Source organism: Mustela nivalis (genome assembly GCF_964662115.1).
Source record: "Mustela nivalis genome assembly, contig: HAP1_SCAFFOLD_53, whole genome shotgun sequence".
In the NCBI taxonomy this organism is placed as follows: domain Eukaryota; kingdom Metazoa; phylum Chordata; class Mammalia; order Carnivora; family Mustelidae; genus Mustela; species Mustela nivalis.
In genome coordinates this window covers 1,351,710-1,495,888 of record NW_028136539.1, presented here as the reverse complement: position 1 = coordinate 1,495,888, position 144,179 = coordinate 1,351,710, and positions in this window count along the sequence as shown.

The following is a 144,179-nucleotide window of genomic DNA, read 5'->3' as shown; positions in this document are numbered from 1 at the left end:
TTAACTTAATATTTTAGTGGCTATTGTATAGATAGCACTATGTTCCAGGCAGAGAGTAAGAAAGAAATATTAAATCAACCATATTCTATGCATTCTAAATGAAAATAATTAATCAATCATTATAAATACTTCTATTTATGGAATATCAACTTATAAGCTTTCCTCCATATGAACAATGCCAAATACCAGAATAAAGGGTCATCTAATACAAATAAAGGATAGAATTAAAGAATTCTGGTAAGCCATTTAATTTTGAAAAACGGTGTTCTATTGTTGCTGAGTTGTGGTTTTCCGTTACATAATATCTGATAAGTGTAGAAGTAACATGAGTGTTACGTGAGATGAGAAATGGTATATAATTAAGATATTTTTAAAAGTACAGATAAATACAAATTTGTAAACATAGCATTATGGAGGAGTAAAAATAAATGATAGCTACACACTCTAAAGTGAATAAAACTTGGAAAGCTAATAGAGAAGTAAAACAAGGACAGTGCAAAAAGTATGGTACATTTTTATGAAGTTCAAACAAATTCTGTGAAACCATAGATGGACTTAAAGATACTATTATGTATCAAATATTGTAAAAATTAAGCAAGGAAATAGCAAACATAAAACAACCAAAGCATACAAACTTGGGTAGATACAAGAGGTGTGATCATGTTCTACTTCATAAAGAGATGACTTAATAGATAAATACAAGTAACTAGACTTTTTAGAAGTTCATAAAACGTTGCCTGTTATTTCTTAGTAATATAAAATATATGGTTTTCTAACAAAAACGTTTATCTTAAAAATATTTAAAAATAAATTTCAGGCTACTCCTAAGGTTATATTTACTTTTCCACTGTGGGAAAAGCTGGTTGTTGTAGTTGTAGTTGTTTGTTTGTTTTAGTCTCCTCCTAGTTTTTATTATTATAATGTGTAATGAGGAATGTTAGATTGAAAAGTGAATTATTTTATAGACAAAAATCATTACTTGATTCACCTCCTGGTACAGCAGATGGAACTCCTGAAAATATGCCCTTTTGCCTTATGGAAGAGTAACAGTTATGCTTACTTCTGAAACATACTTGGTGGTGGCCCTAAATAGTGACACCATAGTAAACATTTTGAATATTTGCAATTAATTTTTATAGTCATAGGGCTCCAAAAGGCACTGCAGGTATCTTAGCAGGTATTTCAATAAGGCTAAAAGTTGCCTGACTGTTTAAAAATATTAGCAAGGCACAAAACATGGCAGAAGTATTGTCCTCAGATATTATTTTTTTCCATATGCTCCTGATTTCACACATGACAAGTTATTTTTTCAAATATTTATTATAAAAGTTTTTATTTATTTATTTGACAGAGATCACAATTAGGCAGAGTCAGGCAGAGAGAGAGAGGAGGAAGCAGACTCCCTGCTGAGCTGAGAGCCCGATGTGGGCCTCGATCCAAGGATCCTAGGATCATGACCTGAGCCGAAGGCAGATGCTTTTACCTACTGAGCCACCCAGGCTCCCCCATGACAAGTTATTTTGATAGATGTATATACAGTGTATTTTCCAGTTATAAGAAAAATGGTTCTGCTATTTTTAACCTTTTTTTAAAATTAAATAATTTTTTTCATTGAAATTTTATTTTTTAATGTTTTACTTCTCTTTTCTTTTTTTTTAAAGATTTTATATATTTATTTGAGAGACAGAGATCACAAGTAGGCAGAGAGGCAGGCAGAGAGAGGGGGGGGGAAGCAGGCTCCCTGTGGAGCAGAGAGCCAGATGCGGGGCTCAATCCAAGGACCCTGAGATCATGACCCGAGCTGAAGGCAGCAGCCCAACCCACTGCGCAACCCAGGCGCCCCAATGTTTTACTTTTCAATATACTACTTAGAATATAAAACCTATTCCATTTTGTAAGATGTTTACCATTTAAAAACTGGTAATTTTCTCATTGTGTCTTCCCCTCACATTGCTTTATTTTGAATAAAAAATTTCACAATAAACATAACTGATGCTTTCCTTCTGATGGTCCCTCTGTTGGTCATATTGTATATGAGCCATGACAATTAGTTTTACAAAATTTATTGATGTTTGTTGATATGTTTTATCATAACTAATTTTCCCTCCCTTATCTAGATTCCCCAGCTTTCAGACAGGTGGACACTTCAATAAACCATACCCAAGGGATGTATCAAGTACTTCTTAGACATTCTCTCAGATCCTTGAGGTCTCATTTTGCCTAGGGATTTGCAATAGGTTCTGCCAGAGGCACCACTGTGACAACTGATGTCCATGGTCTATCTCCTGCTAAGCTCAAGAGGTCACTGGTTTCCAAGTTTATCTATACAATTAATGCATACCAGCAAGTTCTTTTTTTTTAATATTAACAAACTTATTTTAAAGTTTATATGGAGAGGCAAAGACTCACAATAGTAAACATAGTGTTGAAGGAGAACAAAGACTGAGGACTGACTTCAAAGTTTACCATAACGATTGGGCGCCTGGGTGGCTCAGTGGGTTAAGCCTCTGCCTTCCGGCTCAGGTCATGATCCCAGGGGCCTGGGATCGAGTCCCGCATTGGGTTCTCTGCTCAGCAGGGAGCCTGCTTCTCCTCATCTCTCTCTCTGGCTGTCTCTCTGCCCATTTGTGATCTCTCTCTCTGTCAAATAAATAAATAAAATCTTAAAAAAAAGTTTACCATAACGATAATTGTAAGCATGATATTGTAATACCACAGAGAGACTAGATTAAAGCAACAGAATATATATTATCAATTATATTTCATATATAATAGAAAAGCAAAAGCAATACAAGAGAGCAAAATACAATCTTTTAAACAAATGGTTCTGTAGCAATGGTGAAGCTAAATCTAAAAATATAAAATAAAATAAATCCAGGCAGATATCCTACACTCTTCACAAAAATGAACTCAGATTGGATTATAAACCTAAACATGAAACATGTAGAAGGTAATATAGAAGAAAATTTAAATGACCTTGGTTTTCGCAATAACTTTAGCTAAAAAACACAAGCACTGAATTTAAAAATGTCTACTCTGTGAAACACAATGCCAAGAGAATGAAAAGGCAAAGCACAGACTATGAAAAAAAATTTGCAAAATACACATCTGGCAAAGGACTGTTAATCAAAAATACACAAAGACCCCTTAAAACTCAACAATGGGGGAAAAACCTGATTAAAAATGAGCCAAAGACCTTAGCATATACCTCACCAACGAAAATATTACAGATGGCAAATAAGCATATAAAAAGATGCTTCACATCAAAGGTCATCAGGAAAATGCAAATTAAAACAAAAAAGAGACACCAGTACATACCCAGAATCCAGAGCACTGACAACAGAACATGAAATGTTGGTGAGGATGTGGAGCAACAGGAATGTTCTTCCATGTGTATTGAGAATAAAGAATGGAAAACAACTTGGCAGTTTCTTACAAAACTAAACATATTCTTGCCAGATGATTCAGCAGTAGCAGCTCTTGGTATTTATCCAAAGAAGATGAAATCTATACCCACAAAGATGTCTATAGTAGTTTTATTCATAACTGACAAAAGCTTGGAAGCAACCAAGATATCCTTCCATAAGTGAAAGGTCAAAGAAAGTGTAGTACATGCAAACAATGGAATATTATTTAATGCTAGAGAAATGAATTACCAAGCTATGAAAAGATATGGATATAAATATTTAATAAATATTTGATTTTAGGCTTCTACCAGTCTATCAATAGTATTAGTATATTTTAACAGTGAATGCTCAGCATTCATGAATTTACCTAATAAAACATTTTGGGTTCAATATTTTAAATACTTCAACCTCTATGATTATATTCCTAATAATTTTGAATTGGGGTAAATAAACCTTAATTTTTTGTAACTTGTTTCTTATTGCAAGAGAGCTCAATGAAATTTTAGAAAATAAAAATTTACAAAAAAAAAGTTTAGTTTACTATTGCCAAATAATTTAAAACTTTATCTTATATTCAAATACATATATTTTTCTAAATTGATTTATATGCTACTAAAACCAAAAACTTTTAGTTATACTAGATTTCATATCCTGCAATCAATGCCAGAAATCCATCTGGCAATGATTTGTCTTAAATAGAGTTAAGATGGGTGTTATTACAATGCAAGATGGAAACAAAGGTAGTATAACAATTGGTGTTACATAACTTTTCCGTTTTGATCAAGTTACTAATCTACAAAAGGCTTTTATCAGTGACAGACTTGGGACTTTAACAAAACTTTTAAACTAGCATGTGCGACTCATTCCTAGAAAACAACACAATCAATAACACTTTATTTAGATTAAATCATGACTATTTCTCCATTTGAATAAAAAAGGTAGCAATCCCAATAAGTTTATTGAACATGAAAAGTTGAAATGCTATAATGCTCCTAAGGAATTAAATGATCCAGTCAAGAATAACAAAAAAAGGATATAAATTACCAAAGTGTTTGTATAATTGTACTGTACAACTGCCCATTATTGTTCCATAGTGTAGGCTTGTACAAGAACTCTATAAAAGAACTCCACTTCTAAACTGTGGAAAATATGTTCCCTTTCCCCCTATATACAAATATTAAGCCATTCATTTAACTTTTAAAATATCCACTTAATACAGGCTTTTTACACATTTGAACAGGCAGCACGGCTCTATTCTTATCGCTTACATCTGAAGGATAGACTTCTAGCGTAAGAGGTAAAGCCCATAAAGGAGCCCAATAATAACAACAAAATACAGTTTAGTGAGCCCTTACAATCTGCCAGCTACCTTTCTGAGAATACTTCAATTAATAAAACATATAAAATACCTGACCACAAAGAGCTTACATTCTTTTGAAATATAATAGTGAAATAAACCAATAATAGAGGGGCACCTTGGTGGCTCAGTCCATTGAGTGACTGCCTTTGGCTTGGGTCATGATCTCAGGGTCCTGGGATGTAACTCCCCAGCAGGCTTTCTAGGCAGTGGGGTGTTTTCTTCTTCCTCTGCGCACCCTCCCAATTCTCTCTCTGTCTCAAATAAGAAAATAAACCAGTAATAGAATAATGATTGATGGTTGATGGTGATAAGTGATACAAAGAAATACAAGAAAGGTAAAAGCCATTGGAGAATGCTGGGATGAAAGTTAATTTTATTTTGTGTTGGGTGGTTATATCTCATTTATGAGATGTTATTTGCACAAAGACCCAGGAAGTGAAGGAGAGTGTTATACAAATATTAAAGGAAAAGATTGCTCTAGGCAGAGCAAGTAAGTATATAGACTTTGTGTGAACAGCTTGTCTGTTACTTTTGAGGAAAAGCAAGGAGGCCAATGAGGAGTTCATAGTGGTGGAGAGAGGAAGAACGTATTGATGTATGACCTTCTAGTACATTGAAACGCCTTCAGTTTTTATTTAATATGAAAGGGGAAGATACCAAAAGACCCTCAACAGCAGAATAAAATCATTTGACTTGATTATTAGGTTAAATTGCTGTACCAAAATAAATTTGCAGGGAGAAAGGAGTGCAGTATGTGTGGAAGTGGGGTTATCAATCAAGTCAATAATTCAGGAACATATGATGGTGTTTTTAGCATGCTGGGTGGTAATAGAAGTGGTGAGGTATGGTTTTCATTGTGTATATATTTTGATGGTGAATATTCTGGTGAACAGGATGGGGTATGTGCAGGACAGACATCAACATTTATTTTACCTGCACAAACAGAAGGGTGGAGTCTTCATTCCCTGATATGGAGAGAACTCTGAGTTCAAATGTTCTTTCTCATTAAATGGCATAGTGATGATGAGGATTTAGTCAGACAGTGAAAGAGAGCAGTAAGCATAGTGTTAAGCGGTAAGACATTATAATACATTGGAACATCAAAAAACGTTGTGTTGGATCATCTGTTTATGTGAGTAAATAAATAAATAAAGCTTCCTGGGGTTCTGATAGAGGTAAAGAAGACTGCTATATGATCCAAAGGGGCATGTGCACCAAATGTTTATAGCAGTAATATCCACAATAGGCAAACTATGGAAAGAACATAGATGTCCATCAACAAATGAATGATATATATATATATATATATATATATATATACACAATGGAATACTACTCAGCCATCAAAAGAAATGAAATCTTGCCATTTGCGTTGACATGGATGGAACTGGAGGGTATTATGCTTAGCAAAATAAGTCAACCAGAGAAAGGCACTATCATATGATCTCCCTGATATGAGGAAATGGAGGTGCAATGTGGGGGGTTTGGGGAACAGGAAAAGAGTAAATGAAACAAGATGGGATCGGGAGGGAGACAAACCATAAGAGACTCTTAATCTCACAAAACAAACTGAGAGTTGCCGGGGGGGGGGTGGGGAGGTTAGGGAGAGGGTGGTGGGGTTATGAACATTGGGGAGGGTATGTGCTGTGGTGAGTGCTGTGAAGTGTGTAAACCTGGTGATTCACAGACCTGTACCCCTGGGGCTAATAATACATTATATGTTAATGAAGAAGAAGAAGAAGAAGAAGAAGAAGAAGAAGAAGAAGAAGAAGACTACTATAAATCAAATGCTATGGTTTTCAGCATAGAGTGTGTAATCAGGCATATTTTATTAAAGTAACCAAGTAAAATGATGGTCGAAAACTGGAATAACAGAAAACATAACAATCAGAGATTTTAAAAAGAGATATGGGACAGTGTAGAGAATATAGTCAATGATATTATAATAGTGTTATATGGTGACAGATGGCGGCTATATTTGTAGTCATCATAGAATAATGTATGGAGATATTGAAAACCTGAAACCAATGTAACACTGACTATCAACTACACTCAAATAAAAAAATAGTAAAAATAAAACATTTTAATTTAAAAAGATAAAAAGAGGGACAAGAATTTGAAAAGTGAATTTCAAAAAGAGTAAAGATGAGGCTAAGACATACTCTGAACCTTGAGGAAAACACCATTTTGAAAATTCTTCCCATTTTGAGAAAACTCAAATGAATCAATACCATAAAAGAACCCATTTTAACTGAGAGATGTAATGAATGCTCAAGAAATAATTTTATGACAGGATAATTCTTCCCTATGAAACAGCATACAGAAACCCGGGGAAACACCTGGAAGCCAAATAAACTATACTGAAAGTAAGAATTAGGAAAAAGATAAATGATGAAAGATAAGAAAATTAGACCTGCGACAGAGACCTAGTGAAGAGAATTTTTAGCTTGTGGTTTAATGTTTTTGAGGATAATCTAGAGTTCATAACTGCCTTGAGGCAGGCTGGTTGTAGGCAGTTTAGGCAGACCCCTAAGAGAGGCCTACTTTGGGCAAGTGGTGTTGGAGGAGGCCATTGGGCTGGACAAAGACAAATCCAACCATTTGACTAAAGTGTCTGTGAAGATGTTGAAGTCAGATGCAGCAGAGAAAGACCTGTCAAACCTAATCTCAGAAATGGAGATGATGAAGATGATTGGACAGCACAAGGACACCATCAACCTGCTGGGTCCTGCACACAGGATGGTCCTTCGTACACTATCATGGAATATGCCTCCAAAGACAACATACAGGAGTACCTGCAGGCCCAGAGGCCTCCTGACCTGGAGTACTGTTACAATATCAGCCACAATGCAGCAGAGCAACTCTCCTCCAAGCACCCGGTATCCTGTGCCTACCAGGTAGCCTGAGGCATGGAGTACCTTGCCTCCAAGAAGTGCATACACCAAGACCTGGCCACCAGGGAAGTGCTGGTGACAAAGGACAACATGATGAAGATCTCAGACTTCAGCCTTGCCAGAGATATCACCACATCAGTTACTATAAAATGAGAACCAACAGTGGACTGCCTGTGAAGTGGATGGTCCCTAAGGCCATGTTTGACCAGATCTACATCCACCAGAGTGACTTCTGGTCTTTTGGGGGTGATCCTGTGCAAAATTTTCACTCTGGAAGCCTCCCATATCCTGGAGTGCCTGTGGAGGTGGTTTTTAAGCTGCTGAAGGAGTCATTTGATGGATAAGCCAATAAGTGCACCAGAGAGTTATACACAATAATGAGGGGTGGCTGGCATGTGGTACCTTCAAGCTGCTGGTAGAAGACCTGGATCATACTGTGGCCTTGACCTCCAACCAGGAGTACCCGGACCTGTCCTTGGCCCTGGAACAATACTGTCTATGCTTTCCCAACACCCAAAGCTTCACCTGCTCCTCAGAGAAGAATTCCACCTTCTCTCATGTGCCGTTGCCCAGGGAGGCCTATCTGCCCTGACACCCAGCCCAGCTTGCCAATGGTGGACTCAAATGACTAGTATCCCTATTACTCCTGTCCAGATTCCGTCATAAGCTGTATCCCTTACCCCTCACCCTCCCTGCAAGACTCACTGCCTTCTCCTTTGTCCCTTTCCTACTGGCAGGAGCCAGCTGCCTACCTGAGGCCTTCACCCCTTGAAGTTCACCTCTCTTCCCCTTCCTCTTCCTCCTCCTTACAACCTGCTCATGAAAGAAAGGAACAGAGAGGCAGGTACTTGCTCGTGGCTACTTCCTTCCCTCCCATATGTTGGACCAAGACCCCTCCCTGTCATCTGGTACTGCCTAGACGTCGAGAGAGTTGGAGATGAGGCAGGCCAGTGAAAGCTGTTGGAGCTTTCCTGGTTTGGTTTTGTCTGCTTAGCATAACATGTAAGACTGAGTTCTGGTGGCAGGGACCTAGTCCTTGGGGCTATAGCACTAGCGAGGGGAGGTCAACTGCTCTGGGCCTTGGCTAAGAGCAAGCCCTGCTCCAGAGATATGGTGCCAAGGGCTTATTAATTTTGATACTAATTTGCTTTGCTGACCAAATACCTGGTATCAAAAGATGGGAAGGCAAAGACTGGAAGCAGTGTTGTGACCATGGGGTCCAGCCCCAAACTATGAAGAAAACACAAAGTGTATAAATCTGAGTAAGTATATATTTACACACCTTTTTAAATAGGTTGTTATCAAAGATTTAATCAATGGGTAATATGCTACTCGTGGCTGGGAAGCATCAGTTGCCATATATTAAAATCAAAGAAAAGAGGTGTCTGGGTGGCTTCCTCCAAGAAGTGTCCCTTCTTTTCAGGTCATGATCCCAGGGTCCTGGGATGGAGCCCAACATCAGGCTCTCTGCTCAGTGGGAAACCTGCTTCTCCTTTTCCCTCTGCCCTGCTTATAGTTCCTCTTCCTGTCTCTCTGTCTGTCAAATAAATAAAATATTAAAAAAAAAACAAGAAAGAAACAAAATGTTTTTAAAAGGTCTTTTTTTTTTTTTAAATTTTCTAGGGGTGCCTGGATGACTTAGTTGTTTAAGCAGATGTTTGCCTTTGGCTGAGGTCATGATTCCAGTGTACAGGGATCCAGCCCTGCATGGGACTACTTGCACCCCAAGGAGCTTGCTTCTTCCTCTCCCTTTGCACATGATTCCCCCTGTTTGTGTGCTTCTTCTCTCTCTCTCTCTCTCTCTTGCTGTCAATAAATAAAATAAAATCTTTTACTAAATAAATAAAAAAATAAATAAATTTCTAAACCTACTTTCAGTTTAGGTCCCTTAACAAAAATTGCTACTGCTTCATTAAAAAAAAAAAAAAGATAATTTAGAAAGATGCTTCCAGAGTTAAAAATCTGTTTTGTTTCTTTGTCAGGATTCAATATAGAAGTGCTTTAAAAAGTAAAAGAAAAATATGCTATATTAACTCTAATCACACTATAACTTTGGTGGTTATATCAAGATAATGAAAAGTGATTTTAAAGCAAATTTCATTATTAGACATAAAGATCAAGTCAAAATTACAGAAGAGTAAAAGGATGAATTCATCAGAGAGTATAATAATTCTTTTTTTTTTTTAAAGATTTTATTTATTTATTTGACAGAGAGAGATCACAAGTAGGCAGAGAGGCAGGCAGAGAGAGAGAGAGAGGAGGAAGCAGGCTCCCTGCTGAGCAGAGAGCCCGATGCAGGACTCGATCCCAGGACCCTGAGATCATGACCTGAGCCTAAGGCAGCGGCCTAACCCACTGAGCCACCCAGGCGCCCCGGGAGTATAATAATTCTTGAATTTTAATACGTAACAACAGATTTGGGGATATATAGGGAAAAACTAAGAACAAAAATCATAACTTCTACCTTGGACGACAAATGGAAAATAATTTCAACACCCTTATTTTAAGATTACATAGACAAATGGTCATCATATTGGTAAGATATGTAAGACTTGAACAAAATGATCAACTAACTAGATATGCTTGATATTACATTACAGTAACGGAACTAACTGAGGTCAGTCTTTGGTGAATCACAGAAACAGGTGGAGTTGTCAAACAAAGGAATCTTTGTTTACAACATACAAGGAGTTCACAGGGAATAAGTTCCAAAGCCTTGACTGTTTGAACAGGAGAGAGATTTTTATTTAGTATTTAAAATGAATACTCAGAAGGGAGAGTTTTATTATCCCGTGTATGGTTGGTCATAAGGTTGTAGATGCATGCACATCCACATATGTATTTGTGCAATATGTATTGCATGTTCACCTGAATGAAGCTTGTATTCCACCGAGGGCAGAAACGTCAATGTTAGAATAAAGCAGAGGTAACTGTTGGACAAGGGAAAGGAACTCTGCAGGCTTCAAGAGCAGATAGAAACTAGATGGGGTCTTGGGCTCATTTTCTGGGACAAGGAATGAAAGGCCTTGATTGCTTTTGAAATAGCACTAGGAGTTTTACCACTGATTTATTGTCTCAATAGCTTAGGCTATTTCCTGGTCTGGTGGTGACTGTTAGTTTTCCCATTGCCTTGTTCCCTCAAAATCCTTAGGAGTGAGGTTTTTGCATTTCTTTGTAAGAACCTCCCAGGAAGTTTTGGAAGAAGTGTGCTTGGGCAAGTACACAGGTGGGGTATAGATCATTGAAAATAGCTGGGGACAAAAAATGACTATTCTTATGTCAGGAAAACTATATCTCTTCTTTAATTTTCTAGGAACCTCTAACTCTTTCTGCTGATGTTACCAGCAGGCATCTGAGATATTACTGATTGTTCTCTTGAACCTAAGGAAAAGGAAATGTAGAAAGCAAAAGACAAAACTTTAAAATCTATCCTGCAACTCATCAATTCACTGCAGCCACCTCTCTGTCTTTCCCTTTCTCTTTTTCTCTCTTTCTCTTTCTCTCTCACTTTCTCTCTCACATACGCACAACACACACAAATCGACTTAAAGCAATTTTTAATTTTTCCTATTCCATTTTAATATACTTGAGGCATGATCATTTTCTTAGTAAATACAAGGAAAAAAAATCTAGGATTCCATCATTCTGTGTGATTAAAGTATTGAGGAATTTACTTCCAATAGCACTTATAAAAACATATTTTATTTAAGGAATATTATATAATCAGGTGCCTGCATTTTTCTTATTCTCTAACTAGTGTTATTTGGCAATTAATATTTTGTCAATCAATATTCCCCTATACCTGAATGTGTGGGCAGTGAGAGATGAGTTAGAGGCAAGGATGGTGAACACTCCCAACAACTGCAGACTACATATATCTTAAGCCATGATTTTCTTTGCAAAGGTCAACATTGATAATGTTCTAGTCATACCTCCGTGTACCAGGAAAGAAGTAGCATATTTCTTGAAAGACACAGCTATCAAAGCTCCATTGAGAAACCATAAAGATGGAGAAGGGATTTGCAAATTAAATATCTGATAATGGACATCTACTCTGATTATTTAAAAATGAATAAAAATAAAAAACCTTACTAATAACCAAACAGAGTATCCAATTTTACATGTGAAGGAAATAATGGAAGAGACATGTCACCAAAAGTATATGGATGGCTTATAAGCACATGGCCAATTTCTCAACATTTAAACATTAAAGAAATAAAAATTAAAATCATAATGAGACATGCTTACATATCTATTAGAATGGCTAAAATTATAAAGGCTAATTGTACTTGGTCTGAGCTAGATTGAGAAGCAACAAAAAAATCTAAACTGTTGTTGGCATATATCATGATACAACCACTTTGGAAAATAGTTTCAAAAATTTTTAAATGAAAAATATGTTGCAGTTACACAAATAGCCATTTTATTCTAGGCATTTAACCAAGAAAAACAAACCCTATGTTCATACAAGGACTTGTATGTGAATTTCATATCAGCTTTATTTTTAAGAATTGAAAACAGTGGAAATGTTCATCAATGTCCATCAATAGAGCAAAGACAATTGGAGATTCTCAAAGTAATGATGCTGAGAAAAGAAAATCCAGGCAATGAATAGTATATACTGTGTGATTCCATGACTACAAAAAATCTAGAAAATACAAATTTATATATAGTCACAGTCATCAAATATATGGTGTGATTTTAGTGCCTTCTTCTGTGCTCCCATAGCTTCCTACACTTGTATCTCCGAGCATTTGTTACACCATGTGAAAATATGAACTCTTTCTCTTTATTCTGTCTTACTAGAATAAGAATCCTTGAAAGTTTATGGACAATTGAACTCTCAGTTATTAGCAGAAATTCTATCACACAGTAAGTTTCCAAATATAAAAGCCAGAGTTTTACAATGACTTCTAAGCTTTTACATGATCTAGCCACTCATTTAACCTCTGTGACCTCTTTCCCTGCTACTCTTCAGTCACTCACAGTGGCCTCCTTGCTATTCCTCAGATATGCCAGGCATGATCCAACCTTATGGCCTTCAAGATAGCCAATTCCTTTGTCTGGAGTGACCTTATTGCTGATAGTTCTGCGCAAATTCATCACCTTTCCATACATTTGTTCAATTGTCAGCTTCATTGTAAGTACCCTGATCTTTCTATTAAAAGATTTAACTCGCCATCCCCTGCCTAGCAACCTTGATTTTTCTCACCCTGATCGAATTTTTCTTTTTCCCCATTGTACTCTTCCTTTTTGAATGCACTATGCCATTTTTATTAAGGTTTATAGCTTTGAATTGTCTCACCCATTAAAATAAAAGTTCTACAAAGCCAATTATTTCATTTACCAGTGTAGTCTGAAGTAATATCTGCCATATAATAGTTCAGTAGACAATTGGTAAATTTCAAAATAAATTAATGTTGAGAGTATACTGAATTTCATAAGTCATTTCAATATTTTTTTCCAAAAAATAAACTACATAAAACATACTTTAAATTTACTTTCAAAATATTTTATAGCATATAATGGACAATATACATAAGCCTAAAGAAACAATCCTATAATTAACCATTTCATACCTACTTAAAAACTGCATAATACCACACTCTTAGATCCTCTTTGAATGCTCTAAAATAACCCTTCAAATGAAATAGATTTTAAAAACTCACAGATTTTTTGGCAAATAATTTAATAAAATAAAAGTTTCATTCATCTATGTAGATCAAATTAAATGTTTTTAATAAGCATGAAATTATAACTCTGAAGTGTGATAAAATGAAACCACCTGCTAAGGGTGAGAGAACAAAAATAAACATCCTTTTTCCAAATAAGAGGAATTTATTACCTTTGAATCAAAGCATGTGGATTTGTTTTAACTGGCAATAAAGCAATATGGAGACACAAACCATAGGAAGTCATATTTTAGATTTCCAAAAGACTTCTAAGTGAAGAGTATACATTTTTTAATTGCTACATAATGCTACATAATGACAAGATGACAGGTTGTGGCAAATAGCATTTTAAAAGCTCTACTCATAATGGAACGGAAGATGTCATTTCCCTATAATTTTATATATGTCTTTAATTGACTATATCTGGATACAACATATTACCAAACAGATGTTCATCAAAGACTAAATCATTTTTAATGGAACATAATAATTTGAACCTACATCTATTAATCATTTTTTTCGATCTAAAATTTATAGTCTCGCTAAACATTTTATCAGTTGTTGACAAAATTCAAAATAAATAGGATAAAAAGTCGTGTTTGGAAAAGTAGATTTCTTTTCAAATTGGCATTTAAATGAAAATATTTGCTGATATTTTTAAAACTTTAAATGTAATTTTATATATATATCTGACCTATCAGATGATATAAAATTTTTGGAGAAAATATGACATATTTTTTTATCTTGGTTGAAGGTATTAATAAAGAGCAACTGTTTGTATTATTTGTATTGTGATATCTTAGTTAATAAACATGAATAACTGGTATAAAATATGTTTTTTTAAAAATTTTATTTATTTACTTGACAGAGATCATAGGAAGGCAGAGAGGCAGCCAGAGAGAGAGGAATGGAAGCATGCTCCCAGCTGAGAAGAGAGCCCACTGTGGGACTCAATCCCAGGAACCTGGAATCATGACCTGAGCCGAAGGCAGAGATTTTAACCCACTGAGCCACCCAGGCGCCCAAAAATATGTTTTTTTTTTTTAATATAGAAGTATAGTTCTTGCCAAAATATGGAACTAGCTGGAACTGAATGCCTCCTTCAAAGTCAGCTCTGGAGAAATTATCCAAGTGTAATATGGAACTATTTCAGATATTAACCAAAAACAAAGAAATGATGATAAACGCCTTAAAATACTCAAAGTTGCCCTTGACTGGTATGTTTCAAGCTCTATTCCTGGTTTGAAGACAGGTTTTAACAGGCCTGTCAATGTAGAAATCCGCTGGATGTTTAGAGGCTATCAGAACTGTACAAAACCTTGAAGGGGTAAAGACTTGAAAATTCTTTAGAGAGATTAGCTCCCTAAGGCATTATTCCTCCACACATTTTCCTCCAATCAATTAAGACTGATGGATGAGGGGCACCTGAGTGGCTCTCTCATCACGTGGGTGGTGGGTTAAGCCTCTGCCTTCATCTCAAGTCATGGTCTCTGGGTCCTGGGATCCAGCCCCACATCGGGCACTGCTCAAAAGGAAGCCTGCTTCCCTCCCTGCTTGCCTGCCTCTCTGCTTACTTGTGATCTCTCTCTCTCGCTCTCTTTCTCTCTCTCTGTGTCCAATAAATAAATAAAATCTTTTAAAAAAGGCTGATGGATGATAAATTATGAAAACTGCTCCCTCCAAATGATGCTTCTTCATAAGGATTTAAGAATTTAAAATTGAAACTTGACCGTAGGATTTATCTTATAGAATAACATCAAGTGAAGGCAGTTATTATTAGTTCTGAAGTATTGGTGATTCTGAATTCTTGGCCTCATTAGTAAATTTATTTTTAAATTCTCCCATGGAGTGGTGATTGGCCTTCAGTCTTTCATTGATATACATCATTGGGTCAAATGAGATGTGTGTGCCCAGAACTATATATAATCTTTTTTGTATTTCACTGGAGATGGCATTTCTGAGTTTTGTTCAATTGAATTTGGACAGATGTTTTAATAGTCACTTCTAGAGTTGGCCCTGGAGAATATCTTCCTTTTTTTCTCTTCCCGATTCTCTGAAAAACCCTGACTAATTCACATTATCACAGTAATATCATAATTCAAGTTTTTCCAAACACTATAGCTGCAAAATAGAAGGAAGCTACTCAGAATGGAATACTATTGTGAATGATTGAGAAAGAAAACATTATTATAATTAAGCTACCAGGTTTCAATGTATTTTATTGTTGCTTAGAAAATCCTAGCATACCCAGACTTTACAGAGATTTGATGATCCTAAGAAGAGCTGAACTCATGGACCAAAATAACTATGCACATAAAAAGTACAATTACTTACCTAAAAAATATGATGTGGTTAACTTTATATGCCAATCCAAGTGTTATGGGAACAGGAATTAAAAAAATAGCTTAGGGGCGCCTAGGTGGCACAGTGGATTAAGCCACTGCCTTCAGCTCAGGTCATAATCTCAGGGTCCTGGGATCAAGTCCTGCATCAGGCTCTCTGCTCAGCAGGGAGTCTGCTTCCCTCTCTTTCTCTCTGCCTAACCTCTGTCTACTTGTGATCTCTCTCTGTCAAATAAATAAATAAATAAAATCTTAAAAAAAAAAAAGAATGACTGTACTTTTAAAAAATAGCTTAAAAGGAGCGCCTGGGTGGCTCAGTGGGTTAAGCCGCTGCCTTCCGTTCAGGTCATGATCTCAGGGTCCTGGGATCAAGCCCCACATCGGGCTTTCTGCTCAGCAGGTAGCCTGCTTCTCTTCCTCTCTCTCTGCCCACCTCTCTGCCTACTTGTGATCTCTCACTGTCAAATAAATAAATAAAATATTTTTAAAAATAGCTTAAAAGTATATGATAAAATAATGATATACTTATACAAGGAAAAGAAAGATACTATACTGTGAATATAAATTAAGTGAAAATTGTTGAAATAAAGAATACAATAAATGGAGACTAAGATGAATATAGCTGTAAAATGAATAAATGAGTTGGGAAAAACAAACAAACAAATTAATGACTTCTGCCCAAATACAGCAGAAGAGAAAAAAAAATAAAGAAAATATTTAAATAAGTACTGAGATAAATTTTGGAGAATTAAAGAAAGATAAAAGATACCAGACTTAAAATGATGCCAAACACGAGATATCAGAAACAAAACAAAACAAAACAAAAACTACACACACTAAAAACCACTCGTATACATTATGGTGAGTTTTCAGAATATCAAAAACAGAGAAGAGCATAAATGATGCCCAAGAGAAGAACAGATCACCTAAAATGTACAAGAATAATACTGACAGCACAATTCTCAATAGTAATAGCATATAAAGAGACAGCTGGGAGTTTTTATAGATGGAAAAGATATTTGAAACTAGGTATTATACATCAATCCAAATTATTGATTAAATTTGAGAGCACAGTAAAAATACAATGAAGCATGTTAGGTCTTAGAACATTTATCACACAGAGACACACATTTTGGAAAACTTCCTTGGAAGACAGCTCAATTTAGATCGAGAAAACAGAATTATGTACTCAAAGGCACATTTTGAAGGAAGGATTGAATATAGTCTGCACTGCAAATATTCTTTAATTGTATGTTCTGAATTTCCTAAATTTAAGAAGTATTTGTTCAAATATTTACCTTTAAATAAATCCTAGGAGACTTTTTCTTGGATTCTGGAAAATCAGTCCATTTGGATACAAATCTTTTTGTCACTGATGGAAATTTTGATAGCCCTTAACTGTGGAATGCCTAATGTATTGTTACAGCAATTGTGATTTGCCAATACATGGGTGATGTGTGTGTGTTGTGTGTGTTTATTTTTATTTTTGATGGTTTAACTCTTCTATGAGATTTTTAAGTAGACATGATTTTAATAAATTATGATTTGTTGAAATTTATCTGAGGTTATATATAATAAAATGAAATTTGTGTGAACTAAAGAAGTGCATCTCCATTTTTTTTGTTTTAAGAGTAGACTGGTCTTTAAAAATTGTCCAAAGAAGTACATTATATTTATTATTAAATTTGATAATATACTATAAAGTATTTATGGTCATATTGGACCATATCAAATTCTACTATTAATTCATATTAATAATTACCATAAGAGGAAAAAGGGATATTTTTCAAAATAAAAATTAGCGTATTTTTCAGAATATGATATAGTGTTATTCACTGAACTGAGGGAACAAATGTCAAAGTCTAACACAGTTTACAGAATGTTTTAACATAAATTGAAATTTAAATCTGACCAAATTTCACAGTTTTAAGTAAAATGATAGCACTTTATATCCTTGAAAAGTGGTAAGTGACCCAAAACATGGCTTAGAAAAACAAATTTAACACTACACTAGTCTGAGATGGTTAAGTTATGGTACAACTTGCCATTGTGTATCATCAAATGGTATATTTTTTTCTTTTGGGCTTGTCATTATATTTTATTTTAGCCATTCTGGTAAGTGTGTAGTGATATCTCAGTGTCATTTTTTTTTTAAAGATTTTATTTGTTTATTTGACAGAGAGAAATCACAAGTAGATGGAGAGGCAGGCAGAGAGAGAGAGGGGGAAGCAGGCTCCCTGCTGAGCAGAGAGCCCGATGCGGGACTCGATCCCAGGACCCTGAGATCATGACCTGAGCCGAAGGCAGCGGCTTAACCCACTGAGCCACCCAGGCGCCCTCTCAGTGTCATTTTAATTACATTTCCTTGATGTCTAATTGTGTCAAAATATATTACTTTGATGTTTAATGCTCTGAGCTTTCTCAGTTCAGGACCATGAAGCCACTTAGGAAAAATACAGTTGCAGAGGCACTCATAGACCAACTCTTATTTCGAAATAAGAAGAAACATTACTACCCATTCCAACAAAAAATAGATTTGTTATGCAGCAAGGATTTTATAAATTACCTGACACAACTTATATAGTAAGATGAAATGGGACAGGCGGCTTCTTGCAGCTATATACAACATCAGTTTAATTTCAATTTTCAGTATAATTTTTCCAAGGTATACACAGAATATATATTTAATGTAAATTGTGAACATTTTAAACTCTGTATATGGAAATTAATCAATTTTAAGTTTATAACAATCAAAATTAACGGAAGTTTATTTTAAATTAGTTAGCTTTCTCTGAATTGCAAGACAGAATAATCAAGAATTGGTAAGAAAAAAGTAATCTCTGTAAAATTACCGGGGGTGCATTATAAAGTGTTCGGTAACTGATCAAACTCACAATTTGGATTGAATGGCAAGTGATTTTTAAAATCTGGAACTCATTGTCAATTTTTTTTTCTTCATTGTGTCTTAATAATTTACTGTGTTCATTTGCATGGAAGTGAAGAAAAATGCATGACATTTCATCTCAACACTAACACCTTTAACTGGCAACTCTAAATGTACTTTACAGCAGTGTAACAAAGTAAAGATCAATGATGTTTCATGAAATATCTGTTATAATTCTCAAGGAGATAGGGAGTTTGTGCAAAAATGCAAATCACTTTGCGACTAAACACATTGTTTATTTCAGCTAATTTTAAGAAAATATGCTGAGAATCTCTCAAAAAAGGAAGCAATGATTTAGGTTTGCCTTCAAACTCCTTATCTAATCCTGAACCAACAGCACATAGTTCAAAGAGCAACTAATTTGAGTAGCTCCAATTTACACATTTCCTAACAATGCTTAATTTAGTGGAATTTCTGTACAATTATGTTAATTTGATGTAATGAAAGACAAAAGTTCAAAAAGATCATCCTTAATTTATATAGATGCCAAACTATGCATTTTCTGAATGACGCCCAGGAACGTATTTTCAAAAACAAACAAACAATGCCAGAACCACTATTAGGTCATCTCTAGGCAGAAAGTGACTCAGAGCTTACATTACTCTCTCCCTGAAAGTATACTGTAGGCACTGAAACTACTACCCTGAGTCTGTGCTATCAAATTCCTTAAGTTAGAACGTTTTAAAACCCGTCTGTGTGGGAGTATTTCATTTACAGATAGAGATTTGGTTGTTTATACATTTTCATACTTGATTTTTAGGGTGTAATAACTATGTTTTAAAATTCATGGTGGTTTTGAATACTGTTGGATAATTGAGCTAAAATGGTATATCCATTCCTCCTAGGAAACATAAATTATAGAAAGGTAGTGCTTTTCAAATCTGACATCTTTGAGTCATTGCAGTTTCATATAAATGCAATAGGAAAAGTGTCATTCATGTTTATGATATTTTCTATAAATAAATTAGAATGTACTGGAGGCCTGATATAAAGTGGGATGCCTAAACTTCAGTAAGATCTTGTTTTCAATTCAAAATAAATTTTATTTTTTATTTTTTTATAATGTCCCTCAATTTCAGATAAGCACCCCCATAAGGTCCACTCTGTTTTTTTTTTAAGAATTTATTTATTTTATTTGACAGATAGAGATCAAAAGTAGGCAGAGAGGCAGGCAGAAAGAGAGGAGGAAGCAGGCTCCCTGCTAGGCAGAGAGCCCGATGCGGGGCTCGATCCCAGGACCCTGGGATCATGACCTGAGCCAAAGGCAGAGGCTTTAACCCACTGAGCCACCCAGGCGCCCCCAAAATAAATTTTAAATTGAATTATGCACCTCTAAGTTCAGAGACAATAAACATCAACCAACACAATTAATAAGTTCTATTTCTTGAAATTTTGGGAACATTGATAGTCTCATCTCCTGGAAGAACAACAGCTAAAATTTTTGGTCATGGATTCCTGCTAAAATATCACTTTCCCAAAGAAAATTAATGTTATGAATTTTCATTGATTGTTATTGATCATGAAGAATATAACAACCATGATAAAAAGAGTAGGAAAAACATGATATCTCATCTGTAAGGGCATGTGGAAAGTAGGAAATGCTAATAAAAATAACTACCATTATTTCCTAAGTTAACATAATACAACAGAACAAAAATATTTCAAAACAATGTTTTCTTTTTTTTTTAAGATTTTATTTATTTATTTGACAGAGAGAGATCACAAGTAGGCAGAGAGGCAGGCAGAGAGAGAGGAAGAAGCAGGCACCCTGCTGAGCAGAGAGCCCAATGTGGGACTCAATCCCAGGACTCTGAGATTATGACCTGAGCCGAAGGCAGCGGCTTAACCCACTGAGCCACCCAGGCGCCCCCATAACAATATTTTCTAGGCTCATTCTGATAACTCTTTTCTAAATTCAAATTTAAAGGTTGAGGCATGTGATATATATTACACAAAAAACATCCCAAGGCATTCGTTAAAAAAAAAAAAAACTCTTAATAAAGAACAAATCCAAAGGAATTTCTTTTCTAATTTAATTAACAAATTATGAATTGACTTACCTATTTTATCACAGTGTATCAGGCACCAATAATATTTTTTAATCGTCACACCTGATGCAATAGTTACCATCTTTCAAACATACTGATCACGAACAAGCAAATAAACAAGAGCACCGTAGCTTAAGATCTACCTGCATAAATATAGGCTACTTCAGACAATCTCTTCACCACAACATAGCAATGAATAGAAATCATACATGCTCTGTATGGACATACAGATGAGATAGAATGGGATGATGTTAATATATGCAGAATCTTTATTAATTACATTGTAAACCATAGTATGGAAAAACAGAATACAATTTTAGAAATACCCAGGTCACCATCATTGTTTTATTTTTATATGTGTAGATAAGGAGTTTAATAAACAATCCATGACTATTCAACTCCTTATATTTTGAAAATTTTAGCAAAAGTAACAAACCTAGCACCTAGAAAATTGTACCTATCTGCAATATACAGCTTTGCCAGCATGGTAGAAGAAAAGCAAAACAAAATAAGTAAGAAAAGTTTAACATTTCACAAGAGATTTGCTTTTATTTTTTTATTTTTTAATTTTTATTTTTCATTTATTATTTACTTCTATTTTCTACTTTATTTTAATGAAAATGTCATGACCATAACATAAGAGCAGAATTAAACCAACATGAGAAATTATTTTTTCATAAGTTAAAATAAACTAGCTTGGTGATTAATTCAAAATTATATTACAAACTTCAGTGTTCTTGCAGTAAGTATCACTGCATAAACAAATCAGTCAGGAGTCATAAACTAATGATGATTCTAAATGTTATTTAGAGAGACATTCTGTTCTTAATATATTTCAAATATTCTACACAAGGCAAAGTGGATCCAAGTAATCTGTAGGCAAAATAAGATTTTAGAGAAGTATATATTTCCAACAGTATTTATAAAATATTACCTTTATGTAAGGCATCATCCTGGACTTTGTGGAAAACACACAAAGGAGTAAGAAGTGGCCCTTCAAGAAACATATACAATATCAAGGTTTAACATGAAGCAGCATGTCTTCTCTAATTAAAAAAAAAAAAAAAAACATTGTACCAACTGACTTTACTGAAACTTTATATTTATTGCTCTCATTTTAGGTCATAGTGTCCTTCTGCATGCAGGCTGCTATAACGGACATGATATAGACTTAATAGCTTATAAAGAACAGGAATTTATTTCTCACAGTTCTAGAACGGAGAAGTTCAAGATTAAGGAATGGGCAGATCCAGGGAGAGCCCACTTCCTCATAGATGGCTATCTTCTCACTGTAAACGTACATGATGAATGAATCAAGAGAACTCACTGGGGTCTCCTTTAAAAGGACTGTAATCCCACTTATGACCTAATCACCTCCCAAAGGCCCCTATGTTTTAATACTAGCACTTACAGAGTTAGATTTCATAATATGATTTTGGGAGACATAAACATTCACACCATAGTATATATAAACAAAAAAAGACACAAAAACAACAAACAAAAAAATTATTTTAACTACCTATTATTTTCAACTACATAAACTTTTAATTTGTTTCTATATAATATTAAATAACTCATTTGAGTGATTCACTTATATCCAATGCATCTGAGTGCAATTAAATTTGCTTACCCAGCATATCCAGAAGCATATTTCTTCAGACTATCCCATTCCCCACCTCACAGGATTTACCACAATTAGAAGACATGGGATAGAGGATAGATAGATAGATGTATACATAAACACACTTGTACATACATATATGCATATTTTTTCCTGTTAATGATACTCATGCAAATAAAATTTAAGCTCAAGGAAACCTGTCTTGTGTGTTACTTAATATCCAGTTTTTAGTCAACATCCAAAAACAAATAATCCAATAAAAACATGGATAGAAGACATGAACAAGTGTTTCCCCAAAGAACACATTCAAATGTTCAGTAGATACATTAAAAGATGTCCATCATCATGTATCATCAGGAAATTGCAAAGCAAAACTAGAAAGAGATACCACCTCACACCTGTCAGAATGGCTAAAATCAACACTACAAGAAACAAAAGGTGTTGGAGAGGATGTGAAAAAGTAACACTTGTGGGGGCTGCCTGGGTGGCTAGGTGGGTTAAGCCTCTGCCTTCAGCTCAGGCCATGATCTCAGGGTCCTGGGATCAAGTCCCACATCGGGCTCTCTGCCAGGCATGGAGCCTGCTCCCTCTTCTCTCTCTCTCTACTTGTGATCTCTCTCTGTCAAATGAATAAAATCTTAAAAAAAAAAGAAAAAGTAACAATTGTGAACTGTTGGTGGTGATGCAAACTGATACAGCCATATTTGAAAACAGTATGGAATTTCCATAAAATTTAAAAATAGAAGTCCTTTGTGATCCAACAATCCTGTTGGTGTGTATTTACCCAATGAATATAAGAAAACTTATTCAAAGGGATGCTAGCACCCCTATGTTTATAGCAGCATTATTTATAAAGCTAAGATATGGAAAGCGCCCAAGTATCCATCAATTGATGAATAAATAAAGAATAAGTGGTATCTATATACAATGGAATATTATTCTGCCATAAAAAAGACTGAAATCTTGCCATTTGCAATAACATGGTTGGAACTAGACAGTATAATGCTAAAAGTGAAATAAGTCAGTCAGAGAAAGACAAATACCTTTACTCATATATGGAATAAAAGAAACAAAACAAACAAGCAAAGGGGAAATAATAAGACATAGAAAGAGAAACAAAGCAAGAAACAGACATTTCATTACGGAGAACAAACTGATGGTTACTTGAGGGGATCTGAAAGGAGTGATGGATTAAATAAGTGATGGGGGTTAATTAGAGCACTTGTCATGATGAGCACTGAGTGCTATATGTTATATTGTACACATGAATCTAATACAACCATATATGTTAACTAATTGGATTTCAAATGAAAATTTTTTAAAATCCCAGTTTTTAGCTCACATTCTGGCTTACAAAAGGGATTTAGTCAGGAATTTGGAGATTAGTTAATGAACAAAAAAGGGGTGAACAGGCAGTTGTTAGATAAAATTACTATCCTTTCTGGCATGATCTTATACCTTTTATCTAGAAGTATTTTTAGCACTTTAGACTCTTCCTATTTTATTTTGAATCATTAAACAAAAATTTCCTCAAAGGACCTTAGACTCCATCCAATTTGAGCAACAGTTTGAGACAGGAAATGGTGTCCAGGAGGAAAAAAAAAAAAGATGAAACTACTATTGTTTACTAGTGAATGCATAGTTCTTCCAAGAAGAAGCTCTAAATGGTCATGGCTCCAGCTTTATATGTGCTCAGTCATATGTTCAGAAGTAGGTAACACTATCAAAAAATATAAAGCATCTGAGATTATTTTCCCTTATTTGAAAGCTGGTGTATGAGTCTGCCGTAGTTTCTTGGGGGTTGATAGAAGACGCAGACTCATGTTTCAGAAATAATATAGTTTATTATTCACAGCAATAGAGGTAGCCAGAATATTAACATTATTTGTGTGTGTGTGTGTGTGTTTGTGTGTGTGTGTGTGTGTTTGTGTGTGTGTAGGGATGGGAGTTATATATCAGTTCTGAGCCTCAGTTCCCACAAGAAGAATCAAAACAGAGGCAGATAATATTTGCAAACACAACAGGTTAAGTTAAAAAAAAAAGATACTATTTCTGTCTTCCAAGTCTATTCAATACAACCATCTTCAAAGGATGGCCTAGAACAAATAATAAATGCAGAAATGTAAGCAACCAATTGAAAAGTGTCTCCCAAGAAACACACTTTGAGAGTCTTCATTTGACAAAAATACTATAGGATATTACATGGATCAGGTGCATTGAATACTGGAAGGTTAAAATTACAAGGGACCAAATATTTTTAAGCAGTTCTGGCATCCAGTAGAGTTCAAATAGGTTTTATAAGATTGAGGAAAGAAGCCATCAAAACCTGGGCCCAGGGGCCCCTGGGTAGCTCAGTGGGTTAAGCCTCTGCCTTCGGCTCAGGCCATGATCTCAGGATCCTGGGATCAAGCTCGGCATCAGGCTCTCTGTTCAGCAGGGAGCCTGCTTCCCCCCCACCCTCTGCCTCTTTGCCTACTTGTGGTCTCTGCCTGTCAAATAAATAAATAAAAACTTAAAACAAAGCAAAACAAAACAAAAATCCTGGGCCCAATTTTCCCAAAAGTATGATTCTGATTCTAGTCTCTATGATGTTATCCCTTGAAGACAATGCCTCTAATTGAGTTGAATTAGTTTACTAAAGAGCATACCCCCATTTGTTGTAGGAGATGAACAATATGCAAGAGGCAAAATGCCACATGGAAGCCACCTGGTCTTCAGTGGAATATAGAATCAGTTCCTTTGGGATGAATTTGTTCCACATTTGACTTCCCACTTAAGGGAAAATAAGAGTGCCTTCTAATAGATTTTAAATAGGAAATGACAACGGAAGCTTATACAAGATTATAAAATGGGAAATTTCATTTAGATAAGCAATCATTTCAAAGTCATCTTCTTAATATTACAGACTCTTCACATAATCATAATTTTATTTTGGTATTATATGGTAATTTCAAATATAGTAAATATAAAGAATTTACCTCTGTAATTATAGCGAGTCTGGTCATAGTTTAATGGCAACAAAACTTCAATTTATAAGTATGGTCTACCAATTATTAATACATTTGGAAATGGTGTGTCATCTTCACTCCACTTGTCTCACTAAAACAGTGAGCCAAAAAAAGAAGGTCCAAGCTGTTTACTATGGTCAAATGGGTTGCTTTTGCACTTGGTAAAGAAGCAGTCATATTTTGGAAGAAGAAACTGAGGCTATTAATATTTTCAACTTATTTTCAGAAAAGGAAAGAAAGGATAATCTAAGCTAAAGCCAAAATCTTACACAAGGTGGCAGGAGAATGATCTTTTCCCAGATAAAGGGTTTTTCATCTTAGCCATGTTAGGAGGAAGAAGAGATGAGACATTGTGGACTTGACTAACGTTTGTACACTGTTCAAAAAGTTTTCAAAATAATGTGTATTATTTTTCTTCTTTTAGTTGAGACAAAAACAAACAAAGAAACAAAAAACACTAATGAGCTTACTCTTAAAAGGAGGTAAACAAGAAACTAGCAAAGATTGAGTGTTAGGTATTGTCCCCCTCCTTTTTTTTTAATTATGTTATGTTAGTTACCATACAATACATCATTAGTTTTTGAAGTAGTGTTCCATGATTCATTGTTTGTGTAAAACACCCAATGCCCCATGCAATATGTGCAATCCTTAATACCCATCACCAGGCTCACCCATCCCCACATCCTTCTCATCTTTAAAACCCTCAGTTTGTTTCTTGGAGTCCATAGTTTTTCATGTTTCATTTCCCCTTCCAATACCCCCACTTCATTTTTCCTTTCCTTCTCCTAATGTCCTCCATGCTATTCCTTAGGTTCCACAAATAAGTGAAACCATATGATGATTGACTTTCACTGCTTGACTTATTTCACTTAACATAATCACCTACATTCCCATCCATGTTGATGCAAAAGTTGGGTATTCATCCTTTCTGATGGCTGAGTGATATTCCATTGTATCCATAGATCTCATCTTCTTTATCCATTTGTCTGTTGAAGGGGATCTTGGCTCTTTCAACAGAATGGCTATAGTGGACATTGCTGCTATGAACACTGGGGTGCATATGGCCCTTCTTTCCAGTAAAATAGAGCTAGCCTATGACCTAGCAATTGCACTACTGAGTATTGACCTCAAAGATACAGATGCAGTGAAAAGAATTAGGTATTCTTAAAGCACAAATGCAGGGGATAGAAGTTATGGTACAGAAGAGGGAAGGGCAACCATATGGCAGAGTAGAATAAAGTAGCTCAGGAAGAAATTAGTCATATCCAGATATTGTAAGGCATGTGGGGTTGGCAGGGAGAGCATGAGAAATCATGAGAGAAGAGAGAGAAAATGGACCAGGCAGGAGAGGTTTATAACATTTTAACATCTAAGGTAAGCATATGCAAAGCAGAATAGGGAAAGAAATAAAAGTTCTTATAAGAATCAATACATAAGGAATAACGTGGAGGACACTGGGAGATGGAGAGAAGTGTGCTGGGGGAAATCGGAGGGAGAGACAAACCATGAGAGACTGTGGACTCTGAGAAACAAACTGAGGGTTTTGAAGAGGAGGGTGGCAGGTGGTTGGGTGACCCCAGTGGTGGGTATTAAGGAGGGAATTTATTACATGAAGCACTGGGTGTGGTGCATAAACAATGAATTTTGGATCCCTGAAAATAAACTAAAAGAAAAAAAAGACTGACTACAGACATGGACCTCAGTGTAACACAGATATGGAACTCACTGTAATACCAGCCACTTCCCACCGACACACACAGACTATGATAATAATAAATAATAATGCAATTAAGAAAATTGCCTGCCAAATAATTTTTCCTCTTTTTTATCTTTATGATTATTATTTTTATTTTATTTTTAAAGTTTTTATTTAAATTGGAGTTAGTTAAAATAAGGTTAATATTACTTTCAGGTGTACAATATAGTGATCAACACTGCCATACAATGGCTTAAATAAAAAAATGAAAAAAAATTTTTTTAAAGATTTTATTTTTAAATAAAACCTCTACACCCAAGGTGGATTTCAAACGTACAACTCCAAGATCAAGATTTATATATTTTACTGACTGTTCCAGCCAGGCACCCCAACAAATAAAAATTTTATAAAATTGTTGAGTTTGTGGGAGTCTCATTTGCTTAGTCAGTTAAGTGTCTGCCTTTGGTTCAGATCAGGATCTCAAGAGTCCTGGGATCGAGCCCCATATTGCTCATGCTCTCTCTCTCTCTCTCTCTGGCTTTTGCTCTTAAATAAATAAATAAAATATTTTTTAAAAAATTGTTGAGTTTGTTTAACTAGTTTTAAACTAGTAGACAGAGATGAAGATAAAGTATGATGTAATGGCACGGAAAAATACAACTTACACGTTTTAAAAAAAAATGTGCAATGCAAGTTACCTCACTTCTTTTATCACCACACTGGGACTTTCCCTACTGAGTTGTTGTAATGTAAGGACCTATTTTATATTTTTATATTTTAGCAAGAGGCTTTCATTGAGGTTAACCCTTAAACTGTCCTTGCTCCCCTTCCCCCAGGGGATTCACTTAAAAACAAGTCCTGGAAATCAGCTCCAGGTAACAAAGCCCATATACAAGGGTGGGTCAGGCCAGGTGGAGACATCAATCAGCGGGAGGGGGGCGGTGTTTGCATATTGTCTCCCTAGATACTAAGGAGTATGCCCCACTCCTCCGCCCTTTGGGAACCTTTTTTGCACCAATCCTAATCAAGGTGTAATAGGCTGGGTCAAATGTCTATACTAGGGTAAATTGAACCTCAATTGGTCACCTAGCCTCACTGTGGAGTTTCCTGTGTGTGTTAAAATCTCATTGGTCACCTGTGCGTGGCCAGGCCTGACTGCATGGCCTTTGCCCTTAAAAGCTAGACTGTGAAACAGCAAAGGGTTTCCTTCTCTCATAAGAGGTGTGGCCCCGAACGTTTGGTTAGATTCTTGATGCTTGGCATGAAATAAAGCTTTGCTTGACCTTTGCTTTACATCAGTCTCGCTCCTTTAATCATAGACCCATTATTGGGGCATAACAGTATTAATCTTAAAGTTATAAGTCCACAATGCATCCATCATCCATTCTACCCCTTAACATTCCCCTTTGGACAGACCCATGATCTAGAACAAGCCTTATTTTATAGTGCCTTGTAGGAGATTTTTGCTGCTGCCTAAATTGCCTACTTTCCTCTCACCATTACCACGGAAATTGGGTCCACTGAAACAAAGGGGTAGTGTAAGAAATTAAGACTTCCATAAATCTCTTTAAATAATAAAGTATAAGATAGTGATACCTTTTTTTCTGCCACATAACCAATTCTTGCAAGAATAAGGTCATATAAGAGAATTTACAACACATGGTAGCATTATCCTACTGGACCCAGACCATTTGTATGTTTCTCTGTCTCTGAGAATTGTAGTTATTTACATGACTGAAACCTAAAAATTGTTTGATATGACCACTAATATCACCTACATTATTTTAAAGCCTGTTTAAAGCTTCTGTAATACATAGGCTTTGTAAACACTTATTAAGCATCTTGTATATATCAAACACTTTAAAAATCTCTGCTTAAAAAAAAAAAACTCTACCTCAATGGAACTTTGAGTCTGAAAAAGATACAGGCAATATACAAGGCAACAGATAGAATAATTACATATTTGATTATATACTCTGAGGATGTCACCTTAAATTGATATGAAAATGATCAGAAGGATCTGGATTTCTTGTCAAAATTTTTTGCCTTAAAAAGAAATTGATATTTAGGGAAAGTTGTTACTGAAAGAGGTCCTGTGTCAACCAAAAATGTTAAACCATGATCTCGCTAAATTTTCCAGTTGTGATTATTGCTTTGTTTAGCTGTCTTCTATTAAGACTGAATTTAGTAATTCAGTCTCAGATTTCAGTAAGTCTTTTTTTAAAAGATTTTATTTATTTATTAGAGAGAGAGAGGGAGGGGCAGAGGGAGAGGAAGAACCAGACTCCTTGCTGAGCAGGCAGCTGATGCAGGACTGGATCCTAGTACCCTGGCATCATGACCTAAGCTGAAGGAAGACACTTAACCAACTGAGCCACCCAGGCACTCTAGACTGTAAACTTCTTAAAGGTAAAAAAGTTTATTCTTCTAGGAGTTCCACAGACATTTCTAACATCCCTAAGAAAGCATGTACTGATGTAAAATGCCAGCAAATCAAATTATTTAAAAAAGAAAGAAAGAAAGAAAAGATATATCTGGATAAAGAGAAAAACAGAAAATCTAATAATACATTGAATTATTAGAGCAAAGAGTGGAGGAAGAGAAAATAAATATGAAATAGAGATTTCCACTAAAAGAAAAAAATTGAAAAAGGCAGGAGATTTAGAAAATTATTATGACAGACTTGAGAAAAAAATAAAATAGGAATTTTTAGAAAATAGCAATGAATGAAAAGGTAAATTGTTCCTACCTCTATAATATTAGCTGTTTGTTGTTGTTGTTGTTGCTAATTTACCTATTTAATCTAATAAACAAAGAAAGGTTTCATTTAGGGATAAGGTTTCTCTCTCTCTATATATATTTTTTCCATAGGGATAAGGTATATATATATATACATAGATATATATGTATATATATATTTTTTAATTTTAATTGTTGGAAAATGTGTCACAGAATGTGTTTAAACTTTAAGATACAGATGCAACATGTAATGAACTGCATTGTTTGAACGTCTAATTTGTAAATGCTGTTAGAGGAAACTTGGTGGAAATGTTCTTATGTGCTTGTGTTTCTGGAACTAAGTATATTTATTAATAAGGAATAGTTTAAAATTATGAAATGACCAGGAGTGGACAATTTTCCTAATCCTATCAGCTCTTTGCAGCTCTTTTATTAGCCCCCTTCAGGAATATCAGCTTTTTTATCTAATTAAATTTTATATTAATGTGCTTTTGACTTTTGGCCTTTCTCTTCCTTCTGTTCTTTTTTTTCCCCTAAATTACATGTTTCTGTTTAACAGCTACTATCAATTCTTTGATATGAATTCTCAACATCAATTTACTAACTCCAGAGATGAAGGAGCATCAATATTTAGAAGCGAAGAATACAAAGCCTTGGGCATCTGGATGGCTCAGTCAGTTAAGCATCTGCCTTCGACTCAGGTGGTGATCTCAGGGTCGTGGGATGGAACCCCAGGTTGAACTTTCTACTCAGCTGGGAGCCTACTTCTCCCTCTCCTTCTGCCTGCAGCTCCCTTTGCTTGCGTTCTCCCTCTCTTTGTCAAGTAAATAAAATAAAATAAAATAAAATAAAATAAAATAATGTAAATAATACATTTATTTATTTATTAAAATGCAATTATTACACAATACATAATGTATTGCATAATTATAATAATGATTAAATAATTTATTATTTATATTAAATATATCAATTTAATTAAATAAATATTTTTAGAATTTAAAATATTTCAAATTTAGATTATTAAATATTAAATCATTAATTTAATAAATAAATATCTAAACATAATTAAATAAAATAATTTACTTATTAAAATGAATAAAATAATGTTGTCATTATCTCAGCATGTATTTTTAAATAGTCTAAAAAAAATCTAATAAAGTCTAAATACATTGAGTTCAGATATTTATACAAGTTAACCCAGACACTGAACCCACAGTTTCAAAACTTTTGTTTTTATCTACTACTCAAAATACGATTTTAATGTATTTATTTGTAACTTTGACATAGCAAGGAAACTTGGAGGAAAAGGAGACATTTGCTTTTAATATTTGAAAATTATTTTGTTGATTTAAAAAAATAAAAACCTTAACACGTGAGCATTTCTTCTTAAATGACACTGTGAAGTTTCTGAGTCGCATTCTATTAAAAGTGCTGATAAAATGGCCTCAGTTACTCATTTAAATTATCAGCTGAATGGGTAACAAATGAAGTAGAGAGCTTTTTAATTATTTATGAATGTATTGCTTGTGGATGGAGTGCCACATAGAGTTACCTCTCTTTTTGGCTTTGTTTTGTGAGCAGCAGTGGAATCTATGAATGAGATTAAACATAAGGACATTCACAGAAATTCTTAATGAACTTCTGGGGAAGGGCAATAAGTGCAAGGAAAAACTGCAGCAAGACTAATTACAAATTTCAAGTGGTCATCGCTTAATTATAGAAGCTTTTAAGTTCAAGTAATATATCTTTTTCATGAGCCTATCATATTGTATTAATTACCACAAACTGCACTCTTGAACACTTATCTTTTCACATATTTCTTATTCTTAGTACTTAAAATTACCCTTATGATTGATAAGTAAATGGATTTTACAGACAATGCATTTATTTACATAAATAAATAATGCTGTTTATATATATAAAAACAATTGAATATGTGTATGTGTTCAATGAATTTTTTTTCAAATTAACATCTTAATTCTACCACATTAGTTACAAATAGATATAGACTTTATAGATTCATCAAATATTTTATTCTCAAATTTATATGTCCTTTGTGAAGTAAATGAAACTGTATATATTAAATATAATCCTATCACATGTAACAGTTACTAGTGCATCCCAGGACATACATAGGTCAGGTCCTCCTCAAGGCATCACGGATAACTGGATTTAACTTTCTATCCTAGGAGTCTTCTGTATATTTCTGTGGCTTTTATACTACAATCAGGAGGAAGACTTCTTTTGCTAAAAGCTTCCAAATGACTATGCGAGTAGATTATTTGTAGACTAGTGATATAATATTATTGTTTAATATGTGAAGCATGATAAAATAAAATGCTATTGCCATATTTAATTTGTTCAGTAAAGCATTCATTTAGTTATCAAGCATTCATTTTCTTTTTTTAAAGATTTTATTTATTTATTTGACAGACAGAGATCACAAGTAGACAGAGAGGCAGGCAGAGAGAAAGGAAGGGAAGCAGGGTCCCTGCTGAGCAGAGAGCCTGATGTGGGGCTCTATCCCAGGACTCTGGGATCATGACCTAAGCAGAAGGCAGAGGCTTTAACACACTGAGCCACCCAAGAGCCCCAAGCATTCATTTTCTTTATACAGAAGAGATAGAACAATATTATATAGTAGAAAATACAGTAAATAATCTAGAAACCTTGATCATTTTGTTTTGGCAATTTTAGAACATAAAATTAGCTAAAGCTCAAGTGCAAGTTATATTTGTATCATAGGAGGAAAAGTTAATTAAAAGTTTGTTTATTACCATAGTTTAACACTTCAACGAAATGATAACGAGTCCAAAATCAATGAATATATGAAGTATACAATAAAAACAATAATCTTGAGTGTATGTGACTCACTGTAGGTATTGATAGGCTAGAAATCAAAGGGAAAGTATCTATAGGGTTTGTTCAGTTCCATGCTCATCAGATTAATAGGCTTTCTCATATTGCTTCCTTCACCACATTAATTTGTCTAATGAAGTTTTCAAGAGTTAAAGACAGTGATAGGTTCATGGCTGGAGAGAAGGTACAGAATCTAAGATAGTTCAGCAGTGCTTATTATTTAAGAGAAAGACAGCATGGGAGGTGAGGGGTATATCATGCATCCTGTTTTCACTCCCTTTGTGGAGCACCTACCCTGGAGGTCATGTAATAATAACCAATGACCAAAAAACAATAAAAAAACCCAAACATCCATGTGGAAGTGCCATCCCTGCCTGGAGATGAGTAGACTGCTCAAACAGATCCTGGGCAGGCATCTCAGCCCAGGCCTGTGTTGGGGAAGCTGGTTCCTGGCTTTGGGCGCAATCTGGAAGCCAGCAAACTGACGGAAGAGTGCAGCCAGGGTTAACAGGACTGATGATCTTTTTGCAGCCAGGCCGCGGGTGGACACCCGCTCAAGGAGCCAGGCTAGGAGGCTGCCCAGCGCCAGCGCTGGTCAAGCTTGCAGCCCCCGGGGCTTCCCCCGCGCCCCAGCCAGGGCGGGGCCTCAGGAGGGAGGGGGAGGGGGCGGGGGCGGGGCAGAGAAGGGGCTTTGCTAATTGCCAAAGCGAAAAGGGAGCTCGCGGAGGACTCAGGAGGGAGGGGGGCGGGGGCGGGTGGAGGGCGGCGGGGAGAAGGCGCTTTGCTAATTGCCTAAGCTGGAAGTGAGCTCACAGAGGATGTGGCTGAGAGTCTGGGAGGAGGTGGAGGGGCTGGCGGAGGAGGGGCGGGCAGCGCCGCGGTGCTGTGCTGCGGCTCAGTCGGGACTGCAGGACCCACCGGACTCGCCGCCCGTACGCTCCCCTGTGAGGCTCCGCTGTCCCGCTCCTGCTGCCTGCTGCCCCTCCCCGCCCCAAGGCTTCTCCGGACCACCCTCTGCACAGGGGTAAAGTGACACCGCGCCGCGCCCTCACCTGGAGCAGAAAGCGCGGACCCGACCTGGGGGCGAAGAGGGGGGTTGTGGAGGCCCAGCCTCCCGCGAACCCCAGGGCACCGGGACCACCCCGGACGCTGCGCCAAACCCGGGTCCTCATGGGGTCGGGCTGGGGACAGCGCCTTGCGAGGTGCCCCCCCGCCAGCAGGCACGCTAGCCCCCATCTTTCCGCAGCCCCATGCGCCCGTGCTGAGGACCCCCTTCCCTCCCCCGCCGTGGCCCCGCTGCTTTTGTTCTGGACTTGGGATCCCAGGTGGAAACTAGTCCCTCAGACCTCCCTGGCAGCAAGGAGGGCAGGGAGGGATTCTTGGTTTCCTGCCCTGGGTCCTCCTCTCTCCCCATTCACAAGCCTTCTGGCTTCCCTTTCCTCTCCTCATTGTCAGTTTTCTGAAATGGTTTTCTTCTGCATGTTGACCCAAAGAGCTATTTCATGAATGAATATACACGAAACTGAGTTGGAGCCCACCTGTAGAGGCCTTTCATTAGAATGGTCTCTGGTTCTAGCCTCAGTTCAGAATACTGCATGTACCTGAGGACCAAGTCCAGATGTTTCTTTCATCTCTGACTTGAATTTGAAATCCTCCTCAGACTTCAGCTTCCAGGATTTCTCCAGTCCTTGCTCTCCCACTGTCTTGCTGGGGATCCGCCATGAGTGTTGAACACAGGAATGAATGAATGATATATACCCCAGACTGCTGGGGCTTTGTCTTCTTTTGCTGAGGTTGGAAATGCTTGGGAGAGACCCCCTGTATGCAGATAGAGAGCTGCATGCAATTGCTTAGATAAACGTGTTCCCCACTTAATTGCTTGGGCATTGAACATTTCGCCCTTAACCAGTGGCTTGAGCATTTAGGAGGAGACAATCTGGAGGTGAATCAGAAGATGGCTGAATCCACATGGTGGTGGTTTGGGTTTGGGAGATTTTCCTGGAGATTCAAAGGAAAGATATAAATTCTTCCAGTGTGGAGTGGTAAACATTTTATCGATGGGAGATGGAAAATAAATGGTCTGGTTAAACTTTCCCGCCCCCTCAAAACCCATTATTTGAAAACACAAAAAGGGAAGTGAAGGGAGAAATCCTCCCACTCCCATTCCCACTCACCTCCATAGCCATCTCCTCTTCCAAGAACCTAACAGACAAGGTGCCAAGAAGTGTTAGGTACCAGCAGTGGTCTCAGATCTCATTCAAGAATCATGGTGAAAGGCTTTCAAATAGATTGTGGGGGCACAGGGATCCAATTAGGGGGGACAAGTTTAAGGTTTGCCTGGTCCCCTAAAAACTAATGGCACTAGAGAAGATGAGCTTTGGGAACTATAGCTTAATGGATACAATGTGTTAAAAGCTTCAGTGAGTCATGGTGGGAAGAGGCCAAGAGGGCAGCAAACACAGTCTTAGATGATGTTATTAATAGCACTACAGGCTCTAGATTTCCTGTGGTGGTGTTCTTGGCAAGACCAGCCCGGCCAAAGTGGATACTCTCAACCTGGAACAGAGGGTCTTGGAGATGCCAGCACGTGAGGTATGATGAGAGGGTAAAATGATAGGAGGTGTCCTTTGGAAGGACTGACTCCTTGACTTTAAAAGGGAGAACCCAAATCTGTAGGTGAAATCTTTCTGGCTACAAAGAGGGCCAAGGCCTCCTAAGGTCAAGGTCTCCTCGTCACTTGCAAAGATGTCGAAGAACATATTCAGACATTTCAAAGATGTCCTCATATCATTGGTTCCCACTCTGGAATTCTATCAATAAGGTGAGAGTTCCTGTAGTTGAAAAAGAGATCTAAAAAGACTTCCCTTTCTCATGTAATTTCTGTAACCTCCAGGACACACCCACCTCCCCCTTCCAGCTCTGTAATGAAGCCACAGCTGGTGCCAATTTGTGGAACTCCTTAAAGGCTATTCTCCCTTATATACCCCGGGACCAAGTTCCCATGCTCCCTCACCCGATTTCCTGCACTCACCTCCCACCTGGTGTGTTCACACCTGCAAGTGCCTTTTACCAACCCCTTTGCCAAAAGGCAGCCAGAGTGACCTTTCAAAGACCTATCAGTTCCTGGCATTTGTCTCCATAGAAATCTGCACTGATCTTCTAACAAATTCTCAGTCCTCCAAAGGCACCCATAATCCTCCCATCAGTCTATTCATACCCCTCCAACTGACTGATGCCTGTTCTGCCCCATCTCTCTGCCCTTCAACCACACTGCCTCCTTCTTCCTGTGGAGACCTCTCATGGCACCTGCCTCCAAGCACAGGTGATTCCCATTGATGGGAAGACCCTCTTCTCTCCCCCATCTCCCCACTCCAGTTACTCCCACTTATTCGTGAGCTCACAAGCCCCATGGTACACACTCTCCATGCAGCCTGCTCTCTCTTTTCTAGCACTGGCCTCCGTTTCTAGCTGTGCTTGTGTCATGGATGTCCCTCCCCAGCCAGCCTCCAAGCTCTCCTTCCCTTTAGCTCCAACACCTGACACAGTGCCTGGCACGTAGTAAGCCCTGGCTAGCTTCTAAGAGCCTCACTGAGGGACTGAAAGCATTTTAAAAATGTCACCACGTAGGCTCCAAACTGTAGGCAGAAAAAGCTTTTCCTGGATTGACATTTCAGAGACGTATTCGTCAAGTTGGATATGTTCACTGACTTTACCTTGTAAAATTAAAAAAAAAAAAGGACCTCTGTATCGCTTCGCATCTACCAAAGGCGCATGTATACTATTAGACCACGTTATGAGCTTAATGGAAGGAGACAAGATGTTTTCGCTAAGAAAATGTATAAGACTGTTGAGGTCAAGTGGGAGGAAACAGTCTGTTTGTTGGAGCATTGCTATCTTACTCTATCACAGCCACTCATAAAAATCTGACACGGGGTGAGTCAGAATTGTCTGTCGGAGATGAGTTAGATCTGGCTCATGTTCCTACAGACATGAAAGCCAGAAGCGAAGAAGGAGGCTTTGAAAGCGTGGGTTGAGGAGGCCGTGTGGTTCACTGCGATGAGCTAAGTGCCCAGGGCCACCAGCAGACATGCTGGCCTGTGTCCGTCCTTTGTTCTGGGGTCCCTCTTGCACCATGTGGTGAGGCTGGTGGCTGGGAGCAGCTCAGGACAGGACCTGGTGGCATCTTACCTCTCCCACCCTCCTGTGGGCTCCAGTGGGCTCCAGTAGGTCCCAAGGGACAGCCTGCCTTCCTTGAAAAGCCCAGTAGCACTGGGAGCAGAAACTGGGGCCAAAGAGTGAGCACCCTGTTTGACAAGCTGGACCAGCCACCTCTTCTTCAGATGCAGGGGGAGCCCTGGCATGCTGACTCCTCCCTTCTCCCTTTCCCCTTTCCTCTTTCCTCCCTCTTTTCTTCCCCTCTCTCCTTCCCTGGTGGTGCCCTTTCCCAATGCCCACTTCATCCCTTTTCCTTTCTACATACCTGTCTTCTAGAGTTTCTTCTCTTTCCTCCCCATTACTTCCCTTCATCTGAATCTCCTCTTTGGTCCCTTTGTCCCTGCTCTCTGCTCCTCCTCCCCTTCCCTGGCCCCTGTTCAGCTCCATACTGAATGCAGGCAGAGCTGGACTAACATGCTCACTTGCTAGCTCAGCCACCCTCCAGAGAAGTCACTCTTCGGTGGCCACCTTCCTGACCCCCTGGTCGCTTCTCCACTTGTTCAGATATTGCTCTGAAGTCTGAGGAGGACAGAGCGGGGCTGCCACAGAAGCAGGCCAGAGGAGAAACCAAACCATGTGTCCACACTGTCCCCCAGCACTGCTGCTCTGAGAGCTTTCTGAGTCCTCAAAGGGTTAGGATTTAGGGGCTTCTTCAGAACCGGGAGTGAAAACAAGCATAGGTCAAAAGAAAAGCGACAGCCCCCACACAAAAATAATAATCACAAATGAAAACTATGTTAACTCTGAGTCCCAAAGTCGAAAAATTGCCTTGAATCTGTCACTAGAGAACACCCAAGGCCTCACTCTCTGGGTTCTGGGTGCCCTGGGAATGGCAGGAGGCTCTGAAAAGCGCGTGGGGGTGCAGAACTATGGGGGCTAGCCTGCCCGCTGGCAGGGGGGGGTACCTCCTGTGGCGGTGTCCCGGCCTGACCCCCTGCGGACAGGGTGTGGCGCAGCGTCTGGGGTGGTCCTGGTGCCCTGGGGTTGGCGGGAGGCTGCGCCCAGCTCCTGGACTGCGTTTTCTGCTTCAGGTGAGGGCGTGTCGTGGTGTCACTTTACCTGTGAGCAGAGGGTCCTCCAGTGAAGCCATTGGGCGGGGAGGGGCAGCAGGCAGCGGGAATGGGAACAGGACACCGTGGCCTCACGGGCTAGGCTGTAGCATGAGAGTGCAGGGGCAGCGAGTATGGTGGGTCCTGCAGTCCCGAATGGGCTGCAGTACAGCACCCTGGCGCTGTGCGCCCCTCCTTCCCGGCTGGGCAATTAGCAAAGCCCCTTCTTCCGGCCGCCGCCGACCCGCCCCCGCCCCCGCCCCCCTCCCTCCTGAGTCCTCTGAGAGCTCACTTCCAGCTTTGGAAATTAGCAAAGACCCTTCTCTGCGCTGGCCCCGCCCCCTCACTTCTGAGGCCGGAGCCCATGCTGGGGTGCGGGGCTAAGCCCTGGCATGCTGCTGCATTGCCAGCGCCTGCGCTGGGCAGCCGCCTAGCCTGGCTCCCTGAGCGGGTGTCCACGCGCAGCCTGGCTGCCAAAAGATCATCAGTCCTAAACGCCGGCTGCACTCTTGGGTCAGTTTGCTGGCTTCCAGTTTGCGCCCAAAGCCAGGAACCAGCTTCCCCAGCACAGGCCTGGGCTGAGATGCCTGCCTGGGATCTGTCTGAGCAGTCTCCTCCACTCCAGGCAGGGATGGCACTTCAACCTGGATGTTTGGGTTTTTGGTTTGTTTTTTTGGTCATTGGTTATTACATGACCTCCAGGGTAGGTGCTCCACAAAGGGAGTGAAAACAGGACGCCATATATAGCATACAGCCATTCTAGAAAAATAGCTTGGGGTTCTCTCGGGAACGCGGCATTGGTCCTTGCACTATGGTTTAATAGAAAAGGGATTATGCACCAAGTTACTTAAATGAGCATAGGTTGAAATCATTTACTGAGAGTAAGTATTTTAAATAGTTATATTTTAACTAAATCTATTATCAATCATAAATCTATTACACGAAGGTTACAGGCAATTTAAAAGCAAGAGCACTCTCTTCAGGGTTTTAAATAATCCCTGTCTGTCTTGGCACATGAGTATGCAAAGATAGGAAATGGTTTGTAAAAGATCATATAATAGCTTTTACTAATTCTATTTATTTGACAGACAGAGATCACAAGTAGGCAGAGAGGCAGGCAGAGAGAAAGATGGGGAAGCAGGCTCCCCGTAAAGCAGAGAGCCTGATGAAGGGCTCGATCCCAGGACCCTGAGATCATGACCTGAGCCCAAGGCAGAGGCTTAACACACGGTGCCACCCAGGCGCCCCCAGATGAAATACATTTCTGACTTAGAAACTTCAGATAGAATTGTTTTGTCCATGATGACAACTGAAGAAAATGTGTCATCCCTAAACCTAACCTTAAACCCTACCAACGCTGAAACCTAAGCTGACCTTAAAGCCCAAACTAGAACCCTGAATCCCAAACCTGGAATGGAACCCAAAGCCTGTACCTGAGCCCTGGATCCAAGCCCTGAACCACGAACCCAAACCCTAAACCAGACCTCCAAGTCATGAAACCTGAACCCAAATCTCAGCATGAAGTCAAACCCCAAATTTGACCTTGAACTTTATCCCATAAGCCCTGAGTCTTAAAGCCTAAATCATAAACTTAAAGCCCTAAACTATAACTCTGTTCCCTTGTCCTTCACTCTAAACCCTCACCCTAACACTAAACCCAAAGCCTGATCTAGAACTCTGACTAAAACCTGAACCTGAACCCAAATTCAAACCCTTCACCACACTTTGCATATGCACTTGCCATTGATGGATATTTGCAGTTTCTACCTTTTGATTCTTGTGAACATTGTTTGGGTTGGGGGCTAGGGTTAGGGTCTTGGATTAGGGTAGGGTCCAGGCTTGAGACCAAGTTGAGGTCAGAGTGTGGGTCTGCATCAGGGCCATGTTCAGTGACACTGTTTGGGTCAAGGACTGTTGTAATTCCACATTGTTTCCAATTCATTGTTCCTTAGCTATTTGGGGGGAAGTTGGGGGGTATTGGGCTCCATGCAGCTTGAATTTCCGGAATGAAATGGCATCAGCTGGACCCGGGGTGGGAGCAGGACCTTCCACTGAAGGGTGAGCTCCCACAGTCCTGCACTGCCTTGCACCGCCTGCAGATGGCGCCAGACCCCAGCTCCCGCCCTGAGCCCAGGCTGCACAGCCACAGCTGGGACCAGAGCCCCGCCTCTTCAGGACCCACTGTGGAGACTTCTGGAGAATGTGGGGCGCCTCCCACCCTGACAGGACAAGCTGAGGAGGGTGTGGCTCTGCATCCACACTGACCGGACCCGTTGTGGAGGACGCGCCCACACTGGCAGCAGTCCAACCTCCTAAGGACCAGATGCTGGAGGAGCTGAGGAGAAGCTGCCTGAGTGGACTGTCAAGGGGTTCGTGGTCTCAGGACCCCACAGAGAAAGGGAGCCCTATGTAGACACTGGGGCTTCCGTCGTTTTGTGTGAGGAGACGTGGCCTCCTGCTGTGCTGTGCACGGGGCTGTGGGGTCCCCCCTTTCTGGGCTCGGGTGATCCTAGGTCCTCATCTGTGTTTGTGTGCTCGCGGATTCGGTTCCTGGGGCTCCTCAGATGGTCTGCAGTCAGGGAGTGTCCGCCTGCTTAGGTGCTTGTGCTCTCCCCACCTCAGCCCTGCGGGGTCCTTCCCGTGTCCACACCCACTCCAGGCTTGCGCCGAGTCCAGAAATTCGGGAGCCAGAGTGAGGACTCTGTAGACGGTTTTGGGGAGAGTAGGTATTTTCCCAGTGTGGGTTCTACCCTGAGCACAGTGCCTCCCCATCTCCGTGTGTACCCCTCCCTGTCTGTCGTCATTGTTGCAGGGCTGTCAGAGGACAGGTCTGTCACCTTCTTGGTTCAGGGGCCTCCCGGGTATCTTGCTGTCTTGGATGCAGGTGTAAATGAGATCGTTCTCCGCAGTCTCTTTTTGATGGTTCCTTCCGAGCACCTAGGAGTGCCACTAATTTGTGCATATTGATTTTGTTCCTTGCAAGTTTTTGAATTTATTAGTTCAATTGGCCTTAAACTCAATCTGCCAGTTATTTGACCAGCAGCATGGGTTTAATTGGGAAGAGCAGAGAATGGCAGTCTGGGCTGAGCAAGCTAAAGTCCCATCACAGGCAAGTGCGAGAAACAAAGGAGAGGAACATTATTTCATGGAGGAGGAAGAAGTTGGGAAGGGTGCTTGAAGGAATGTCCCTTGGAGAAAGGCAGGGTGATGGAGAATTCTCACCAGCTGAGCTGCAAAGATCCTACAAAAAGTCAGGAGATGAACCTCCAGCTTCCCGTGTGGGGCCTGGAATTGGTGAGTCTCTCCTGTGGGGAATTGCAATGTGGAGTCTGTAATGGGCACTGAGCAGCAGGCGCCCCCTTCCAGCCTCCCCTTCTGGCATCCCCAGTCCACTTTACTGGGGCTTCCCTTCCTGCTTTTGCACAGTTCTAACCAGCTTGTGGTGGAACGTTGTGGAAAAACTGAAATTCCAAATCCACTGCTTCTACTGCACCTGAGATACAGGGGCCCATGATTTAATTCTCCCACGAGTCTCTTGCTAACATGTGTCCTCTCCATGTTGGGTGACCTGGATTTGGGAGGGCTTGGCCTCCATCCCAAAGTCTGATGTTCTCTCTGCTTCCGTGTCATCGTGCTAACATGGATATTTGGAAGATTCATTTCCTCTGTGGTGATTTCAAAGTGCAGTCAGCTTGTTATAGCAGCACAAATACGTGCTGTCTCCACACTCAGATTCCCCAGCCGTCATTTCTTTACCATGTTTGCCACTTCACACGGGATGCTTCAGTGTGTTTGATCCCACACCAGGACAATGTCCTGCAGAACCACCACATAACCTGAAATGAGGAGATCATTACAGAAACCATCCAAGGGTTAGTGTTAGGAACCAGGGACATGGCAGGGCTGATCTGAAGACCCCATGGAGAGCTGTCTGGGTGGCTGAGTTGACAGTGGAGGTGAGGGTGAGTGTCTGGCTCTGGCTTTGTGTCCAGGAGTCAGCTCTGTGTGGGTGTGTCCTCAGCTAGGCATGCAGATTTCTGCTCCTCTGAATCCTTTCCGGAGTTCCAAATGGCACAGTTTCCTTCTGGGCAGCAGGCTGAGTCCTCTGGGATTGCCCATGTGTCCCCAAATTGTAGGGCACCTACTGCAAGGCCTTTGGGGTCAGAATCTTGAAAAGCAAACCAAAGGTTATGGTTAGGGACCACAACATGGCAGGCCCGATCTGCCAGCACTCTGTCCATCTTTCTGGGGGAGGGGGCTGTCGAGGGATTTGTTCAGGTTGAGTGTCAAGCTCCAGGTTTGCATCCAGGGGCCTGCTGAATATGGGGCTGTCCAGAGGTAGGAATGCAGATTTCAGTTCCTCTGAATCCTTTCTGGAGTTCCAAATGGCATGGTTCCTTTCAGGGTGGCAGGGTGAGTCCTATGGTGTTCCTCACTGTCCCCAATCTCTGAGGCTTTGGAGCCAGGCCGTCAGGGACAGACAAACACAGGCTGGAGAGCTTTAATGTCAGAAATGTATTTTTGCACAGATCTGGAGGCCAGAAGTTCCAGATCAAGGTGCCAGCAAGGTTGGTCTCCAGTGAGCTTTTTCTTGTTGTTCTATAGATCACTACCTTTTCAACTGTGCCCTCTCATGACCTCTTCTCTCTGGGCCCCCAGAGGGGAGGTAGGGGGAGTGCTTTCATGTGTTACACCCTTATGAGGACACCAGTCCTAGCAGATTAGGACTCCTGTGACCTCACCAAGCCTTCAGTACCTCCTTCTAGGTAGGCCCTATCTCCAGATGCAGTCACACTGGAGATTAGGAATTCTTCATATGACTTTTGTGGGGACACAATTCAGTCCATAACAATTAGTACAGGAGAAAAGCCATGGAGAGAATTCTAGAGGAGTCACACGTTGATGTTATAAGGTAAGTGGGTATAAAAGAGCACCTCTGAAGTCCAATAGGTCATTAGAGCTAGAGGCCGACAGAAAAGTCCTGTACGTGCCACAGTTTTGAGTTTGATGCAAGTGCAACTCTGAAGGGAAGATATTTGGGAGGCCTTGGCCAACCACTACTTCCAGCCAGGGGTGATTCTGGAGGGAGTATCTCTCGGAGTGCTGCCTAGAATCAAGACTTTGGGGTTGGAAAAGTGCCACTTCCAAAGCTGGAGAAGGATGGTGCTGTAAGTTACTTGAAGAGTACTGTTCTGGGAGATAGGAGATCTGGGGTGTCTTCTTTGTTCTGCTGCTGACCAGATGTGAAAATGCAGATTAACTCCCTAACCATCTCAGTTCTACCACCATGTGCTGCTGTCATGTGTCCCAAGCCCCAGAGTTAGTTTGATCCATAAGCAGAAGCCAGTCTTTTAGTTCCCAATCTCTTAATCGGGCTGATCGTCACAATATATAGTGGACACGTGACAGCCACCGGGGAGAAGTAAGGGTTGTCTTCCCCTCAGGGAGAGTGGAAAAGCTCTAGGAGAGGGCATACCCGTAGACCAAAGGCAGCCAGTGCTGGGGAGTGGAGCCACGGGGAAGAGTGTGCTGATGACAGCCTTGTGGAGGGAGGGCAGAAAGAGCCACCACCATGACACTTGAGTTACAGATCGAGCTTGGGGATAGAGAAGGGATCAGGGCATGGTAGAGCAGCAGCTGGCAAAGTGATTCTGTTGAGCTTAAGCTCATAGTGCCTTAGCGAATTAGAATGGGAAATGCCTTGCTATTGTCTGTGACTCTGTGATTGTGTGAGTATGAGTGACAGAGTGGGGACAAAGAGAGAGGGAGAGAGAATACATTAAATTTTAAAGAAGGACAACAAGGGACGCCTGGGTAGCTTACTCAGTTAAGCATCTACCTTTGGTTCAGGTCATGATCCCAGGGTCCTGGGATTGGATCCCATACCAGGCTCTAGTGGGGGGCCTGCCTTCCCTCTGCCTGCAGCTCCCCTTGCTTGTGATCTCTCTCTTCCTCTGTAACAAATAATAGTAAAAAATAAACAAGGGCGATACGTTATGTTTACTTTTGTTTCTGATGCCAGACATGGGTTCAGAGGATTGAAGAGGGAGATCCAAGGAGCTAGCCTCTCAAGAGGAGTGAATACCTAGTCACTGGTAAGACCCCTGGTCCTGCAATACAATATGGCTCCTGTGATCTGGGTCCTGTTAAATGCCCCTCGCCATCCTTCACCCGATAGTTTGATTCTTCATTGCGTTCAGTGTGGGGAACTGGGAGAAGCTATGACACTTGGCCCTTTGTGGAGGAATGTTAGTAGTATAAATAGCAATAGTTATCAGTTCTGGAGCACTTCCATGACTCTGCTGCAGGCACTCTGCTGTGACCTGGGTTTATAGCAGTGAGATAAACATAGAAATAGATGTGGGCTCTGTTCCCAAGAATCTGAAACCCACTATTCTCCTTGTCCCCTTCCCATTCTGTCTTCTTCAGCCCTTGTGCAATCCCACCAAGCAGGAAGCTTGCTTCTCCCCTTCCCTCTCCTGCTCCCCCTGCTTGTGCTCTCATTCTCTCTCTCTGACATGCAAATAAATCAAATGTTTTAAAAAATTATAAAAAAGGCAAAACAAATAACCATTTTTGGAGAGTGATTTTCTGAATGCAGTTATGGGCAGTGCTGGGTACTGAAGAAGACGCTCTGCTGACCAGAGGTGTGGGGAAATTACAGAACAAATTCCACAGGTCATTGAATATATCACATTCATCACCCCACCCATAGCACTCATTAATCTCTAGCCCAGCCAATATGTTGGTTATAAAAATGAGCTTTCTCCAAACTGACAGGAAGTTCTCGTTTTAGCAATGTAAATCATTCTGATCTTTATCACTAATGTGATCTAATCCTGTCTAGTAAAGAAACTTGAGAGTTCTATATCTCTGTAAGCATTTAAGAAAAACAATGGACTCTACTCTAATTACTTTTTAACTAACTTGACTTGCCAAAGGAAGGAGAAAGTAAATATCAGAAATCTTACCACTAAGCACAAGTTGCAAGTTATACCTGCCAAAATGTGGTTCAAAATATAAGTAACCAGTCTCCTTAGAAGCCTTTTACCTTCTTATATCTGTTATGTTGGGTAAATGAGTAGTTACTAGAATACAGCTGGCTCAGTGATCACAATTCAGCTTACCCTCAGAAATATAAATAGATTACATGTTTAGCCCGGTAACTGGACACTGATATAGAATTATTCACTGGCTGATTCCTAGATCAGAAACCACAAAAAAATTTTCTTTTTTATGGAAGTATGGCTGTTACAATAGTCTCACCTGTACCTCATAGTGATTGACTTAACTACTCTATACGTTACAACTCTAGATGTAACATTTTAATAAAACAACAATATCTTTGATGGTATCATGGAAATGTAAGTGCCTTGTGCACTTTTCTTAATGTGTATAATTACCTAAACATCATAGTAAGTAAATCAAGGCCATTGTCAAGCTTCCGTCAAGGAGAGTCCTTAACTAGAGGGATTTCCCATTGCTCTCAGGATGATAACCTCTGAGTTACAGGTTCCGTTAGTTGGCCACACACATTTGGAGCCTTGTGGACTTTCTGACAGCTGAGCAGCATATCTGTTTCAAGCATTGTGATCCCTGTTCTTACTGCAAGAGTGACAGTTGTCACTTTTCCTTTGACCCCTGTCTTTAGGAAAGTGTCTGACTCAGAAAGTCGAGTCAGTACCCCCCAAAGGTATTTTCAGGAGAACCACCTCAAAGATGATCACCTGAGATACTGTCAAGAAAAAAAAAAAACTGAAATTCTAAGCAACATCCATAAAAAGTATTTTCATGTTGATAAGGAAAGATTTAACCTTAAATACCAGAGAGGCTCCATGAAAGTGAGATTTTTACCTATTTTGTTCACCGTGTCACCAGTCCCTAGAAGAGCGCCTAAGACATCACTCAAGATTAGGTTGCTTTGAATGAATCAAATGAATGAATGAACTGTAGCCTTTGATAGTGAGGTAGTTTATGGTCCTTAGGCAAGAGATGTGATTTGTGTTGGGATTTCAAGAATGGGAGGTGCCGAAGAGAAAATTGAGAAGCTAAATGTGAAAATATGCAATTTACTGACTGGAGTAGTTCTGAATATATTTCAAACATAATTAAACTATGGCTGTGGGTCTATATGCGTTTTCATAATTTTCCCTTGAAAATGTGAGGCATACAGATGTCATCTCCAATGAATTCTCCTTGTCCGTATACAGAATCACCAAAAAAAAAAAAAAAAAAGGCATTCTGACAGTCTTCAGACCATCCACTTCAGGATTGTGACTCTTTCTTCTCCATGTTCTTTCTGACATCATGGACTTTCAGGTTGACCTCTCTCATCTTGGGTCCCACTCTCATTAGCTGTAGAAGTCATGCGATGTTTGTGATGTGAGGGTGGCAATACTCTCTGACTTTTGGTTACAATATGTCTTTGAAAGCCAGTGTTTATTCTGCTTTTACAGCATTTCTCCATTTGAATTGGCCACCTTTTAAGTGGTCATTAGCCACATGTGGCTACTAGCCATGGGACTTGGACAGCAGAGGTGTGGAAAGTCCGCACATTCTTCCACTCAAAGGATATTGTGAGTTATGCTACATCTTTTTTTTTGAAGTGCCTTTTTTAGATATTTAAATTCAATTAGCCATTAGATAGTACATCATTGGTTTCAGAGAATTCAGTAACTCATCAGTTGTGGATAACCCTTGGTGCTCATCACATCACGTGTCCTCCTTAATGCCTATCACCCAGTTTCTCCATGTCTCCCACTCCCCTCCCCCCCAGCAACTCTCAGTTTGTTTCCTATAGTTAAAGGTGCCTCATGGCTTGTCTCCCTTTCTGATGACTCCCATTCAGATTTCCCTCCCTTCCCTCTGATCCTCTGTACTACATCTTAATCTCAACAGTCAAGCAGTGGTAGTAATTCAGTCATGGAGTCATGCATATTCTAAATCTGATGAGGTGGATTCCCATACTGCCTTTGTCTCTTCTAGAGCGCTTACATTTGTTATGTTATTGCTGCTGCGTTCATGTTTCTCGTTCACTGAATGTCTGATAAAAGAATTAGTAAAATGTGTGACTGCAGAAAATACAATGGTCATGGATGATGAAGATTTTCTCCTTGACCAGACTCGAGTCAAGTTCCTCTGAGTCCTCTTTCTGTCTAGCCTTGACCTTAGGCTCCGCCCACTTAGCCCAGTTTTAGCAAGAAATCTGCTTGGTCATTTTTCAGCAATCTTCTATCCTACTCTTGATATCTGATCAAATTCCTTATCTCTCACCCCTGGTATCTTACCACTTTTTTTTTTTTAAGATTTATTTATTTTGACAGAGAGAGAGCCTGAGCAGGGGGAATAGCAGAGGGAGAGAGAGAACCAGACTCCCCACTGAGCAGCAAGCCCAATGCCAGGCTTGATCCTGGGATCAGATCATGACCAAGCCAAAGCCAGAGATTTAACCAACTAAGCCACCCAGGTGCTTCAGTATCTATAACCCTTAATATCTGATCCAATCCCTTATTCCCAGGGCACCTGGTTGGTGCAGCTGGTTGTACGTTTGACTCTTGGTTTCTACTCTGGTCATGATCTCACGGTCCTGAGATTAAGCCTCACCTCAGGCTCTATGCTCAGTGAAGAGTCTGATTAAAATTCTCTTTCCCTCTCCCTCTACCCCTACCCCTGCTCCCTCTCTCTAAAATGTATTAATAAGTCTTTTAAAAAATTCCTTATCCCCTGATCTCAATAGTTTATGACCCTAGCCTTCCTTCAACAATATTACTGTCCAAATGGTTTAGCCAGAATCCCTTCATCCTTACCCTTGATGTTCCATCTTAATTTTACATTCAGTGATCCCCACCATGCTCTTTAGCTGTAAATCTCCATTTGTCTGAGCTGAGCCAGATTTCTCTCCCATACTATACAATAAAATCTCATCATAGTAGCATCCCTTGAATAAAATCTTCCTTACTCTCTTTAATGGGTGTCACAATATTTTTTTTTTCTTTAACAGTCAGGAGGGTGCTAATGGAGTACCATGACAAAAGGCCTAACTTCCTATAATGGACATTTCCTTGGTTTACCTGACAAATACTCTTTCTCTCTTCTAAGGAAAATTTCCGGTTCTCAGTATAACTGCCAACTGGCCCAGGGGTGGACAAGTGAGGCAGATGAGACCAAAATGAAAATTCTGTTGAGACACTGGACCTTGAGGATTCAAGCCAAGGACATAAAAGTGTTGGTACTCCATTATTCTGATGGTCCGTTAACTCTTGCTTTTTTGGTTCCTGTGTCTATCACTGCCCCTGCCTTTTTGAAGATAATGACCATTCATCTGAGTACACGGTTCACAGAATCCCTTTGCAGTGGCCCATGCGGGCCAAGGTAGTAGAGCATAATAGATCTCTGTAAGTTTTTAAAAAATGTCTTTGTCCCTGTTGCCCATGGCCATTAAAGACCAAAGGTCGGGGGTAGGGGGATATTGGAAAAGGTGAAGTTATAGTTACTCACTGATTTTTTGATTGGTAGAGAGAAAGCAACACCTACATACAGGGCCAGTGGGTGAGTGGAGGAAACATCTTTGGCTCTAGGAGGAATGGGGGAAGGAGAAATATTAATAATCTTTGTCTTTGGAACTGCCCCTGAAGACTTCCCCACACAGGAAAATGACCTAGCGTGACTCTCCTATACTTCGGCAAGCCCCTTAAATTTAACTGACATCTAGATCTGATACTCCCTGCTGGATAACTCTGATCATTATTGGATTGTTACTTATTTTATTTTAAAATTATTTTTAAAGAAAATTTTAATCTAAATACAATTAATTAACATATAATACTAGTTTCAGACATACAGGTTAGTGATTCATCAGTCTTTTGTAACACCCAGTGCTCACTGTATCACATGCCTTCCTTAATGTCCATCACCCAGTTACCCCATCCACCCATCCCTCTCCCCTCCAAGAACCCTCAGTTTGTTTACTGTGATTAAGAGTCTCTTCTGAGGGGTACCTGGCTGGCTCAGTGGGTTAAAGCCTCTGCCTTCAACTCAGGTTATGATCTCAGGGTCCTGGGATCGAGCCCCACATCAGGCTCTCTGCTCCCTGGGGAGTCTGCATCCTCCTCTCTCGCTCTTCCTGCCTCTCTGCCTACTTGTGATCTCTGTTTGTCAAATAAGTAAATAAAAATCTTTTTTTTTTTAAGTCTCTTCTGGTTTGTCTTCCTCTTTGACTTCATCTTGTTTTATTTTTTTCCTTTACTCCCCTATGATTCTGGTTTGTTTCTTGAACTCCACATATGAGTGAGATCATATGATAATTGTCTTTCTCTGACTGACTTATTTCGCTTGGCATAATACCCTCTACTTTCACCCCTGTCATTGCAAATAATTGCCATTTATTTTAACTCGACAGAGAAGGCCACTAGAAACAGCAGGTGATGGCCCCAGCTCCTGTTCCTCCATGCAGAACATCTGTCAACACCTGTGGACATCTTTTCCTCCCCCCATTCCTATGAATGTTGCTCAGTTGTTACATGGCATGGACAAATGCTGTTGGCTGGTGGCATGGACACACTGGACAAGCTTGGCCTTCGGTAAAACAAAGACTGGCTTCAATTACTCAAACTGAAACAGGAATGCTTGGATGAACAAGCCTGCCAGGAAGTCCCACTGGAGGTACTCAACCTGTGCCCCTTCCCTCCTTGGACCAAGAACCTGAACTTGAGAGATGAATGGCTTATCCAAGGTTATGGCAAGGTTACACAGAGCTGAAACTAGACACAGGTGTACATGCCTATTGATCAAGGCTGGCTGAGAAATCGAACTGCCTCAAATCTTGATTCTTTTTGCCACTTCTTATTCTCTGACCCTGTTTTTCATAGTTTAGGATGTAGGAATAATAAAAATATCAGCTAATGGGGTATCCTGACTTTTTGATGTTTTAGTTCTTGTCAGACATTTACCATAATGCTTAGCACATGGATATGTGTGTGCACACACGTGCACATGCATGACACTCAAAAAATTGTTCCCTGATATTAACTTTATCAGTGCACTTTGCATCCACCACCAATTGGCTGTTTTGTCACAAACTGATTAAAGCAGAACTGTCAAGTGAGGAACTTCAAAGCCAAAGCATTAAGTGCTTTGAAAAACCAGCACCTGGGAGGATTTGTCTCAGCATCTGTGATTAGAAGGCAGCAAAAAGAGACTTTGGGGACACAGTTCACCCCTTCATGAAGCAGCCATTCAGAACTTTCTCCGAAGGGCTAATGCCTAATCTTCCAAAGACCAGCAAGAACAAGCTTATGGTCTGTTAAAATCAGATTTTTAAAAGATTTTTATTTATTTATTTGAGAGAGAGAGAGAGAGTGAGAGAGAGAGCATGAGAGGGGAGAAGGTCAGAGGGAGAAGCGGACTCCCCATGAAGCTGGGAGCCTGATGCAGTCCTTGATCCTGGGACTCCAGAATCAAAATCAGTTTGATTGACTCAATACAGTCAGGGAGGACAGTCCTCAGGAGTCACAGAATGCTGGTTGCCATGAGGGAGGAGTCTTTTACAAAGTCTGGGCTCTCACAGAAGGAGTCTGAAGCACGTGTATGGAAAGCAGAGGTCAGTTCTGGATTAGAAGCTCTTTCTGAGGGGAAATGAGTAGAAGCAGGGATTAACCAGGACTTGGGCTCTGCTTTATTCAGTTCAAGTTGCTGCAACAAATGATGACAGACTGGGTGGCTGAAACAGCAAAACATGTACTATTCCTTGCAGTTCTAGAGACTGAGAAGTCCAAAAGCAAGATCCTGGGAGATCTGATATCTAGCAAGAGACTGCTTCATTATCTACAAATGCCCATATTTCTGTTGTAGACTTGCATGGATGACAGCTGGCAGAACAATCTCTCAGGTCGTTTCTCAGAAGTGCTTTTATCTCATTCACAAGTGTTCCAATCTCATGACCTCACCACCTCTCAAAGCCCATACCTCCTGATGGCACTCCTTGAGGGTCAGGGCTTCAACATCTGAATTGGGACAAGACACAAACATTCAGTCCATTAGCAAGTGTTGTCATGAGGACAGCATAGCTTATCAACTGGGTATCCCCAGGAATCCATGGGACTAGCAAAGCAGAATCTGGGGGTGTCACTGGTAGGAAAGCAGGAGGTCCCCAAGAGACAGTCCTCATAGCATTTTACAGAGACAGCAGGACCCTTGAGAAACAATAGTTTCCGTGACCCATACACCAGCCTTTATCTATGCCTGTCCTCCCTGCTGGATTCACAGCAAGCCTACTTCTTTCTTTTCCAGTACAAATGGATTTCCACTCTCTGAATCCTGATGAATCTTTGCTCTTTTGCAGTTAGTAGGTTGTCCCTCAGGATTCTGCATGTCTGGATTTGCAATCGTGGAAACTGCCAAAGGTCTAGGGACCTGCATGGCAGAACCCGGCCTCTACCACTATTGCCCAAGGTAGGAACTCTGGTCCCTTGAGCGTCCTGTGCTGCTGTCAAAGGTCTGTGTGCATTGGCTTATTGTTTTTTTTTTTTTTAATGTAATTGCTTATACGTGTGTTTCATCATGCTCAAGTGGCCTTTCTGTGAAAAAGTGGCCAAGCTACACCTAGAAGTCACTGAAGAAAGTTCTAAGAACTCCTGGTTAGTATGAGGCTAGAGAGAGAGAGAAAGAGAGAAAAGAAATCTGCCTCTCTGCATTTTGCAAGTCCCTGGGCAAAATCTGTTGGCTGTGCACTCCTCACACGAAGATTCCAGGCAGGGAGACCCTCCTGAGCCTCATCTCCCTGAGTTCCTCTTCCAGGAGCAATCCCTAGTTTGAGACCAGGGTTAGCGAAAATAGAGCAGCAAAGCAGGGTCCAGAAGGAAGGACTGCCACAGACCATGGAGCACCAGGGGGACAGGCTGGTACCTCCTCACAGTTGGGGTACAAATGGGCTCAGCTCAGCAGGTATAGGGGTGCCCTTGGCCCCTCTGGTGGGCTTTGCAGTGCCCCAATCTCAGGAAGAAAAAAGGCTGGCTCAGGTGACATATTTTTGACTGGGAAGGAGCTGACAGCAATGGAAATAAACAAGTAGGGAATGATGTTGGAAAGTTGGAGGGTTTGTCCTTTATATCTCAGCTTTCTCTCCTATCTTCCCTTGCTCTGTAGTGTGTTATCAAAGAAGTTTTTGGCATGATATTCCTGTTCACTGATTAACTCTTGAGCTGTGTCTTTTCTGCTGTTCAGCTCATCTGGTGAATTCTTTTACTGTAAAAAGTATCTTGCCCTTGCAAGGGCAATGGCAAGACCTGAGAAATCCCAGAGATTTCAGCTTGCCACCCAGAAGGAAACCAGGCTATTTGGAATGCTGGAAAGGATTCAGAGTAGGGGAAATCGTCTTGGACATCTGAGACCACCCCCACATTCAGCGGTCCACTGGACACAAACCCAGACCTTGATACTGATCCTGAACCATGCTCTCAACTCAGACCCCTGTGATCCTCGCCACAGTGCTTTCAGATCAGTGCAGCCATGCCCATAGGCACAAACTCTTAAGCCTAGATTCTGTCCTGAGAGGTGTGTCCCCGACGGCCTGGCTCCAAAGCCTCAGAGATTGGGGACAGTGAGGAACACCATAAAACTCACCCTGCCACCCTGAAAGGAACCATGCCATTTGGAACTCCAGAAAGGATTCAGAGGAACTGAAATCTGCATTCCTACCTCTGGACACCCCCATATTCAGCAGGCCACTGGATGCAAACCTGGAGCTTGACACTCACCCTGAACAAATCCCTCGACTGCTTCCTCCCCCAGAAAGATGGACAGAGTGCTGGCAGATCGGGCCTGCCATGTGGTGGGCCCTAACCATAACCTTTGGTTTGGTTCGGTTCTCAGGATTGTGACCCCAAAGGCCTTGTAGTAGGTGCCCTACAATTTGGGGACACATGGGCAATCCCAGAGGACTCAGCCTGCTGCCCAGAAGGAAACTGTGCCATTTGGAACTCCGGAAAGGATTCAGAGGAGCAGAAATCTGCATGCCTAGCTGAGGACACACCCACACAGAGCTGACTCCTGGACACAAAGCCAGAGCCAGACACTCACCCTCACCTCCACTGTCAACTCAGCCACCCAGACAGCTCTCCATGGGGTCTTCAGGTCAGTCCTGCCATGTCCCTGGTTCCTAACACTAACCCTTGGATGGTTTCTGTAATGATCTCCTCATTTCAGGTTATGTGGTGGTTCTGCAGGACATTGTCCTGGTGTGGGATCAAACACACTGAAGCATCCCGTGTGAAGTGGCAAACGTGGTAAAGAAATGACGGCTGGGGAATCTGAGTGTGGAGACAGCACGTATTTGTGCTGCTATAACAAGCTGACTGCACTTTGAAATCACCACAGAGGAAATGAATCTTCCAAACAACCATGTTAGCACGACGAAACGGAAGCAGAGAGAACATCAGATTTTGGGATGGAGTCCAAGCCCTCCCAGATCCAGGTCACCCAACATGGAGAGGACACATGTTAGCAAGAGACTCGTGGGAGAATTAAATCATGGGCCCCTGTATCTCAGGTGCAGTAGAAGCAGTGGATTTGGAATTTCAGTTTTTCCACAACATTCCACCACAAGCTGGTTAGAACTGTGCAAAAGCAGGAAGGGAAGCCCCAGTAAAGTGGACTGGGGATGCCAGAAGGGGAGGCTGGAAGGGGGCGCCTGCTGTTCAGTGCCCATTACAGACTCCACATTGCAATTCCCCACAGGAGAGACTCACCAATTCCAGGCCCCACACGGGAAGCTGGAGGTTCATCTCCTGACTTTCTGTAGGAGCTTTGCAGCTCAGCTGGTAGAATTCTCCATCACCCTGCCTTTCTCCAAGGGACTTTCCTTCAAGCACCCTTCCCAACTTCTTCCTCCTCCATGAAATAATGTTCCTCTCCTTTGTTTCTCGCACTTGCCTGTGATGGGACCTTAGCTTGCTCAGCCCAGACTGCCATTCTCTGCTCTTCCCAATTAAATCCATGCTGCTGGTCAAATAACTGGCAGATTGAGTTTAAGGCCAATCGAACAAATAAATTCAAGATCTTGCAAGGAACAAAATCAATATGCACAAATTAGTGGCACTCCTAGGTGCTCGGAAGGAACCATCAAAAAGAGACTGCGGAGAACGATCTCATTTACACCTGCATCCAAGATAGCAAGATACCCGGGAGGCCCCTGAACCAAGAAGGTGACAGACCTGTCATCTGACAGCCCTGCAACAATGACGACAGACAGGGAGGGGTACACACGGAGATGGGGAGGCACTGTGCTCAGGGTAGAACCCACACTGGGAAAATACCTACTCTCCCCAAAACCGTCTACAGAGTCCTCACTCTGGCTCCCGAATTTCTGGACTCGGCGCAAGCCTGGAGTGGGTGTGGACACGGGAAGGACCCCGCAGGGCTGAGGTGGGGAGAGCACAAGCACCAAAGAAGGCTGACGCTCCCTGACTGCAGACCATCTGAGGAGCCCCAGGAACCGAATCCGCGAGCACACAAACACAGACGAGGACCTAGGATCACCGGAGCCCAGAAAGGGGGGACCCCACAGCCCCGTGCACAGCACAGCAGGAGGCCACGTCTCCTCACACAAAACGACGGAAGCCCCAGTGTCTACACAGGGCACCCTTCCTCTGTGGGGTCCTGAGACCACGAAACCGTTGACAGTCCACTCAGGCGGCTTCTCCTCAGCTCCTCCAGCATCTGGTCCTTAGGAGGTTGGACTGCTGCCAGTGTGGGCGCGTCCTCCACAACGGGTCCGGTCAGTGTGGATGCAGAGCCACACCCTCCTCAGCTTGTCCTGTCAGGGTGGGAGGCGCCCCACATTCTCCAGAAGTCTCCACAGTGGGTCCTGAAGAGGCGGGGCTCTGGTCCCAGCTTTGGCTGTGCAGCCTGGGCTCAGGGCGGGAGCTGGGGTCTGGCGCCATCTGCAGGCGGTGCAAGGCAGTGCAGGACTGTGGGAGCTCACCCTTCAGTGGAAGGTCCTGCTCCCTCCCCGGGTCCAGCTGATGCCATTTCATTCCGGAAATTCAAGCTGCATGGAGCCCAATACCCCCCACCTTCCCCCCAAATAGCTAAGGAACAATGAATTGGAAACAATGTGGAATTACAACAGTCCTTGACCCAAACAGTGTCACTGAACATGGCCCTGATGCAGACCCACACTCTGACCTCAACTTGGTCTCAAGCCTGGACCCTACCCTAATCCAAGACCCTAACCCTAGCCCCCAACCCAAACAATGTTCACAAGAATCAAAAGGTAGAAACTGCAAATATCCATCAATGGCAAGTGCATATGCAAAGTGTGGTGAAGGGTTTGAATTTGGGTTCAGGTTCAGGTTTTAGTCAGAGTTCTAGATCAGGCTTTGGGTTTAGTGTTAGGGTGAGGGTTTAGAGTGAAGGACAAGGGAACAGAGTTATAGTTTAGGGCTTTAAGTTTATGATTTAGGCTTTAAGACTCAGGGCTTATGGGATAAAGTTCAGGGTCAAATTTGGGGTTTGACTTCATGCTGAGATTTGGGTTCAGGTTTCATGACTTGGAGGTCTGGTTTAGGGTTTGGGTTCGTGGTTCAGGGCTTGGATCCAGGGCTCAGGTACAGGCTTTGGGTTCCATTCCAGGTTTGGGATTCAGGGTTCTAGTTTGGGCTTTAAGGTCAGCTTAGGTTTCAGCGTTGGTAGGGTTTAAGGTTAGGTTTAGGGATGACACATTTTTTTCAGTTGTCATCATGGACAAAATAATTCTATCTGAAGTTTCTAAGTCAGAAATGTATTTCATCTGGGGGCGTCTGGGTGGCTCAGTGTGTTAAGCCTCTGCCTTGGACTCAGGTCATGATCTCAGGGTCCTGGGATCAAGCCCTTCATCAGACTCTCTGCTTGACGAGGAGCCTGCTTCCCCATCTTTCTCTCTGCCTGCCTCTCTGCCTACTTGTGATCTCTGTCTGTCAAATAAATAGAATTAGTAAAAGCTATTATATGATCTTTTACAAACCATTTCCTATCTTTGCATTCTCATGTGCCAAGACAGACAGGGATTATTTAAAACCCTGAATAGAGTGCTCTTGCTTTTAAATTGCCTGTAACCTTCGTGTAATAGATTTATGATTGATGATAGATTTAGTTAAAATATAACTATTTAAAATATTTACTCTCAGTAAACGATTTCAACCTATGCTCATTTAAGTAACTTGGTGCATAATCCCTTTTCTATTAAACCATAGTGCAAGGACCAATGCAGCGTTTCCAGGAGAACCCCAAGCTATTTTTCTAGAATGGCTGTATGCTTATATATGGCGTCCTGTTTTCACTCCCTTTGTGGAGCACCTACCCTGGAGGTCATGTAATAACCAATGACCAAAAAAAACAAACAAAAAACCCAAACATCCAGGTCGAAGTGCCATCCCTGCCTGGAGTCAAGGAGACTGCTCAGACAGATCCAGGGCAGGCATCTCAGCCCAGGCCTGTGCTGGGGAAGCTGGTTCCTGGCTTTGGGTGCAATCTGGAAGCCAGCAAACTGACCCAAGAGTGCAGCCGGCGTTTAAGACTGATGATCTATTCGCAGCCAGGCTGCACGTGGACACCCGCTCATGGAGCCCGGCTAGGAGGCTGCCCAGCGCTGGAGCTGGCAATGCAGTAGCATGCCAGGGCTTAGCCCAGCACCCCAGCCATGGCTCAGTTTTCAGAAGTTAGGGGGCGGGGCCGGAGCAGAGAAGGGTCTTTGCTAATTTCCAAAGCTGGAAGTGAGCTCTCAGAGGACTCAGGAGGGAAGGGGGGGGCGGGTCGGGGGCGGCCTTGAGCAGGGGTTTTGCTAATTGCCCAGGCGAGAAGGAGGGGCGCACAGCGCCAGGGTGCTGTGCTGCAGCCCATTCGGGACTGCAGGACACACCATACTCGCTGCCCCTGTGCTCCCACGCTGCAGCCTAGCCCCTGACGCCGCGGTGTCCCGTTCCCGTTCAGGCCTTCAGGCCGCCTGCTGCCCCTCCCCGCCCCATGGCTTCTCTGGAGGACCCTCTGCTCACAGGTAAAGTGACACCGCGACGCGCCCTCACCTGAAGCAGAAAACGCAGGACAGGAGCGGGGTGTGGGGTGGTCGGGGCCCAGCCTCCCGCCAACCCCAGGGCACCAGGACCACCCCGGAGGCCGCGCCACACCCTGTCCGCAGGGGGTCGGGCCAGGACGGCGCCACAGGAGGTAACCTCTCCTCCCCCCCCCCACCAGATGGCAGGCTAGCCCCCATGGTTCCGCACTCCCACGCGCCTGTCAGAGCCTCCTGCCATTCCCAGGGCACCCAGAACCCAGAGAGTGAGGCCTTGGGTGCTTTCTAGTGACAGATTCAAGGCAATTTTTCGACTTTGGGACTCAGAGTTAACATAGTTTTCATTTGTGATTATTATTTTTGTGTGGGGGCCGTAGCTTTTCTTTTGACCTATGGTTGTTTTCACTCCCGGTTCTGAAGAAGCCCCTAAATCCTAACCCTGTTGAGGACTCAGAAAGCTCTCAGAGCAGCAGTGCTGGGGGACAGTGTGGACACATGGTTTGGTTTCTCCTCTGGCCTGCTTCTGTGGCAGCCCCGCTCTGTCCTCCTCAGACTTCAGAGCAATATCTGAACAAGTGGAGAAGCGACCAGAGGGTCAGGAAGGTGGACACCGAAGAGTGACTTCTCTGGAGGGTGGCTGAGCTAGCACGTGAGCATGTTAATCCAGCTCTGCCTGCATTAGAGATGGAGCTGAACAGGAGCCAGGGAAGGGGAGGAGGAGCAGAGAGCAGGGACAAAGGAACCAAAGAGGAGATTCAGATGAAGGGAAGTAATGGGGAGGAAAGAGAAGAAACTCTAGAAGACAGGTATGTAGAAAGGAAAAGGGATGAAGTGGGCATTGGGAAAGGGCACCACCAGGGAAGGAGAGAGGGGAAGGAAAGAGGGAGGAAGAGAGGAAATGGGAAAGGGAGAAGGGAGGAGTCAGCATGCCAGGGCTCCCCCTGCATCTGAAGAAGAGGTGGCTGGTCCAGCTTGTCAAACAGGGTGCTCACTCTTTGGCCCCAGTTTCTGCTCCCAGTGCTACTGGGCTTTTCAAGGAAGGCAGGCTGTCCCTTGGGACCTACTGGAGCCCACAGGAGGGTGGGAGAGGTAAGATGCCACCAGGTACTGTCTGAGCTGCTCCCAGCCACCAGCCTCACCACATGGTGCAAGAGGGACCCCAGAACAAAGGACGGACACAGGCCAGCATGTCTGCTGGTGGCCCTGGGCACTTAGCTCATCGCAGTGAACCACACGGCCTCCTCAACCCACGCTTTCAAAGCCTCCTTCTTCGTTTCTGGCTTTCATGTCTGTAGGAACATGAGCCAGATCTAACTCATCTCCGACAGACAATTCTGACTCACCCCGTGTCAGATTTTTAAGAGTGGCTGTGATAGAGTAAGATAGCAATGCTCCAACAAACGGACTGTTTCCTCCCACTTGACCTCAACAGTCTTATACATTTTCTTAGCGAAAACATCTTGTCTCCTTCCATTAAGCTCATAACGTGGTCTAGTAGTATACATGCGCCTTCGGTAGATGCGAAGCGATACAGAGGTCCTTTTTTTTTTTTTAATTTTACAAGGCAAAGTCAGTGAACACATCCAACTTGACCAATACGTCTCTAAAATGTCAATCCAGGCAAAGCTTTTTCTGCCTACAGTTTGGAGCCTACGTAGTGACATTTTTAAAATGCTTTCAGTCCCTCAGTGAGGCTCTTAGAAGCTAGCCAGGGCTTACTACGTGCCAGGCACTGTGTCAGGTGTTGGAGCTAAAGGGAAGGAGAGCTTGGAGGCTGGCTGGGGAAGGACATCCATGACACAACCACAGCTAGAAACGGAGGCCAGTGCTAGAAAAGAGAGAGCAGGCTGCATGGAGAGTGTGTACCATGGGGCTTGTGAGCTCACGAATAAGTGGGAGTAACTGGAGTGGGGAGATGGGGGAGAGAAGAGGGTCTTCCCATCAATGGGAATCACCTGTGCTTGGAGGCAGGTGGCATGAGAGGTCTCCACAGGAAGAAGGAGGCAGTGTGGTTGAAGGGCAGAGAGATGGGGCAGAACAGGCATCAGTCAGTTGGAGGGGTATGAATAGACTGATGGGAGGATTATGGGTGCCTTTGGAGGACTGAGAATTTGTTAGAAGATCAGTGCAGATTTCTATGGAGACAAATGCCAGGAACTGATAGGTCTTTGAAAGGTCACTCTGGCTGCCTTTTGGCAAAGGGGTTGGTAAAAGGCACTTGCAGGTGTGAACACACCAGGTGGGAGGTGAGTGCAGAAAATCGGGTGAGGGAGCATGGGAACTTGGTCCCGGGGTATATAAGGGAGAATAGCCTTTAAGGAGTTCCACAAATTGGCACCAGCTGTGGCTTCATTACAGAGCTGGAAGGGGGAGGTGGGTGTGTCCTGGAGGTTACAGAAATTACATGAGAAAGGGAAGTCTTTTTAGATCTCTTTTTCAACTACAGGAACTCTCACCTTATTGATAGAATTCCAGAGTGGGAACCAATGATATGAGGACATCTTTGAAATGTCTGAATATATTCTTCGACATCTTTGAAAGTGACGAGGAGACCTTGGCCTTAGGAGGCCTTGGCCCTCTTTGTAGCCAGAAAGATTTCACGTACAGATTTGAGTTCTCCATTTTAAAGTCAAGGAGTCAGTCCTTCCAAAGGACACCTCCTATCATTTTACCCTCTCATTATACCTCACGTGCTGGCATCTCCAAGACGCTCTGTTCCAGGTTGAGAGTATCCACTTTGGCCGGGCTGGTCTTGCCAAGAACACCACCACAGGAAATCTAGAGCCTATAATGCTATTAATAACATCATCTAGGACTGTGTTTGCTGCCCTCATAGCCTCTTCCCACCATGACTCACTGAAGCTTTTAACACATTGTATCCATTAAGCTATAGTTCCCAAAGCTCATCTTCTCTAGTGCCATTAATTTTTAGGGGACCAGGCAAACCTTAAACTTGTCCCCCCTAATTGGACCCCTGTTCCCCCACAATCTATTTGAAAGCCTTTCACCATGATTCTTGAATGAGATCTGAGACCACTGCTGGTACCTAACACTTCTTGGCACCTTGTCTGTTAGGTTCTTGGAAGAGGAGATGGCTATGGAGGTGAGTGGGAATGGGAGTGGGAGGATTTCTCCCTTCACTTTGCTTTTTGTGTTTTCAAATAATGGGTTTTGAGGGGGCGGGAAAGTTTAACCAGACCATTTATTTTCCATCTCCCATCGATAAAAAGTTTAACACTCCCCACTGGAAGAATTTATATCTTTCCTTTGAATCTACAGGAAAATCTCCCAAACCCAGACCACCACCATGTGGATTCAGCCATCTTCTGATTCACCTCCAGATTGTCTCCTCCTAACTACTCAAGCCACAGGTTAAGGGCGAAATGTTCAATGCCCAAGCAATTAAGTGGGGAACACGTTTATCTAAGCAATTGCATGCAGCTCTCTATCTGCATACAGGGGGTCTCTCCCAAGCCTTTCCAACCTCAGCAAAAGAAGACAAAGCCCCAGCAGTCTGGGGTATATATCATTCATTCATTCCTGTGTTCAACACTCATGGCGGATCCCCAGCAAGACAGTGGGAGAGCAAGGACTGGAGAAATCCTGGAAGCTGAAGTCTGAGGAGGATTTCAAATTCAAGTCAGAGATGAAAGAAACATCTGGACTTGGTCCTCAGGTACATGCAGTATTCTGAACTGAGGCTAGAACCAGAGACCATTCTAATGAAAGGCCTCTACAGGTGGGCTCTCACAGGTGGGCCCCAACTCAGTTTCGTGTATATTCATTCATGAAATAGCTCTTTGGGTCAACATGCAGAAGAAAACCATTTCAGACAACTGACAATGAGGAGAGGAAAGGGAAGCCAAAAGGCTTGTGAATGGGGAGAGAGGAGGAGCCAAGGCAGAAAACCAAGAATCCCTCCCTGCCCTCCTTGCTGCCAGGGAGGTCTGAGGGACTAGTTTCCACCTGGGATCCCAAGTCCAGAACAAAAGCAGCGGGGCCATGGCGGGGGAGGGAAGGGGGTCCTCAGCACGGGCTCATGGGGCTGCGGAAAGATGGGGGCTAGCGTGCCTGCTGGCGGGGGGCACCTCGCAAGGCGCTGTCCCCAGCCCGACCCCATGAGGACCCGGGTTTGGCGCAGCGTCCGGGGTTGTCCCGGTGCCCTGGGGTTCCGGGAGGCTGGGCCTCCACAACCTCCCTCTCCGCCCCCAGGTCGGGTCCGCGCTTTCTGCTCCAGGTGAGGGCGCGGCGCGGTGTCACTTTACCCCTGTGCAGAGGGTGGTCCGGAGAAGCCTTGGGGCAGGGAGGGGCAGCAGGCAGCAGGAGCGGGACAGCGGAGCCTCACATGGGAGCGTATGGGCGGCGAGTCCGGTGGGTCCTGCAGTCCCCACTGGGCCGCAGCACAGCACCGCGGCGCTGCCCGCCCCTCCTCTGCCAGCCCCTCCACCTCCTCCCAGACTCACAGCCACATCCTCTGTGAGCTCACTTCCAGCTTCGGCAATTAGCAAAGCGCCTTCTCCCCGCCGCCCTCCACCCGCCCCCGCCCCCTTCCCTCCTGAGTCCTCCGCGAGCTCCCTTTTCGCTTTGGCAATTAGCAAAGCCCCTTCTCCGCGCCGCCCCGCCCCCTCCCTCCTGAGGCCCCGCCCTGGCTGGGGCGCGGGGGGAAGCCCCGGGGGCTGCAAGCTTTGCCAGCGCTGGCGCTGGGCAGCCTCCTAGCCTGGCTCCTTGAGCGGGTGTCCACCCGCGGCCTGGCTGCAAAAATATCATCAGTCCTGTTAACCCTGGCTGCACTCTCCTGTCAGTTTGCTGGCTTCCTGATTGCGCCCAAAGCCATGAACCAGCTTCCCCAGCACAGGCCTGGGCTGAGATGCCTGCCCAGGATCTGTTTGAGCAGTCTACTCATCTCCAGGCAGGGATGGCACTTCCACATGGATGTTTGGGTTTTTTTATTGTTTTTTGGTCATTGGTTATTATTACATGACCTCCAGGGTAGGTGCTCCACAAAGGGAGTGAAAACAGGATGCATGATATACCCCTCACCTCCCATGCTGTCTTTCTCTTAAATAATAAGCACTGCTGAACTATCTTAGATTCTGTACCTTCTCTCCAGCCATGAACCTATCACTGTCTTTAACTCTTGAAAACTTCATTAGACAAATTAATGTGGTGAAGGAAGCAATATGAGAAAGCCTATTAATCTGATGAGCATGGAACTGAACAAACCCTATAGATACTTTCCCTTTGATTTCTAGCCTATCAATACCTACAGTGAGTCACATACACTCAAGATTATTGTTTTTATTGTATACTTCATATATTCATTGATTTTGGACTCGTTATCATTTCGTTGAAGTGTTAAACTATGGTAATAAACAAACTTTTAATTAACTTTTCCTCCTATGTTACAAATATAACTTGCACTTGAGCTTTAGCTAATTTTATGTTCTAAAATTGCCAAAACAAAATGATCAAGGTTTCTAGATTATTTACTGTATTTTCTACTATATAATATTGTTCTATCTCTTCTGTATAAAGAAAATGAATGCTTGGGGCTCTTGGGTGGCTCAGTGCATTAAAGCCTCTGCCTTCTGCTCAGGTCATGATCCCAGAGTCCTGGGATAGAGCCCCACATCAGGCTCTCTGCTCAGCAGGTACCCTGCTCCCCTTCCTTTCTCTCTGCCTGCCTCTCTGTCTACTCGTGATCTCTGTCTGTCAAATAAATAAATAAAATCTTTAAAAAAAGAAAATGAATGCTTGATAACTAAATGAATGCTTTACTGAACAAATTAAATATGGCAATAGCATTTTATTTTATCATGCTTCACATATTAAATAATAATATTATATCACTAGTCTACAAATAATCTACTCGCATAGTCATTTGGAAGCTTTTAGCAAAAGAATTCTTCCTCCTGATTGTAGTATAAAAGCCACAGAAATATACAGAAGACTCCTAGGATAGAAAGTTAAATCCAGTTATCCGTGATGCCTTGAGGAGGACCTGACCTATGTATGTCCTGGGATGCACTAGTAACTGTTACATGTGATAGGATTATATTTAATATATACAGTTTCATTTATTTCACAAAGGACATATAAATTTGAGAATAAAATATTTGATGAATCTATAAAGTCTATATCTATTTGTAACTAATGTGGTAGAACTAAGATGTTAATTTGAAAAAAAAATCATTATACACATACACATATTCAATTGTTTTTATATATATAAACAGCATTATTTATTTATTTAAATAAATGCATTGTCAGTAAAATCCATTTACTTATCAATCATAAGGGTAATTTTAAGTACTAAGAATAAGAAATATGTGAAAAGATAAGTGTTCAAGAGTGCAGTTTGTGGTAATTAATACAATATGATAGGCTCATGAAAAAGATATATTACTTGAACTTAAAAGCTTCTATAATTAAGCGATGACCACTTGAAATTTGTAATTAGTCTTGCTGCAGTTTTTTTTTGCACTTATTGCCCTTCCCCAGAAGTTCATTAAGAATTTCTGTGAATGTCCTTATGTTTAATCTCATTCATAGATTCCACTGCTGCTCACAAAACAAAGCCAAAAAGAGAGGTAACTCTATGTGGCACTCCATCCACAAGCAATACATTCATAAATAATTAAAAAGCTCTCTACTTCATTTGTTACCCTTTCAGCTGATAATTTAAATGAGTAACTGAGGCCATTTTATCAGCACTTTTAATAGAATGCGACTCAGAAACTTCACAGTGTTATTTAAGAAGAAATGCTCACGTGTTAAGGTTTTTATTTTTTTAAATCAACAAAATAATTTTCAAATATTAAAAGCAAATGTCTCCTTTTCCTCCAAGTTTCCTTGTTATGTCAAAGTTACAAATAAATACATTAAAATCGTATTTTGAGTAGTAGATAAAACCAAAAGTTTTGAAACTGTGGGTTGAGTGTCTGGGTTAACTTGTATAAATATCTGAACTCAATGTATTTAGACTTTATTAGATTTTTTTTTAGACTATTTAAAAATACATGCTGAGATAATGACAACATTATTTTATTCATTTTAATAAATAAATTATTTTATTTAATTATGTTTAGATATTTATTTATTAAATTAATGATTTAATATTTAATAATCTAAATTTGAAATATTTTAAATTCTAAAAATATTTATTTAATTAAATTGATATATTTAATATAAATATTTAATAAATTATTTAACCATTATTATAATTATGCAATACATTATGTATTGTGTAATAATTGCATTTTAATAAATAAATAAATGTATTATTTACATTATTTTATTATATTTTATTTAGTTGACAAAGAGAGGGAGAACGCAAACAAAGGGAGCTGCAGGCAAAAGGAGAGGGAGAAGTAGGCTCCCAGCGGAGCAGAAAGTTGAACCTGAGGTTCCATCCCACGACCCTGAGATCACCACCTGAGTCGAAGGCAGATGCTTAAGTGACTGAGCCATCCAGATGCCCAAGGCTTTGTATTCTTCGCTTCTAAATATTGATGCTCCTTCATCTCTGGAGTTAGTAAATTGATGTTGAGAATTCATATCAAAGAATTGATAGTAGCTGTTAAACAGAAACATGTAATTTAGGGGAAAAAAAAGAACAGAAGGAAGAGAAAGGCCAAAAGTCAAAAGCACATTAATATAAAATTTAATTAGATAAAAAAGCTGATATTCCTGAAGGGGGCTAATAAAAGAGCTGCAAAGAGCTGATAGGATTAGGAAAATTGTCCACTCCTGGTCATTTCATAATTTTAAACTATTCCTTATTAATAAATATACTTAGTTCCAGAAACACAAGCACATAGGAACATTTCCACCAAGTTTCCTCTAACAGCATTTACAAATTAGACGTTCAAACAATGCAGTTCATTACATGTTGCATCTGTATCTTAAAGTTTAAACACTTTCTGTGACACATTTTCTAACAATTAAAATTAAAATATATATATATATATACCTTATCCCTAAATGCAAATATATATATATATATATATATATATATATATATATATATATATACATAGAAACCTTATTCCTAAATGAAACCTTTCTTTGTTTATTAGCTTAAATAGGTAAATTAGCAACAACAACAACAACAAACAGCTAATATTATAAAGGTAGGAACAATTTACCTTTTCATTTATTGCTATTTTCTAAAAATTCCTATTTTATTTTTTTCTCAAGTCTGTCATAATAATTTTCTAAATCTCCTGCCTTATTCAATTTTTTTCTTTTAGTGGAAATCTCTATTTCATATTTATTTTCTCTTCCTCCACTCTTTGCTCTAATAATTCAATGTATTATTAGATTTTCTGTTTTTCTCTTTATCCAGATATATCTTTTCTTTCTTTCTTTCTTTTTTAAATAATTTGATTTGCTGGCATTTTACATCAGTACATGCTTTCTTATGGATGTTAGAAATGTCTGTGGAACTACTAGAAGAATAAACTTTTTTACCTTTAAGAAGTTTACAGTCTAGAGTGCCTGGGTGGCTCAGTTGGTTAAGTGTCTTCCTTCAGCTTAGGTCATGATGCCAGGGTACTAGGATCCAGTCCTGCATCAGCTGCCTGCTCAGCAAGGAGTCTGGTTCTTCCTCTCCCTCTGCCCCTCCCTCTCTCTCTCTAATAAATAAATAAAATCTTTTAAAAAAAGACTTACTGAAATCTGAGACTGAATTACTAAATTCAGTCTTAATAGAAGACAGCTAAACAAAGCAATGATCACAACTGGAAAATTTAGCGAGATCATGGTTTAACATTTTTGGTTGACACAGGACCTCTTTCAGTAACAACTTTCCCTAAATATCAATTTCTTTGTAAGGCAAAAAATTTTGACAAAAAATCCAGATCCTTCTGATCGTTTTCATATCAATTTAATGTGACATCCTCAGAGTATATAATCAAATATATAATTATTCTATCTGTTGCCTTGTATATTGCCTGTATCTTTTTCAGACTCAAAGTTCCATTGAGGTAGAGTTTTTTTTTTTTTTTAAAGCAGAGATTTTTAAAGTGTTTGATATATACAAGATGCTTAATAAGTTTTTAAAAAACCTATGTATTACAGAAGCCTTAAACAGGCTTTAAAAAAAGAAGGTGATATTAGTGGTCATATCAAACAATTTTCAGGTTTCAGTCATGTAAATAACTACATTTCTCAGAGACAGAGAAACATACAAATGATCTGGGTCCAGTAGGATAATGCTAGCATGTGTTGTAAATTCTTTTATATGACCTTATTCTTGCAAGAATTGGTTATGTGGCAGAAAAAAAGGTATCACTATCTTATACTTTATTATTTAAAGAGATTTATGGAAGTGTTAATTTCTTACACTACCCCTTTGTTTCAGTGGACCCAATTTCCGTGGTAATGGTGAGAGGAAAGTAGGCAATTTAGGCAGCAGCAAAAATCTCCTACAAGGCACTATAAAATAAGGCTTGTTCTAGATCATGGATCTGTCCAAAGGGGAATGTTAAGGGGTAGAATGGATGATGGATGCATTGTGGACTTATAACTTTAAGATTAATACTGTTATGCCCCAATAATGGGTCTATGATTAAAGGAGCGAGACTGATGTAAAGCAAAGGTCAAGGAAAGCTTTATTTCATGCGAAGCATCAAGAATCTAACCGAACGTTTGGGGCCACACCTCTTATGAGAGAAGGCAACCCTTTGCTGTTTCACAGTCTAGCTTTTAAGGGCAAAGGCCATGCAGTCAGGCCTGGCCACGCACAGGTGACCAATGAGATTTTAACACACACAGGAAACTCCACAGTGAGGCTAGGTGACCAATTGAGGTTCAATTTACCCTAGTATAGACATTTGACCCAGCCTATTACACCTTGATTAGGATTAGTGCCAAAAAGGTTCCCAAAGAGCAGAGGAGTGGGGCATACTCCTTAGTATCTAGGGAGACAATATGCAAACGCCGCCCCCCCCCCTCCCGCTGATTGATGTCTCCACCTGGCCTGACCCACCCTTGTATATGGGCTTTGTTACCTGGAGCTGATTTCCAGGACTTGTTTTTAAGTGAATCCCCTGGGGGAAGGGGAACAAGGACAGTTTAAGGGTTAACCTCAATGAAAGCCTCTTGCTAAAATATAAAAATATAAAATAGGTCCTTACATTACAACAACTCAGTAGGGAAAGTCCCAGTGTGGTGATAAAAGAAGTGAGGTAACTTGCATTGCACATTTTATTTTAAAACGTGTAAGTTGTATTTTTCCGTGCCATTACATCATACTTTATCTTCATCTCTGTCTACTAGTTTAAAACTAGTTAAACAAACTCAACAATTTTTTAAAAAATATTTTATTTATTTATTTAAGAGCAAAAGCCAGAGAGAGAGAGAGAGAGAGAGAGCATGAGCAATATGGGGCTCGATCCCAGGACTCTTGAGATCCTGATCTGAACCAAAGGCAGACACTTAACTGACTAAGCAAATGAGACTCCCACAAACTCAACAATTTTATAAAATTTTTATTTGTTGGGGTGCCTGGCTGGAACAGTCAGTAAAATATATAAATCTTGATCTTGGAGTTGTACGTTTGAAATCCACCTTGGGTGTAGAGGTTTTATTTAAAAATAAAATCTTTAAAAAAATTTTTTTTCATTTTTTTATTTAAGCCATTGTATGGCAGTGTTGATCACTATATTGTACACCTGAAAGTAATATTAACCTTATTTTAACTAACTCCAATTTAAATAAAAACTTTAAAAATAAAATAAAAATAATAATCATAAAAATAAAAAAGAGGAAAAATTATTTGGCAGGCAATTTTCTTAATTGCATTATTATTTATTATTATCATAGTCTGTGTGTGTCGGTGGGAAGTGGCTGGTATTACAGTGAGTTCCATATCTGTGTTACACTGAGGTCCATGTCTGTAGTCAGTCTTTTTTTTCTTTTAGTTTATTTTCAGGGATCCAAAATTCATTGTTTATGCACCACACCCAGTGCTTCATGTAATAAATTCCCTCCTTAATACCCACCACTGGGCTCACCCAACCACCTGCCACCCTCCTCTTCAAAACCCTCAGTTTGTTTCTCAGAGTCCACAGTCTCTCATGGTTTGTCTCTCCCTCCGATTTCCCCCAGCACACTTCTCTCCATCTCCCAGTGTCCTCCACGTTATTCCTTATGTATTGATTCTTATAAGAACTTTTATTTCTTTCCCTATTCTGCTTTGCATATGCTTACCTTAGATGTTAAAATGTTATAAACCTCTCCTGCCTGGTCCATTTTCTCTCTCTTCTCTCATGATTTCTCATGCTCTCCCTGCCAACCCCACATGCCTTACAATATCTGGATATGACTAATTTCTTCCTGAGCTACTTTATTCTACTCTGCCATATGGTTGCCCTTCCCTCTTCTGTACCATAACTTCTATCCCCTGCATTTGTGCTTTAAGAATACCTAATTCTTTTCACTGCATCTGTATCTTTGAGGTCAATACTCAGTAGTGCAATTGCTAGGTCATAGGCTAGCTCTATTTTACTGGAAAGAAGGGCCATATGCACCCCAGTGTTCATAGCAGCAATGTCCACTATAGCCATTCTGTTGAAAGAGCCAAGATCCCCTTCAACAGACAAATGGATAAAGAAGATGAGATCTATGGATACAATGGAATATCACTCAGCCATCAGAAAGGATGAATACCCAACTTTTGCATCAACATGGATGGGAATGTAGGTGATTATGTTAAGTGAAATAAGTCAAGCAGTGAAAGTCAATCATCATATGGTTTCACTTATTTGTGGAACCTAAGGAATAGCATGGAGGACATTAGGAGAAGGAAAGGAAAAATGAAGTGGGGGTATTGGAAGGGGAAATGAAACGTGAAAAACTATGGACTCCAAGAAACAAACTGAGGGTTTTAAAGATGAGAAGGATGTGGGGATGGGTGAGCCTGGTGATGGGTATTAAGGAGTGCACATATAGCATGGGGCATTGGGTGTTTTACACAAACAATGAATCATGGAACACTACTTCAAAAACTAATGATGTATTGTATGGTAACTAACATAACATAATTAAAAAAAAAAGGAGGGGGACAATACCTAACACTCAATCTTTGCTAGTTTCTTGTTTACCTCCTTTTAAGAGTAAGCTCATTAGTGTTTTTTGTTTCTTTGTTTGTTTTTGTCTCAACTAAAAGAAGAAAAATAATACACATTATTTTGAAAACTTTTTGAACAGTGTACAAACGTTAGTCAAGTCCACAATGTCTCATCTCTTCTTCCTCCTAACATGGCTAAGATGAAAAACCCTTTATCTGGGAAAAGATCATTCTCCTGCCACCTTGTGTAAGATTTTGGCTTTAGCTTAGATTATCCTTTCTTTCCTTTTCTGAAAATAAGTTGAAAATATTAATAGCCTCAGTTTCTTCTTCCAAAATATGACTGCTTCTTTACCAAGTGCAAAAGCAACCCATTTGACCATAGTAAACAGCTTGGACCTACTTTTTTTGGCTCACTGTTTTAGTGAGACAAGTGGAGTGAAGATGACACACCATTTCCAAATGTATTAATAATTGGTAGACCATACTTATAAATTGAAGTTTTGTTGCCATTAAACTATGACCAGACTCGCTATAATTACAGAGGTAAATTCTTTATATTTACTATATTTGAAATTACCATATAATACCAAAATAAAATTATGATTATGTGAAGAGTCTGTAATATTAAGAAGATGACTTTGAAATGATTGCTTATCTAAATGAAATTTCCCATTTTATAATCTTGTATAAGCTTCCGTTGTCATTTCCTATTTAAAATCTATTAGAAGGCACTCTTATTTTCCCTTAAGTGGGAAGTCAAATGTGGAACAAATTCATCCCAAAGGAACTGATTCTATATTCCACTGAAGACCAGGTGGCTTCCATGTGGCATTTTGCCTCTTGCACATTGTTCATCTCCTACAACAAATGGGGGTATGCTCTTTAGTAAACTAATTCAACTCAATTAGAGGCATTGTCTTCAAGGGATAACATCATAGAGACTAGAATCAGAATCATACTTTTGGGAAAATTGGGCCCAGGATTTTTGTTTTGTTTTGCTTTGTTTTAAGATTTTATTTATTTATTTGACAGACAGAGACCACAAGTAGGCAAAGAGGCAGAGGGTGGGGGGGGAAGCAGGCTCCCTGCTGAACAGAGAGCCTGATGCCGAGCTTGATCCCAGGATCCTGAGATCATGGCCTGAGCCGAAGGCAGAGGCTTAACCCACTGAGCTACCCAGGGGCCCCTGGGCCCAGGTTTTGATGGCTTCTTTCCTCAATCTTATAAAACCTATTTGAACTCTACTGGATGCCAGAACTGCTTAAAAATATTTGGTCCCTTGTAATTTTAACCTTCCAGTATTCAATGCACCTGATCCATGTAATATCCTATAGTATTTTTGTCAAATGAAGACTCTCAAAGTGTGTTTCTTGGGAGACACTTTTCAATTGGTTGCTTACATTTCTGCATTTATTATTTGTTCTAGGCCATCCTTTGAAGATGGTTGTATTGAATAGACTTGGAAGACAGAAATAGTATCTTTTTTTTTAACTTAACCTGTTGTGTTTGCAAATATTATCTGCCTCTGTTTTGATTCTTCTTGTGGGAACTGAGGCTCAGAACTGATATATAACTCCCACCCCTACACAAACACACACACACACAAACACAAATACACACACACACACAAATACTGTTAATATTCTGGCTACCTCTATTGCTGTGAATAATAAACTATATTATTTCTGAACCATGAGTCTGCGTCTTCTATCAACACCCAAGAAACTACGGCAGACTCATACACCAGCTTTCAAATAAGGGAAAATAATCTCAGGTGCTTTATATTTTTTGATAGTGTTACCTACTTCTGAACATATGACTGAACACATATAAAGCTGGAGCCCTGACCATTTAGAGCTTCTTCTGTGGAAGAACTATGCATTCACTAGTAAACAAAAGTAGATTCATCTTTTTTTTTTTTTCCTCCTGACACCATTTCCTCTCTCACACTGTTGCTCAAATTGGATGGAGTCTAAGGTCCTTTGAGGAAATTTTTGTTTAATGACTCAAAATAAAATAGGAAGAGTCTAAAGTGCTAAAAATACTTCTAGATAAAAGGTATAAGATAATGCCAGAAAGGATAGTAATTTTATCTAACAACTGCCTGTTCACCACTTTTTTGTTTATTAACTAATCTCCAAATTCCTGACTAAATCCCTTTTGTAAGCCAGAATGTGAGCTAAAAACTGGGATTTTAAAAAATTTTCATTTGAAATCCAGTTAGTTAACATATATGGTTGTATTAGTTTCATGTGTATAATATAACATATAGCACTCAGTGCTCATCATGACAAGTGCTCTAATTAACCACCATCACTTATTTAATCCATCACTCCTTTCAGATCCCCTCAAGTAACCATCAGTTTGTTCTCCGTAATGAAATGTCTGTTTCTTGCTTTGTTTCTCTTTCTATGTCTTATTATTTCCCCTTTGCTTGTTTGTTTTGTTTCTTTTATTCCATATATGAGTAAAGGTATTTGTCTTTCTCTGACTGACTTATTTCACTTTTAGCATTATACTGTCTAGTTCCAACCATGTTATTGCAAATGGCAAGATTTCAGTCTTTTTTATGGCAGGATAATATTCCATTGTATATACATACCACTTATTCTTTATTTATTCATCAATTTATGGATACTTGGGCGCTTTCCATATCTTAGCTTTATAAATAATGCTGCTATAAACATAGGGGTGCTAGCATCCCTTTGAATAAGTTTTCTTATATTCATTGGGTAAATACACACCAACAGGATTGTTGGATCACAAAGGACTTCTATTTTTAAATTTTATGGAAATTCCATACTGTTTTAAAATATGGCTGTATCAGTTTGCATCACCACCAACAGTTCACAATTGTTACTTTTTTTTTTAAAGATTTTATTCATTTGACAGAGAGAGATCACAAGTAGAGAGAGAGAGAGGAGGGAGCAGGCTCCATGCCTGGCAGAGAGCCCGATGTGGGACTTGATCCCAGGACCCTGAGATCATGACCTGAGCTGAAGGCAGAGGCTTAACCCACTGAGCCACCCAGGCAGCCCCCACAAGTGTTACTTTTTCACATCCTCTCCAACACCTTTTGTTTCTTGTAGTGTTGATTTTAGCCATTCTGACAGGTGTGAGGTGGTATCTCTTTCTAGTTTTGCTTTGCAATTTCCTGATGATACATGATGATGGACATCTTTTCATGTATCTACTGAACATTTGAATGTGTGCTTTGGGGAAACACTTGTTCATGTCTTCTATCCATGGTTTTATTGGATTATTTGTTTTTGGATGTTGACTAAAAACTGGATATTAAGTAACACACAAGACAGGTTTCCTTGAGCTTAAATTTTATTTGCATGAGTATCATTAACAGGAAAAAATATGCATATGTGTATGTACAAGTGTGTTTATGTATACATCTATCTATCTATCCTCTATCCCCTGTCTTCTAATTGTGGTAAATCCTGTAAGGTGGGGAATGGGATAGTCTGAATAAATATGCTTCTGGATATGCTGGGTAAGCAAATTTACTTGCACTCAGATGCATTGGATATAAGTGAATCACTCAAATGAGTTATTTAATATTATATAGAAACAAATTAAAAGTTTATGTAGTTGAAAATAATAGGTAGTTAAAATAATTTTTTTGTTTGTTGTTTTTGTGTCTTTTTTTGTTTATATATACTATGGTGTGAATGTTTATGTCTCCCAAAATCATATTATGGAATCTAACTCTGGAAGTGATAGTATTAAAACTTAGGGGCCTTTGGGAGGTGATTAGGTCATAAGTGGGATTACAGTCCTTTTAAAGGAGACCCCAGTGAGTTCTCTTGATTCATTCATCATGTACGTTTACAGTGAGAAGATAGCCATCTATGAGGAAGTGGGCTCTCCCTGGATCTGCCCATTCCTTAATCTTGAACTTCTCCGTTCTAGAACTGTGAGAAATAAATTCCTGTTCTTTATAAGCTATTAAGTCTATATCATGTCCGTTATAGCAGCCTGCATGCAGAAGGACACTATGACCTAAAATGAGAGCAATAAATATAAAGTTTCAGTAAAGTCAGTTGGTACAATGTTTTGTTTTTTTTTTTTTACTTAGAGAAGACATGCTGCTTCATGTTAAACCTTGATATTGTATATGTTTCTTGAAGGGCCACTTCTTACTCCTTTGTGTGTTTTCCACAAAGTCCAGGATGATGCCTTACATAAAGGTAATATTTTATAAGTACTGTTGGAAATATATACTACTCTAAAATCTTATTTTGCCTACAGATTACTTGGATCCACTTTGCCTTGTGTAGAATATTTGAAATATATTAAGTACAGAATGTCTCTCTAAATAACATTTAGAATCATCATTAGTTTATGACTCCTGACTCATTTGTTTATGCAGTGATACTTACTTCAAGAACACTGAAGTTTGTAATATATTTTGAATTAATCACCAAGCTAGTTTATTTTAACTTATGAAAAAATAATTTCTCATGTTGGTTTAATTCTGCTCTTATGTTATGGTCATGACATTTTCATTAAAATAAAGTAGAAAATAGAAGTAAATAATTAATGAAAAATAAAAAATAATAAATAAAAAATAAAAGCAAATCTCTTGTGAAATGTTAAACTTTTCTTACTTATTTTGTTTTGCTTTTCCTCTACCATGCTGGCAAAGCTGTATGTTGCAGATAAGTATAATTTTCTAGGTGCTAGGTTTGTTACTTTTACTAAAATTTTCAAAATATAAGGAGTTGAATAGTCATGGATTGTTTATTAAACTCCTTATCTACACATATAAAAATAAAACAATGATGGTGACCTGGGTATTTCTAAAATTGTATTCTGTTTTTCCATATTATGGTTTACAATGTAATTAATAAAGATTCTGCATATATTAACATCCATCCCCTTCTATCTCATCTGTATGTCCATACAGAGCATGTATGATTTCTATTCATTTCTATGTTGTGGTGAAGAGATTGTCTGAAGTAGCCTATATTTATGCAGGTAGATCTTAAGCTACGGTGCTCTTGTTTATTTGCTTGTTCGTGATCAGTATGTCTGAAAGATGATAACTATTGCATCAGGTGTGACGATTAAAAAATATTATTGGTGCCTGATACACTGTGATGAAATAGGTAAGACGATTCATAATTTGTTAATTAAATTAGAAAAGAAATTCCTTTGGATTTGTTCTTTATTAAAGTTTTTTTTTAACGAATTCCTTGGGATGTTTTTTGTGTAATATATATCACATGCCTCAACCTTTAAATTTGAATGTAGAAAAGAGTTATCAGAATGAGCCTAGAAAATATTGTTATGGGGGCGCCTGGGTGGCTCAGTGGGTTAAGCCGCTGCCTTCCGCTCAGGTCATAATCTCAGAGTCCTGGGATCGAGTCCCACATTGGACTCTCTGCTCAGCAGGGTGCCTGCTTCCTCCTCTCTTTCTGCCTGCCTCTCTGCCTACTTGTGATCTCTCTCTGTCAAATAAATAAATAAAATCTTAAAAAAAAAGAAAACATTGTTTTGAAATATTTTTGTTCTGTTATATTATGTTAACTTAGGAAATAATGGTAGTTATTTTTATTAGCATTTCCTACTTTCCACATGCCCTTACAGATGAGATATCATGTTTTTCCTACTCTTTTTATCGTGGTTGTTATATTCTTCATGATCAATAACAATCAATGAAAATTCCTAACATTAATTTTCTTTGGGAAAGTGATATTTTAGCAAGAATCCATGACCAAAAATTTTAGCTGTTGTTCTTCCAGGAGATGAGACTATCAATGTTCCCGAAATTTCAAGAAATAGAACTTATTAATTGTGTTGGTTGATGTTTATTGTCTCTGAACTTAGAGGTGCATAATTCAATTTAAAATTTATTTTGGGGGCGCCTGGGTGGCTCAGTGGGTTAAAGCCTCTGCCTTTGGCTCAGGTCATGATCCCAGGGTCCTGGGATCGAGCCCCGCATCGGGCTCTCTGCCTAGCAGGGAGCCTGCTTCCTCTTCCCTCTCTCTCTGCCTGCCTCTCTGCCTACTTGTGATCTCTATCTGTCAAATAAAATAAATAAAATCTTAAAAAAAACGGAGTCCACCTTATGGGGGTGCTTATCTGAAATTGAGGGACATTATAAAAAAATAAAAAATAAAATTTATTTTGAATTGAAAACAAGATCTTACTGAAGTTTAGGCATCCCACTTTATATCAGGCCTCCAGTACATTCTAATTTATTTATAGAAAATATCATAAACATGAATGACACTTTTCCTATTGCATTTATATGAAACTGCAATGACTCAAAGATGTCAGATTTGAAAAGCACTACCTTTCTATAATTTCTGTTTCCTAGGAGGAATGGATATACCATTTTAGCTCAATTATCCAACAGTATTCAAAACCACCATGAATTTTAAAACATAGTTATTACATCCTAAAAATCAAGTATGAAAATGTATAAACAACCAAATCTCTATCTGTAAATGAAATACTCCCACACAGACGGGTTTTAAAACTTTCTAACTTAAGGAATTTGATAGCACAGACTCAGGGTAGTAGTTTCAGTGCCTACAGTATACTTTCAGGGAGAGAGTAATGTAAGCTCTGAGTCACTTTCTGCCTAGAGATGACCTAATAGTGGTTCTGGCATTGTTTGTTTGTTTTTGAAAATACGTTCCTGGGCGTCATTCAGAAAATGCAGAGTTTGGCATCTATATAAATTAAGGATGATCTTTTTGAACTTTTGTCTTTCATTACATCAAATTACCATAATTGGACAGAAATTCCACTAAATTAAGCATTGTTAGGAAATGTGTAAATTGGAGCTACTCAAATTAGTTGCTCTTTGAACTATGTGCTGTTGGTTCAGGATTAGATAAGGAGTTTGAAGGCAAACCTAAATCATTGCTTCCTTTTTTGAGAGATTCTCAGCATATTTTCTTAAAATTAGCTGAAATAAACAATGTGTTTAGTCGCAAAGTGATTTGCATTTTTGCACAAACTCCCTATCTCCTTGAGAATTATAACAAATATTTCATGAAACATCATTGATCTTTACTTTGTTACACTGCTGTAAAGTACATTCAGAGTTGCCAGTTAAAGGTGTTAGTGTTGAGATGAAATGTCATGCATTTTTCTTCACTTCCATGCAAATGAACACAGTAATTTATTAAGACACAATGAAGAAAAAAAAAATTGACAATGAGTTCCAGATTTCAAAAATCACTTGCCATTCAATCCAAATTGTGAGTTTGATCGGTTACTGAACACTTTATAATGCACCCCCGGTAATTTTACAGAGATTACTTTTTTCTTACCAATTCTTGATTATTCTGTCTTGCAATGCAGAGAAAGCTAACTAATTTAAAGAGTGCTGTGAAGTGTGTAAACCTGGTGATTCACAGACCTGTACCCCTGGGTATAAAAATATATGGTTATAAAAAATAAAAATTAAAAAAAAAAGAAAAAAGAAAAAAGAAAAAAAAATAAAATAAACTTCCGTTAATTTTGATTGTTATAAACTTAAAATTGACTAATTTCCATATACAGAGTTTAAAATGTTCACAATTTACATTAAATATATATTCTGTGTATACCTTGGAAAAATTATACTGAAAATTGAAATTAAAATGATGTTGTATATAGCTGCAAGAAGCCGCCTGTCCCATTTCATCTTACTATATAAGTTGTGTAGGTAATTTATAAAATCCCTGCTGCATAACAAATCTATTTTTTGTTGGAATGGGTAGTAATGTTTCTTCTTATTTCGAAATAAGAGTTGGTCTATGAGTGCCTCTGCAACTGTATTTTTCCTAAATGGCTTCATGGTCTTGAACTGAGAAAGCTCAGAGCATTAAACATCAAAGTAATATATTTTGACATAATTAGACATCAAGGAAATGCAATTAAAATGACACTGAGATATCACTACACACTTACCAGAATGGCTAAAATAAAATATAATGACAAGCCCAAAAGAAAAAAATATACCATTTGATGATACACAATGGCAAGTTGTACCATAACTTAACCATCTCAGACTAGTGTAGTGTTAAATTTGTTTTTCTAAGCCATGTTTTGGGTCACTTACCACTTTTCAAGGATATAAAGTGCTATCATTTTACTTAAAACTGTGAAATTTGGTCAGATTTAAATTTCAATTTATGTTAAAACATTCTGTAAACTGTGTTAGACTTTGACATTTGTTCCCTCAGTTCAGTGAATAACACTATATCATATTCTGAAAAATATGCTAATTTTTTATTATTTTGAAAAATATCCCTTTTTCCTCTTATGGTAATTATTAATATGAATTAATAGTAGAATTTGATATGGTCCAATATGACCATAAATACTTTATTGTATATTATCAAATTTAATAATGAATATAATGTACTTCTTTGGACAATTTTTAAAGACCAGTCTACTCTTGAAACAAAAAAAAATGGAGATGCACTTCTTTAGTTCACACAAATTTCATTTTATTATATATGACCTCAGATAAATTTCAACAAATCATAATTTATTAAAATCATGTCTACTTAAAAATCTCATAGAAGAGTTAAACCATCAAAAATAAAAATAAACACACACAACACACACACATCACCCATGTATTGGCAAATCACAATTGCTGTAACAATACATTAGGCATTCCACAGTTAAGGGCTATCAAAATTTCCATCAGTGACAAAAAGATTTGTATCCAAATGGACTGATTTTCCAGAATCCAAGAAAAAGTCTCCTAGGATTTATTTAAAGGTAAATATTTGAACAAATACTTCTTAAATTTAGGAAATTCAGAACATACGATTAAAGAATATTTGCAGTGCAGACTATATTCAATCCTTCCTTCAAAATGTGCCTTTGAGTACATAATTCTGTTTTCTCGATCTAAATTGAGCTGTCTTCCAAGGAAGTTTTCCAAAATGTGTGTCTCTGTGTGATAAATGTTCTAAGACCTAACATGCTTCATTGTATTTTTACTGTGCTCTCAAATTTAATCAATAATTTGGATTGATGTATAATACCTAGTTTCAAATATCTTTTCCATCTATAAAAACTCCCAGCTGTCTCTTTATATGCTATTACTATTGAGAATTGTGCTGTCAGTATTATTCTTGTACATTTTAGGTGATCTGTTCTTCTCTTGGGCATCATTTATGCTCTTCTCTGTTTTTGATATTCTTAAAACTCACCATAATGTATACGAGTGGTTTTTTGTGTGTGTAGTTTTTGTTTTGTTTTGTTTCTGATATCTCATGTTTGGCATCATTTTAAGTCTGGTATCTTTTATCTTTCTTTAATTCTCCAAAATTTATCTCAGTACTTATTTAAATATTTTCTTTATTTTTTTTTCTCTTCTGCTGTATTTGGGCAGAAGTCATTAATTTGTTTGTTTGTTTTTCCCAACTCATTTATTCATTTTACAGCTATATTCATCTTAGTCTCCATTTATTGTATTCTTTATTTCAACAATTTTCACTTAATTTATATTCACAGTATAGTATCTTTCTTTTCCTTGTATATGTATATCATTATTTTATCATATACTTTTAAGCTATTTTTAAAAATATTTTATTTATTTATTTGACAGTGAGAGATCACAAGTAGGCAGAGAGGCGGGCAGAAAGAGAGGAAGGGAAGCAGGCTACCTGCTGAGCAGAAAGCCCGTTGTGGGGCTTGATTCAGGACTCTGAGATCATGACCTGAACGGAAGGCAGCGGCTTAACCCACTGAGCCACCCAGGCGCCGCTTTTAAGCTATTTTTTAAAAGTACAGTCATTCTTTTTTTTTTTAAGTTTTTCTTTATTTATTTATTTGACAGAGAGAGATCACAAGTAGACGGAGGGCAAGCAGAGAGAGAGAGAGAGAGAGAGAGGGAAGCAGACTCCCTGCTGAGCAGAGAGCCTGATGCAGGACTTGATCCCAGGACCCTGAGATTATAACCTGAGCTGAAGGCAGTGGCTTAATCCACTGCGCCACCTAGGCGCCCCTAAGCTATTTTTTAAATTCCTGTTCCAATAACACTTGGATTGGCATATAAAGTTAACCACATCATATTTTTTAGGTAAGTAATTGTACTTTTTATGTGCATAGTTATTTTGGTCCATAAGTTCAGCTCTTCTTAGGATCATCAAATCTCTGTAAAGTCTGGGTATGCTAGGATTTCCTAAGCAACAATAAAATACATTGAAACCTGGTAGCTTAATTATAATAATGTTTTCTTTCTCAATCATTCACAATAGTATTCCATTCTGAGTAGCTTCCTTCTATTTTGCAGCTATAGTGTTTGGAAAAACTTGAAATGTGATATCACTGTGATAATGTGAATTGGTCAGGGTTTTTCAGAGAATCGAGAAGAGAAAAAAAGGAAGATATTCTCCAGGGCCAACTCTAGAAGTGACTATTAAAACATTTTTTCAAATTCAATTGAACAAAACTCAGAAATGCCATCTCCAGTGAAATACAAAAAAGATTATATATAGTTCTGGGCACACACATCTCATTTGACCCAATGATGTATATCAATGAAAGACTGAAGGCCAATCACCACTCCATGGGAGAATTTAAAAATAAATTTACTAATGAGGCCAAGAATTCAGAATCACCAATACTTCAGAACTAATAATAACTGCCTTCACTTGATGTTATTCTATAAGATAAATCCTACGGTCAAGTTTCAATTTTAAATTCTTAAATCCTTATGAAGAAGCATCATTTGGAGGGAGCAGTTTTCATAATTTATCATCCATCAGCCTTTTTTAAAAGATTTTATTTATTTATTGGACACAGAGAGAGAGAAAGAGAGCGAGAGAGAGAGATCACAAGTAAGCAGAGAGGCAGGCAAGCAGGGAGGGAAGCAGGCTTCCTTTTGAGCAGTGCCCGATGTGGGGCTGGATCCCAGGACCCAGAGACCATGACTTGAGATGAAGGCAGAGGCTTAACCCACCACCCACGTGATGAGAGAGCCACTCAGGTGCCCCTCATCCATCAGTCTTAATTGATTGGAGGAAAATGTGTGGAGGAATAATGCCTTAGGGAGCTAATCTCTCTAAAGAATTTTCAAGTCTTTACCCCTTCAAGGTTTTGTACAGTTCTGATAGCCTCTAAACATCCAGCGGATTTCTACAGTGACAGGCCTGTTAAAACCTGTCTTCAAACCAGGAATAGAGCTTGAAACATACCAGTCAAGGGCAACTTTGAGTATTTTAAGGCGTTTATCATCATTTCTTTGTTTTTGGTTAATATCTGAAATAGTTCCATATTACACTTGCATAATTTCTCCAGAGCTGACTTTGAAGGAGGCATTCAGTTCCAGCTAGTTCCATATTTTGGCAAGAACTATACTTCTATATTAAAAAAAAAAAACATATTTTAGGGCGCCTGGGTGGCTCAGTGGGTTAAAATCTCTGCCTTCGGCTCAGGTCATGATTCCAGGTTCCTGGGATTGAGTCCCACAGTGGGCTCTCTTCTCAGCTGGGAGCATGCTTCCATTCCTCTCTCTCTGGCTGCCTCTCTGCTTTCCTATGATCTCTGTCAAGTAAATAAATAAAATTTTTAAAAAAACATATTTTATACCAGTTATTCATGTTTATTAACTAAGATATCACAATACAAATAATACAAACAGTTGCTCTTTATTAATACCTTCAACCAAGATAAAAAAATATGTCATATTTTCTCCAAAAATTTTATATCATCTGATAGGTCAGATATATATAAAATTACATTTAAAGTTTTAAAAATATCAGCAAATATTTTCATTTAAATGCCAATTTAAAAAGAAATCTACTTTTCCAAACACGACTTTTTTTTTTAAAGATTTTATTTATTTATTTGACAGAGAGAGATCACAAGTAGGCAGAGAGGCAGGCAGAGAGAGAGGAGGAAGCAGGCTCCCTGCTGAGCAGAGAGCCCGATGCGGGACTCGATCCCAGGACCCTGAGATCATGACCTGAGCCGAAGGCAGCGGCTTAACCCACTGAGCCACCCAGGCGCCCCCAAACACGACTTTTTATCCTATTTATTTTGAATTTTGTCAACAACTGATAAAATGTTTAGCGAGACTATAAATGTTAGATCGAAAAAAATGATTAATAGATGTAGGTTCAAATTATTATGTTCCATTAAAAATGATTTAGTCTTTGATGAACATCTGTTTGGTAATACGTTGTATCCAGATATAGTAAATTAAAGACATATATAAAATTATAGGGAAATGACATCTTCCGTTCCATTATGAGTAGAGCTTTTAAAATGCTATTTGTCACAACCTGTCATCTTGTCATTATGTAGCATTATGTAGCAATTAAAAAATGTATACTCTTCACTTAGAAGTCTTTTGGAAATCTAAAATATGACTTTCTATGGTTTGTGTCTCCATATTGCTTTATTGCCAGTTAAAACAAATCCACATGCTTTGATTCAAAGGTAATAAATTCCTCTTATTTGGAAAAAGGATGTTTATTTTTGTTCTCTCACCCTTAGCAGGTGGTTTCATTTTAGCACACTTCAGAGTTATAATTTCATGCTTATTAAAAACATTTATTATGATCTACATAGATGAATGAAACTTTTATTTGATTAAATTATTTGCCAAAAAATCTGTGATTTTTATTTTTATTTTTATTTTTATTTTTAAAGATTTTATTTATTTATTTGACAGAGAGAGATCACAAGTAGGCAGAGAGGCAGGCAGAGAGAGAGGAGGAAGCAGGCTCCCTGCTGAGCAGAGAGCCCGATGCGGGACTCGATCCCAGGACCCTGAGATCATGACCTGAGCCGAAGGCAGCGGCTTAACCCACTGAGCCACCCAGGTGCCCCAAATCTGTGATTTTTAAAAATGTATTTCCTTTGAAGGGTTATTTTAGAGCATTCAAAGAGGATCTAAGAGTGTGGTATTATGCAGTTTTTAAGTAGGTATGAAATGGTTAATTATAGGATTGTTTCTTTAAGGCTTATGTATATTGTCCATTATATGCTATAAAATATTTTGAAAGTAAATTTAAGGTATGTTTTACGTAGTTTATTTTTTTGGAAAAAAATATTGAAATGACTTATGAAATTCAGTATACTCTCAACATTAATTTATTTTGAAATTTACCAGTTGTGTACTGAACTATTATATGGCAGATATTACTTCAGACTACACTGGTAAATGAAATACTTGGCTTTGTAGAACTTTTATTTTAATGGGTGAGACAATTCAAAGCTATAAACCTTAATAAAAATGGCATAGTGCATTCAAAAAGGAAGAGTACAATGGGGAAAAAGAAAAATTCGATCAGGGTGAGAAAAATCAAGGTTGCTAGGCAGGGGATGGGGAGTTAAAATTTTTAATAGAAAGATCAGGGCAGTTACAATGAAGCTGACAATTGAACAAATGTATGGAAAGGTGATGAATTTGCGCAGAACTATCAGCAATAAGGTCACTCCAGACAAAGGAATTCGCTATCTTGAAGGCCATAAGGTTGGATCATGCCTGGCATATCTGAGGAATAGCAAGGAGGCCATTGTGAGTGACTGAAGAGTAGCAGGGAAAGAGGTCACAGAGGTTAAATGAGTGGCTAGATCATGTAAAGCTTAGAAGTCATTGTAAAACTCTGGCTTTTATATTTGGAAACTTACTGTGTGATAGAATTTTTGCTAATAACTGAGAGTTCAAATGTCCATAAACTTTCAAGGATTCTTATTCTAGTAAGACAGAATAAAGAGAAAGAGTTCATATTTTCACATGGTGTAAGAAATGCTCGGAGATTCAAGTGTAGGAAGCTATGGGAGCACAGAAGAAGGCACTAAAATCACACCATATATTTGATGACTGTGACTATATATAAATTTGTATTTTAGATTTTTTGTAGTCATGGAATCACACAGTATATACTATTCATTGCCTGGATTTTCTTTTCTCAGCATCATTACTTTGAGATTCTCCAATTGTCTTTGCTCTATTGATGGACATTGATGAACATTTCCACTGTTTTCAATTCTTAAAAATAAAGCTGCTATGAAATTCATATACAAGTCCTTGTATGAACATAGGGTTTGTTTTTCTTGGTTAAATGCCTAGAATAAAATGGCTATTTGTGTAACTGCAACATATTTTTCATTTAAAAAAATTTTGAAACTATTTTCCAAAGTGGTTGTATCATGATATATGCCAACAACAGTTTAGATTTTTTGTTGCTTCTCAATCTAGCTCAGACCAAGTACAATTAGCCTTTATAATTTTAGCCATTCTAATAGATATGTAAGCATGTCTCATTATGATTTTAATTTTTATTTCTTTAATGTTTAAATGTTGAGAAATTGGCCATGTGCCTATAAGCCATCCATATACTTTTGGTGACATGTCTCTTCCATTATTTCCTTCACATGTAAAATTGGATACTCTGTTTGGTTATTAGTAAGGTTTTTTATTTTTATTCATTTTTAAATAATCAGAGTAGATGTCCATTATCAGATATTTAATTTGCAAATCCCTTCTCCATCTTTACGGTTTCTCAATGGAGCTTTGATAGCTGTGTCTTTCAAGAAATATGCTACTTCTTTCCTGGTACACGGAGGTATGACTACAACATTATCAATGTTGACCTTTGCAAAGAAAATCATGGCTTAAGATATATGTGGTCTGCAGTTGTTGGGAGTGTTCACCATCCTTGCCTCTAACTCATCTCTCACTGCCCACACATTCAGGTATAGGGGAATATTGATTGACAAAATATTAATTGCCAAATAACACTAGTTAGAGAATAAGAAAAATGCAGGCACCTGATTATATAATATTACATAAATAAAATGTGTTTTTATAAGTGCTATTGGAAGTAAATTCCTCAATACTTTAATCACACAGAATGATGGAATCCTAGATTTTTTTTCCTTGTATTTACTAAGAAAATGATCATGCCTCAAGTATATTAAAATGGAATAGGGAAAATTAAAAATTGTTTTAAGTTGATTTGAGTGTGTTGTGCGTATGTGAGAGAGAAAGTGAGAGAGAAAGAGAAAGAGAGAAAAAGAGAAAGGGAAAGACAGAGAGGTGGCTGCAGTGAATTGATGAGTTGGAGGATAGATTTTAAAGTTTTGTCTTTTGCTTTCTACATTTCTTTTTCCTTAGGTTCAAGAGAACAATCAGTAATATCTCAGATGCCTGCTGGTAACATCAGCAGAAAGAGTTAGAGGTTCCTAGAAAATTAAAGAAGAGATATAGTTTTCCTGACATAAGAAAAGTCATTTTTTGTCCCCAGCTATTTTCAATGATCTATACCCCACCTGTGTACTTGCCCAAGCACACTTCTTCCAAAACTTCCTGGGAGGTTCTTAAAAAGAAATGCAAAAACCTCACTCCTTAAGGATTTTGAGGGAACAAGGCAATGGGAAAACTAACAGTCACCACCAGACCAGGAAATAGCCTAAGCTATTGAGACAATAAATCAGTGGTAAAACTCCTAGTGCTATTTCAAAAGCAATCAAGGCCTTGCATTCCTTTTCCCAGAAAATGAGCCCAAGACCCCATCTAGTTTCTATCTGCTCTTGAAGCCTGCAGAGTCCCTTTCCCTTGTCCAACAGTTACCTCTGCTTTATTCTAACGTTGACGTTTCTGCCCTCGGTGGAATACAAGCTTCATTCAGGTGAACATGCAATACATATTGCACAAATACATATGTGGATGTGCATGCATCCACAACCTTATGACCAACCATACATGGGATAATAAAACTCTCCCTTCTGAGTATTCATTTTAAATACTAAATAAAAATCTCTCTCCTGTTCAAACAGTCAAGGCTTTGGAACTTATTCCCTGTGAACTCCTTGTATGTTGTAAACAAAGATTCCTTTGTTTGACAACTCCACCTGTTTCTGTGATTCACCAAAGACTGACCTCAGTTAGTTCCGTTACTGTAATGTAATATCAAGCATATCTAGTTAGTTGATCATTTTGTTCAAGTCTTACATATCTTACCAATATGATGACCATTTGTCTATGTAATTTTAAAATAAGGGTGTTGAAATTATTTTCCATTTGTCATCCAAGGTAGAAGTTATGATTTTTGTTCTTAGTTTTTCCCTATATATCCCCAAATCTGTTGTTACTTATTAAAAGTCAAGAATTATTATACTCCTGGGGCGCCTGGGTGGCTCAGTGGGTTAGGCCGCTGCCTTTAGCTCAGGTCATAATCTCAGGGTCCTGGGATCGAGTCCCGAATAGGGCTCTCTGCTCAGCAGGGAGCCTGCTTCCTCCTCCTCTCTCTCTCTCTGCCTGCCTCTCTGCCTACTTCTGATCTCTCTCTGTCAAATAAATAAATAAAATCTTTAAAAAAAAAGAATTTTTACACTCCCTGATGAATTCATCCTTTTACTCTTCTGTAATTTTGAGTTGATCTTTATGTCTGATAATGAAATTTGCTTTAAAATCACTTTTCATTATCTTCATATAACCACCAAAGTTATAGTATGATTAGAGTTAATATAGCATATTTTTTCTTTTACTTTTTAAAGCACTTCTATATTGAATCCTGACAAAGAAACAAAACAACTTTTTAACTCTGGAAGCATCTTTCTAAATTATCTTTTTTTTTTTTTTAATGAAGCAGTAGCAATTTTTGTTAAGGGACTTAAACTGAAAGTAGGTTTAGAAATTTATTTATTTATTTATTTATTTAGTAAAAGATTTTATTTTATTTATTGACAGCAAGAGAGAGAGAGAGAGAGAAGAAGCACACAAACAGGGGGAATCATGTGCAAAGGGAGAGGAAGAAGCAAGCTCCTTGGGGTGCAAGTAGTCCCATGCAGGGCTGGATCCCTGTACACTGGAATCATGACCTCAGCCAAAGGCAAACATCTGCTTAAACAACTAAGTCATCCAGGCACCCCTAGAAAATTAAAAAAAAAAAAAGACCTTTTAAAAACATTTTGTTTCTTTCTTGTTTTTTTTTAAATATTTTATTTATTTGACAGACAGAGAGACAGGAAGAGGAACTATAAGCAGGGCAGAGGGAAAAGGAGAAGCAGGTTTCCCACTGAGCAGAGAGCCTGATGTGGGGCTCCATCCCAGGACCCTGGGATCATGACCTGAAAAGAAGGGACACTTCTTGGAGGAAGCCACCCAGACACCTCTTTTCTTTGTTTTTAATATATGGCAACTGATGCTTCCCAGCCACGAGGAGCATATTACCCATTGATTAAATCTTTGATAACAACCTATTTAAAAAGGTGTGTAAATATATACTTACTCAGATTTATACACTTTGTGTTTTCTTCATAGTTTGGGGCTGGACCCCATCTTCACAACACTGCTTCCAGTCTTTGCCTTCCCATCTTTTGATACCAGGTATTTGGTCAGCAAAGCAAATTAGTATCAAAATTAATAAGCCCTTGGCACCATATCTCTGGAGCAGGGCTTGCTCTTAGCCAAGGCCCAGAGCAGTTGACCTCCCCTCGCTAGTGCTATAGCCCCAAGGACTAGGTCCCTGCCACCAGAACTCAGTCTTACATGTTATGCTAAGCAGACAAAACCAAAACAGGAAAGCTCTGACAGCTTTCACTGGCATGCCTCATCTCCAACTCCCTCGACATCTAGGCAGTACCAGATGACAGGGAGGGGTCTTGGTCCAACATATGGGAGGGAAGGAAGTAGCCACGAGCAAGTACCTGCCTCTCTGTTCCTTTCTTTCATGAGCAGGTTGTAAGGAGGAGGAAGAGGAAGGGGAAGAGAGGTGAACTTCAAGGGGTGAAGGCCTCAGGTAGGCAGCTGGCTCCTGCCAGTAGGAAAGGGACAAAGGAGAAGGCAGTGAGTCTTGCAGGGAGGGTGAGGGGTAAGGGTTACAGCTTATGACGGAATCTGGACAGGAGTAATAGGGATACTAGTCATTTGAGTCCACCATTGGCAAGCTGGGCTGGGTGTCAGGGCAGATAGGCCTCCTTGGGCAACGGCACATGAGAGAAGGTGGAATTCTCTCTGAGGAGCAGGTGAAGCTTTGGGTGTTGGGAAAGCATAGACAGTATTGTTCCAGGGCTAAGGACAGGTCCGGTTACTCCTGGTTGGAGGTCAAGGACACAGTATGATCCAGGTCTTCTACCAGCAGCTTGAAGGTACCACATGCCAGCCACCCCTCATTATTGTGTATAACTCTCTGGTGCACTTATTGGCTTATCCATCAAATGACTCCTTCAGCAGCTTAAAAACCACCTCCACAGGCACTCCAGGATATGGGAGGCTTCCAGAGTGAAAATTTTGCACAGGATCACCCCAAAAGACCAGAAGTCACTCTGGTGGATGTAGATCTGGTCAAACATGGCCTTAGAGACCATCCAGTTCACAGGCAGTCCACTATTGGTTCTCATTTTATAGTAACTGATGTGGTGATATCTCTGGCAAGGCTGAAGTCTGAGATCTTCATCATGTTGTCCTTTGTCACCAGCACTTCCCTGGTGGCCAGGTCTTGGTGTATGCACTTCTTGGAGGCAAGGTACTCCATGCCTCAGGCTACCTGGTAGGCACAGGATACCGGGTGCTTGGAGGAGAGTTGCTCTGCTGCATTGTGGCTGATATTGTAACAGTACTCCAGGTCAGGAGGCCTCTGGGCCTGCAGGTACTCCTGTATGTTGTCTTTGGAGGCATATTCCATGATAGTGTATGAAGGACCATCCTGTGTGCAGGACCCAGCAGGTTGATGGTGTCCTTGTGCTGTCCAATCATCTTCATCATCTCCATTTCTGAGATTAGGTTTGACAGGTCTTTCTCTGCTGCATCTGACTTCAACATCTTCACAGACACTTTAGTCAAATGGTTGGATTTGTCTTTGTCCAGCCCAATGGCCTCCTCCAACACCACCTGCCCAAAGTAGGCCTCTCTTAGGGGTCTGCCTAAACTGCCTACAACCAGCCTGCCTCAAGGCAGTTATGAACTCTAGATTATCCTCAAAAACATTAAACCACAAGCTAAAAATTCTCTTCACTAGGTCTCTGTCGCAGGTCTAATTTTCTTATCTTTCATCATTTATCTTTTTCCTAATTCTTATTTTCAGTATAGTTTATTTGGCTTCCAGGTGTTTCCCCGGGTTTCTGTATGCTGTTTCATAGGGAAGAATTATCCTGTCATAAAATTATTTCTTGAGCATTCATTACATCTCTCGGTTAAAATGGGTTCTTTTATGGTATTGATTCATTTGAGTTTTCTCAAAATGGGAAGAATTTTCAAAATGGTGTTTTCCTCAAGGTTCAGAGTATGTCTTAGCCTCATCTTTACTCTTTTTGAAATTCACTTTTCAAATTCTTGTCCCTCTTTTTATCTTTTTAAATTAAAATGTTTCCTTTTACTATTTTTTTATTTGAGTGTAGTTGATAGTCAGTGTTACATTGGTTTCAGGTTTTCAATATCTCCATACATTATTCTATGATCACTACAAATATAGCCACCATCTGTCACCATATAACACTATTATAATATCATTGACTATATTCTCTACACTGTCCCATATCTCTTTTTAAAATCTCTGATTTTTATGTTTTCTGTTATTCCAATTTACGACCTCATTTTACTTGGTTACTTTAATAAAATATGCCTGATTACACACTCTATGCTGAAAACCATAGCATTTGATTTATAGTAGTCTTCTTCTTCTTCTTCTTCTTTCTTCTTCTTAATTAACATATAATGTATTATTAGCCCCAGGGGTACAGGTCAGTGAATCGCCAGGTTTACACACTTCACAGCACTCACCACAGCACATACCCTCCCCAATGTTCATAACCCCACCACCCTCTCCCTAACCTCCCCACCCCCCCCCGAAACTCTCAGTTTGTTTTGTGAGATTAAGAGTCTCTTATGGTTTGTCTCCCTCCCGATCCCATCTTGTTTCATTTACTCTTTTCCTGTTCCCCAAACCCCCCACATTGCACCTCCATTTCCTCATATCAGGGAGATCATATGATAGTGCCTTTCTCTGGTTGACTTATTTTGCTAAGCATAATACCCTCCAGTTCCATCCATGTCAACGCAAATGGCAAGATTTCATTTCTTTTGATGGCTGAATAGTATTCCATTGTATATATATATATATATATATATATATATATATATATTTACATATATATATATTTCATTTGTTGATGGACATCTAGGTTCTTTCCATAGTTTGGCTATTGTGGATATTAATGCTATAAACATTTGGTGCACGTGCCCCTTTGGATCATATACAGTCTTCTTTACCTCTATCAGAACCCCAGGAAGCTTTATTTATTTATTTACTCACATAAACAGATGATCCAACACAACGTTTTTTGATGTTCCAATGTATTATAATGTCTTACCGCTTAACACTATGCTTACTGCTCTCTTTCACTGTCTGACTATATCCTCATCATCACTATGCCATTTAATGAGAAAGAACATTTGAACTCAGAGTTCTCTCCATATCAGGGAATGAAGACTCCACCCTTCTGTTTGTGCAGGTAAAATAAATGTTGATGTCTGTCCTGCACATACCCCATCCTGTTCACCAGAATATTCACCATCAAAATATATAAACAATGAAAACCATACCTCACCACTTCTATTACCACCCAGCATGCTAAAAACACCATCATATGTTCCTGAATTATTGACTTGATTGATAACCCCACTTCCACACATACTGCACTCCTTTCTCCATGCAAATTTATTTTGGTACAGCAATTTAACCTAAAAATCAAGTCATATGATTTCATTCTGCTGTTGAAAGACTTTTGGTATCTTCCCCTTTCATATTAAATAAAAACTGAAGGCGTTTCAATGTACTAGAAGGTCATACATCAATACGTTCTTCCTCTCTCCACCACTATGAACTCCTCATTGGCCTCCTTGCTTTTCCTCAAAAGTAACAGACAAGCTGTTCACACAAAGTCTATATACTTACTTGCTCTGCCTAGAGCAATCTTTTCCTTTAATATTTGTATAACACTCTCCTTCACTTCCTGGGTCTTTGTGCAAATAACATCTCATAAATGAGATATAACCACCCAAAACAAAATAAAATTAACTTTCATCCCAGCATTCCCCAATGGCTTTTACCTTTCTTGCATTTCTTTGTATCACTTAACACCATCAACCATCAATCATTATTCTATTACTGGTTTATTTTCTTATTTGAGACAGAGAGAGAGAGAATTGGGAGGGTGCGCAGAGGAAGAAGAAAACACCCCACTGCCTAGAAAGCCTGCTGGGGAGTTACATCCCAGGACCCTGAGATCATGACCCAAGCCAAAGGCAGTCACTCAATGGACTGAGCCACCCAGGTGCCCCTCTATTATTGGTTTATTTCACTATTATATTTCAAAAGAATGTGAGCTCTTTGTGGTCAGGTATTTTATATGTTTTATTAATTGAAGTATTCTCAGAAAGGTAGCTGGCAGATTGTAAGGGCTCACTAAACTGTATTTTGTTGTTATTATTGGGCTCCTTTATGGGCTTTACCTCTTATGCTAGAAGTCTATCCTTCAGATGTAAGCGATAAGAATAGAGCCCTGCTGCCTGTTCAAATGTGTAAAAAGCCTGTATTAAGTGGATATTTTAAAAGCTAAATGAATGGCTTAATAGTTGTATATAGGGGAAAAGGGAACATATTTTCCACAGGTTAGAAGTGGAGTTCTTTTATAGAGTTCTTGTACAAGCCTACACTATGGAACGATAATGGGCAGTTGTACATTACAATTATACAAACACTTTGGTAATTTATATCCTTTTTTTGTTATTCTTGACTGGATCATTTAATTCCTTAGGAGCATTATAGCATTTCAACTTTTCATGTTCAATAAACTTATTGGGATTGCTACCTTTTTTATTCAAATGGAGAAATAGTCATGATTTAATCTAAATAAAGTGTTATTGATTGTGTTGTTTTCTAGGAATGAGTCGCACATGCTAGTTTAAAAGTTTTGTTAAATTCCCAAGTCTGTCACTGATAAAAGCCTTTTGTAGATTAGTAACTTGATCAAAACGGAAAAGTTATGTATCACCTATTGTTATACTATCTTTGTTTCCATCTTGCATTGTAATAACACCCATCTTAACTCTATTTAAGACAAATCATTGCCAGATGGATTTCTGGCATTGATTGCAGGATATGAAATCTAGTATAACTAAAAGTTTTTGGTTTTAGTAGCATATAAATCAATTTAGAATAATATATGTATTTGAATATAAGATAAAGTTTTAAATTATTTGGCAATAATAAACTAAACTTTTTTTTTGTAAATTTTTATTTTCTAAAATTTCATTGAGCTCTCTTGCAATAAGAAACAAGTTACAAAAAATTAAGGTTTATTTACCCCAATTCAAAATTATTAGGAATATAATCATAGAGGTTGAAGTATTTAAAATATTGAACCCAAAATGTTTTATTAGGTAAATTCATGAATGCTGAGCATTCACTGTTAAAATATACTAATACTATTGATAGACTGGTAGAAGCCTAAAATCAAATATTTATTAAATATTTATATCCATATCTTTTCATAGCTTGGTAATTCATTTCTCTAGCATTAAATAATATTCCATTGTTTGCATGTACTACACTTTCTTTGACCTTTCACTTATGGAAGGATATCTTGGTTGCTTCCAAGCTTTTGTCAGTTATGAATAAAACTACTATAGACATCTTTGTGGGTATAGATTTCATCTTCTTTGGATAAATACCAAGAGCTGCTACTGCTGAATCATCTGGCAAGAATATGTTTAGTTTTGTAAGAAACTGCCAAGTTGTTTTCCATTCTTTATTCTCAATACACATGGAAGAACATTCCTGTTGCTCCACATCCTCACCAACATTTCGTGTTCTGTTGTCAGTGCTCTGGATTCTGGGTATGTACTGGTGTCTCTTTTTTGTTTTAATTTGCATTTTCCTGATGACATATGATGTGAAGCATCTTTTTATATGCTTATTTGCCATCTGTAATATTTTCTTTGGTGAGGTATCTGCTAAGGCCTTTGGTTCATTTTTAATCCGGTTTTTCCCCCATTGTTGAGTTTTTAGGGGTCTTTGTGTATTTTTGATTAACAGTCCTTTGCCAGATGTGTATTTTGCAAATTTTTTCTCATAGTCTGTGCTTTGCCTTTTCATTCTCTTGGCATTGTGTTTCACAGAGTAGACATTTTTAAATTCAGTGCTTGTGCTTTTGTAGCTAAAGTTATTGCGAAAACCAAGGTCATTTAAATTTTCTTCTATATTACCTTCTACATGTTTCATGTTTAGGTTTATAATCCAATCTGAGTTCATTTTTGTGAAGAGTGTAGGATATCTGCCTGGATTTATTTTATTTTATATTTTTAGATTTAGCTTCACCATTGCTACAGAACCATTTGTTTAAAAGATTGTATTTTGCTCTCTTGTATTGCTTTTGCTTTTCTATTAAATATAAAATATAATTGATAATATATATTCTGTTGCTTTAATCTAGTCTCTCTGTGGTATTACAATATCATGCTTACAATTATCGTTATGGTAAACTTTTTTTAAAGATTTTATTTATTTATTTGACAGAGAGAGAGATCACAAATGGGCAGAGAGACAGCCAGAGAGAGAGATGAGGAGAAGCAGGCTCCCTGCTGAGCAGAGAACCCAATGCGGGACTCGATCCCTAGCCCCTGGGATCATGACCTGAGCCGGAAGGCAGAGGCTTAACCAACTGAGCCACCCAGGCGCCCAATCGCTTTAGTAAACTTTGAAGTCAGTCCTCAGTCTTTGTTCTCCTTCAACACTATGTTGACTATTGTGAGTCTTTGCCTCTCCATATAAACTTTAAAATAAGTTTGTTAATATTAAAAAAAAAGAACTTGCTGGAATGCATTAATTTTATAGATAAACTTGGAAACCAGTGACCTCTTGAGCTTAGCAGGAATTAGACCATGGACATCAGTTGTCACAGTGGTGCCTCTGGCAGAACCTATTGCAAATCCCTAGGCAAAATAACACCTCAAGGATCTGAGAGAATGTCTAAGAAGTACTTGATACATCCCTTGGGTATGGTTTATTAAAGTGTCCACCTGTCTGAAAGCTGGGGAATCTAGATAAGGGAGGGAAAATTAGTTATGATAAAACATATCAACAAACATCAATAAATTTTGTAAAACTAATTGTCATGGCTCATATACAATATGACCAACAGAGGGACCATCAGAAGGAAAGCATCAGTTATGTTTATTGTGAAATTTTTTATTCAAAATAAAGCAATGTGAGGGGAAGACACAATGAGAAAATTACCATTTTTTAAATGGTAAACATCTTACAAAATGGAATAGGTTTTATATTCTAAGTAGTATATTGAAAAGTAAAACATTGGGGCGCCTGGGTGGCGCAGTTGGTTGGGCTGCTGCCTTCAGCTCGGGTCATGATCTCAGGGTCCTTGGATTGAGCCCCGCATCGGGCTCTCTGCTCCGCAGGGAGCCTGCTTCCCCCTCTCTCTCTCTCTCTCACTGCCTGCCTCTCTGCCTACTTGTGATCTCTGTCTCTCAAATAAATAAATAAAATCTTTAAAAAAAAAAGAAAAGAAAAGTAAAACATTAAAAAAATAAAATTTCAGGGGCACCTGGGTGGCTCAGTGGGTTAAGCCGCTGCCTTTGGCTCAGGTCATGATCTCAGGGTCCTGGGATCGAGCCCAGCATCAGGCTCTCTGCTCAGCGGGTAGCCTGCTTCCTCCTATCTCTCTCTGCCTGCCTCTCTGCCTACTTGTGATCTCTGTCTGTCAAATAAATAAATAAAATCTTTAAAAAAAAAATAAAATAAAATTTCAATGAAAAAAATTATTTAATTTTTAAAAAGGTTAAAAATAGCAGAACCATTTTTCTTATAACTGGAAAATACACTGTATATACATCTATCAAAATAACTTGTCATGGGGGAGCCTGGGTGGCTCAGTAGGTTAAAGCATCTGCCTTCGGCTCAGGTCATGATTCCAGGATCCTTGGATCGAGGCCCACATCGGGCTCTCAGCTCAGCAGGGAGTCTGCTTCCTCCTCTCTCTCTCTGCCTGACTCTGCCTTATTGTGATCTCTGTCAAATAAATAAATAAAAACTTTTATAATAAATATTTGAAAAATAACTTGTCATGTCTGGAATCAGGAGCATATGGAAAAAAATAATATCTGAGGACAATACTTCTGCCATGTTTTGTGCCTTGCTAATATTTTTAAACAGTCAGGCAAATTTTAGCCTTATTGAAACACCTGCTAAGATACCTGCAGTGCCTTTTGGAGCCCTATGACTATAAAAATTAATTGCAAATATTCAAAATGTTTACTATGGTGTCACTATTTAGGGCCACCACCAAGTATGTTTCAGAAGTAAGCATAACTGTTACTCTTCCATAATGCAAAAGGGCATATTTTCAGGAGTTCCATCTGCTGTACCAGGAGGTGAATCAAGTAATGATTTTTGTCTATAAAATAATTCACTTTTCAATCTAACATTCCTCATTCCACATTATAATAATAAAAACTAGGAGGAGACTAAAACAAACAAACAAATACAACTACAACAACCAGCTTTTCCTACAGTGGAAAAGTAAATATAACCTTAGGAGTAGCCTAAAATTTATTTTTAAATATTTTAAGATAAACGTTTTTGTTAGAAAACCATATATTTTATATTACTAAGAAATAACAGGCAACGTTTTATTAACTTCTAAAAAGTCTAGTTACTTGTATTTATCTATTAACTCATCTCTTTATGAAGTAGAACATGATCACACCTCTTGTATCTACCCAAGTTTGTATGCTTTGGTTGTTTTATGTTTGCTATTTCCTTGCTTAATTTTTACAATATTTGATACATAATAGTATCTTTAAGTCCATCTATGGTTTCACAGAATTTGTTTGAACTTCATAAAAATGTACCATACTTTTTGCACTGTCCTTGTTTTACTTCTCTATTAGCTTTCCAAGTTTTATTCACTTTACAGTGTGTAGCTATCATTTATTTTTACTCCTCCATAATGCTATGTTTACAAATTTGTGTTTATCTGTACTTTTAAAAATATCTTAATTATATACCATTTCTCATCTCACGTAACACTCATGTTACTTCTACACTTATCAGATATTATGTAACTGAAAACCACAACTCAGCAACAATAGAACACCATTTTTCAAAATTAAATGGCTTACCAGAATTCTTTAATTCTATCCTTTATTTGTATTAGATGACCCTTTATTCTGGTATTTGGCATTGTTCATATGGAGGAAAGCTTATAAGTTGATATTCCATAAATAGAAGGATTTTTATGATCGATTAATTATTTTCATTTAGAATGCATAGAATATGGTTGATTTAATATTTCTTTCTTACTCTCTGCCTGGAACATAGTGCTATCTATGCAATAGCCACTAAAATATTAAGTTAATTACCTAGACTTTAAACTGCATATTAATAGGAATAGCATACAGAACTCTTCTCAGATTGGGACACCTGGGTGGCTCAGTCAGTTAAACGCCTGAGCCTTTAGCTCGGGTCATGATCTTAGGGTCCTGGGACTCAGTTCTGCAACAGATTCCCTGCTTAGCCGGGAGTTTGCTTCTCCCTCATCCTGCTGCTCCCCCTGCTTGTGCTCTCTCTCACTCTCTCTCTTACAAATAAATAAAATTAAAAAAATAAATTCTTCTCAGATAGCTAATATAGAATATCGTCTTTGTATTCATCAAAGGGAAAGTGCCATATAATAATGAAATCCAGACTACTTCAAATTCACTTTTTAACCAGTAAGAAAGTACTGGAAACAAGCCAAAAATGTCTTCAATGAATTAAAGAAATAGATTGATTTTCAATATCTTAATGTTTCTAATGTTAAATTGCAAGATTTTTATACTAGATATCAGTGTAAATATTCATTATACAAGGATATTCTAAAAATAAACCTGAGAAAACTACTTGACATATATGATGACAAAAACCAATGTCAGTTTGGGTAAAACTTACAACACCTACCACCTGAAACTCTTGTTCTATATGGTGCCATCTTGTGATTCTGGGCAGCGGCAGTGAGCCACAGCTTCCAGTCAGCTAGAAGATTACAGGGGTGAACACCTGATATTCTTACAAGCATTCTATATATAGAATATATATATAGAATATATATATTCTTCTTTTTTTAGTGTAATATTTAATAAATTGCATGTGATATTTGATACTTTGTTATAAAATAGGCTTTGCTTAAGATGATTTTGCCCAAATGCAGGCAAATGTAAGTGTTCTGAGTATGTTTAAATAAGCTTAAGGTAAGCTATGATATTTGATAGTTTTGGGGTATTAAATGCATTTTCAATTTTTTATGTGTTTCTCTGTACATAGCCCCCTTGTAAGCTGAGGAACATCTCTATATGTATATGTCGCCTTGGTATGGCTTACATATTATTGGCATGAAACATCTAGAACAGTACGTGTGCCATAGAATTGTCTACAACATCAAACAAGTTTCTTGAAAACTTGTGCCAAAGGGGTTATGTCTTTAAGGATTCTTATTTCAGAAGGGTTCTCTCAAACGTAAGATTTTTCAGAAGTTAAGTGAAAATCTGACCAAACTAAACATTTTTCCATTTTCCCTAGTGAGCAAAGATAGCTAAAATCTATCTGCCATTTTCAACACTGTACTCAACGATTGTAATTCTAATTTAAGAACAGATTATTTATATCAAAACCACATGTTGGCCTAATCTTATACAATATTCATAAGTCACACTCAGACCCTTGGACACTTTTATTTGTTGAGTCTATATGGTACTACGGACATTCATCTTTTTTGACCTCATAGCTTCATGTATGTCTATACTTTTGAAAATACATGCATCATAGTTCCATTGTAAAATGTCTGGGTTATAAAATGTGCTATGCTATCAAAATGGTAATAAGAACATACAAATGACCTGATGTAATGAACTGGACCAGATTGCCAGATATCACATTTCATACCAGAAAGATTCAGTGGTAAGTTTTAAAATGGCCAGCTATACATTGACTGAATTATAACTCATTTAACTTCTTTCTTTGTGTACAGTATTATACATTAGTCAGTATTATAGTAGATAAGTACTTTGGACAGATGTAAATATGCTGTAATAAAAAATGTTTTTCTTCTTTCTTTTAGTCCTTTTTACTTGTAAGACTAGCCACAAATACCACGCCTCCCCCAAAATAATTTGCAATCCAAATTTATCTCTAAATGAATTTATTGCACAGAAAAATATGTATATATATATATATATATACACACTTACAGAAGACATGTTCAAAAATAGTTACACAACAGCAGGGCCCTAAATGTAAGCAGTATAGTTGTTTTGTTTTGTTTTGTTTTGTTTCTTTTAAAAAAAGAGGTTATGTGAAATATTAGGATTTTATTTCCAGGCGTAGTATTTCAAGACAGTTAACTACACCTATGGTGTCAACAGCCTCTTGTTGGCAGTATGATTTTATTGGCTCCATGGAATAACAGAAAGAATTTACTATTGCTTCTTTCTTTTATGACACACACAGAAAAAAAAAATTGACACATTTGCTCAAGACCAACCAGAATCATTTTAACCTATCAAAATTGATGGGAGGCCTTCACTGCCAAAGTCACTGCTGCGTTTTCACAATTCACTGCAGACAATCTGCTACTCCCATTATGATAAAGGAGAGAAGAGTCATAATCAGGGAAGAAAGCTAGATTAATACTTGTAATTATCATTGAATATTTAGCCTGCTATAGGTTTATTATTATTAGTGTCATTTGATAATTTTCTCTCATTTTATTAAACACAACTGTGAGTAATTACGCTACCTAATATTTCTCTGTATTGGCTGACTAGCTAGCAAACATTCATGAAAATATCCATTAGCCACACATATAAAATGCTGCATTATGATGCTGTTGAATCAGAACATACCACTACCTGATCCTGTAGCTCTTTGAGGATTTGCAAATCAATTAATTCTATGTTTATTGGATTCTTCCCATACAATTAGAAAATTTATAATCGAGTCCATGAACATTATTAGTTTTACCATTTTAAACCAGCAATCACACTTTGATTTTTACAACAAAAGCAGAAATATAAACACACACATTTGGATCAGTTTTCTCTTAGTCTGTCTGGACTTCAAAATCCTATTCCTCAAGATGATGCACACCAAAGTTCTGGATTAAACAAGAAATTAGATGGCACCTGAACACTTGGTTTAATATTCTCAAAAGGATTATGCAACTTCTTTCTTACAATATGACATTGTTTTACAAAGATCTACACTTTTATAATGTTAGTATTTTTAATAATCAATAAAGTCAATTAATCATGATTAAAAATCAAACATAAAAATTTCTACTTTTTGCTTTTGCCCCCTCCATTTAGAACTTATTTATAGCCTGATAATTCAAAGGTCCCTATGTTTATGAAAATCTGGACAGAAATAGCTCTAAGATCCCATTCAGAACTTGATATTAATCTAAGTCTTTTGGCTCCATTTATCCTGAGAGCAAAGAGTAGGACAAAGGATTTGAGTACTGTTAGTTTATCTGGGAGATTATCCAAGGTAGAAAAGAATGGGAAAGTGATACAGTGAAGAAGCAACTTTGTCAAAGAGGTACATTGTTGATATAATTGTTGTGGATAGAAAATGAAGGCTTGCTTTTACTGAAAGGTCCTGAGAAACTTCTTTAAGTTGTCCTCATGAAGACCTGAAAACTGACAATTTTACCTATGGTTCTTATTTCCACTTCACTGAGAGCTGTCCTCAGAGGACATTAACTCTCCTACACTTTTGGGTTGTGTTGGAGACATTCTAAAATGAGAGAGAGAACATGAGATGCTATCAGTGTTAAGTAACTGCAATTTCCCATGGAACTATCCACCACAGGTTTGGCTATAATCAGGTGTTGGGCCTTGATATCAGAGGGATTTGAGGCAGTATCATTTTAGGTTAATCATTATATCTGAAATTTCCAAAAACTACAACTGATGAAACTTTGATTATAAACCTACAAATATAACAATAAATCTACAGTATTCAAATTATTTTCATAGAAATACACAAACAAAGCATCAACTGATTAATATTTAAATGTTACAAAATACTGAACTGAAAGAATTTGGTCATATAACAACGTGTAAGAAGTAGAGCTTAGGTTTAGGTTAGAAGTCAGGATGCATTTGGGACTCAGTTAAGAAATTGAATGGAGGGACGCCTGGGTGGCTCAGTGGGTTAAGCCGCTGCCTTCGGCTCAGGTCATGATCCCAGGGTCCTGGGACCGAGCCCCAAATCAGGCTCTCTGCTCAGCAGGGAGACTGCTTCCTCCTCTCTCTCTGCCTGCCTCTCTGCCTGCTTGTCATCTCTCTCTGTCAAATAAATAAATAAAATCTTAAAAAAAAAGAAATTGAATGGATGTCTGACTATCTTATAGGTTTGCTAAAAATCAGTGACTTTGTGTTCACGTGTGGCTATGCGGGAATTTTTAACTTTCTCTAAGAAGTTATTAGATTGATTATATAATGGCAGTAAAGGATGGGGAAAAGCAAAGTACAAACCCCATAAAGACAAAGACACTGAGTATGAGAAAAGAGTAATAGATAAGAAGAATCAATGCATTTGAGGAAAATGGGAATTGAAATACACAATGATTGTTGATTTTTTTAGATGCAGAAATCAAAACTAGCTTGCAAGAAGGAAATAACAGAAGACATGTTGTGAAAAGGCAGTAACGTGGAATAAAGGAGTAAAGAGAGCATATCAGGTAATTTGGATAGGAAGGAGTTAGGAGATAATTGCTTGATAAATTTTATATGGCCCACTTAAATGCACAGATTTCTCTTCTTTAATTTATATGGAGAACAGGGTGTCCTTTCTCTTCCCTTTCAGAGCACCCGAGGTGTACTCTTTCAGACTGAAAACCTGAAAAGCTCAGGACTCAGTTGCTTAAGCACAGCTGAGAGGACATATTTCAATTAAGATTTACAGTTTGCTGTAGGTAGTAGACTGTCAAAAGTGGTTTAACCATATTTTTCATTTAACAAGAAGACTACAGAGAGTGTTTTCTGGTGTTGGTTCAGAGTCTTAAGAAAGTCAAGTGAACTATCTTAGAGGTTTTCATGGCTTTTTATTCACAGTTGCAAAAATTGCCGTTGGAGTTCTCACTATTAAGCCCACATTTCTGGCAGAAAGATAGAGGTAAAAGAGAATGATATCTTGTACAACTGATACTTTGTCATATGGTTACAATGTAACTAGAAAAGAGACAATAAAATATTTGATGTTGTTTTAAGTTTCCTTGTTGTCAATCCCTCAGTGCTTTCTGATACTAAAGGAAAAAGTAGATGGATATTGACCTGGCAACTATCAACACCTGTCAGTCTCTCTTGGATAACCAATATCTCTATAATCTCTTCTTCCCAGTAAAAAAAAAAATAAAATATATTCATAAACCACACTGTGCCATCTCAAGTTACTGCACCAAGATAAAATTACAATGATTTTCAGTTGTTCCAAATGGACAGAATACCCTTCCTTATGATATCATGTCTTATAAGATAGATAATTGGCTTGCTACCAATATACCCAGATGAGACTGTGGAAGAGACAGGAAAAAAATAATAATATTTATTTATTCCTTGGGTTGACCCTGTTTACACAGATGCATTACTATTAGAAAAGGTTGGTTTGGGACATTGGAATGAATTTACTTAATGGGTCTGTATGTAATTGGGTTGGAGAAAATTTTTAATTTCTACAAAAATTATTAGAATTCTATCTTATTCCCTTTTGATAATTTTCACATGTTAACAAAGCCAACGTTTTTGTCTAGCAGACAAGATCTTAAATCCTAACAAAACTCAATTTTTTCCTTTTTTTTTTTTAAGTTTGAGAGCCTCATGTTCTCTCATGCTGCTTTAAATACAACTCAAAAAAACAAAAGGAGCTAAATGGGGCAGTAAGCCCAGTCTTTTTATTTTAATTTATTTATCTTATTTTTAATTAAAAAATTAAAGATTGTATTTATTTATTTGAGAGAGAGAGAGCATGAGTGGGGCAGGGGGATGTAGCTGCAGAGAGAGACTGAGAAGTATACTCCCTAATGAGCAGGAATCCCGTTATGGGGCTCGATCCCAGGATCCTGACTGAGATCATGACCAGAGACAAAGGCAGATACATGTGCAAAATCCCTTTTTTTCTGGGAAACAATACTTTACAAGAGATGTTTGAAAAAGTACTGGGGAAACAACTTTAATCAGAGATACAAAAATTTAATTGACTTCTGTAAAGCTACAGGGATCCAAATGATGGGAATCCCAGGCCGTTTAGGTTGTGGACCACAGAGTATTCTTCTCTGTAATATTTTATTTTCTTCCATGTCTACTAACTCCAGTCCAAGTTCACTGATCTCTTTTTAGATAGTGCAAAACATGGCAAAGAATACCAAACAAGTGCCCAATATTCTACATTTATTACATCATTTCTAACATATAGAAGTGTGTTATCAAGGCTGGTTCTGTGAACGAACCTAGTTATGCTAAAGTGTGTTTTGTTCTCCAAAAATTAAATTCATGATTATCACACAATTATAAAATACTTGTGTCAAGAATTTTTATTCAAAAATTAATAAGAGAAGCAGATATTAAAACTAGTTCACATGGTTATTTGGGATATAAGCAGAGTTGTGCAGCAGAAGTGCTCTGGGCCCATAATTTGGGTTATAGAATTTATGTTTTCTAATGAAAAATCACTAACTTGCATTATTGTTAACAAGAATCCTGTGCATTACCATCAGTTTTCTCCATTATAACCTCTTGCTCTACAGTTTGTAAATAACTTTGTCAATAGCAAGCTAATAAACGGGGTGACTCCAATGGATTGAGATAATCTCCAGAGTTTCTGCTACATAATGAACAGGACTCCATTGAAAGGACACCTAAGAGTTTATTTTGCCCAAAAATTTGATCACTTTTTTCACTGTCCTTACCTATTTTCCAAACCTAGTTCTTTTCAGTCTACAGACAACCCTGTATCTGACTGACTTGTTAATTCTGGGAATGTCTTGCAGATTAATTTGCTTGCCCGAGGTGGTTCCTCTAATTGATGTCTAAGAACCCTAATTAGTTAAGAAAACTTTTATTTTAACATTTTCATTGCTATTTATTATTATTATTATTATTATTATTATTATTGCTAATATCTCTATTATAAATAATTCACAAGGGCATCTTTCTGACAAAAGACAAAGAGCTGGCTACTAGTAGAAAAAGTACATTTGACTCTGTCAGTGAAAGTGGTAAAGGGATTTGAGAAAATAAGGCAAAGCAGTGGAATTATGTGTTAAAACTTTAAATATTATAGACACATTTACTTAATTTCTAATACTGCTTATAATTAAAAAAGATGTTTTCCATGAACCACGCATTACAACAAATATATTGTTTATACAGATTAAATTTTCAAACAGGGGGAATCATGTGCAAAGGGAGAGGAAGAAGCAAGCTCCTTGGGGTGCAAGTAGTCCCATGCAGGGCTGGATCCCTGTACACTGGAATCATAACCTCAGCCAAAGGCAAACATCTGCTTAAACAACTAAGTCATCCAGGCACCCCTAGAAAATTAAAAAAAAAAAAAGACCTTTTAAAAACATTTTGTTTCTTTCTTGTTTTTTTTTTAAATATTTTATTTATTTGACAGACAGAGAGACAGGAAGAGGAACTATAAGCAGGGCAGAGGGAAAAGGAGAAGCAGGTTTCCCACTGAGCAGAGAGCCTGATGTGGGGCTCCATCCCAGGACCCTGGGATCATGACCTGAAAAGAAGGGACACTTCTTGGAGGAAGCCACACAGACACCTCTTTTCTTTGTTTTTAATATATGGCAACTGATGCTTCCCAGCCACGAGGAGCATATTACCCATTGATTAAATCTTTGATAACAACCTATTTTAAAAGGTCTGTAAATATATACTTACTCAGATTTATACACTTTGTGTTTTCTTCATAGTTTGGGGCTGGACCCCATGGTCACAACACTGCTTCCAGTCTTTGCCTTCCCATCTTTTGATACCAGGTATTTGGTCAGCAAAGCAAATTAGTATCAAAATTAATAAGCCCTTGGCACCATATCTCTGGAGCAGGGCTTGCTCTTAGCCAAGGCCCAGAGCAGTTGACCTCCCCTCGCTAGTGCTATAGCCCCAAGGACTAGGTCCCTGCCACCAGAACTCAGTCTTACATGTTATGCTAAGCAGACAAAACCAAAACAGGAAAGCTCTGACAGCTTTCACTGGCATGCCTCATCTCCAACTCCCTCGACATCTAGGCAGTACCAGATGACAGGGAGGGGTCTTGGTCCAACATATGGGAGGGAAGGAAGTAGCCACGAGCAAGTACCTGCCTCTCTGTTCCTTTCTTTCATGAGCAGGTTGTAAGGAGGAGGAAGAGGAAGGGGAAGAGAGGTGAACTTCAAGGGGTGAAGGCCTCAGGTAGGCAGCTGGCTCCTGCCAGTAGGAAAGGGACAAAGGAGAAGGCAGTGAGTCTTGCAGGGAGGGTGGGGGGTAAGGGTTACAGCTTATGACGGAATCTGGACAGGAGTAATAGGGATACTAGTCATTTGAGTCCACCATTGGCAAGCTGGGCTGGGTGTCAGGGCAGATAGGCCTCCTTGGGCAACGGCACATGAGAGAAGGTGGAATTCTTCTCTGAGGAGCAGGTGAAGCTTTGGGTGTTGGGAAAGCATAGACAGTATTGTTCCAGGGCCAAGGACAGGTCCGGTTACTCCTGGTTGGAGGTCAAGGACACAGTATGATCCAGGTCTTCTACCAGCAGCTTGAAGGTACCACATGCCAGCCACCCCTCATTATTGTGTATAACTCTCTGGTGCACTTATTGGCTTATCCATCAAATGACTCCTTCAGCAGCTTAAAAACCACCTCCACAGGCACTCCAGGATATGGGAGGCTTCCAGAGTGAAAATTTTGCACAGGATCACCCCAAAAGACCAGAAGTCACTCTGGTGGATGTAGATCTGGTCAAACATGGCCTTAGAGACCATCCAGTTCACAGGCAGTCCACTATTGGTTCTCATTTTATAGTAACTGATGTGGTGATATCTCTGGCAAGGCTGAAGTCTGAGATCTTCATCATGTTGTCCTTTGTCACCAGCACTTCCCTGGTGGCCAGGTCTTGGTGTATGCACTTCTTGGAGGCAAGGTACTCCATGCCTCAGGCTACCTGGTAGGCACAGGATACCGGGTGCTTGGAGGAGAGTTGCTCTGCTGCATTGTGGCTGATATTGTAACAGTACTCCAGGTCAGGAGGCCTCTGGGCCTGCAGGTACTCCTGTATGTTGTCTTTGGAGGCATATTCCATGATAGTGTACGAAGGACCATCCTGTGTGCAGGACCCAGCAGGTTGATGGTGTCCTTGTGCTGTCCAATCATCTTCATCATCTCCATTTCTGAGATTAGGTTTGACAGGTCTTTCTCTGCTGCATCTGACTTCAACATCTTCACAGACACTTTAGTCAAATGGTTGGATTTGTCTTTGTCCAGCCCAATGGCCTCCTCCAACACCACCTGCCCAAAGTAGGCCTCTCTTAGGGGTCTGCCTAAACTGCCTACAACCAGCCTGCCTCAAGGCAGTTATGAACTCTAGATTATCCTCAAAAACATTAAACCACAAGCTAAAAATTCTCTTCACTAGGTCTCTGTCGCAGGTCTAATTTTCTTATCTTTCATCATTTATCTTTTTCCTAATTCTTATTTTCAGTATAGTTTATTTGGCTTCCAGGTGTTTCCCCGGGTTTCTGTATGCTGTTTCATAGGGAAGAATTATCCTGTCATAAAATTATTTCTTGAGCATTCATTACATCTCTCAGTTAAAATGGGTTCTTTTATGGTATTGATTAATTTGAGTTTTCTCAAAATGGGAAGAATTTTCAAAATGGTGTTTTCCTCAAGGTTCAGAGTATGTCTTAGCCTCATCTTTACTCTTTTTGAAATTCACTTTTCAAATTCTTGTCCCTCTTTTTATCTTTTTAAATTAAAATGTTTCCTTTTACTATTTTTTTATTTGAGTGTAGTTGATAGTCAGTGTTACATTGGTTTCAGGTTTTCAATATCTCCATACATTATTCTATGATCACTACAAATATAGCCACCATCTGTCACCATATAACACTATTATAATATCATTGACTATATTCTCTACACTGTCCCATATCTCTTTTTAAAATCTCTGATTTTTATGTTTTCTGTTATTCCAATTTTCGACCTCATTTTACTTGGTTACTTTAATAAAATATGCCTGATTACACACTCTATGCTGAAAACCATAGCATTTGATTTATAGTAGTCGTCTTCTTCTTCTTCTTCTTCTTCTTCTTCTTCTTCTTCTTCTTCTTCTTCTTTCTTCTTCTTAATTAACATATAATGTATTATTAGCCCCAGGGGTACAGGTCAGTGAATCGCCAGGTTTACACACTTCACAGCACTCACCACAGCACATACCCTCCCCAATGTTCATAACCCCACCACCCTCTCCCTAACCTCCCCACCCCCCCCCGAAACTCTCAGTTTGTTTTGTGAGATTAAGAGTCTCTTATGGTTTTTCTCCCTCCCGATCCCATTTTGTTTCATTTACTCTTTTCCTGTTCCCCAAACCCCCCACATTGCACCTCCATTTCCTCATATCAGGGAGATCATATGATAGTGCCTTTCTCTGGTTGACTTATTTTGCTAAACATAATACCCTCCAGTTCCATCCATGTCAACGCAAATGGCAAGATTTCATTTCTTTTGATGGCTGAATAGTATTCCATTGTGTGTGCATATATATATATATATATATATATATATATATATATATATTTCATTTGTTGATGGACATCTATGTTCTTTCCATAGTTTGGCTATTGTGGATATTAATGCTATAAACATTTGGTGCACGTGCCCCTTTGGATCATATACAGTCTTCTTTACCTCTATCAGAACCCCAGGAAGCTTTATTTATTTATTTACTCACATAAACAGATGATCCAACACAACGTTTTTTGATGTTCCAATGTATTATAATGTCTTACCGCTTAACACTATGCTTACTGCTCTCTTTCACTGTCTGACTAAATCCTCATCATCACTATGCCATTTAATGAGAAAGAACATTTGAACTCAGAGTTCTCTCCATATCAGGGAATGAAGACTCCACCCTTCTGTTTGTGCAGGTAAAATAAATGTTGATGTCTGTCCTGCACATACCCCATCCTGTTCACCAGAATATTCACCATCAAAATATATACACAATGAAAACCATACCTCACCACTTCTATTACCACCCAGCATGCTAAAAACACCATCATATGTTCCTGAATTATTGACTTGATTGATAACCCCACTTCCACACATACTGCACTCCTTTCTCCATGCAAATTTATTTTGGTACAGCAATTTAACCTAAAAATCAAGTCATATGATTTCATTCTGCTGTTGAAAGACTTTTGGTATCTTCCCCTTTCATATTAAATAAAAACTGAAGGCGTTTCAATGTACTAGAAGGTCATACATCAATACGTTCTTCCTCTCTCCACCACTATGAACTCCTCATTGGCCTCCTTGCTTTTCCTCAAAAGTAACAGACAAGCTGTTCACACAAAGTCTATATACTTACTTGCTCTGCCTAGAGCAATCTTTTCCTTTAATATTTGTATAACACTCTCCTTCACTTCCTGGGTCTTTGTGCAAATAACATCTCATAAATGAGATATAACCACCCAAAACAAAAAAAAATTAACTTTCATCCCAGCATTCCTCAATGGCTTTTACCTTTCTTGTATTTCTTTGTATCACTTATCACCATCAACCATCAATCATTATTCTATTACTGGTTTATTTTCTTATTTGAGACAGAGAGAGAGAGAATTGGGAGGGTGCGCAGAGGAAGAAGAAAACACCCCACTGCCTAGAAAGCCTGCTGGGGAGTTACATCCCAGGACCCTGAGATCATGACCCAAGCCAAAGGCAGTCACTCAATGGACTGAGCCACCCAGGTGCCCCTCTATTATTGGTTTATTTCACTATTATATTTCAAAAGAATGTGAGCTCTTTGTGGTCAGGTATTTTATATGTTTTATTAATTGAAGTATTCTCAGAAAGGTAGCTGGCAGATTGTAAGGGCTCACTAAACTGTATTTTGTTGTTATTATTGGGCTCCTTTATGGGCTTTACCTCTTATGCTAGAAGTCTATCCTTCAGATGTAAGCGATAAGAATAGAGCCCTGCTGCCTGTTCAAATGTGTAAAAAGCCTGTATTAAGTGGATATTTTAAAAGCTAAATGAATGGCTTAATAGTTGTATATGGGGGGAAAGGGAACATATTTTCCACAGTTTAGAAGTGGAGTTCTTTTATAGAGTTCTTGTACAAGCCTACACTATGGAACGATAATGGGCAGTTGTACATTACAATTATACAAACACTTTGGTAATTTATATCCTTTTTTTGTTATTCTTGACTGGATCATTTAATTCCTTAGGAGCATTATAGCATTTCAACTTTTCATGTTCAATAAACTTATTGGGATTGCTACCTTTTTTATTCAAATGGAGAAATAGTCATGATTTAATCTAAATAAAGTGTTATTGATTGTGTTGTTTTCTAGGAATGAGTCGCACATGCTAGTTTAAAAGTTTTGTTAAATTCCCAAGTCTGTCACTGATAAAAGCCTTTTGTAGATTAGTAACTTGATCAAAACGGAAAAGTTATGTATCACCTATTGTTATACTATCTTTGTTTCCATCTTGCATTGTAATAACACCCATCTTAACTCTATTTAAGACAAATCATTGCCAGATGGATTTCTGGCATTGATTGCAGGATATGAAATCTAGTATAACTAAAAGTTTTTGGTTTTAGTAGCATATAAATCAATTTAGAAAAATATATGTATTTGAATATAAGATAAAGTTTTAAATTATTTGGCAATAATAAACTAAACTTTTTTTTTTGTAAATTTTTATTTTCTAAAATTTCATTGAGCTCTCTTGCAATAAGAAACAAGTTACAAAAAATTTAGGTTTATTTACCCCAATTCAAAATTATTAGGAATATAATCATAGAGGTTGAAGTATTTAAAATATTGAACCCAAAATGTTTTATTAGGTAAATTCATGAATGCTGAGCATTCACTGTTAAAATATACTAATACTATTGATAGACTGGTAGAAGCCTAAAATCAAATATTTATTAAATATTTCTATCCATATCTTTTCATAGCTTGGTAATTCATTTCTCTAGCATTAAATAATATTCCATTGTTTGCATGTACTACACTTTCTTTGACCTTTCACTTATGGAAGGATATCTTGGTTGCTTCCAAGCTTTTGTCAGTTATGAATAAAACTACTATAGACATCTTTGTGGGTATAGATTTCATCTTCTTTGGATAAATACCAAGAGCTGCTACTGCTGAATCATCTGGCAAGAATATGTTTAGTTTTGTAAGAAACTGCCAAGTTGTTTTCCATTCTTTATTCTCAATACACATGGAAGAACATTCCTGTTGCTCCACATCCTCACCAACATTTCGTGTTCTGTTGACAGTGCTCTGGATTCTGGGTATGTACTGGTGTCTCTTTTTTGTTTTAATTTGCATTTTCCTGATGACATATGATGTGAAGCATCTTTTTATATGCTTATTTGCCATCTGTAATATTTTCTTTGGTGAGGTATCTGCTAAGGCCTTTGGCTCATTTTTAATCCGGTTTTTCCCCCATTGTTGAGTTTTTAGGGGTCTTTGTGTATTTTTGATTAACAGTCCTTTGCCAGATGTGTATTTTGCAAATTTTTTTTCATAGTCTGTGCTTTGCCTTTTCATTCTCTTGGCATTGTGTTTCACAGAGTAGACATTTTTAAATTCAGTGCTTGTGCTTTTGTAGCTAAAGTTATTGCAAAAACCAAGGTCATTTAAATTTTCTTCTATATTACCTTCTACATGTTTCATGTTTAGGTTTATAATCCAATCTGAGTTAATTTTTGTGAAGAGTGTAGGATATCTGCCTGGATTTATTTTATTTTATATTTTTAGATTTAGCTTCACCATTGCTACAGAACCATTTGTTTAAAAGATTGTATTTTGCTCTCTTGTATTGCTTTTGCTTTTCTATTAAATATAAAATATAATTGATAATATATATTCTGTTGCTTTAATCTAGTCTCTCTGTGGTATTACAATATCATGCTTACAATTATCGTTATGGAAAACTTTTTTTTAAGATTTTATTTATTTATTTGACAGAGAGAGAGATCACAAATGGGCAGAGAGACAGCCAGAGAGAGAGATGAGGAGAAGCAGGCTCCCTGCTGAGCAGAGAACCCAATGCGGGACTCGATCCCTGGCCCCTGGGATCATGACCTGAGCCGGAAGGCAGAGGCTTAACCAACTGAGCCACCCAGGCGCCCAATCGCTTTAGTAAACTTTGAAGTCAGTCCTCAGTCTTTGTTCTCCTTCAACACTATGTTGACTATTGTGAGTCTTTGCCTCTCCATATAAACTTTAAAATAAGTTTGTTAATATTAAAAAAAAAAGAACTTGCTGGAATGCATTAATTGTATAGATAAACTTGGAAACCAGTGACCTCTTGAGCTTAGCAGGAATTAGACCATGGACATCAGTTGTCACAGTGGTGCCTCTGGCAGAACCTATTGCAAATCCCTAGGCAAAATGAGACCTCAAGGATCTGAGAGAATGTCTAAGAAGTACTTGATACATCCCTTGGGTATGGTTTATTAAAGTGTCCACCTGTCTGAAAGCTGGGGAATCTAGATAAGGGAGGGAAAATTAGTTATGATAAAACATATCAACAAACATCAATAAATTTTGTAAAACTAATTGTCATGGCTCATATACAATATGACCAACAGAGGGACCATCAGAAGGAAAGCATCAGTTATGTTTATTGTGAAATTTTTTATTCAAAATAAAGCAATGTGAGGGGAAGACACAATGAGAAAATTACCATTTTTTAAATGGTAAACATCTTAAAAAATGGAATAGGTTTTATATTCTAAGTAGTATATTGAAAAGTAAAACATTGGGGCGCCTGGGTGGCGCAGTGGGTTGGGCTGCTGCCTTCAGCTCGGGTTATGATCTCAGGGTCCTTGGATTGAGCCCCGCATCGGGCTCTCTGCTCCGCAGGGAGCCTGCTTCCCCCTCTCTCTCTCTCTCTCACTGCCTGCCTCTCTGCCTACTTGTGATCTCTGTCTCTCAAATAAATAAATAAAATCTTTAAAAAAAAAGAAAAGAAAAGTAAAACATTAAAAAATAAAATTTCAATGAAAAAAATTATTTAATTTTTAAAAAGGTTAAAAATAGCAGAACCATTTTTCTTATAACTGGAAAATACACTGTATATACATCTATCAAAATAACTTGTCATGGGGGAGCCTGGGTGGCTCAGTAGGTTAAAGCATCTGCCTTCGGCTCAGGTCATGATTCCAGGATCTTTGGATCGAGGCCCACATCGGGCTCTCAGCTCAGCAGGGAGTCTGCTTCCTCCTCTCTCTCTCTGCCTGACTCTGCCTTATTGTGATCTCTGTCAAATAAATAAATAAAAACTTTTATAATAAATATTTGAAAAATAACTTGTCATGTCTGGAATCAGGAGCATATGGAAAAAAATAATATCTGAGGACAATACTTCTGCCATGTTTTGTGCCTTGCTAATATTTTTAAACAGTCAGGCAAATTTTAGCCTTATTGAAATACCTGCTAAGATACCTGCAGTGCCTTTTGGAGCCCTATGACTATAAAAATTAATTGCAAATATTCAAAATGTTTACTATGGTGTCACTATTTAGGGCCACCACCAAGTATGTTTCAGAAGTAAGCATAACTGTTACTCTTCCATAAGGCAAAAGGGCATATTTTCAGGAGTTCCATCTGCTGTACCAGGAGGTGAATCAAGTAATGATTTTTGTCTATAAAATAATTCACTTTTCAATCTAACATTCCTCATTCCACATTATAATAATAAAAACTAGGAGGAGACTAAAACAAACAAACAAATACAACTACAACAACCAGCTTTTCCTACAGTGGAAAAGTAAATATAACCTTAGGAGTAGCCTAAAATTTATTTTTAAATATTTTAAGATAAACGTTTTTGTTAGAAAACCATATATTTTATATTACTAAGAAATAACAGGCAACGTTTTATTAACTTCTAAAAAGTCTAGTTACTTGTATTTATCTATTAACTCATCTCTTTATGAAGTAGAACATGATCACACCTCTTGTATCTACCCAAGTTTGTATGCTTTGGTTGTTTTATGTTTGCTATTTCCTTGCTTAATTTTTACAATATTTGATACATAATAGTATCTTTAAGTCCATCTATGGTTTCACAGAATTTGTTTGAACTTCATAAAAATGTACCATACATTTTGCACTGTCCTTGTTTTAATTCTCTATTAGCTTTCCAAGTTTTATTCACTTTAGAGTGTGTAGCTATCATTTATTTTTACTCCTCCATAATGCTATGTTTACAAATTTGTATTTATCTGTACTTTTAAAAATATCTTAATTATATACCATTTCGCATCTCACGTAACACTCATGTTACTTCTACACTTATCAGATATTATGTAACGGAAAACCACAACTCAGCAACAATACAACACCGTTTTTCAAAATTAAATGGCTTACCAGAATTCTTTAATTCTATCCTTTATTTGTATTAGATGACCCTTTATTCTGGTATTTGGCATTGTTCATATGGAGGAAAGCTTATAAGTTGATATTCCATAAATAGAAGGATTTTTATGATCGATTAATTATTTTCATTTAGAATGCATAGAATATGGTTGATTTAATATTTCTTTCTTACTCTCTGCCTGGAACATAGTGCTATCTATGCAATAGCCACTAAAATATTAAGTTAATTACCTAGACTTTAAACTGCATATTAATAGGAATAGCATACAGAACTCTTCTCAGATTGGGACACCTGGGTGGCTCAGTCAGTTAAACGCCTGAGCCTTTAGCTCGGGTCATGATCTTAGGGTCCTGGGACTCAGTTCTGCAACAGATTCCCTGCTTAGCCGGGAGTTTGCTTCTCCCTCATCCTGCTGCTCCCCCTGCTTGTGCTCTCTCTCACTCTCTCTCTTACAAATAAATAAAATTAAAAAAATAAATTCTTCTCAGATAGCTAATATAGAATATCGTCTTTGTATTCATCAAAGGGAAAGTGCCATATAATAATGAAATCCAGACTACTTCAAATTCACTTTTTAACCAGTAAGAAAGTACTGGAAACAAGCCAAAAATGTCTTCAATGAATTAAAGAAATAGATTGATTTTCAATATCTTAATGTTTCTAATGTTAAATTGCAAGATTTTTATACTAGATATCAGTGTAAATATTCATTATACAATGATATTCTAAAAATAAACCTGAGAAAACTACTTGACATATATGATGACAAAAACCAATGTCAGTTTGGGTAAAACTTACAACACCTACCACCTGAAACTCTTGTTCTATATGGTGCCATCTTGTGATTCTGGGCAGCGGCAGCCACAGCTTCCAGTCAGCTAGAAGATTACAGGGGTGAACACCTGATATTCTTACAAGCATTCTATATATAGTATATATATATAGAATATATATATTCTTCTTTTTTTAGTGTAATATTTAATAAATTGCATGTGATATTTGATACTTTGTTATAAAATAGGCTTTGCTTAAGATGATTTTGCCCAAAGGCAGGCAAATGTAAGTGTTCTGAGTATGTTTAAATAAGCTTAAGGTAAGCTATGATATTTGATAGTTTTGGGGTATTAAATGCATTTTCAATTTTTTATGTGTTTCTCTGTACATAGCCCCCTTGTAAGCTGAGGAACATCTCTATATGTATATGTCGCCTTGGTATGGCTTACATATTATTGGCATGAAACATCTAGAACAGTACGTGTGCCATAGAATTGTCTACAACATCAAACAAGTTTCTTGAAAACTTGTGCCAAAGGGGTTATGTCTTTAAGGATTCTTATTTCAGAAGGGTTCTCTCAAACGTAAGATTTTTCAGAAGTTAAGTGAAAATCTGACCAAACTAAACATTTTTCCATTTTCCCTAGTGAGCAAAGATAGCTAAAATCTATCTGCCATTTTCAACACTGTACTCAACGATTGTAATTCTAATTTAAGAACAGATTATTTATATCAAAACCACATGTTGGCCTAATCTTATACAATATTCATAAGTCACACTCAGACCCTTGGACACTTTTATTTGTTGAGTCTATATGGTACTACGGACATTCATCTTTTTTGACCTCATAGCTTCATGTATGTCTATACTTTTGAAAATACATGCATCATAGTTCCATTGTAAAATGTCTGGGTTATAAAATGTGCTATGCTATCAAAATGGTAATAAGAACATACAAATGACCTGATGTAATGAACTGGACCAGATTGCCAGATATCACATTTCATACCAGAAAGATTCAGTGGTAAGTTTTAAAATGGCCAGCTATACATTGACTGAATTATAACTCATTTAACTTCTTTCTTTGTGTACAGTATTATACATTAGTCAGTATTATAGTAGATAAGTACTTTGGACAGATGTAAATATGCTGTAATAAAAAATGTTTTTTTTTTTTAGTCCTTTTTACTTGTAAGACTAGCCACAAATACCACGCCTCCCCCAAAATAATTTGCAATCCAAATTTATCTCTAAATGAATTTATTGCACAGAAAAATATGTATATATATATATATATATATATACACTTACAGAAGACATGTTCAAAAATAGTTACACAACAGCAGGGCCCTAAATGTAAGCAGTATAGTTGTTTTGTTTTGTTTTGTTTTGTTTTATTTCTTTAAAAAAAAGAGGTTATGTGAAATATTAGGATTTTATTTCCAGGCGTAGTATTTCAAGACAGTTAACTACACCTATGGTGTCAACAGCCTCTTGTTGGCAGTATGATTTTATTGGCTCCATGGAATAACAGCAAGAATTTACTATTGCTTCTTTCTTTTATGACACACACAGAAAAAAAAAAATGACACATTTGCTCAAGACCAACCAGAATCATTTTAACCTATCAAAATTGATGGGAGGCCTTCACTGCCAAAGTCACTGCTGCGTTTTCACAATTCACTGCAGACAATCTGCTACTCCCATTATGATAAAGGAGAGAAGAGTCATAATCAGGGAAGAAAGCTAGATTAATACTTGTAATTATCATTGAATATTTAGCCTGCTATAGGTTTATTATTATTAGTGTCATTTGATAATTTTCTCTCATTTTATTAAACACAACTGTGAGTAATTACGCTACCTAATATTTCTCTGTATTGGCTGACTAGCTAGCAAACATTCATGAAAATATCCATTAGCCACACATATAAAATGCTGCATTATGATGCTGTTGAATCAGAACATACCACTACCTGATCCTGTAGCTCTTTGAGGATTTGCAAATCAATTAATTCTATGTTTATTGGATTCTTCCCATACAATTAGAAAATTTATAATCGAGTCCATGAACATTATTAGTTTTACCATTTTAAACCAGCAATCACACTTTGATTTTTACAACAAAAGCAGAAATATAAACACACACATTTGGATCAGTTTTCTCTTAGTCTGTCTGGACTTCAAAATCCTATTCCTCAAGATGATGCACACCAAAGTTCTGGATTAAACAAGAAATTAGATGGCACCTGAACACTTGGTTTAATATTCTCAAAAGGATTATGCAACTTCTTTCTTACAATATGACATTGTTTTACAAAGATCTACACTTTTATAATGTTAGTATTTATAATAATCAATAAAGTCAATTAATCATGATTAAAAATCAAACATAAAAATTTCTACTTTTTGCTTTTGCCCCCTCCATTTAGAACTTATTTATAGCCTGATAATTCAAAGGTCCCTATGTTTATGAAAATCTGGACAGAAATAGCTCTAAGATCCCATTCAGAACTTGATATTAATCTAAGTCTTTTGGCTCCATTTATCCTGAGAGCAAAGAGTAGGACAAAGGATTTGAGTACTGTTAGTTTATCTGGGAGATTATCCAAGGTAGAAAAGAATGGGAAAGTGATACAGTGAAGAAGCAACTTTGTCAAAGAGGTACATTGTTGATATAATTGTTGTGGATAGAAAATGAAGGCTTGCTTTTACTGAAAGGTCCTGAGAAACTTCTTTAAGTTGTCCTCATGAAGACCTGAAAACTGACAATTTTACCTATGGTTCTTATTTCCACTTCACTGAGAGCTGTCCTCAGAGGACATTAACTCTCCTACACTTTTGGGTTGTGTTGGAGACATTCTAAAATGAGAGAGAGAACATGAGATGCTATCAGTGTTAAGTAACTGCAATTTCCCATGGAACTATCCACCACAGGTTTGGCTATAATCAGGTGTTGGGCCTTGATATCAGAGGGATTTGAGGCAGTATCATTTTAGGTTAATCATTATATCTGAAATTTCCAAAAACTACAACTGATGAAACTTTGATTATAAACCTACAAATATAACAATAAATCTACAGTATTCAAATTATTTTCATAGAAATACACAAACAAAGCATCAACTGATTAATATTTAAATGTTACAAAATACTGAACTGAAAGAATTTGGTCATATAACAACGTGTAAGAAGTAGAGCTTAGGTTTAGGTTAGAAGTCAGGATGCATTTGGGACTCAGTTAAGAAATTGAATGGAGGGACGCCTGGGTGGCTCAGTGGGTTAAGCCGCTGCCTTCGGCTCAGGTCATGATCCCAGGGTCCTGGGACCGAGCCCCAAATCAGGCTCTCTGCTCAGCAGGGAGACTGCTTCCTCCTCTCTCTCTGCCTGCCTCTCTGCCTGCTTGTCATCTCTCTCTGTCAAATAAATAAATAAAATCTTAAAAAAAAAAGAAATTGAATGGATGTCTGACTATCTTATAGGTTTGCTAAAAATCAGTGACTTTGTGTTCACGTGTGGCTATGCGGGAATTTTTAACTTTCTCTAAGAAGTTATTAGATTGATTATATAATGGCAGTAAAGGATGGGGAAAAGCAAAGTACAAACCCCATAAAGACAAAGACACTGAGTATGAGAAAAGAGTAATAGATAAGAAGAATCAATGCATTTGAGGAAAATGGGAATTGAAATACACAATGATTGTTGATTTTTTTAGATGCAGAAATCAAAACTAGCTTGCAAGAAGGAAATAACAGAAGACATGTTGTGAAAAGGCAGTAACGTGGAATAAAGGAATAGGGAGAGCATATCAGGTAATTTGGATAGGAAGGAGTTAGGAGATAATTGCTTGATAAATTTTATATGGCCCACTTAAATGCACAGATTTCTCTTCTTTAATTTATATGGAGAACAGGGTGTCCTTTCTCTTCCCTTTCAGAGCACCCGAGGTGTACTCTTTCAGACTGAAAACCTGAAAAGCTCAGGACTCAGTTGCTTAAGCACAGCTGAGAGGACATATTTCAATTAAGATTTACAGTTTGCTGTAGGTAGTAGACTGTCAAAAGTGGTTTAACCATATTTTTCATTTAACAAGAGAGAGTGTTTTCTGGTGTTGGTTCAGAGTCTTAAGAAAGTCAAGTGAACTATCTTAGAGGTTTTCATGGCTTTTTATTCACAGTTGCAAAAATTGCTGTTGGAGTTCTCACTATTAAGCCCACATTTCTGGCAGAAAGATAGAGGTAAAAGAGAATGATATCTTGTACAACTGATACTTTGTCATATGGTTACAATGTAACTAGAAAAGAGACAATAAAATATTTGATGTTGTTTTAAGTTTCCTTGTTGTCAATCCCTCAGTGCTTTCTGATACTAAAGGAAAAAGTAGATGGATATTGACCTGGCAACTATCAACACCTGTCAGTCTCTCTTGGATAACCAATATCTCTATAATCTCTTCTTCCCAGTAAAAAAAAAATAAAATATATTCATAAACCACACTGTGCCATCTCAAGTTACTGCACCAAGATAAAATTACAATGATTTTCAGTTGTTCCAAATGGACAGAATACCCTTCCTTATGATATCATGTCTTATAAGATAGATAATTGGCTTGCTACCAATATACCCAGATGAGACTGTGGAAGAGACAGGAAAAAAATAATAATATTTATTTATTCCTTGGGTTGACCCTGTTTACACAGATGCATTACTATTAGAAAAGGTTGGTTTGGGACATTGGAATGAATTTACTTAATGGGTCTGTATGTAATTGGGTTGGAGAAAATTTTTAATTTCTACAAAAATTATTAGAATTCTATCTTATTCCCTTTTGATAATTTTCACATGTTAACAAAGCCAACGTTTTTGTCTAGCAGACAAGATCTTAAATCCTAACAAAACTCAATTTTTTCCTTTTTTTTTTTAAGTTTGAGAGCCTTATGTTCTCTCATGCTGCTTTAAATACAACTCAAAAAAACAAAAGGAGCTAAATGGGGCAGTAAGCCCAGACTTTTTATTTTAATTTATTTATCTTATTTTTAATTAAAAAATTAAAGATTGTATTTATTTATTTGAGAGAGAGAGAGCATGAGTGGGGCAGGGGGATGTAGCTGCAGAGAGAGACTGAGAAGTATACTCCCTAATGAGCAGGAAGCCCGATATGGGGCTCGATCCCAGGATCCTGACTGAGATCATGACCAGAGACAAAGGCAGATACATGTGCAAAATCCCTTTTTTTCTGGGAAACAATACTTTACAAGAGATGTTTGAAAAAGTACTGGGGAAACAACTTTAATCAGAGATACAAAAATTTAATTGACTTCTGTAAAGCTACAGGGATCCAAATGATGGGAATCCCAGGCCGTTTAGGTTGTGGACCACAGAGTATTCTTCTCTGTAATATTTTATTTTCTTCCATGTCTACTAACTCCAGTCCAAGTTCACTGATCTCTTTTTAGATAGTGCAAAACATGGCAAAGAATACCAAACAAGTGCCCAATATTCTACATTTATTACATCATTTCTAACATATAGAAGTGTGTTATCAAGGCTGGTTCTGTGAACGAACCTAGTTATGCTAAAGTGTGTTTTGTTCTCCAAAAATTAAATTCATGATTATCACACAATTATAAAATACTTGTGTCAAGAATTTTTATTCAAAAATTAATAAGAGAAGCAGATATTAAAACTAGTTCACATGGTTATTTGGGATATAAGCAGAGTTGTGCAGCAGAAGTGCTCTGGGCCCATAATTTGGGTTATAGAATTTATGTTTTCTAATGAAAAATCACTAACTTGCATTATTGTTAACAAGAATCCTGTGCATTACCATCAGTTTTCTCCATTATAACCTCTTGCTCTACAGTTTGTAAATAACTTTGTCAATAGCAAGCTAATAAACGGGGTGACTCCAATGGATTGAGATAATCTCCAGAATTTCTGCTACATAATGAACAGGACTCCATTGAAAGGACACCTAAGAGTTTATTTTGCCCAAAAATTTGATCACTTTTTTCACTGTCCTTACCTATTTTCCAAACCTAGTTCTTTTCAGTCTACAGACAACCCTGTATCTGACTGACTTGTTAATTCTGGGAATGTCTTGCAGATTAATTTGCTTGCCCGAGGTGGTTCCTCTAATTGATGTCTAAGAACCCTAATTAGTTAAGAAAACTTTTATTTTAACATTTTCATTGCTATTTATTATTATTATTATTATTATTATTATTATTGCTAATATCTCTATTATAAATAATTCACAAGGGCATCTTTCTGACAAAAGACAAAGAGCTGGCTACTAGTAGAAAAAGTACATTTGACTCTGTCAGTGAAAGTGGTAAAGGGATTTGAGAAAATAAGGCAAAGCAGTGGAATTATGTGTTAAAACTTTAAATATTATAGACACATTTACTTAATTTCTAATACTGCTTATAATTAAAAAAGATGTTTTCCATGAACCACGCATTACAACAAATATATTGTTTATACAGATTAAATTTTCATCAAAAGGGACGCCTGGGTGGCTCAGTTGGTTAAGCAGCTGCCTTTGGCTCAGGTCATGATCCCAGCATCCTGGGATCGAGTCCCGCATCTGGCTCCTTGCTCGGCCGGAGCCTGCTTCTCCCTCTACCTCTGCCTGCCATTCTGTCTGCCTGTGCTTGCTCTCTCGCCCACTCTCTCTGAGAAAGAAATAAAATCTTAAAATAAATAAATAAATTTTCATCAAAAAATTATAAGTGTATTTTTTTGTAGGATCATCATAAGCATTTTGCAGATGAGAAAAGTGAAATTTAGAAAAGTATGTCTCTTCAAATCCCTCATACAATATCTGGCCTAGATAGAAGGATATACTATCACAATTGAGGAAGATAATTGAGATTACTTAAAATGATAAACTTTACTGTATAGGGTTTTTTTACAAGTTTGCCACAGATTCACATTTTTTAAAATATATATCTATTTGTGTAAAGAGAATGCACTGAGAAGTAAAAAGATAGTGATATATCAGTGCTACCAACTAATGGCTATAATATCATCACCTTATTTATGAACAATGAAACAGTGTGTAATATTTAAATAAATTTAAATAAATTCCTATTTATTTTATATATTTATAAATTTAAATGAATTCCTATTTATTTATTATTAAAGAAATTCCTCTAACAAACAGTATGTTTTGAAGGTTGCTAGCAGGAAAGTGTTGTACGACATGGAAGTAATCAGAAAATGTGATCTAAAATTCTGCTTTCAAGGGCGCCTGGGTGGCTCAGTGGGTTAAAATTCTGCTTTCAAGAAGCTATAACAGTAAGTACTGAGCATTAGCTATTATATGCTATGGATGAATAACTGAAATCTACATTTGAAACTATTGGTACACTATATGTTACCTAATTGAATTTTTAAAAGTTAATAAAAAAAACCACTATTTTATAAAACAATATTCCCAACAGGCTCTTTTGCTTTAAAATACTCACTTTGTTTCCTCTCTGAGAGAACACCAAATGGCGGATGACGCCGGTGCTGCGGGAGGGCCCGGAGGGCCCGGGGGCCCTGGAATGGGAGGCCGCGGCAATTTCCGCGGTGGCTTCGGCAGAGGCATCCGGGGCCGGGGCCGGGGCCGTGGTCGGGGCCGGGGCCGAGGCCGCGGAGCTCGCGGGGGCAAGGCCGCGGACAAGGAGTGGATCCCCGTCACCAAGCTGGGCGCCTGGTCAAAGACAAGAAGATCAAGTCCCTGGAGGAGATCTATCTCTTCTCCCTGCCCATCAAGGAGTCTGAGATCATCGACTTCTTCCTGGGAGCCTCCCTCAAGGACGAGGTTTTGAAGATCATGCCTGTGCAGAAGCAGACGCGCGCGGGCCAGCAGACCAGGTTCAAGGCATTTGTCGCCATCGGAGATTACAATGGACACGTCGGTTTGGGTGTCAAGTGTTCCAAGGAGGTAGCCACTGCCATCCGCGGAGCCATCATTCTGGCGAAGCTTTCCATTGTCCCTGTGCGGCGAGGCTACTGGGGGAACAAGATCGGCAAGCCCCACACTGTCCCGTGCAAGGTGACTGGCCGCTGTGGCTCTGTGCTGGTGTGTCTCATCCCCGCCCCCAGAGGCACTGGCATTGTCTCGGCCCCTGTGCCCAAGAAACTGCTGATGATGGCTGGTATTGACGACTGCTACACCTCGGCCAGGGGCTGCACTGCCACCCTAGGGAACTTTGCCAAGGCTACTTTCGATGCCATCTCCAAGACCTACAGCTATCTCACCCCTGATCTCTGGAAGGAGACTGTGTTCACCAAGTCTCCCTATCAGGAGTTCACGGACCATCTTGTGAAGACCCACACCAGAGTCTCTGTTCAGAGGACCCAGGCTCCAGCTGTGGCTACTACATAGTTTTATACAAGAAAAATAAACTGAACTAAAGCTTGAAAAAAAAATACTCACTTTGTAATGAGAGTCATTACTTTTGTCTAGCCAAATCTTATAGCACTGTTTATCCCTTCCCTGCTTTATCCCTTCCCAGTATCAATAAAGGCTCACTTGGGTTACCTAGAAGCCATGAGAAAGCTTGTAATAGATCTGGCTGGTTTTCACCAGCAATTTGACCACCATGTGCACAGGGAAGTCTATTGATAAAGGCTTTATTGCAATAAGTTGCAAATACATGGATGATTTTGAATTCTCTTTCTTGAGGTCTTGTTTCATGATAATAAATTTAGGGTGGCTTATTGGAATGGATGTTATTAACATATCTTCATAGTTATAAGCACATGGAATTGTAAAATAGATGAATGAATGTGGCATTACTGACAACTGTCCTCATTTTGAAATCAAATTACAGTGTACTAAGATGAGGAAGCAAAGCAGATTTGGGATTATGAGTGAAATAATTTAAAAAAGTCTTGGGGTATGATCAGACTATTGGGTAATTCAGTAGAAAAATGTCAACTGATTGAGATTCTGTGTTCCCTGATTTCAGAGAGAAGTTAAGATAAATAAGTAACACGAGGAGACTAGGAAGCCAAACATAAGTGATAATTTTGTGCCAGGGTGTGTTTACATCTGTTTATCTTCTTGCTTTACCACTAAGGTTGCTCCTAGAGGAGAGTTTAAATATGTGTTGGAGCTAATCTCTGTGGATTACACAAGAAACCACATCCTACAGCTCTCCCTGAAACACCCCTTATGATTTCAATGTAATTTGGTTTTTGCATTTTTAGAAATAACAAAATACTTTGCAAACTCATCTACTTTATTACCATCACAAGTGAGTCAGCTGACTCCACATTTTAACACAGTGACGGTCACAGAGGAATGGAGGAATGAGTAGAGTTATCAATATATGTGCTTTTAAGAAGTATGACAGGGTAGCAGCTATTTCCAGGAACCAAAACATGGGTCAGCAGCTGTGCAGGAAAAGTGATGGAATAAATGACTCATTTCAGAGGAGTTCTATAACATATTAGTTCTATAATGTATCTTCAGCCCCCAATTACCCGCTTTGATCTAAAGATAAGGATTTACAGTTAAGGTCCCATTTATGATTTGACTGGTGTGGTCTGAATCATGTTTACTATTGTTTTGACTATTACTTGAAGCCTATAGTAGTACTTGGGATATGTGTTGTGTATTCTGTGAACATGTGCTATTTTTAGATTAGATAATTTCTGTCTCGAACCCCTGTTCATTTGTTTGTTTTTGTTTATTTGATAGTGGTTTCAGTAAATGGATATATCTGAAAAATTGCAAAGCCACTATTAAAACAAGTTATTATTATATATAGCATGGAATTGCACATTCCTCCTTTGAATCCGACAGAGCTTCACCATATCCTTAACAATTTGGGAAAAACATGCTATTGTTGTTCTTTATAAAATTTCTCCTGTTAGGCTGTGATGGTTGTCATCAGCAGTAACTCCTCTGAAGGCTTTGTCAAAAGAGTTGAAAAAATTGGAAAGGTGTGTGAATGAAGCTGTTTGCTGAATATAAAGAAAAGAGCATTGAAGTACAATTCACACTCTTACTTCTCCTTCTATGCTTTCAGATGTTTGACATTTGAAAATTTTGCTTCTAGAAGAGATGCCCTATATAATTCTTACTTTAAGGAGCAAGTTGCTTTTATAATTTTTTTATTATTCTACCATTCCAGTATTTCCATTTAAATTAAATTCAATACCATTTAAAAAAAATCAAAAGTGCAGCCAGTATTCAATTCCTGGGCTAAATAATTTTAGAAAGCTTTGTGTTATTGAACCTACAGGGTTTTTCTGTAGTTTTAACTCTTTCTTTCTGTGATTTTTCCCATTAGTCACGTAAGTGACTGCAATATAACAGACATTGAGGATAAAGAAGGACTGAATAGAACAATCCTTGGCCTCATGAAGTTGAGAATCTAGCAAGGGAGTCAAACAATTCAATCATTCAGAGACAATTTATTGAGTGCCTGGCCTAAAATGAGCACAACAAAACCCCAGGCCAGAGGAATCATTTTAATGGGAGAGATAGATAATAGGTAAGCCAACTTTAAAAAAAAAAATCGTACTGCTTTTTCTTTAATAGAGATGCATATTTGAACTAAATAAGCACATTTTAAAAAGAGCAGTGATTGAGAAGAGGTTTTTTAACTGAGTGGTCCGAAAGGGCCTCCCTGAAAAAGTCTGTTTTGAACAGATTTCTGAATAATATCAGCTAGGAAGCTGCGTAAAAATCTCAGGGATGGGTGATTTTTCCAGTCGAAAAACTGTAAAGGCTCCAAAGTCACAATAGAGCTATAAGTTTCTCTAATAAAGTAACTTCTGACAAAGAATGAGAAGAAATAACTAACCCAGGTTTGAAAGAAAAGGGACAGACTTTCTATGGAATTCATATTTAATTAAAGCTCTAAAGGACAAAAATACAATAGAGCAAAATTCTGGTCACGCTGATATACCTAACGAAAGTTCATAAACAAGGTGTGGGTAGCAAAGAGTGTGTGGGAATGTTGGTAAGAACAGTGGGGAAGAGTCATCCCTGAACATGTTCTTAAATGAAGCAATTCTTGGGTTGTATTAAAGGGTAAATTGGAGTTTGCCTAAGTGATTAGAGAAGGATGCCTCAGCTTATGGAAGTTCAAAGCCATAAAGATGTGATAAACTACTGCAGATATTTTCATGTATATTTGTTGTTGCTTCTAGTAATGGTGATCTAAAAACTCCTACTTAAGACAACTAAAAATCCAGACAAAATAGCTTTTAAAGTTAAAAATATCAGAATGATTATAAAAATAAGTGAGGGATTACTGGGCCAAAATACGAAATACAATGAGAGCCTAGAGATATATGCCCTGAAGCCATTTTAGCTATGAGAGCATTTGAAACTGCTAAAACACACTGAGCTGTGTTGTTAATAGACTCTTGATACTAGAAAAACAAATCCAGCAGCAATCAAATTTGAGGACTTTGGTACAACCCAAATTTAAGTTGAGATCCCCAAAGCACAAGGAGAAGCAGAAATAAGACTATAGCCTACCTTGCCTTCTGTGTAAACTGAGAAAGCCAATCACTGAATTTGGAGTATGATTGTCTTGTAGAGTCTCAGATATAAGAGAAAATCCTACCAAGGAGGACCATACCGTTATTATAGCTCTTAATTATCCCTACTCAATAAGAGTTTCAAATATAATGTCTTGAACATAGCAAAATGTAACAAAGCACACAAAGAAAAACCATTAACAAGATTTGATAGACAAAATGGGATTAAGTATGATGTTAAAATGATCAATAAAGATTGTAAAATGGCTTGATTACTCTGCTCAAAGAAATGAGAGGGGAAGCAAATTGAACAAAAAACTGACACTAAAAATGATATTGAGAAAGGTTTTATAAATGAACCAAATGGATACTCTAGAACTTTAAAGATATGACAGCTAATTTAAGATACCACAGGGGTGCCTGGGTGGCTCACTTAATTAAACCTCCAATTCTTTTTCCTTTTTTTTAACACCTTACTTTTATTTTATCTCTTTCAATTTGGCTCAGGTCATGATGTCATGGTTGTGAAATAGAGCCCAGAGTTGGGCTCTGTGCTGAGCCTGGAGCCTGCTTAAGATTCTTTTCCCTTCTTTTTCTATCCCTCCCTGCACTCTCACTTGCTCACTCTCTCTTGCTTGCAAATAAATAGATAGATAGATAGATAGATAGATAATAGACAAAGAAAAATAAAAGCAGATTATGAAAATAAATATAAAGATTTTGAAATGAAAACAAGTTCAAAATAAAATAGAGAAGACCTACACAGCTAAAAGTTCATTCAGAAAATCTACTATTAAAGAAGTCAGTATGACACAGTGTTAAGATATCAAAAGAAATGAAATCTTGCCATTTGCGACAACATGGATGGAACTAGAGCGTATCATGCTTAGCGAAATAAGTCAAGCAGAGAAAGACAACTATCATATGATCTCCCTGATATGAGGAAGTGGTGATGCAACATGGGGGCTTTAGTGGGTAGGAGAAGAATAAATGAAACAAGATGGGATTGGGAGGGAGACAAACCATAAGTGACTCTTAATCTCACAAAACAAACTGAGGGTTGCTGGGGGGAGGGGGTTTGGGAGAAGGGGGTGTGATTATGGACATTTGGGAGGGTATGTGCTTTCGTGAGTGCTGTGAAGTGTGTAAACCTGGTGATTCACAGACCTGTACCCCTGGGGATAAAAATATATGTTTATAAAAAATAAAAAGTTAAAAAAAAAAAAAAGATTTGAGCATGTACTTTACAGAAAGGGTAATCCAAATGGCCACTCATATATAAAAACTGTTTATCTTTATTATGAATCTGGAATTAAATTAAATTAAATTAAAAATAAATTAAAACCTAAAATGACATACTATTACACACTTACCATATTGGGCAACAGTAAAATTGCCTTGCAAGAATGTGAAAGAATGAAAGTGCCCATAATAAAAACATTTGAGGTAAGTTGGACAATATTTAGAAAACTTAAAAATAAAAATAAAAATTTGGTCCATTCCTAGAAATACAACATGGAACTAAATGAATATTTTCACCAGGATATGCAAACAGATGATTATAGCTATTTCATTCATAACGGCAGTTCAGTAGTGGTCTATTTGCACAATGTTACATTAAATAAGAGAGAATATTAACAAACTGGGAGGAGGGGCTAGGTTGTTATCAGAAACAGATCTTCTATGGTGCTGATTATGTTCTATTTCTCAAAATCTTTAAGTTAAAAAAGTTTTCAAATTTATATCTAGATAGATAGATGATAGATAGACAGATATCCCAGAAGCTGCAATGCTAGGCTAAGACCAGGCTTTAAAGGGCTTTTCTATACTCTACTAAATACTTGAAACCATTCATTATATCATAGCTCAGTGTTCAAATCTCCATTTGTTTCCTCAGTTTCCTAATATTTACCTTAAGGTGACCTGATTCAGACTTTTGATCACCTTTGTCTAAATATTTCTATTTTAACAAAGTCCTTTTTAACACTGAGAGACTAAAACTTAGAAAAATACTCTGATTGTTATCTCACTAGGGTGGAAAATATATAGTTACCCATTAACTAATGATATCCATGTCTACATTAGATCCGTGGCATTTTTAATTCTTGGGAGCTTTTGGTTAAATGAAATTTTTAAGCTTCCTTTAAAGGAAGCTTTAAGCCATCACCACATGAATAAAATTAAAGAACCAAATGAAAACAGGCCAAGTATTTACAGAGTAATAGAATGTGCAGTGGAAAGAGTACAATTCTGAAATCATAAAGCCTAAATTAGTGTGATGCATTTTTGCTACCCATGTAATCATAAACCAGTTATCTAAATGTGTTAGCCTCAGTTTTTTCACCCATGAAATGGTGATGATAATACTTATTATGCAGCGTTGTTGTGTGGATGTGATGAAGCATGGAGCATGAGAGTCTCATATTCCATGCTAAAATGATAGCTATTTTTATACTTATAATAATTCTAGTAATAGTAATTAAATTGTTCAAAATGGTAATATTCATTTATATTGAGGCATTGTATTGACTATTATTAGACACATTTACCAACATAAATTTCATTTTACTTTACCCCCTCTGAGGATATATATTCCCTAATTCAATATGAATCTCCTTATGAATAATAATTATCATAATAAATATGCTGATTTTTCTTCTATTTGTTTTTAAGGAGGTATCCTTTACTGTTGAACATAAAGAAACTTAAGCAAGTCTGTCTTATTCAAACTTTGCATGCTGCTTTCTTATGAAACTAGATTATAGAGTTGTATGAAATAAATTCATGCAGTTAAGACATTGATGTTTGGAACACTGGGTGGTCAGTTTAGTATTTTAAAAGAAGATATTAAATTTAAACCTTAAAACTGAGCTCTTTCAGCCTTTTTTATAGACCATCCTTCATGCTTCATAAGTACTCCTCCATTGTAAACTAAGTAATAGTTTTTGTCACAGTGTATATACCAAAAATGGATTTTATATTCTATTATTTCAGAGTTAGTTGCAGTTTCTACTGCCTTACTTCCTTTTTTGAAAAATAGATTAATTCTACAAAAAGTTTTTTCCAGCTTTATTGAAAAAAATCGACATATTTGTAAATTTAAGAAATGATTTCTTATAACATTGCAAACTTTTAACATTGTGTAAATTTTGTACAATTTGATAAATTGGTATACATCTTTATTGCAATATAATCTACACAAAAATGTTAATACATCTACTATCTCGTATAGTTGCCACTGTTTTTTATGCATGTATCGTAAGGAATTTTAAGATCTACTCTCTTAGCAACTTTTATGTATATAGTATAGTAGAGATAAACTTCAGAGGTCTTGTGGGTTTTGTTCCAGACTGCCTCAATAAAGTGATTATCTCAATAAACTAAGTCAAATTATTATATTTTTTGGTTTCCCAGTGCATATAAAAAATTATGTTTCCCAGTGCATATAAAAAATAAAAACTATACTGCACTGTTCAAAAGCATTATGTTTTTAAAGAAAATCAATGTATATACCTTAAGTACACTAGTTCTGAGTTTTCAGTGGGTCATAATTACTGATCACAGATCACCATAACAAATACAATAATAATGAAAAAACTTGATATATTGCAAGAATTACCAACATGTGACAAAGAGACACAAAATGAACAAATGTTGTTAGAAAAATGGTGGCAGCAGACCTCTTTTATACAAGATTGCTATAAACTTTCAACTTGTAAGAATGTGATATATGCAAAGTTTATTAAAGGGAAGCACAATAAAAAAAAGTATGTATATCTTATTAACTATGATCATCATGCTGTACATTAGATCCCCAGAACTTTTTCATATTATAGTTGCAAGTTTGCACCCTTGGACCACCTTACTCCACCCCAGGTTCACCCCTTGTCAACTCAACTCTAAGTTTCCATTAGTTTTCCTTTTCCTCAGATTCTGTATGTAAGGGATATCATAATACATAAATTAAAAAAATATATAAAATCTTTGAAATATTTCACTTAGAATAATACCTTCAAGATCCATCCATGCTGTTGTAAATGGCAGTATTTCTTAATTTTTCATGGTTAAGTAGTATTCCGTAGTATATATTTACCATACTTATTTTACTCATTCATCCATTAATGGATACTGAAGTTATTTCCATCTCTTGCTTAGAGTTAATAATTTTATAATAAACATAAGAGTGCAGATATGTCTTTGAACAGTGAACTTCGTTTTCTTTAGATAGATACCTAGAAGTGGGATTACTGAATCATATGGTAATTTTACTTTTAATAATATGAATAATCTCCATACTGTTTTCCATACAAATTTATATCCCTATTACAGTGCATAAGTTCCCCGTTTTCCCCAATATTTACCAAAATTGGTTAGTTTCAATTTTTTGGTAGTATATATTCTAATATCTTGCTGTGTTTTTCAGAGGTAAACAACAACAACAACAACATAAGGACTTTGCCCTGAGATTTTTACGTTGAGCACTTTTTAATGCTCCTGTTGGTCATTTATATAACTTTTTTGAAAAAAAAGTCTATTGAGATCCTTTTGCTATTTTTTTAATCATATATTTTTTTCTATTTGTATCTGTTGGTTATTAACCTCTTTTCAGATATAAGATTCGTAAGTATTTTCTTACATTCTGTGGATTGTGTTTTCATTCTCTCTCCCTTTTTTTGGCAATGCAGAAACGTTAGTTTGATGTAATACCATTTATTTATTTTTGCTTTTTTTGCTTGTGTTTTTGGTCTGGTATCCAAAAAACTATTGGCAAGACCAATGTCAAGGAGAATTTTTCCTATGTTTTCCTTTAGGAAATTTAGTTTCATGCATCACCTTTAAGTCTTTAATCTATTTCAAGTTCAGACTTATGAGTGATATAAGGTTCCCTTTTCATACTGTTTATGTGACTATTCAGTTTTAAATATCATTTATTGAACAGACTATCTTTCCCCATTACATATGTTGGCCCCTGTCAAATATTAGGTGACTGTATGAAAGGATTTATTTCTGGACTCTCAATTCTGTTCTACTTGTTTATTGGTCTGTTTTTATGCCAGTATACTTTATTGTTTTGAGCATGAGGGCTTTGTAGTATAGTTTCAAATCAAGAAGTGTAATCTCCCTTCTTCATTCTTTCTCAGAACTGCTTTGATTATTTGTTGTCTTTCATGGTCTCATATAAACTTTAGGATTCTTTACTTACTTCTGTAAAACAATAATATTGGGGTTTTTTTTAAGATTTTTAATTTATTTATTTGACAGAGAGAGATGACAAGCAGGCAGAGAGGCAGGCAGAGAGAGAAGAGGAAGCAGGCTTCCTGCTGAGCAGAGAGCCTGATGCGTGGCTTGATCCCAGGACCCTGGGATCATGACCAGAGCTGAAGGCAGCGGCTTAACCCACTGAGCCAACCACGCGCCCCTAACATTGGATTTTTGATAGGAATTGGATTTACAGATGGTTTCGGTAGTATGGACATTTTAACAATGTTAATTCTTACCATTCATAAATATGAGCTATCTTTCCATTTCTGTCACCTTCAATTTCTTTATCAATGTCATAGTTTATGGAGTACAGATCTTTCATCTTCTTAGTTAAATCTATTCCTAAGTATTTTATTATTTTTGATACTATTGTGAATTAGATTGTTTTCTTTATTTTTTCAGATAGTTCATCATTAGAATGTTAAAATGCTCCTGTCTTGTGCTTACTTTGGCAGCACATATACTAAAATTGGAATGGTGCAGAGAAGATTAGCGTGATCACTGAACAAGGATGACATGACAAACTGGGAAGCAGTCCATAAAAAAAAAAAAGAAACAAAACAAAATTCTTTTCTTTTATATATTGATCTTGTATTTGGTAATTTTACTAAATTTGTTTATTCAAATTTATTGTGAATTTTTTAGGATTTTTTAACATGTAAGTTCATGTTATCCAAAAAAAGAAAATTTTACTACTTCCTTTTTTTTTTTTTTTTTTTTGGAGTCTCTTATTTCTATGTGTTCCTTGTTTCTCTGGCTAGGACATCCACTACTGTGTCAAATGAGAGTAGTGAAAATGGACACACTTGTCTTTCTTCTGATCTTTAAGGGGAAAACTTTCAAAAGTTTTGATTGAATATGAGATTAGCTCGGGGCTTGCAATCTGTGTTTTTTCTTTAATGGGTTTTTTAAATTATTTTTTAAAATTTTTTATATAATGTGTTTTAATCCCTAGGGGTACAGGTCTGTGAATCACCAGGTTTACACATTTCACAGCACTCACCATCACTCACCATAGCACCTGCCCTCTCCAATGTCCATACCCCCACCATCCTCTCCCAACGCACCTCCCCCCAGCAACCCTCAGTCTGTTTTATGAGATTCAGTCTTTTATGGTTTGTCTCCCTCCTAATACCATCTTTTTTCATTTTTCTTTTCGTATGCCCGAAACTGCCTATGTTGCATCTCCACTTCATCATATCAGGGAGATCATATGATAGTTGTCTTTCTCAGATTGATTTATTTCGCCAAGCATAATACCCTCTACTTCCATCCACGTCATCACAAATAGCAGGATTTCATTTCTTTTGATGGCTGCATAGTATTCCATTGAACATATATACCACATCATGTATCTACTGAACATTTGAATGTGTTCTTTGGGGAAACACTTGTTCATGTCTTCTATCCATGGTTTTATTGGATTATTTGTTTTTGGATGTTGACTAAAAACTGGATATTAAGTAACACACAAGACAGGTTTCCTTGAGCTTAAATTTTATTTGCATGAGTATCATTAACAGGAAAAAATATGCATATGGGTATGTACAAGTGTGTTTATGTATACATCTATCTATCTATCCTCTATCCCATGTCTTCTAATTGTGGTAAATCCTGTAAGGTGGGGAATGGGATAGTCTGAAGAAATATGCTTCTGGATATGCTGGGTAAGCAAATTTAATTGCACTCAGATGCATTGGATATAAGTGAATCACTCAAATGAGTTATTTAATATTATATAGAAACAAATTAAAAGTTTATGTAGTTGAAAATAATAGGTAGTTAAAATAATTTTTTTGTTTGTTGTTTTTGTGTCTTTTTTTGTTTATATATACTATGGTGTGAATGTTTATGTCTCCCAAAATCATATTATGGAATCTAACTCTGGAAGTGATAGTATTAAAACTTAGGGGCCTTTGGGAGGTGATTAGGTCATAAGTGGGATTACAGTCCTTTTAAAGGAGACCCCAGTGAGTTCTCTTGATTCATTCATCATGTACGTTTACAGTGAGAAGATAGCCATCTATGAGGAAGTGGGCTCTCCCTGGATCTGCCCATTCCTTAATCTTGAACTTCTCCGTTCTAGAACTGTGAGAAATAAATTCCTGTTCTTTATAAGCTATTAAGTCTATATCATGTCCGTTATAGCAGCCTGCATGCAGAAGGACACTATGACCTAAAATGAGAGCAATAAATATAAAGTTTCAGTAAAGTCAGTTGGTACAATGTTTTTTTTTTTTACTTAGAGAAGACATGCTGCTTCATGTTAAACCTTGATATTGTATATGTTTCTTGAAGGGCCACTTCTTACTCCTTTGTGTGTTTTCCACAAAGTCCAGGATGATGCCTTACATAAAGGTAATATTTTATAAATACTGTTGGAAATATATACTTCTCTAAAATCTTATTTTGCCTACAGATTACTTGGATCCACTTTGTCTTGTGTAGAATATTTGAAATATACTAAGAACAGAATGTCTCTCTAAATAACATTTAGAATCATCATTAGTTTATGACTCCTGACTCATTTGTTTATGCAGTGATACTTACTTCAAGAACACTGAAGTTTGTAATATAATTTTGAATTAATCACCAAGCTAGTTTATTTTAACTTATGAAAAAATAATTTCTCATGTTGGTTTAATTCTGCTCTTATGTTATGGTCATGACATTTTCATTAAAATAAAGTAGAAAATAGAAGTAAATAATTAATGAAAAATAAAAAATAATAAATAAAAAATAAAAGCAAATCTCTTGTGAAATGTTAAACTTTTCTTACTTATTTTGTTTTGCTTTTCCTCTACCATGCTGGCAAAGCTGTATGTTGCAGATAAGTATAATTTTCTAGGTGCTAGGTTTGTTACTTTTACTAAAATTTTCAAAATATAAGGAGTTGAATAGTCATGGATTGTTTATTAAACTCCTTATCTACACATATAAAAATAAAACAATGATGGTGACCTGGGTATTTCTAAAATTGTATTCTGTTTTTCCATATTATGGTTTACAATGTAATTAATAAAGATTCTGCATATATTAACATCCATCCCCTTCTATCTCATCTGTATGTCCATACAGAGCATGTATGATTTCTATTCATTTCTATGTTGTGGTGAAGAGATTGTCTGAAGTAGCCTATATTTATGCAGGTAGATCTTAAGCTACGGTGCTCTTGTTTATTTGCTTGTTCGTGATCAGTATGTCTGAAAGATGGTAACTATTGCATCAGGTGTGACGATTAAAAAATATTATTGGTGCCTGATACGCTGTATTAAATAGGTAAGTCGATTCATAATTTGTTAATTAAATTAGAAAAGAAATTCCTTTGGATTTGTTCTTTATTAAGAGTTTTTTTTTTAACGAATTCCTTGGGATGTTTTTTGTGTAATATATATCACATGCCTCAACCTTTAAATTTGAATGTAGAAAAGAGTTATCAGAATGAGCCTAGAAAATATTGTTATGGGGGTGCCTGGGTGTCTCAGTGGGTTAAGCCGCTGCCTTCGGCTCAGGTCATAATCTCAGAGTCCTTGGATCGAGTCCCACATTGGGCTCTCTGCTCAGCAGGGTGCCTGCTTCCTCCTCTCTTTCTGCCTGCCTCTCTGCCTACTTGTGATCTCTCTCTGTCAAATAAATAAATAAAATCTTAAAAAAAAAAAAGAAAACATTGTTTTGAAATATTTTTGTTCTGTTATATTATGTTAACTTAGGAAATAATGGTAGTTATTTTTATTAGCATTTCCTACTTTCCACATGCCCTTACAGATGAGATATCATGTTTTTCCTACTCTTTTTATCGTGGTTGTTATATTCTTCATGATCAATAACAATCAATGAAAATTTATAACATTAATTTTCTTTGGGAAAGTGATATTTTAGCAAGAATCCATGACCAAAAATTTTAGCTGTTGTTCTTCCAGGAGATGAGACTATCAATGTTCCCGAAATTTCAAGAAATAGAACTTATTAATTGTGTTGGTTGATGTTTATTGTCTCTGAACTTAGAGGTGCATAATTCAATTTAAAATTTATTTTGGGGGCGCCTGGGTGGCTCAGTGGGTTAAAGCCTCTGCCTTTGGCTCAGGTCATGATCCCAGGGTCCTGGGATCGAGCCCCGCATCGGGCTCTTTGCCTAGCAGGGAGCCTGCTTCCTCCTCTCTTTCTGCCTGCCTCTCTGCCTACTTGTGATCTCTATCTGTCAAATAAAATAAATAAATTCTTAAAAAAAAAACAGAGTGGACCTTACGGGGGTGCTTATCTGAAATTGAGGGACATTATAAAAAAATAAAAAATAAAATTTATTTTGAATTGAAAACAAGATCTTACTGAAGTTTAGGCATCCCACTTTATATCAGGCCTCCAGTACATTCTAATTTATTTATAGAAAATATCATAAACATGAATGACACTTTTCCTATTGCATTTATATGAAACTGCAATGACTCAAAGATGTCAGATTTGAAAAGCACTACCTTTCTATAATTTCTGTTTCCTAGGAGGAATGGATATACCATTTTAGCACAATTATCCAACAGTATTCAAAACCACCATGAATTTTAAAACATAGTTATTACATCCTAAAAATCAAGTATGAAAATGTATAAACAACCAAATCTCTATCTGTAAATGAAATACTCCCACACAGACGGGTTTTAAAACTTTCTAACTTAAGGAATTTGATAGCACAGACTCAGGGTAGTAGTTTCAGTGCCTACAGTATACTTTCAGGGAGAGAGTAATGTAAGCTCTGAGTCACTTTCTGCCTAGAGATGACCTAATAGTGGTTCTGGCATTGTTTGTTTGTTTTTGAAAATACGTTCCTGGGCGTCATTCAGAAAATGCAGAGTTTGGCATCTATATAAATTAAGGATGATCTTTTTGAACTTTTGTCTTTCATTACATCAAATTACCATAATTGGACAGAAATTCCACTAAATTAAGCATTGTTAGGAAATGTGTAAATTGGAGCTACTCAAATTAGTTGCTCTTTGAACTATGTGCTGTTGGTTCAGGATTAGATAAGGAGTTTGAAGGCAAACCTAAATCATTGCTTCCTTTTTTGAGAGATTCTCAGCATATTTTCTTAAAATTAGCTGAAATAAACAATGTGTTTAGTCGCAAAGTGATTTGCATTTTTGCACAAACTCCCTATCTCCTTGAGAATTATAACAAATATTTCATGAAACATCATTGATCTTTACTTTGTTACACTGCTGTAAAGTACATTCAGAGTTGCCAGTTAAAGGTGTTAGTGTTGAGATGAAATGTCATGCATTTTTCTTCACTTCCATGCAAATGAACATAGTAATTTATTAAGACACAATGAAGAAAAAAAATTGACAATGAGTTCCAGATTTTAAAAATCACTTGCCATTCAATCCAAATTGTGAGTTTGATCGGTTACCGAACACTTTATAATGCACCCCCGGTAATTTTACAGAGATTACTTTTTTCTTACCAATTCTTGATTATTCTGTCTTGCAATGCAGAGAAAGCTAACTAATTTAAAATAAACTTCCGTTAATTTTGATTGTTATAAACTTAAAATTGACTAATTTCCATATACAGAGTTTAAAATGTTCACAATTTACATTAAATATATATTCTGTGTATACCTTGGAAAAATTATACTGAAAATTGAAATTAAAATGATGTTGTATATAGCTGCAAGAAGCCGCCTGTCCCATTTCATCTTACTATATAAGTTGTGTAGGTAATTTATAAAATCCCTGCTGCATAACAAATCTAATTTTTGTTGGAATGGGTAGTAATGTTTCTTCTTATTTCGAAATAAGAGTTGGTCTATGAGTGCCTCTGCAACTGTATTTTTCCTAAGTGGCTTCATGGTCTTGAACTGAGAAAGCTCAGAGCATTAAACATCAAAGTAATATATTTTGACATAATTAGACATCAAGGAAATGCAATTAAAATGACACTGAGATATCACTACACACTTACCAGAATGGCTAAAATAAAATATAATGACAAGCCCAAAAGAAAATATATACCATTTGATGATACACAATGGCAAGTTGTACCATAACTTAACCATCTCAGACTAGTGTAGTGTTAAATTTGTTTTTCTAAGCCATGTTTTGGGTCACTTACCACTTTTCAAGGATATAAAGTGCTATCATTTTACTTAAAACTGTGAAATTTGGTCAGATTTAAATTTCAATTTATGTTAAAACATTCTGTAAACTGTGTTAGACTTTGACATTTGTTCCCTCAGTTCAGTGAATAACACTATATCATATTCTGAAAAATACGCTAATTTTTATTTTGAAAAATATCCCTTTTTCCTCTATGAATTGGGCCATGGAGAAGGTGACACCGACTCGCTTCGCAAACTGCCTTGGTGAGAGACCCAGGCAGCTCCAGAGGTTTGGGACGGCCTGGGGTCCTCTTGGCCCACCCATGACTACTCCAGTCAAGTGTAGTGATCAGGCCTGGGTTGATGAGGAGTGGTTGCTATGACCTCAAAGCTTTGTGACATCACAGATGCTGGCTTCACTGAAGCAGCTGTCCCTCTCCCATGACCTTGGTGTCCTATGGCTTTAAGTAGGAAGCTCCGGGAAGGACAGAACAAGAGCCCTCTGAACCTGATCAAGAACTCAGGATGTCTTGTGGTTTAATGTCCAACTTCCCCTTTCTGGAGACATAGAGGAAGGAAAATGACATTCAGTATACCTTCCTTTAGGCCAACATATCCCCGGAGATGGCAAGGTGTCCTTTTCCACTACAATTTCTAGATATTTCAAGAAAAGGTGAGGCCTCGCAGGTATGAATAGCTCTCCGTGGGTTTTCTCGTCCTGTGGGTGAGAGCGTACTTTGTCAGCGTCTTTCGCCTATGCGTCTGTGATGACTAAGGTACGGAAAGTCCCTTTCCGAGGTAAAAGGTGATGGCATCGATATATGGTGCTGTCTGGGGCCTAGTCTCCTAGTGTTGTGAAACACACGGCTAAGGGATGAGGCCTCTGTCTACCTGGCTTTCCCTTAAATACCTTTGCAAAGACTTCGAGGGAGTGACCTTCTGCATCAGAGCTAACTCTCATTGAAGAGGCCTGGACCGAAACCGTTGTCATTATTAGTTAACTGTACTTGTTGTGGTAACGGGTATAGACATGTGGACCAAGTCTCTTTAGTCAGAAGGAAAGGGACGGCCTATACCGACGGCTTGCAAGGCCCATTCGAGCAGACTTTTGGAGTGAGCCGCAATGCCTTTGCAAGGACTAGTGGATCAGGAAGTTTGGGTCCATTTCGGCACCACAGTATTCCTCTGCCGTCGAAGTGAATGAACCCCTGGACCTTGCCTTGACATGAATGTCCCATGCCCTGCTGTTGGGAAATGGAAAAGGAAGGGAATACTGACGGGCAAGAAGTCAGAGAAGGAGACCCACCAGGAGTGACTCAGGACTCTGAGAATCCAGCTGAGGTTTACCAAAAAGAGAACTGCTTAATGGGTAGTCAGGAGTTGTGGAATATATTAAGAGGAGCACTGGACGTACATGCAACTAAAGCATCCCTGAATACTCTGTCAAAAACGGATGATGGATGATAGGCAGGCTTTCTCAACAGAACAGCAACAAGAACAACATAATTTCAGAGGAAAACATTATGGCCCTCTCTAAACCAAAGGCAGTCACAGGAGAAAAGGAAAGAATTATATTGTTTATTGTCTTTCCTTTATTGAAATGACATGGAATTGGTTTCCTAAAATGTCCTTTTTTGAATTGGGTCTTTATCCTTGTGAATTAGAGCTTACCCACCTCTTCCATCTCTGGATTTGATGAGAGGACATCACAATGCCTTCACTAAATACCTAGAGGAGTGGCTCAAGAAAATGTCTTGACCTGGCCTTCTGTGTGTTGGCTGGGGTTGGATTACTGCTTCAAATGGTTCCGTCACTACTAGAGCTGAGATTTTGTAGGATTACTGACCTAACTTGGATGTTCCTATGTGTCTGCGAATTTATCCTTTTCTCTCAGTTCTTGGATTTGCTAGCATAAATGTGTGGATGTGCCTCTTCGGTTTTTCTTTTTTCCTTTCTCCGAGTTGTCATGTGGTTTCATACTTGCAGCTGTGTGCTTGTCTCCCTGTTTTATCCCAGTAATGGCTTCTGTGGTTTGTTTGTGTTGTGAAAACTGAAGTGTGAGGTCTCCTGATTCATTTCCTATTGGTTTGTTTGTATTTCCTTAATTTTGATAATCACATGTATGATTTCAATTTTTCTGTTAACTTTGGAGTTCGGTTTTTCTTCATCTTGTTCCTTCAGTCGTCCTTATAGGGGGATTTCTTTTTCAGTGTTTTTAAATTTTGGAAATGCATGCTTTTAACCCTATATGGTTTCCCCATAAAATGTTTTGGCATCCTCCTCTAAGTTTCTTAGAATTCCTTCGTTCATGGCTCTTCTTTTCCTTTGGATTTTCTTTCTTGCATTCATTGCAGTTCGTGAATGTGTTGTGTTTTCCACTTTAGTGTCTGGCTGTATTTCCAATTTGAAAGTGATATCTTCCTGTTTTCATACCTTCGTGATCATAAGTGCACAGGATAGGTTTTGACTTCTCTTCCATGAATTACGACTGGATTTGGACTCGAGCTCATGACCTGCGATAGACAAAGTTAGGTCTGCTGCTGGGAAGAACATATCTTATTGTCCTCAGAGACGCAATCTTTCTCATCGATCCCCAAAGTTCAGGTGGTCTCGAGAGCCCATGTGGACGTCTGTTATTCCTTAGCACCTTCCCATCCAGATGATCTGTCCTGTGCTTAACGTAGATATCATAATTGCCAACAGTATTGGATAAAATTTACCATCTCCCTTCCTGTGTGTTCATACCTTCCAACGTTTAGATACACCCTTGTTCGTGGTGTATATGTTGGCAATTCTTCCAGGTTTCTGTTGTTTTGATGCTCCATCAAGACAAAACAACTTCCGCTTATCTTTTGTCTCTCGAAGGCATAAAATGACTCTCGCTGACTTATGCACAAACACTTTGGCTCTCTTCTCCTTGGGAATAGCATAACCTATGTCTTCCCTGTTTCTTCACTTGCAAGCTATGAGTATCTTTATAGTCGAAGGAAATCTCCTATGGTCAACAGAAGGACGAGCTAGTTTAATATTTGTTGTTTTCTTATGGATGTTTTCTACCTTTTTTTTTTTTTTTATTTGGAATTTCAACCACTCTTACAAACTGTTTGTATTGACGGGAGACTTTAGTCCTGATACTGAATGTATTATTGATAGGTAATAGTTCACTTTCTCATTTCGGTTGGCTTCTGACTTGGATTCTATTTGCCTTTCACCTATATGGTATTTTCTTGGGGTTGCTTCATTGGTACGATTCCTCGCTTCCTTCCCATATTTTGCATGTGCATGTGTTAATGCTGTGTGGTGTGTGTGTGTTTCACATCACAATTATTATTAAAATACGAGAGAATGGAATTCGGTCTCTTGTGGGTAGCAATTCAATTTGACATGCCTTGAAATCTCACATTCCATCAGTTTCAGGAAATCTCCTGCAAGGAATGTCATCTCTTGTCCTCTTCAAGTAACACGTGTTCTCACAAAACTGCTTTCCAAAGAACAGCACCATTTGAATTTCTCATTAGAGTCATACTGTTTGTACCAATACCCTTTCTTTTTCGTATGATTCTTGAGTGTCATGAGTTAGTGAAATCGTCTGTCTGATGTCGTTCTGAGAATGATAGATGTGACAAAGCCCAATGCTCTCCGCAAGACTGCCATAAGAGACAAGTGGAAGAATTCCTTCTTGCTTATGTCTCAGTACGAATTGCGGTGACATGGAGGAGAGTGAGATGGTAGTAGTGTCTAATAACCTCATGCTTGTCTTCAGCTATGAAGGCAACAGGAAGATGAACACAACAACTGCATTGGGGTGGAAATTGACCTGAAGCCTACAAGATAAACTCCACAGCGAAAGAGAACGGAAGTTGCAGAGATGATGGGAGAAGGTTGGAGACATGGCTCAGGGGAGATTTGGTTGGTTCGTGGATCAGAGGGCTGGAGTCCATGAAGAGGACCAAGGCACAGGAGAGCAGGGCACACTGGGAACCCACAAGGAACCTGTTTCCCAGTGCCGTTGACTGTGAGACGCAGAGGGTCTGAAGGGCACGAGTACTTTACAACACAAGTGTTGAAGGCTGAAGTTTTCCTATCAGCAGGCTTGGCAGACATCAACTTGAAGGAACACCATCTTTTTCCTGCATATGACACCAACAAGCGACCAGGAGCAGACAGCCTGGAGACAATGATCAGAGAGAGACAATACTAAGTGACGCACTGGGAAGATGGTGAGTAGTGGGAGTGATTCCGTGAAAGGCAGTGTTCGTGGAGATGTCTCAATGTGGACATAATAAATTTTGGGCTCTCGCAACAGCAGCATCAAGACAAAGCTACTGGCCAAGACAGGTATGTGAGGACATAGGCTGCCTAGCCAGCCAACTTGAAATCCCGACAGTGGAATACTTGGAAAACTGCCTTCCTCAGTCCAAGATGCTTAGTCCAAGGACAACGACTCTCCCATAGGGGACGAGAAGAAAGCTTTGACCACATGTTCTCTTCTGAACACAGCATTCTGCAGGCCTGCGTTCTGCTGAGTTGCTCGAATTTCTCCTTTCACAGGCACACCAGAGCCCACCAAGGTAAACCTCTGCATATTCAACCCGGACCCTAAAAACAACAAACGGCCGGAAAGGAGAGCTACAGCAAATGACTGGCCTCCAGGACAGGGTCAGCCACAACACAAACAGCAGTGGCATGCATGCCACATACACACTCACAAACACACACACACGCACGCACTCAACAAACCTTAAGGGCCAGCCCTGGGTACTCCGGATCTCTTCCTCCTAAATAAATTACCCTCAGGTTAGAAAGCAGAATGAGTTTAACGAATACAGAGAGGTGACAGAGACTTAGATCCAATGCAAAGATGAAAAAATCAATTGATGCCCAGGTAAAGGAAGAAGGAATGATTATGGCTAGGCAATCAGAGTGAACCCTCTACATAGAAAACGCCCGATGCGGGATTGAAAGCAGGGGCCTGGATACTCGCTGTACGTCAGAAAACATAGGAGATATCAGAGAGTCTCGAACCACAGAGATAAAACTGATAAAGATAAAAGCACCTAAAGAACTCCTGAAGAGAAGATTGGTAGGAGACTGTACACTGCAGCTCCATGCAGGATCCCATGATCTTACCTCCAGAGGCTTTTCCAAAAATTCCAATGCTGTTTCAGTTCTCATCATTTGAATTCGGGTGGCCCTCCAAAGATAGGGTCCTTATTCAAAAGAGCGAGACTGATACAAAGTGAAGGTCAAGCAAACGTTAATTTTGCACAAAGCATCGAGAATCATATTGACCGGTCAGGGCCTTCTCTTGCAAAGAGGCAACCCCTCCCAGCCTCAGAGACTAACATTTATAGCGGTAGTTTAGCCAGGCTATACAGACGTGGCCAATGAGATAACAATACAGAAAAAACTGCACAGTCGTGCTAAGTCTGCTACACCACAAAAACAAAAATGCTAGGTAACACATGGGTGGACAATTGGATCTCAATTTACCCTAGTAGATATATGCGTGCCCCTCTAATGGGATGTCTTCACCTGGCCTGATTCACCCTTGTATCTAGGCTTTGAGAGTAAGCTCCTCTGGGAGGAGTAGGGTCAATTTTGTTTACAGCATGGGTTCAATATAAGTTTACTGCAGAAACACAAAATGACTCCCTCTGGCCTAGCGGACCTTATAATGAGTAGCTGTAGCATCCCTAGAAATAGAGCCAAAATGACTTCCAAATCTTCAAAACTGACGATTTACCAAAAGCAGATTCTACATCCTAGAACCTTAGGTCCAGAATGGACTCATGTACTTGGAGTCCACAGGAGCAAGCATGGAGCATGTTGGAAAAGACCCATAGCCCAAGTGAAGCCATCTGAAAGACTTCCGTGCCCGTTTCAGGAACACAACTTGTATCTTCAAAAGGACGCATTGAAGAGGATTCAAATGTCAAAGAACCTGGAGCATTCCCACAGGGTCGTGCAGATACCCTCTGGAGGAGTACATGTAGATGTGACAGCACAAGCCTGCCTTCACCCTCTCATGAACATCCCCCAAATAGTTTCATGGGATAAGCAAACAATGCCTCTTGTGGAAGATGGGCGTGTTCTAATGGAGGCAGCAGAAGATGAACAGTGGGACAACAAAGGGCCATTAGAGAGCCACAGACAGCGTATGCTACAGGTTGGTGAGGATATTCAGGAAGACAAGGAACTGGAGAATGAACATTGGAGCTCTGAGCGAAGGTCTAGCATTTGAGGATGGTGGGAGGTTCTCTGAACCTGGCTGCCTTCCATAGAGATCTAGGTCCAAATTAAAGAAAACATCCCCTGGCCACAGTCAATCCTTGTACCCCGGTTGTGTTTTTGTCTTTTTGTCAAACAATGCACATGCACATATTTGACAGAGAGACAGAGAGATCACAATCAGGGTGTAGAGCTGGAGAGGGAAAAGCTGACTTACCCCTGAGCAGGGAACCTGAGACCAGAGTCGATGCCAAGACCCTGGGATCATGAGTTGAGCTGAAGGCCGCCTCTGAACTGATAGACACAATCCATGACACAACCTTTGACTTCTGAATACGTCCTAGTTCTAGACGTGAAACACTGCTCTGTCATTGTTCACAAATGCAGGGGAAATGGATTTTGTCTTGGGCTGGTGTTGCTTGAGCTACCTGACCTGCTTTGAGAGCTGGTATAGTTTGTCCTCTTGAGGTAAGTGATTTGGCTATGTACAAACTACACTCCCACGCATATTTAGATAAAGAGAATTCCTCCATTGAATGAAACTATGTCTTGTGGTTCCATGCTTCTGTGGATGGTGATGTGAGTCCTCCTTGCCTCTGAATCTGGATCTCTGTTTCTGCTCCCAGATGAGGGACAGTTTTAGCTCTGAATTCTCAAATCCATGTTCAGCCCTCTTTTTTTTTCTCTCACTCCTACTTCTCCTACAATAAGCACCTCTTTCTATTCCTTGGAGTCAATGACTTTCCTAAGCTCATTGTCATGTTTCATCATTCTTCCTTCTTTCTTTGGATTTGTTTCCTTATTTACCATTCCTTTTCTGCCAGGTCAAAAATTTGGTCCTTTGCTTCTGCCAGCTTTTTTGGACTTTTCCTTCAGTCTGTTACCAATCTTTTCTTTAGAAATTCTTTATTTATTTTATTTTATTTTATTTTACTTTATTTTATTTCTATCAGTTTAATCTATGTGTTTTGAGACTCCCTGATATCTTTCTGCTTTCAATCCTCCATTGGGCGTGTTATATGTGAGGTTTCACTCCGATTACCTGGCCATGATAATTTCTTGTCTTCTTCCTTGGCAACAATTGATTCTTCCATCTTTGTCTTGGATATAGGTCTCTGACTCTTTCTCAGTATTTGAAAAATCAATTCTGTTTTTTATCCTGATGGTAATTTCTTTAGAAATAAGATATCATGGAGTGCCCAAGGGCTGGCCCTTGAGGGAGTCTCAGGTATGTGTGTGTGGCATGCATGCCCTCTGCTGTTGTATCATAGCTGCCCCCTGTCCTTGAGACCAGTCATCTGCAGAGGCTCTCTTTGCCAGCCTTTTGGTGTGTTTGGGGTCTGGGCTGAATAGGCTGAGGTTTAGCTTGGTGGGATCTGGTGTGCCTGTGAAAGGAGAAATTCAACCTTCACAACAGAATGAATGCCTGTAGCATTCTGTGGTCAGGGGACAGCCTATGGACAGGGCTTTCTTCTAGTCCCCTATGGGAGAATCTGTTCTCTTAAAATGAAGCAAGTTGGACTGAGGAACACAGTACCCTATGTGTTCCATGGTTAGAATTTCGTGTTTGCAGGAGAGGCAATTAAAGCCCTCACCAACCTGTCTTTGGCCAGTAGCTCGGGCTTGATGCTGCCTGTGCGAGAGCCCCAAATTTCTTTTGCCCCCATCAAATCATCTCCAAGAACACTGCCTCTCACTAATGTACAGCCAGAACCCACCATCTTCCCACTGTGTCACCTGGTATTGTCTCTAATCGTGGTTTCCAGGCTGTCTTCACCTGGCTATTTGTTGGTGTTCTCTGACAGAGAAATACAGTGTTCTTTTGAGTTGATATGCCAAGGCTGCTGATCTAAAATCTCCAGGCCTCAAGGCCCTTTGTTGGCATGAACTAGTATGATTCAGACCCCCTGATGGTCAGAATCAATGGAATTGGAGAACGTACTCCTTGTGGGTTCCAAGTGTGCTCCGATCTCTTGTGGCTTTGCCCATTGCATTGTCTCACTGCCTTCTGAATTACCAACTTTCCACTTTTCCCCTAAACCATGTCTCCAATCTTCTCCCATAGTGATTGCAACTTATTCTCTCTTTTGCTATGGAGTTTGCTTTGTGGGCTCCAGTTCATTTCTGCCATGTTGAAGTTGATGTGGTAATCTTCCTGTTGTGTTCCTGGATAAAGACAAGTCTGGAGTTACCAGACACTACTACCATCTCACTGTCCTGAAAAAGCCCCACAGAATCTTACCCAGCCATAAGCAAGAATGAATTCTTTCCACTTGCCTCATGTGGCAGAATTGTGGAGAGCATTAGCCTACGTCACATCTATCAGTCCCAGAAAGACAAATAACATACAATTTCACTCTCTCATGACTGTCAAGAGACATATGAAAAAGCAAGGGAAAAATGGACAAATAATACGACACTACCCAGGCACACAAAATGTGGTGTTTGTTGAGGTCAGTTTTGAGAAAATATGTGTTTATCAAAGAGGACAAAAGATGACATTCTTTGTAGGAAATGTGGCTGAAAGAGAGGGAATGTGAGTTTTCAAGGCATGTCAAATGGAACTGCTATCCATTAAATACCGACTTCCTATCTCCATCAATTTAATTATAATTGTTATTTGAAACACACTCAGCACACACACACACACACACACACACACACACAGATAAGACACACAAAAGA